Here is a 133667-nt window from a genome sequence, read left to right on the forward strand (position 1 = left end):
AGGAATCTGAAATTTTGCACAGGAGTTATTTATAGGACGTAGGTGCTCGCTAAGACGGGAATTTGCAATATTCAACTACTAAGGGGTTGTTTTTGGGGTCGAAAGTTTGTATGAAACTTCGTTACTACAAAAGCTAGGAGTCTCAAATTTTGCATAGACCTCACTATGACGTAGTCATGGAGACAGAAATTAATAATAAGATAGTTCACGCGGGTGTAACCGAGAGCGGGCCGCTAGTTTTTTATATTTGTACTATATATTATAAGCAGAAGGAACCTAGGAACCTAGGCTAAGAGACTCCGATTAAGACACCGTTTCCTGGAGGCATTGCGTGTTGAGTGGCGGAACTCCGAACACTGCGCTTTGTCTCGTTGCCAGAATGAAGAAAATCAAAACATATAATATATAGATATACTCCATATATTTCCTCGAGTGGGAATGGAACTGGGTTCTTTATTAGTTGTAGGTACTTATTGTGTATGAATTGTTATTTTTTTTATTATACGCCTTATATAAAGTATTTAAATTAACATGTCAATTATGTTAAAAAATATTGCAAGTACGGATTTAAGAAAGCCATTCTGCTCTGTTTTTATCATAAAATATTTTTTTATGATTGTGATTCACATATAAAAAATAGATAACAATTGTTTCGACTTAAATATTTAAAATGTCATTTATTTATTGTAAAAGTTCAAGCAAATATCAATAATATCGCAATATTTTTTAACAATTGTATGTACATAAGGGTTCATTTCGCGTGGCAGTGCGCAAAGACCTCTATCTATATTTAGGTTAGAGATTTTAATTTATAAGGACGCACACTCGTGTGTTTACAATCATTTTATAAAAGAATCGTAGCCGCAGTGGTCTATACTACAGTGTTGGAATTATAATAACAGAATGTTGAAAAGTGGAGAATTCTTATTGACTATCAGACTATGGTTTTACGCTATGGCTACTCTCCATTTAATATTTGTTGCCATAGTAATATTACCCATCGATATGTCAGGAGACGGGGACCCTAGAGTCAGTATGTATATACGAGTGCGGTGGAAATTAATTACATGTTGGTTTAATGTAAGTAATAGATACCTTATTTTGTGATGTCTTATTTACTAATTATACTTTTTATTAATTTGTAAATACTTAAATCAATACACTTCAATCAAATTTAAACTCTAACTCTATTAAAAATTAAACTACAGTATTCAGGCAGGTTCATGTTACATGACTAAATGAGGCAATTATACTTTACTGAATATATAGGAGATTACAGAAATACAAAAAAGAAACAAAATACACACAAAAAAATCTCGAGCATTTTATTGCACACACACTGGTTTCTGGAAAAAAACACTATAAATGGCACTATAAATCTCGAAAACGGTGAAAATGCTGTATAAAAACAGTTGGAAACGACGATCTCTATTAATTGTTATAATTTCGACTTGCCGGTCAGCCTGGATTTCCCCATAGCAAACGTTAAGAAAAAGAGCTAAAAAATACTAAATGCTAGGTATCACAGCGCAAAACATATATTTTTTTATTTAATGTGTTTGGACTAAGTACTGTCATTATTTTATATAAGGCCATTGCATCGTTAAAATTCTCACCACATAAAATTGTTCAACTCTCGCGCTGTTTTCCTTGTGATTTCAGAGCTTGACGAAAACTCGCGAATTTTACAAAAATAACTTGACGCTGTGATAACAGTATTTTTATATTTTTCGTTATTTTTTTAAATATATATCTACATATTAAACGAAAAAAATATAATTAAAAAATATGAGAAGTATTTGAAGCTGGTTATAACACATAAGAAAATATACTATTAAGTACCAATGAGGTGCGACTGTAAGGCTACGGTTGTGGATTCCACCCCCACTTGAACGAATGAATTATTATTTATAAATATTTTTATTAATTCGCTTTGGCACCAACGCAAGAGCTCTGCGTTGAGTTTCATGCGCAATTCGGCAGAAAATGGGGAACGGATACTAAATTCCCTCTATCTACGCTGCTATATGCGGAATACAGACTAAAACTAATTTATTTATTTTTATTTAAGTATCAATAATCAATGTAGTGTAAATTGTTAATTATTTTTCTTTTATTTTATTACAGTTAATTATGCTGGCTTACTTTCCGATCTGCTTTTATTGTGATTGGAAAGAAAAACATGGCAAATGGACAGACAGTGGTGTTGTGAGGCTTAGGAAAACCAGGGATAATATAATGACAAGTGTTTTATTTCCAGTCACTTTGGTAAGTATTAAAAATGTATATTAAAACTTATTCTAAAACAAAAACATACAGTGGCCAAGTCGTAGCCGTAGCTAAAGTTAGTTGTAGATGGTTGCGCAAATTTGATTTTAGAAATTTTCTTACTTTTCATTATTATCCTCCCGAACGAATAGTGCGCAAAAGTTCAGAAAACCGAACTTCAGGGCGGCGACGACTTGTTGACCGTACTGTAACTTGAATTAGAGCTACGAAAGCGGAGAACTGAGTGTCTTGTTGCTACGGCAACTAGCTGCAAATTACAATCACAATGGGAAGTAACATACCAAGGCTCATAGAGTACACGCACATGAAGTGGTGGGCGGCCACTAGTTAATATATAATACAATAAAACTCGGCAACATGCGGTAGCTAGCATCAGTAATATATTCCATTTGTGACCCATAATCAGTATGCGATATGTGTATGTTGGATAGTACATCGTCTGTTTTTGTTTATGTGGCCATGGCCTTAAGTTACGTATCGTTTATTTGACTTTAAATGAATTTTTACAAATAGATAACACAATATCAGTTTTGGTAAACAAAGTTACATTGTCTTTTATTTATATCATTAATCTGTATCATTTAGAAGTCATTATTAATAATGATTCATGAATTTCAGTATAGCGACGTGACTTTTTGGTTGTTGTGGATGAAAGATCCGGCGTTAATAGCACCAGTGGCCATATTCACTTATTTACCGTCTTGGGCGCAGCATTCATTGCACACGGTGTCAGCGTTGGTGGTTCTGGCTGACCTTCTACTACTGCCACGAAGACGTCCGCGGGACATGTGGCCAGGCATACGGTTGATGTTGGCGTTCAGCGCTCTATATACACTTGTGTAAGCAAAGTTTTAATCTTCTAAATTTCTTTTTCTTCAGCCTGAATGTTTTTTTAGGTTCCCGTACATCAAAAAAATGGAACCCTTATTAGATCGTAAGAAAATTATTTATTTTAAAATAATAAAAAAAAATGTGGATCACGAACAGTAAGCTATTGCACAAAAAGGCTGTCAATGTCAAACAAAATATTACATACGTGCGAGCAATATTGATTGTTTTAGAAGATGTTTAAGGACACACATTGTACAGTTTGAAACTTTAAATTTTAAAAATCATAAATGTTTCTAGATACTAAAATTTATTTTATAATAATTATTTATTTATTTTTAATCATCTTAATAAGTCATCAATAACAGTAATTACCTTCACGTTTTAACCCACAAATATAATAGTAGCATACATAATAATTGTACAATAAACGTAGTAGGTGTTTAAGAAAACTTTATTGTGTATTATGTAAATATTTAGAAATTAGCATACATCTTCACTTCTTGGTTACTAACAAAAACTATGCATAATTAAAAAATTATATGTTAAATTTGAAATTGAGGAGGATACATTCGGGGTAAATTTCGTAATTAGATATCAAAATCAAATATCTTAGCTTGTTCCACAACAGAGCTCATACCAGTGGAAGGCATAGCCGCCATGGTATCTCGTGCCTCCCCTCTAGTCCTTCACAATGCTTTTCGTCATTCTATTAATCGCCTATTGCATTCGGAATCAGCCTCTTGCACACATCGTCCTTGCCACCGCTATCTTAGGAACAATCAACGGTCATATTAATGTGATGCGTTATCGCAACAAGATCGCTTCGCTAAATTATGACGATATCAATTACGCTTAAAAAATGTTTATTACTATAAACCTGGTTCCTTGTTTTTAAAAGAGTAGGTTTTATTTAGATTTAATATGATGAACGAAATAAATATAATTGGCCTATCATATCCCTATTTTCCTGACGAAATCTATGCGTACTGATTTGGTGATCGATTAATATATAGGTAAAGATAGAGACAAAGGCATTTCTTGACCTTGGCAACATGTGTGACGCGTGGTCAATGTCAATCATAGTATCTATTATGTTTAATAATTAAATCCCTGATATTTTTTATTATCTCGTAATATCAACTACGTATATTATATATGCAATTTTTATTTTTTTCATTGTTTGCAGGTTAATACTAAGCAGTATTCAAGGAGAAGCTGTGTACAGGTTTCTGGAGGTGTACAGTACTTTTGAAGTCATGCTGTTTGTTGCTTTCACAATGGCTCAATTATTTTTGTATAACGCTATACAGTGGCATATAATTGATTTCAGATGGGGACGTAATGATTCAGTGAATTATACTAGTGTTAGTGTACAAAACCATAAAATTAAGTAATGTTAATCGACGATTGAAAGGCTTTTTGGTCTAAACGCCATTTTGTAAACTTTACACCAGAGCCGTTTAAAGTCTCAGATTTTTAGAAAAAAATATTTTCAAACGACATGGATGTCTAACCGTTGATATTTTTTATTTAACATTAACTATATTTCTACCAAAGAATTTATTCGTCCATGTTAATAATGTTTTTTTCTATATTTTATATGGTGGCTATATGAGAAATCATGTTGTGATATATATAAAAAAATAAGATTTAGTAAGAATATTACATATTAAGTTATAATATACTGAGTAGTTTCATTAACAATATACAAACTTACTCTTGGTTATACTTGTTTAGAAAACGTTTAATTAATTTGAAAGTAGGATTTGAACCTGCGCCTCTTGAAAACTGTTCAAGCGCTCTAATCACTAAGCCATACGTTCACGTCAAGCTACTGAAACTGAAGTTAGGTTTTCTAAAGTTTTGTATTAACGCCATATACCAAGAATTCAATTCAATTCAAAATATTAATAAGTAAGAAAAAATAAAATCAGATCTACGCAGCCGACTACGGCTAACTTTAAGGCAGCCACGATTTACTACACGTGGAAATTCTTATATGCTTTTACAACTTATTTTTTTAGTATCTCTGTACAGATATTTTTACAAATGTCTGCTACCCAAACGTAATTACCCAAAGAAAATGTTTTTTTGTCTTTATTAATCTATATTTTCATGTAATTAAAATATTATTTTTTAATCTTTTAGCAAAATTTAAAACTGACTAAGTTTTGTTCTTTTTTTAAATAATTCCCTTCGCACATTTCCTACATTCCACTCCATTTATAAAGTCAATTTTCTTAATAGCTGATTAATTAATTAAATTGACGATTATTCGATTCTGTTTTTAATCAATTACTTTGGATGTAAGGTATAGAAATAACAATATAAAGATAACCAATAATATAATTTTATTTCCATTATATACAAAATGTTAAAAAGCCTTGTTCCATTTGAAAATATCTACTTACATACTATTAATAAACGCTAGTTTTTAGTCACTTAAAAAATAATAAGTAACCTTTTGGTTTCCAATTACTAGAAAAATATTATATACTTAATTATCTAGAGAACTTCTCTAAAAAGCTAATAATTGAAATGTTTAATAATTATCAGCATTTTATTGTTATTTGTTTCATTAGTAACATTTTTGTTGTTCTTGTTAGATAAATGTCTATTTTCATTTCGATCACAGCCTTTTTTTGGAATCAACATTTCAAAACTATGGAATATCCAAATACTTTGATTATATAAATTTTTTCATATCTTTTTAAAGTAAGAACATAGTAAAATAATTATACTTTAAGAGCTGGCGCGTACTGGAGCCTTTTGTCTGGGCGACTATAAACCAGCCAGACAAAAGTCCATACTCTCCTAAAGCCATACTCTCTTAAAGTTATTTATAGTTACAGTTGTACACCATGACAGTGACGTACAGTTACAGCGACCACTATCTCTAATACTTATTTATATACGTATTTTTTAATTAATTGTCAATAAAGTTTGAGCAACTTGTCTTTTCCAATTTTGTCATTAAAATAAAAATAAATCAGCTTCACGCTGTATCCCGTACACATCAGGATAGGCTGAGGGAACCTAGTGTTAAGACACTCCGTTCCCCAATTTTGTCATTCATTACAAATATACAATATTTATCATTTAAACACGAGAGTGAACATTTTTATTTTAATTAACTTTGTGTATCTATAATTCCATACAGAACTGCAAGATCGACTATAATAAAATTAACTAAAAATGTAAAGGAATTCATATTCCATATATCTTTATGCATTTTATAATAAATGTTAATAATTAATTAATTATCTGTATTAACGTAATGATAATGTATCATACTGGCAAGTATTTTAAAACACTACATATTTAAATAAAACTTATCTAAACCATGTTACAAATTACAATAGTTGCCAAATACTAAATGGCCGATAAATATCAAGTAGGTAAATACTGGACAAACTTACCAATATGACGTAAAATTTCTAAAAGCTATTGTATATATAATAGCATATTAGGGTCATAATCAGAAAAAGTGCACATTTTGTGTCTTTTCTTGTCCCGCTACTTTGAATGCGTTTTAAAAATACAATTTTAAAGATAATTTAAATATTTTGCCATTTAAGATAAATTTACTTATTAACTTAAAGATTTTTGTAATATTTTAAATGTATTAAGGCTTTTAATAGTATTTTTTGTTAGTTGCAAAAAACTTTTCAAAATGCTTCCATACAATTTTTCGTGTCCCATTCACCACTTTACTTTTTAAAAATTGATTTGTTACGAATATTTATGGTTTTATTTGATTTCAGATATGTTTATATTACTTTACTTTATGCATAATATTAAATAGAACTACTTTTATTGATACATTATTTAATAAATAATATATATTAATTAACTAAATTTGTCCCAAAATATTGTCTTTTTGTTACTCAGGGCTAGTAACGTACAATTAAAATATGAATGCAATTATTTTGGATGGTATTTAATATTATTTTTTGTTGTGGCACCATTATTCGAAAAGTCAATGCTGTCGTAGCTACAACCAGTAGTGTTCTCGCAGCAGTAGAGGGGTTCAAATGTTTTAGAGGGAATGCGTAAAATTACATCTCAGGGTTATAAACGGCTTTTATTTTGGTAAGTATTCTATAATTTCGTTTTCTTGTTTATGTTATTTGCTTCTTTTTACAAAATCTCAAAAAAGAACGTCAGTGCTTGCACATGCAACACGTGGCTTATGAGCAAATATTTAAAAAGGTTAGAATTTCTCAGACTTCATTCTCAATTTCGTTATATTTCGTTACGTAACGAAACTGAGAAAATATGAAGCCTAGTTCACAATTACGGTACCAATGTTTTCTTATATATGTTTATAATAAAATTTTATCGAACCGGTGCTTGTATATGGAAGATATGTATATAAGAAAAAAAAAATGCTGGCATATGAAAAAAACTATTAGTGACTTTTCATAACGTAAAGTAACCAAAAATAATGATTTTTAAGTTTTTTTGCTTGTTTGCTTGTTTGTCTATGTGTTTGTACATGCTAATCTCAGAAACAGCTGAACCGATTTAGTTAAAATTTATTTTTATTCTTTCTGAAATTAATTGTGATTTTGTGATTTTTATTTTTTGATATATATTTTTGTAAGCGTAAGCTCCTATGTCAAATGCTGAAACAAATGCTTTTTTTTTTTATATATATAGAGAACGTCTTAAAAAGACCAATCCTCAATCAATTCTATTAAATATGAAGATATGCGGAATAAACACTTACAAAGAATTAAACTTAATTCCAATGATAACAACTCAAATTTTGATATATTTTAAAGTGAATTTAATTTTATCATTAACTTTGTGATCTCTAACTAGAAATATAAGTTTATTACGTTACGAACTAGCATTATTATATTGTTAATATTCTCACTTTGTTATGTTTTCTTCTTACATTTATAATCTGTTAATTCAACGATTGAACCTTTAAAATTTTGATCTGTGTCTCATTAAATAAAAAAAACAATAGTTTTATTCATATAATATCGTTATTTTGTTGTGTATAATGCCTTATGTCATCAGTTTCGTAACAAACTTTATCAGTGTTGTTACTTATCAGTTACGTTACGAATTCGAAAATGTCCACTTTTCTGATTATGACCCATTAGCTTTTATATCAAAATCTCTCTTTCTTTCAATCAAATTTTAATTATTCAATCAAACAAATTGTAATTTTTGCTTACTGCAATAAATTTTTGTTTTCTGGTAAAGTTACATGGAAAATGGCCATACCGAATAAGTATAACAAATAGTTTTATTCTCTTACTTTTACTAACTAACTCCGGTCTTTCTCACCTATTAATATTAAAAATATAATTATACAAAATAAATATTAAAGACTTAAATCATAACTAAAATGTAAATTTGAACCCACAATGTAAATTTCAATAATATAGTCGACTAAAAATAATAGCAAGAATAGCGGCTTTAGGACTACATCTTCCACATTATCTTCTCAAATGCTATAACATGGAACGTGGAACTTCATACTAGTCTAAAAATGCATCTTTGAACATATGAAGCCAAGATATTGGCTTTGATAGTACTTCGTTTATCGTACAGCACGTAGCTTCCATTTCAGCAGTAAGAAAGCGGCGGTGCGCAAGAGAAGCAATATGACTGTCAATGCAAGTACGTCCCACCAGAAATTATTTGGAGACATCGCGATCTCTTTTAGGAACGTACGTGGATACCTGTGAATGTTACGAAAAGTTGTTTAGAATTAACTTTTTAATTTTTAACAATATATTCGTATTAACATTATATGTCAGTCCAAAAATTGCTAAAAGTCCTTGAATGTGTAAATAGCAAAAAGACTGATTGATGAGAATGGAACTCACTTATAGTGACAATATTTGGCTTCATTGCAGTCTAGAGTGGGTCGTTCCAGACCATATATTGCTCCAATGTATCCTTCTAAGCCGTATCTCAAGTAGGAGATATAAGAACCCCAGTGAAGATAATACGGTAAGTCACGGAGCGTAACGCCAAAACCGGCGAACATCATCATTGGCACTGATATAGTAGGTCCAAGAAAAGTGCCATTCTGGAAAAATATAAATATAATCTAAAATTGTTTCTAATTAGTAGCTTCGGCACGTTGAAGGTTAGACAGAGGGAACATGGGAACGTGTTAAGACATTCTGTTCCCTTTAAGACACTGCCCGGCGAATTTTGGAGGCATTGTGTTTTCGTTGCAAGTTTGCACTATGCCTCGTTATTACAAAGATGAAATAAAAATATTACATATGTCATTTCCTTAAGTGGGAATCGAACCAGTCGAAAATATTTATAGAGCTATTGGATTTAATATATTTTATATTCATTATTGGTGAAAAGCTAATAATGCTATTCGATAATTTCATTAAGGTTGATATTATTAAGAAATTATATCAATCCTTTCTTTTTTTCCCAATTCTGCCAAAGGATTTGAACGTAATACTTACAACGACGTTAAACACCGCACCGATCATCAACCCGAAGCTCTGAGCTACAAGCACCGTGTACACGGAGATGGCGAAGAACATCCCGAATCGTGCAATATCCAAGGGCTGGGAAGACATAGCATAGACTATCACGCTGAATATTGCGCATGATACTATCTGAAAATATATTAATAATTTTTTAATTGGAATTTAATATATTTAAATAAACAGTAGGACTTATATTTCTTTATTTTTAGCTTCACGCTATATATACTAAGGTTTATAGAGATATTTAAAACCCTTCGTTGCCCGCTCTGCTATGTGCGGGATAAAGCGTGAAGCTAAATAAATATAGCACGCAGCAACTAATAACAAATGTAATAATTGTAAAGTTATTAAAATAATCGTATCCACTTACTGATATAGGTAGATCTACAATTGTTATTGAGATGTAATAGGAGCCAAGAGAATACCATCTGTTGAAATGCTCTTTTAATAAGATTGACATCTCGGAGGGAACTGAAATGAAATAAGATACATATTAAACGTATTGTATGAAATATGGCATGTTGTGTACCAATTTAGATCTTTTAAAACAGAACGTCCTTAAACTACCAGTGCTTATAAAATATTGACTTGGTGCTTACTGAATTTACACGATGAACTTATTAACATCATACTTTAGTCCTCCCTATACTAATACAATAAAGCTGAGAAATTTATTTGGTCGAACATGTTAATCTCAGGAACTACATGTTCAGATTGAAAAGTTCCTGCTATGTCCGGGATACAGTGAAGCTAAAACCTTGTTGGTATAATATTAAAATCAACAATAATCCAACAATGTACAACTTACAAGTTAATATAGTCAACATCATCGGTGACATCATGTGGTGCATCAGTATGGCAAATAATAAGTTATAGTTCTCCAAAACTCTGGATCCCTCGTTGCCCGCGTTAATGAAGAGCGCTCCTAACATCACTCCCACTACTACATTCACTGCTAGACGAAGGTGAGTCATTGTCTGGAAACAGGTAATGAACGATTAACATAAAATTTAGAAAATCCATGTAAACATTGCTTTGTGTACTTATATGCTAACGCCACTACAGCAATTTTTTTTGGAACATGAGGTTAATGATGCTAAAATAAGAATCATGTTTTTGTTAAACTTACAGGGTCACGCTTAGCCTTTAGAAACCCACGCTTTATAAGTACAGATCTTTGATTTGACTGCGACGTTTCTTCAGCTCCTGGCCCCGAATCTTGTTCTTTCATCACGCTTAACGGATACTGTTTTCTTAAAGCTTCCATCGACAGTATACTTTCCGTATCGTCAAACCATGTGAGCGCTTTGCCGTTTTCGGCTTTATTAGTAAGAACGTTTATTTTGTCATCCCCATATTCGCCACATGCTAATTCTATGACTGCAATTAAAAAGTAATATTTAAATATAATTACTTAATCAAATTCAAAATATTCTGTATTCAAATAGACTTTTAGAAGCACTTTCAATCGAATGAACATAAAGGTACCACCGGCTAGGAAAGCAATTCTGCTGAGAAGAGCCGACACGAAAGTCGCTTGTACGATGTATCTTGTATGTGATATTTAAAGATTTATATCCCATTCTATTCAGGAAACTAGTTATGTTTATAATATAGGTTATTTGAGCTGATGATAGTTGTGGCGGTCTGTTCATATCGACATTGGTGGACAATTAAGAAAGATTAATCTATATGATAAAGGACATATTTTATCTTTATCTTAATTCTTGACACTTCAGTGGTCACTTGAACACAGCAGTGGATAAAATACAACATTTAAGCCTGATAAATGAGTACCTTCTATATTTTTGAAATTTTTAAAGTGTTATTCCACACTTAAGAAAAAAAAACCTTTTAGAAAGAGAAGAGAAAAGAAAGCGTATAAATCCCGATACGTTCAAAATTTTATACGTGTTCTAAAAAATATATTATTATTTATAGTATATTTTTCAACACTTACTGTAATCTGCAGGATTGTGATATATAGGGCAAGGTACTCCAGCTTCGTCAAGATATGGAACCAGATTTCTGGTCGTGCCCTGATATAAACATTTTCCCGCGGCCAATACATAAACATGATCGAAGAGAGCGAACAGGGATGCGGATGGCTGATGCACCGTACATACTATTGTGCGTCCTTGGTGCGCGAGACTTCTGCAAAGCTCTACAACTTGGGTGCACGATGAACTGTCCAATCCTCTGAAATTAAAAGAAAAAACAACATACACTTACTGCAATTAAGCTAAAATTCGTATATAAAATATAAAATCAATGCTTTAACAAATTTCTCTTTTTCTTATCGATAAGTCAAAAACCAAAAATGTGCTCTATCTTTGACTTTATGACCTGTAGGCAATATAGTGCTTAAAATATTAATAAATATAGAACTATTTAGAAATAAATGGAGATGTTCTTACGTGGTAGGTTCGTCCAGGAACATGACTAGAGGGTTGTTGATAAGTTCCAACGCGATAGATAGACGCTTACGTTGTCCACCGGACAGCTGCGCCCCGCGAGTGTTCATGTGCTCGTACAAGCCCAAGTTGGTTAAGATGTCTTCTATCTACAAACAAGTCTTTTGTTAGGAAATAAAACTGTATTCATCTTCCGTGCCGCTAACTGTCTTTCAAGAGCCATTTACTATGGGGTGATCACAATATTTCATTTCCACGCGTGGACATCGAACCCACAACCTTCGCGTTTATAGTATTAAAAAAAGTAAAAGTTGTAGAAAGCATTTCTGGAAAATATTGCGTATATTTTCAAATATTTCCAAAATAATTAGTTAATTTACAATTGACATATTTAAAACATAGCACACGTTTACGTATACATATTTATTTAAAGCGACATATTTATATGATAATAAGCTATTTCCAAACAATATTGAATATACATATAACCATCTTTAATACAAAGTTTTAAAAACACAAATCTTATTTTAACAACGCAGCTTATGTATATTTGTTCATAATACATTTAAAATTAATTTTACTTAAAATCCTTGGCCTATAACTGTTATTGTATATTGAAAATGAAAAATATCTAACCTTTTCAAAATGTTATGTTATACTAAGAGTATATAATATATTTATTCTCACATAAATTCCGAATTTTATATTATTCTATCTTGCTAATAATATAAATGTGAGTTTGTGAGGATAAATGTTTGTTCGAATTTCTCGCAAAAAGTACTGAATGGATTTAGATCAAATTTTATAGTAATACTTATAACATGCATCAGAATAACACATAGACTACAATGTATGAAAAGATTTTGTATAATTTGGCTAAAATATAACAACAGTCGATTAGTGTAACAGGCGAAGCCGTGTATGACTTGTGGACCAATAAAACAATCTTAAAGTTTAAAATTAGATTCTCTGGACTCCCAAGTAAGAGATGGCTGGATCCCCTGATGCAGGATAAAAGCGTAATGGACGATGGTATAAATCGTGCAAAGTTGAGTAAAGTGAATCGAGAGGCATTTCCTGACAACAAAGACCGGGGCTTGAATCCGAATAAGAAGATAAGATAAAATATAAGTTGTAAACCAGAGAATTAAAAAATAGATACCAACTTTGGACTTATTGAACTTTTCGTCAAACACGTTCCAACAGTATCTACCTATCTGTGTTGAGGTGTTAAATTATCATTCTTATTAATTTATTACCTTCCAATATGATTCATTATTATGCTTCAGAAAATTACTTATAATGTGTTATTTTGTGTATGAATTTAATGTTAATAAAATGTACCTTACCACTTCTCCTTTCTCGTATTTATCCATTTTAGTGGGCAACTTCAGGTCAGCAGCGATCGCCATGTTTTCACCAACCGTGAGTAATCCTTGCAGTCTATCATCTTGCTGGATATAACACGACATTTTCTTAAATCTTTCTAAAAAATAAATAAAAAAATATAAAATATTATAATTATATATTTTATAATGTTTTATAGTATAAAACATGTATAGTATAAAATATTATTTATATAAACATTATAATTTTTATTTATATTATGTAAAAAAATATACTTACTCATAATTCTTCCTCTTCCGTTAATGAATATCGCCCCTCCAACCCCCGTAATTCTATACCCAGAAAGTACATCCAATAACGTCGATTTTCCTGCGCCTGAAGGTCCCATGATAGCAATAAGCTGGTTAGGCCGTAGTCTTCCGTTAACTCCATGTAGAATTTGTTTGGTTCCTGCAAAATAAAATGCATTTGCTTAATAATTGAAAATAATATGATGATTTTCACATCATTAAAGAGTAAAGACGCTATAATACGCATAACGCATGAGTTTGAGGAATATTACAGATATTAACATTCTATATCCGGATCTATAATAATCTAGAAATAAGATCTGTAACATCCCTAGTTTATTAATAATACTTATATTTTATAAAAAGTTAATAATATCAAAGATGGTGGTACAAAATGTACCTAACTTTTTAAATAATTGGATATCGTATTAGAAACCTACATAAACATATTTTCCAATCGGTCAGACCACTAACGAGGTAGAGGTTTTGATTATGGTACGATTTTTTTTGTGCTGACTGTATCTTGATAGACGTTATTAAATTACAAAATACATACAGCGATACAGCGTGAAGCGGAAAAAAAAGAAATAAGATCAATTACTAACCTAACCGTACTGGTAATTGTTCTCTCTCACAGGTCACGTGTTTCAAATAAAATTGTAAATATTATTGAACGTTCTCCGCTATCACATGAAGTATGAACTGCGCATGCATTGTGTTAAATAAGTAGTCAATATTTATACTGAACAATGATAATATAGACAATTAAACGACAAGAGCTAGTATTGTAGCGTGACTCATTCTAATTTGTTTTTATATTACTAAAGTATACATTTGTATAGTATAATAAAATTAGAACGGGTTCAAAGTACAAGGAATATTAGAATTGTCTTTTATTTTTAAATAATATAAAAAAGTTACATTATGCAGTAAATAATAATAGATCACTACTTTTTAAGATTTTCATTCGGGCGTTATTTTCATTTTCTCGCTCTGGTAAGAAGATGAGCGCGGCGTTAAGTTCCGTCACTCAACACACAATGTCCCTCATATTGGGCGGTGCGTAGGATGCTCAACACTATGTTTCCTGTGCCTACCCTGTTATGTGTATACAACGTAAAGCTGTATAAATATAATTATATATAAGTAACAAAAATATCCAATAGGCGCCATATTATTATTATTATATAGTCTATTGAATAAGTATATAGTTTATACATATATTGTGTACACAAGCAGAATGAAACCTTATCGTTTCACTTGCATATTGTAGCAACTTACTCCGCGTTTATTCTACTGAAACAAGAGCAATCCATTCAATTTAATTAATGTTTATTTTTTTATTAAAAAACATAAAAAAAGATCTTACTTCGTAGGTTCTTATGAATGAAACGTAAATATTGCCGTCGTAGACTTTTTATAATAATAAAAAATAAAATTTAACAGTATATAATAATATTTATTTTTATCATAAAGTAAATTATTAATTTTTAATGCAAATATATTTAACTTCGTGATCTATTAACATAAAACGCAGCTTTAACCTTGCACACATGTTAATTTTAATTCACAAGGATTAAAAAATAAACTCTCTAAAAGTGATCTCTTCCAGAAACCAATGGAATAAAGTGGGAATAGTGCAGAACAAAAATAAATAAATAAAAACAGTTAAAACAAGAGTTTAGAAAATATTACAAAATACTGAATATAAATAGTAATGAATATTCATAAACCTACACGTATACTTCATAAAGTTAAAATTATGTTCTTTGCGATGATATTTATCATTTACGTAAAAAAATAAAACTTTGCTTCGTGCGTTTTGTAAAGTTAAAGGTAAATATGTGGTCAAAAATATCTTCCGTGTCTTTAAAAACAATAATAAACATAATTACAGAGGCATGTACTCGTATATATTTTGAGAATTACAAATAATTGAATGTCTTGAAAAACATTACATAATGTAATAAGCTGTGGCGTAATTATTATTTCCTGGCTCGTGCTCCGGTAAAACAAAGATACACACTTAATACAAAATATCTTCAATTCAGGGGGATTTCAAAATGGAGAGAGGAGTGTCTTCACACTTGTCTCTACCGCTTGTGGTTTTCGGGATAATGCATATAATATAGCAAAAATAACGCATAATCTTTTAATTGGGTTGACTCAGAAACTTATTTTTGTGTGCTTTAATGGTATAATATTTGATATTGATTTCACCCTAATACCACGCGATCTTAAGATAAATGGACTTGGCAGACAAACAGCCAAAGAACAGACATACAGACAGAAAAACAACAAAGTGATGTAGTAATTAATAGGTTTTTTCTTTTGAAGTATGGAATCCTAAAAATGAGATAATCTAATACATAGAGTCAGAGGTTCATACGATTAAGTCTAGCTGTTGGTAGGTACTATATACAAACGAGTATATAAACGAGGTGGAAAGGATTGCGTCTTCCGTGCTGTTATACGATAACCTTTTAACATTTAATACTCTAATCAGCGTCATAAATCCATTATTGGGTAACGTGGAAGTATTTGCTGTTTCATTTTGAACATATTTATTTTAAATAAATAGAAATTTACTGAATAGGCATTTGGTTGCTTGTTTCTTTTTCAAACTTGAGTTTAATGCTGTTAGCCCTACTGGGTTTTTGGAGTGGGTAGGGAAGAGGGTACTCTGTCCCTGAAAAGCAAGCATATCGTGGCTGTTGAGAGAGTGTCGACGGCAGCGAGGGCCTCTCATTTTGAGATTCGAACCTCGGAAGTTGATAACTACAGTTAATTTGTAATAAATTTTCTCAATGTTCATTGAGAAAATTCTATTCTAATAGGTTCTATAAGAACATTTGTAAAAACTTTTTATCCTTTCAATATAGACATAATTTCCCATAGAGTAAACTTGAATGATAGAAATATGCTATCGCCTAAACCTTGCGTAGTTATGGCATGGATGGCAATAGTACGCGGTTTGATGAGTTAATAGTGAACTTTGAACGCAGATATCGAACATTTCATAGGTAAATTTGTAATCACGTAGTTTTGACCCACATACACGTTACACCCACGCTAATAGCGATAATGTTAAATTGCGCAAAACGTATTGTGCAACTATTTTTGTACACATTATTAATTGATATTTATTTTATATATTTTGATAGACAAAAACAATAAAATATTTTTTTTTGTGAAAAATCGTCACATATAATTTATTTTAAGTATTGCCCATCGCTAGCTACCATTTTTTCCTATTTTTCTCGAAGAAATCGAGTTCCGTTACGATAAAAGGCTGAGGCTATAATTTGAAGTAATTTTTCGATGTCTTCGATGATAGTATTAGCAGAACTGCTGATTAGCCAGACCCTGTTCCGTGTGCCATCTAACGGAGCAAATAATAATCAGACGACGTAATATCTGGGGAATATAGCGGGCGAGGTAGGACTTCCTTCCTTTTGAGCATTTCTGACCCCACCAAAATACATAGCAAGACCGTCACAGCCAAGAAGGTTCAGCCGAACCGACTTAAAAGCATCAGAACCAATCATGCTACGTTGTTTTATTATCCACTTATCGAAATAAGAAAAGTAATAGTTTCCACAAATAAATAATGATTTGGCACAAATTCGGACATTATCACACAACTAATTAATTTTTAACAAAAACAAAAACCGACTTCTAACAACAAACTAAAAAGTGAAAAATAATTTAACAAAGATTTTATAATTTTGAAGTCGGTGTCAAGCTAATGCTAATCCCTTACTACAATATCTAATTACTAAGCCTGTTTGTTCTACTGAGCACCGACTTCAAAATTATAAAATCTTTGTAAAATTATTTTTCACTTTTTAGTTCGTTGTTAGAAGTCGGTTTTTGTTTTTGTTAAAAAATAATTTATTTTACGATTTTAAGTGATGGGTAGATCTTAAAATGATGCTTCTTGAACGAGTGGTGATGGTGGTGGTAGTGGTTGTCAACGAGTGGTTGTGGTTGTCCCATGTAAAACTTCATTTAATTAGGTATTATTTTTGCGCAAAGTAACATTTTGGTATATTGACAAGAACATACATAAAAAGTATTCGGGCGAATTGGGAATCTCCCTTTTTTGAAGTTGGTTGAAAATGAGAACATTCTCTTTTTTGAGGTTGGTTGAAAAGAAATGTAACGATCAGGAATCTCACTTCTGACATCGAGTTAAAAAGTTTTTGCTCGTAACTATTACAGTATAATCAATTTTTTACCAAAAAAAACAAACTTTCTCAATTTTCACCGGATTCCATAATCGGAACCTAGCCAAACTTTCACCAAATTATCCTTGAAGTGTATCCTTTCAAATAAAAAAAGAATCATCAAAATCAATTTGCGCGACATTAAGTTATTCGTCTATTTGTCGCGTACATACCTAATGCAAATTTAAGACTTATGTGATTTTCTCATGGATACCATTGTCAGACATGGACCAAAAAAAAATGGGACCATTCGGGAAGCTTCACCTTTCAAATAAAAAAAAAATATCAAAATCGGTTCACCCAGTCAAAAGTTATGAGGTAACAAACATAAAAAAAAAATACAGTCGAATTGATAACCTCCTTTTCTTACAGAAGTCGGTTAAAAACTAAAGGACTATGACGCCACAATAATACCACTAATGTGTTAAAGTTTATTTACCATATATCACATCACAGCTTGTAGATGTTTTAGATATGTCAAAATCGACTAGCGGTAATACCTTCTCTATTGACAAATAGCGAGAACTAGTTGAATCATCCAATTAACGCTATTGCTTGAAGCTCTGCTAAGTTTTTTTTATGTTGGCTTGGTTTAAAAATTTCGTTTTCACTAAGAAAATGTACAAAAATCATTTGTTTTATTATTAAAATATCGCATTTTTTCTTTTGCATTAAAATATAAATACATAATAAAGAGTCATAGCACTAGAAGTGGCTAGTTCGCGTAAGGGCCTTAAGGTAATTTAATATTAAAGCCACCTTGATACAGTATCTGGTACGCGACCAATGTGACCAGCCTGCCTTCACAGCCCGCTATAGACCGCATTTACTTTTAGAGTATGGATTTGTTTGGAACTCCTTTAGAAACATAATGAGGCATAATACTTCGAGGCCAGTCGTAGCATAGGGGCACAAGGTGTGACTGTGAGTTCGATCCCCATTCTAGGACGCAACACGCAATGCCTATTGAATTGGGGAACGGAGTGTCTTAATACTAGGTTCCCTCAGGCTACCCTGCTGTGCGCGGGATACAGCGTGAAAAAGGCACTATTATAAATATAAAATTTCAGAGTATCGATATTACTTACATAGAGCCTTGTAATACAACAGTGATAATATACTCCTATAATTATAAGATGAACCTATAACTCAGTCGTAATTAACGTGTTGAGAAAATTGTAATAATATTTTTAAATGACTAGGTGACCAGTACATAAGGACAGCTTGATTAAGTTTATACCACTTGTAATACAATAGAAGTCAATACCTTCTCTACTTACACAACTGCAACGATACGAGTTTCATTCATAAAGAATAATAAAATAACATTAAACACTGAGTAATACCTTTGTACGTACATTTCTACTGTTATAGAAATATATTTTTTAAAACTAGATTTGTGTAAAGTTCTTGTGTTTTCTATTTTCTATCTTCTAGATCGTTCTATCTTTATTTTGAGAAGACGATAAACAAAAGAGTCCATCTTTTAAGTTCACGCTGTATCCCGCCCATAGCAGGGTAAGCAGAGGTGTTAAGGCACTCCGTTCCCATTGAGGCACTTCCGCTCCCCACTCCCCGCCGAATTATTGAGGCATTGCGTGTTGAGTGGCGTAAGTCAAGGCCGCACTGCGACGTTAAAAATAAATTAAAATAAAATTCTGGTAGCATTTGTGTTTAGATTATTTAATATGAGTAAAATAGTAGGCTACAAAAATATATCGCAATCGACAATATAAAATCTAAGTATCATTGACCTCTAGAGCTAATGCAAACTAGAACAGTGTTTATTACAAACGCACTTCGCGTGCTTATTTATTTTGTGCAGTATTTTTTTAATATATACCTACCTACCATAAGCGTTTATATGTAATAATAAAAAAATACATATAAAAAACGGTTAAGTCGAGTTCGCCCTTGCAGCTTCCATACCAATTTGAGGATTGTAGGTCAAAGGGAAGTACAACTTAGAAAAGTTGACAAACTTAAATCTGCGGGCATATACACTCATTTTGTAAGAAATGAACTACAAATATAAGTTTGTTATATTTTTTTCTACGAAAAAAAATAGAACTCTAAAAAACAACTTCACGCTTTTTTCCACATAAATTCCTTTCTTTTTAGAATTGCGACGCCCAATTTTTAAGAGATTGTGATAAGTAGATGATTTTTTTTGTTAATTTCTTTTGCGAAACAGCGTGTGAGTATGTCATGAGTAAACATCGGAGATCCATATTTGCATATGCAAATGCATATAATGCTATTTTAGGAGCGTTATTGCATATTTTTGTACTTTTTCATTAATAATGCTTATTTTCAGTAATTACACGTACGTGTATACGTGTTAAATGTGTTGTATAACGCTTAACACGTATACATGCACATCTAGCTATTAAAACTCAATGCACGCTTGTATTAAAATACCGGTCTCGAAGGAATAAAGAAAATTGATGCATTTATCAACAGCATCAGACAAACTCTGCCTGAAGAGGTTACTGTAGAAATGGCGTCAGTCGACGTTGAAAGGTCATTCTCAATTAATAAATTCAATTTCAATTAATATTAAGTGACAAACGTTACTAGTTTACTGCAGAAACTGCCGGGTGGTCCGAGCCCACCCCGGAATAGTCTGGCAACCCCAGAAATTTAACTTATAACAAAATGTGCCTCAAAACATAAAAAAACATCATTTACACGAACATATCTGTTCAAAGCTATCAGTCCAGCCGTTACTTATCTATTTTTCTACTGTATCTAATATTACATCAACGGAAATGTTGTAACGCATATTTTGTAATTTAAAAATGTCGTATTTGCGTAGTTATGCAAAATATTACTAATTTAGTCTTTTAATTTGCGGCATGTTTGTCATTTAATATCAAACTTACGAGTACTTGTTTTAATCAATAATTTGCATAAAATGTATGAAAAAAATCTATGTCGACAAACTTCTTTGTTTTATTTGGACGATGTGACAAGCATATAAATACTACCAATAAGTTATCAAATTGCGAAAAGAACTGAGAACAACATAATAGGAAATTCGTTTTAATGTATACTTCCCCATACGTACCATATATTTTTACGTCAATGCTTTGTGTATAGTACGGTCGGCGAGTCATGGCCGCGATGAAGATGGTTGGTTGTACAGACTTAATTTTAGAATTTTTCTTACTTTTGTTTTGTCCCCAGTGTACATTTTCGCATGAAAAAGCTTATAAAACCTAATTTGCCACAACTAGTTGACCGTACTGTACTGTTAGTTGTCATTATGAGGTGCTACTTCAAGGTAGCTTTTTTTGTTTTTATTGACGTACTTGAACTTTGATATTGTTTATCGATTAAAAATATGTCAATATTTTTTTATTATTTTTTAATGGTTTAATAAAATAATTTTAATAATGCAATAAATCAAAATTTAACCACTTTTAGTTACAATTGCTTTGTGGGTAATTATTATATCAAAAATCTGAAGATTTTAATAGTTTTACAAAAATACTTTAAAGGAATAAAGAAACTTTATATGGCTTATTGTTTATCTTTACATCCAGTTTCTTGATATCCCACTGCTAGTGATGTGACCGAGAATTGCGAAAGCCGCGGTTAAAATCTACTTGATTTTAGCCCTGCCATGAAATAATAATATTGAGAAATTTACCAATTATTATAAAAAATATATATTAAAAAAAAACCAAGTCAATAAAAACGTATAAAAACAAGCCCAATAGCGCAAAAAAGTATTGAAAGTTACGGACCCATTTATCAACAAATTAAATTGGTAGTTTTATGATACACAACCGGGTTAGATTTTTTCTTTTTGGTGTTTTTATACATATTTATTTCCTTTTTTTACTTAGAGTAATATATACATATTTTACACGCATATTTACACATTATATGCCAATATATTTCGGTACGGCCTATATTCATATCAGCTGCTTACGTCAAACGTTCACTGACATCGTGATAAGGCAGTAGTATTGTGATCAAACTCAACACGTGTCTTTGTCTTCTACGGGCAAGGACCTGGTACATAACAACTTGTCAAGTACTTACTCAATAAATAAACTAATATAAATCTTTTATTTTAGAATCCCTTAGATGATAAAGGGATATAATAATCGGAAAGTCCTCACGAAAATATTTTATACTTAAAAGTATTAAGTAGTTAAGTATTTCTTAGCATTTTTTTTTATATAGCATCGTACTGTATCTCGTAAATAGCAGGATAGGCAGAGGGGACCTGGGAACCTAGAGTTAAGATACTCCGTTCTTATTAAGGCACTTCCGTTCCCCACTTTCCGCTAAATTCGGGAGACATTGCGTGTACAGTCACAGATTTCCTCGATACAAGATACTTTAACGTGCTCTTAAGGTATTTTTTTATTTTCGTATTTTTTTTTATTTTGACATGGAACCCTAAAAAATAAATATTATATATGTGAACAGTATAACTTACATGTGAACAGTTTAAAAATATAAAATATTAATTATGTCCAAACAATGGCCAGATACATTGTAATTGAAATTGTAAGGATATAATATCTTGGGATTTTTTTATTTTTGCGCACTCTGTTTCATTGTTATCAATTAAGATTACGAAGCTGAAAATAGTTTATAATTTAAATGGTAACATAAATGTTGTTTTATTTCAACTTTAATTATATCACGATATTAAAAAAAAAGAATTACGTTAGGTGCAAAAATTTATGTCAGTTATTATTTTTAGTGCTCATAATATATATAAAATATTTTTTATCGACAATTTTACAGATTAAAAATATTTATTTTTAATATCAAGGCAGGATTGTCGAGAATAGCCTCAATATGGCATACGAAGTTTCGTTCCACGTTTAAACCTAATAAAAGTTATCTCAATGTCAAATGCCAATCAACTATTAAGTACTCCTTGCGTATCCCCAAGAAATTTAAAATACAAAACAACATTCATAATGCCCATTTAAAACATCGATTTTTTACTGCATTCGTAAATTTTTTTTTTCTGTGTACGAAATAAATCTGCAAACAGATAATTAATCTATATATATAAAAGGACTTGTCCTCACTGACTGAGGTAAGACGCGCGCACAGCCGTAACCGCTGATGGTAGAAACAGAAAATTTGGACAGATGTTTACTTTTGTAATCTGGACATCCACTAAGAAGGGATTTTGAAAAATTTTAACTCTAAAGGGGTGAAATAGGGGTTGAAAGTTTGTATGGAATTTTTTTAAAAGTATTTAATTGAATACGTGTTTCATCGTTTTCTAGAATTCTCCCCCTAAGGGTGCAAATAAGGGGTTGAAAGTTTGTATAGAACTTTTTTTAAATCGGCACCAATTTTTATAAAATTTTAAATTTAGACTCTTAAAAATATTTCATTGAACACATGTATCGTGGTTTATTAGAATTGACCCCTAAATAAGTAAGCGAAGCTGCGCGCATCCGCTAGTTGTTCATATTTACTATGAGGAAAATAAAAAAAAGTTAAGTATGAAAGTCAGATGAAATAACGTAGGATTTGCGATTTTGAAAGTAACAAATTAATAATTTAATAAAAATTGAATTTTAAATATGAAATATATACTTGCTTGTCCGTATAAGTACAGTCGTTTTTTGTATACAATTTTCTATCATATCGACTATCAGCACAACATATATGTACCTACTTACTATATCTTTTATAACAACGACGTCACTTCCGAACATAGTATAAAGCGTATTTTCAAAGAATTTCTTTTATTCTTCATATGACTAACGTAAACCACGCCTTGATAATCCTTCATTTAATACATACATATTGAACTTTGATCGTCATTGAAGTTATCAAATTGTGAATGTTGCTAATTGCAAGGCCTTGGCATGACATTGGCTGAATAAAAAGAAAATCGATGATTCTAATAGGTGTTACTTTTGTTATCAAAATGAATGGTGGGAGATAGTGATAAGGTCACATCCGGGATCCCAACATATTTGCAAAACATTTTCTATTAACTATTATAACTATGATTTATATCTTATATGTAATTATATTTGCGTCTATTCTTGATATCGATAATAATATTTCATTGAAACACACTGCAAAATGTCTTCCTTTGTGTGTATTGCAGTTAATTGATTTATTAGACTTATTTATAATTTTATATATAAATAAGTATATTATTATTTATTTTGTTTGACATTTACATATCTTTTATGTTTTTGAAAACTTATTTGGACAATTCATGGAAAACAAACCTCGCTAGGCTATTTTAATTTCTGTATTTAATAGATACCATCATTATAGTTCATTATTATAGATTTTTGATTTTCTCCAAGCCCCACATAACGTGCCCTAACATTTTTCTACACAGCATCTCCTTAAGAGTTATAAGATGTAACATTTAAGTGACCTTTTCCAGAAAGTCAACAAAACAACGAAAGGTTTACTTAAGAAAATAAAAATAAAATGAAATTAGTCGAATTAATAGTACAGCAATTAGAATTGAATGATAGCGTGTTTTAAAAACCAACCTTCAATACAAAAGGAAAAAACCAAGAATAACGAAATTTATATTAAACATAAGAAACAAATTATGTAAGCATTATGAGTAACTAGTAAGTCTAACGCATGCATACCTACGACCTAAATATATTTATCAGATAAATTTAATTGAGTATTATAACATTATAATAAAATGAATACTCATAAAAAAAATAATAAGATCTTTCACAAGATTTCAGGGCTGTAGCGTTTTATTTTACCATATTGTCGTTAGCATTAAATTTACAAATTTAAAATTAAAATTAATAAACTTCACTCATAACAATAAAAAAAACTTATTCACTTCTTCAACACTCTTATATAAAAGGACTATGTAGAATAGGCGACTTTCTCCTTCTCTCTTCTTTTCCTTCGCTCTAATAGCAATTTCTTCCAAGTACTGTGGGATATCCCAAAAGAAAATACTAATAGGTACTTATTTAATTTCATAAAATAAATGAGTAGGTATATCCTAAATCTAATAAATAATTAATTTAGTTGGCTTAGAGAAACTAACGCTGTATCTCGCACATAGCAGGGTAGGGAACCTAGTATTAAGACACTCCATTCCCCCCTTTCTGGACATTACTGGAGGCATAGCGTGTTGAGTGGCGGAACTCTACGCCGCGCTGTGCCTCGACACCAGAGCGAAGATAGGAAAATATAAATTTAAATAAATATTTCATTTTCCTCGAATGGGGATCGAACTAGTCGCGTTTACTGTCACACTCTTTGCCTCTGCACCACGACTGGACTCAATAATTTATAAGTATGTAGATAAATATGTAATATACGCATATGTATGAACCTATGTAGTGTCTAATAACTATGTATTAAATACTTATTTAATACACAATCTATAGATAAGAGAGCAATCGTTGCACAGCGGCACGAAATGCGACTGAAAATCGGACAGGTTGTGGGTTTGATTCCCACTCGAGAAAATAAAATATTAAATATTTTCATTTCCTCGCTTTGGTAATGAGGCAAAGCACGGCGTTGAATTCCGCTACTCAACACGCAATGCCTATATAATTCCGAGGAAGTGTCTTAATGGGGTCGAAGTGTCTTAACACCAGGTTCGCTCTGCCTTCCCTGCCATGTGCGGGATAGATGGTGAAGCAAAAAAAAAACATAAAATAAGTCGTCTTTAAGTGTCCATTGTCTCAATTCTAATTTTAACATCTATCAATCTATTCTAATTTTAACATATAACATATTAATATCTATCTATATAAATAAATCTAATTTTAACATTTACTGTTTACACAGTTTCTTACGTATACTTAATGGAAATTTTATGATCATTGATTTGTAAATAAATAATATGAATGTGTGAATATCAATTATTAGTTTTAGTAAGCTTATTATTTTTAATTATTATTATATCAAAACATGTATTATTTCTAACGATATTATTTTGTTATTTTCTATGTACAGCGATATTAAAGATAATAATCTACGGTCTAAAGTTCGAGGAGCCGGATATATTAGCAAAATGTATAGTAATTACAACGTTTAATCGTGTAAAAACATGTGGAGGTAATTTGAGTAATATTAATTGTTGACCACTGTAACGTTTATCTGCGACAGCAAATGACACTTCTTCGTCTCATCCATCTTTCTTTGCTCTACCTTTATCTATACCTATATTATAAATTCGAAAGTAACTCTGTCTTTCTGTCTGTCTGTCTGTCTTTTACGCAATCAGGGCCAAATCGCTTATTTAATTGTCATAAAATACTCATATAGAGATACTTGAGGGTCTCGGGATGAACATAGGATATTTTTTTTTCTCATATTTGTAATATTTTCGATATATATCAATATATTAAAATACTTATTAATTTGACATGCAATTTATTCCGCCATGTTAATAACAACCGTCGTTGCAAAGCAACGATTTGCAAAGTTTGTTGTTAGAAAACGTCACCCAAAATGAGCTTGCTTAACGCATCTCTTTATTGCAAACTGAAAATAATTTCATAAATATTCGTATAGTTTAAGCGGGCGCAGCTGCGTTCAGGTCCACTAGTAATACACTAAATTCAAGACTGATTATATTTATAAATCAGCTTCACGCTGTATCCCGCACATATCAGGGTAGGTTCCAGGTCCCCTCTCACTACACCCCTGTACCAGAGGAGCTACAGTTGCGTTGATAGATATTTAGTATTTACAAAAAAAAAAAACAGACATTGGCAATTTTTTATTTTCTTCAGCTTCACGCTTTTGTTTACTGGAACGAGGAAATGGAAAATATTTACGAACAGCCACTACCCTAACTGGAGATCAAACTCACACCATCGTCTCTACTATGAGACACTGTATCTACTACTGCGTCACGATGGCCTCGACAAAGTATAATATTATGCATTTTTGCATAATTTCGCCATCATAATGTGATATACATCTTTTACAGATAAACGAGGTTTGCGAGGTTATACAAGAATAAAATTAAGAATGAAAAAATTATTATAAAAAAGTTGTATAGTCGTTGCTTCAGCCGTAATTTCTTGATGTTTGTATTTGTTAACAAATCAATAACCTTAACATCGTGTAACAGTTAAGTAACTGAACTAGACTTTGACTTTGACCGTAAAAAATATATTAAGGTTGTAAAAATCTTGTAAAATTGTGTTTTTATTAATAGTTTATATTAAAAATATGTATAGTTAATAATGAATTTTGTTGTATATAAAAAACTCGAACATTTAATAATGGCCCTAGTAATCGACAAGCACCAATGATCGAGATCTTGTTTTTAACATCCAAAAATAAGGATATAAATATGAAAATGTTGAATATTGAAATAAATGCATATGAGTATTGTGCTAAAGCATAATAAACTTAACGTTTTCCCGCCATTTCTGTTTGCTACTTTAGTACGTGTTGACGGCGGAACTCAACCCCGCGGTTTGAATCGTTACCAGAATGAGGAAATAAAACTATTAAATATAGCATTACCCTGAGTGGGAATCGAACCCACAATCGTCGCGTTTACAGTCTCACACAGTGCCCCTGCGCCACAACGACGGCCTCAAAAACCCTCTCGAAATGCCTTAGATTTAATAATCGCCGCCTTTATTAGCAAATTTAAAACAAATTACATTTAATTTAAACTTTGAAACTATAAATAAGTATTAATAGTTAATCATTAATGTTGAATGTGAACTTGGAAAGGGGCAAATATTAGTCCTTGTACGTGAGGGGGACAGAGGCGGAAACGTTGCACCAATTGAGTTGATTGAACTCAGATGTCGTGATGTGTGGCTTATTTGAATTTGGAACATAACGCTGTCAATATACCTGCATTGATTATAATTAATCTGTATTAATTATAGTTTTATTTAATTTAAGTTATACTTTAATTTAATTCGATGTTCAAAAAAATATATATAAATAATATTATTAAAAAAAAACAGAGTCAATCGTTTACAACCCGTGTATTAATTTCTAAGTCATTAAACAGATATAAGACTCTATTTAAAAATATAAAAAGAAATATATTTTTAATTGATATAATCTTAAATGAATAACATTATAAAAATGTCTAAGCGGGCGAACCCGCCAATCTTATTATAGCCAAATTAAGCAAAATCTTTACATAATCTGTAGGTTATATGTTATTCTAATGTATAAGCTATATTACTGTAAAGTTTTATCTAAATTCATTCAGTAGTGAAAATGGAACAACATCTATCCTCACAAAGTAACTTACATTTATAATACGGGTCCGCCCGCTTAAAAGTAATCTAAATTATATAGAATCTTTACATTAATTCTAGCATATTATGTTGTTGATGATGTTGTTATTCTGATGTTTAAGTTATATAAAGTTTCATTTGAATCAGTTCAGTAGATTTTGCGTGAACTGGAACAAGTATCACAAACTTTCACATTTATAATATTAGCAGGAAGTAATGAGTACGACATTTCATAAATTGATATGCAGTGTAAATAAACTAGTTATTTCTTGCAATTTAACATAAAAAAAAACACTTTAGGTAGAGACCGCCTACTCTTAAACTAAACTTAGAAACACATACAAATAAATATGTTCTCACACGCAAGGCACTATTATTTCATCCAAAATTTAATGAGATGGCAACATAAAAAAATATAGAAACTTTATGATAAGAATTATGTTTTTGGGTAGGGTAGGGTTTTTAGGGTATTTTTTTTTTCGGTCTAACTATCCTTTATTTTATTGCAAGTTCTCACTACTTGTAAAATTTCATAATTGTATGTCTAAGGAAAATAGCCTATGGGGGTTGGATGACGCGTTGAATTTCAAACTAAATGCAGCAAAAACAATGTATAAATGCTCCCATATTTTGATTGCGGTTGTATTGACTTACTTTCCTGTGCTCCAAGGGACCGTAGACCTGAATGTTTGATATTTTCAGCGTGATATCTCCACGTGTCACAATCTAGACGGACAGCAAAGTTATCTTTTAAGGGTTTTCTTTTTTTCCATTTGAAGCACGGAACCATAAAAAGATATTTGTTTCTTGTAAGTATGAAAAACTATATTTTCGTAATTTAATCCTATTGAAAATCGTTGTCGAAATTCATATCTGCGATAATGTTTAAAATATTATGAAATTATCGATATAGTCCTTAGAAACGAAAACGGAGTACGAATATAATAAATATCGATAATAATTGTGATTAAATATATTATCATAATTAATAATCACACGAGGAATATAATAAGATTAGGAAATCGCAACCTTGGTTGTTATCTATGTAGTTCTTCTATTTTTTCTGCATATTGCATTATATGCATAATTAATTTTACATTTTATTACTTTGTCAATAGACTTCGTGGCTTCGTGGTTACAATTAGCATTACATTGTATCGTGAGCTCGTCTGTAACTACATATGTAGTGTATCAAACGACAATTTTATAAGTTATTCTTAAACACAGACAATCATTTAATAATATATATGAAAATAATACTTGTAGATATATATAAAATAAAATAGTTATTAAAAGAATCTAGAAAGATATTACAAAACCAGTCTAAGTATTCTTAAAAATGAAATCAGGAGGGCAAGTAAATCCTAATTTATATTCGATAAATAATTTTCAACAATAATTTACAATTAACTCCGTCTCAGTAATAAACAAAATAATGATAATTCAATTCAACTGACAAAAGTATGCAATTTTTATCAATTGTTCTTATGACATAATTTTTATTAATAAAAACTTACTCTAGTATCAAAATTTTTTAAATGTAATTGCTAAGTATTAAAATTGTTTTTTTTATATAACTATATAATTAGGTATATGTATGTATTTCATAAATTATTTATATTGTAGGTGTAAGACTGGCATGTTGTACACCTGTGATTGCGGCTCCGATTTGTATTTTGTTTTTAAGTTTTGTTATTTTTTAAACTTGTTCGCTGTATTTTTGTTCTAAATAAATAAACACAGATTAATAGTCAAGAGCAAACCAAATAAATAATTTTAAATAGAAGTATGCAGTTAAAGTACCACCAATAAATACTCAGGCAGAAAGAACTCTTTATTAGTGGAAATGTAAACTTATTTTATTTAAAAAGAGTCCAGTCCGCCTAAGCATTATCCGCTCATGTCTCTTTCGCGATGGAAACCGGGTTCAGAACTTGGTTTACGTACAAGTAATTTTATTTATTTTGTTTAATAAAATTCAAGTTTTTCTTCTTAAGCAATATTGACATGACAAAAAAAATGTATCTAATTTACAATATCGCTTATATTGTACCGATACCGACTACCGGTATAATAATTGGTCATTGATATTTCCATTTTTCTTAATGACATGTAATACTAGCATCATGCTTCGTGTTAATTCGCAGCATATCTAGGTCAACAGGTAAATACTTAAAGCTTTCTTAGATTCAGTTAACAAGATTGGCAAACATAATTATTTTAAATATATAGTTGCATTAAACCAGTCTTTCTGTATCCCGCATTTGGAGGCATTGCGTGTTGAGGGGCGAAATTCAACGCCGCTCTGCCTCGTTACCAGAGAGTAAGGAAATGACAATATTAAATATTAAATTTCCTCGAGAGGGAATCGAATCCACAACCTGTCGCGTTCACAATCGCGATTAATTCCTTTGAAGAATTTCATCATTAATTTCATAGATTGCAGATTATTTGAAATTTATACTAATATAATAAAGCGGAAGAGTTTGTTTGTTTGTTTGTTTGTTTGTTTGTTTGAACGCTAAGATCTCTGGATCTACTGGATCGATTTATTTTGTTTTTGTTTTGTATGAAAGCTGCATTCTTCAGAAGTGCTATAGGCTATATAACATTACATTACACATATATACTAATAAATTAAAATACTTTCTAATTTGACATGCAATTTATTCTGCCATGTTAATAACAACCGTCGTCGCTACGCGACCGCGTTCGTTACCGCGTCATTTTGATATTCATCATTTTAGCATTTCATCTAGATTGAAATTATATTTCTATAGAAATTATATTCTTATATTTCAAGCAGGCGTAGCCGCGTCCGGGTCCGCTAGTATAATATAATTATGGCAATTAAAGTAATGCAAATTGTAATAGGTATAGATTTCTTCATATCAGAAAACGAAGCACTGACGTAGCTTACTTGGTTCATACTTTAAGGCAATGACCGTTATTGAGCTATAAAAATAAATATATATTTTGTAAACTCATTTTATATGTAGGTATACTTAGTATATTCTACTAAAAAGACAAGTTTTTAAAAAACATCCAGCCTTGCTACTGGCCTTAAACAGGGTTGACTTTCAACAAATAGTATAAATGATAAAATATTTATATAATGGTTGTCTAACTGGGAACCTAGTGTTAAGACACTCCGTTCTCCATTTTCCGCCGAACTCCGGACAATGCCTCCAGTAGCGTATACTCAACATGCATGAATAAAATTAAATATTCATTTAAATCATTCAATTGACTTCATTTATTGTTTTAACTTTAAGCGATAGAAATAAATAGAGCACCTAACTCACCAGTCGCTATTTTTGACTAAAAGCAATTAAAAATTTAATGTAACTTATACTCTTAACGTAACTTGTACTCTTTAACTAATAATGAATTGAATAATGAATATTAACACCGTTATCTTAGGCCTTAGGGGCAGCCGGCAGTGGTACAAACGAGTGACTGGTAACAAGGCAAAGCGTGGAAAGCAGAAAGAAAGCCTCGAAAATTCGGCGGGAATCTTTAATAAAATCTTAGCACGATTGTTTATTTATATACTTTCGTATGGTCGCATATATCGAAGATCGAAGTAAGTTGCTTTTTGAACCTTATAACTGCGTTTTACTTGAGATAACCCGTTCTCGTCGCATCGCAAGCAAAAACTTGTCCAGATGAATCACGTCAAGTAAACCATAACATGTTACGCAAAGGAAATTATAATATTTTGAATTTGCTTAACACTAGAAATAGGCCAGAGGCCAGTCGTGGCCCAAGAGCACAAAGTGTGACTCTAAAATCGATTGGTTGTGGGTTCGATCCCTACTTCATTCTTCGCTCTGGTGTCAAGGCAAAGCGCGGCGTTGAGTTCCGCCACTCAACACGCAATGCCTCCAGATAAGTGCGAAACGGAGTGTCTTAACACTAAGTTCCATGTGCCTAACCTGCCGTGTGCGGGATAGGTACAGCGCAAAGCTGTTTTTTTTTATTTTACTACAAATAGGCTTCGAAGTAGACTGTCAAACAAATGTTTAATTTTAGGCGTATAAGGAATCGTAGGAATTATCTATATATATATAAAATCGAAAGGTCACTCACTCATCAAGAAATCTCAGAAACTACAAGTGCTAAGAATCTCAATGCTCTGCATAGGAGTTACTTATAGGACGTAGGTGCTCGCTAAGACGGGAATTTACAATATTCGACTTCTAAGGGGTTGTTTTTGGGGTCGAAAGTTTGTATGAAACTTCGTTACTACAAATGCTAGGAGTCTCAAATTTTGCATAGACGTCACTAGGACGTAGTCATGGAGACAGAAATTAATAATAACATAGTTCACGCGGGTGAAACCGCGAGCGGGCCGCTAGTTAATAATATATATAAAGTAATTTATTAATTGATATATTTATTTTTACGTGAAGGTTTTAGAAGGTCAAGAACTTAGTACATATGTACCTATACGATAACATTGGCATGTCAGCATAAACGATTGTAAGAAGATACGAAATATAATATCAAATAGCATAAGATTAGACATCATCAATTTTATAAGCTTAATTAAAATAATTTAAAATTCATATACTAAACCAATAGATATATAACGTCAGTTTTATTTACACACCAGCTAAGAACTTTCTTAAAAGCTATCTCGGTTAAGAAATTCGCCAATTAAAAAAAAATATTATAATATGTAGATCTAAATAATATTTATTAATAATACCACTTAACTTATAATAATATCATTATTATCTCGTTAAGAGTTAACCAGGAACTGTATGTATTAATATTTTTTGTTTAATGACGCATATTAGATCTGAGCGTTTAACACTGTTTACACAATAAACGAACGTTGTCATTATTAACCCTTAACCTACGAACAATAACAATAGCAACAGCAATTAGAAATCTCTGTTTCAACAAATAATTCCTTTTGTGTCCCTGACTTCTTGTTTATTGTATTAATTTATTGATAACTATAAAAATGATATATTTATTAACTATTTAAATATCATTAAGCAAAATACTTAGTTATTAAAACAATTAAGTGCTAAACAATGATATTATAAATTGACTCTACCTTTATTTATTCCCAGTGACACAGTGCACGTGATGTTTGTAAATTGGATGTCAACAGGTTCCTTAGTCGGTACTTTGGCCAGACCTCTTGCCTGGCTTTGGGATGGTCCAGGTGTGATGACAGCTTCGGAATTTCCCGTTTCATCAGTCCTGTACTCCACATTCCCCTTTTCCACAATTTCAGCCCCCGCGAGCATCATTATATCGAAATATGATCACATATAATAGATATTTAATATAAAGAACGCGCGTGCGCTGTACACGACGACGCGCGATAGAATGCGCTGGCGCCTGACGTCTATCAAAAGTCTTTTGTTCTTCTAAATAATTATATGTACAGTTCCTCGCTAATTTGCAAATGTTCAAGATAAAGACTTTTGTGTGATACAATGCACTTTGCACAGCCACTTCGTTGAAACAGCAAAATCTTACGCTTTTGTCATAGGTGTTTTAAATATAAAACGTTATCCTAACAAAAACAAAAGATCGTCGCATACATAATACATACAGAGCAAGCAGTAGCTGTAGGTATAATATTTTCTTGGATTTATAAAATTATTATTTTATATCTAACAATAACAAATAACATTATATTCTTCCTTATTTCCGCCCTTTATTCCTCATATAATAGTTTCCAATAATTTATTTAATTTTACCTTTTTAATTAGTCATGTTAGGTGTTCTATATAATTTTATATTTTTATATTATGTCTTTTGTTTATCATGAAATTATATACAATTGAATGTACAGCGCCATCTCGAAGAATAAGAAATCTGAAGCTAATGCTAAAAATCTGAAGTAATAATAATAACAATCTTAATAGTAATTCAACTATTAACTAGATGGCGCTGCATGTACATTATTTTACATCAGCTTCATGCTGTATCTCGCAAGGTACTCACCAGGGTAGGCAGATTGAACCTAGTGTTAAGACACTCTGTTCCCCATTTTCCGCCAAATTTACCACATTATTTTTATTTATACATATAAATAAAATTGAAGTGTCATTAATCGGGCATTAATCCCGGCTATTGCCAGGGTCTGCCTTCCTACTCAACTTACTCCACTTTTCTTTAGCGTCCTCGGTGGTTAGACCATTGGTTCTCATGTCCTGCATCACGACATCCAACCTGCGCTTCCTTGGGCGTCCAGGAGGTCTCACTTCAGGATCTAAGTCGTGGGCATGAGCGTGCGACTATAAATGTGACAGGTTGTTGGTTCGATTCCCGCTCAAGTAAATGAAATATTTAATATTTCCTCGCTCTAGTTTTTAGTTTTGATACTCTACCTAGAAGCAATGTCTCGAGAATTCGCCAGAAAGTATGTATGTGCGGGATGCGGTGTGGAGGTAAAAAAATATAACATAAACACGTTAAATTACATAAACAAAATATTCTCAATTCTCTCAAATTAAAAAGCATATATAATATTATGAAGCATACAATGACTCTATAAATCCTTTTTTTTCGAAGAAATGTAAATTGCTATTTTTATAAATAAGGGGGAAAAAAGTGATATAATTATATTACATTAAGCCGAGCGTGCAAGCGCGAGACAAACGATAGAATTCCAAACAATTTACATTATTACTTATAATGAATCTGTATAATTGTATAATTAGTTATAATTGAGGCCGTCATGGCGCAGCGGCACAAGGGTATGACTGAACCGCGACGATTGTGGGTTCGATCCCCACTCGAGGAAATAAAATGTTTATTTACATTTATATTCTCATTTCTTCGCTCTGGTGTCGAGGCAAACAGTGGCGTTGAGTCCGCCACTCAACACGCAATGCCTCTAGGAGTAGGCGGAAAGTGGGGAACGGTGTCTTATTAAGTGATGATTCATTTTGATTATTTTGATTTTTTAAATCATTTACATACCCACAGAAGACAGCACAAGGTAGGATGTTAAATTATACTGCACCTATATAAACGTGTAGGTATAAGTTTTAATTAGGATAAGCAGACGGAACCTAGTGTTAGGACACTCTGTTCCCCATTTTCCGCCAAGTTATTGAGTTATTGCGTGTTGAATGCTGAAACTCAACGCTGCAATACCCCGATAAATTTATTTCAATTTTCTTAAAATATTCTTTTGTATATGTCCATATACTTAAAAAAAACAAGCATTAAGAAAATCATTAAATATGTCAATAAGTTATCCATGAATAACCTAATTATTTCATTCTGTGACCGTGGTACGAATTGAACTTTAGATAACAATAAAGATATAAAGAAAAATGAATTTTATAGGATACTAGTGGACCCGGACGCGGCTACGCCTGCTTCAACTATAAGAATATTTATTAAATATATTCATTAAATTATTTTCAATTTTCAATAGAATTAATAAGTAAATATAAGCTTAAATGATCTAAAAGAATAATAAGTAGATACACATTATTAGAAAAAATTATCTGAGTTATTGAAATTAACCAACAAAAGGATTAAAAGTAACTAAAGGATAGATATTCTTAATATTAGAAAAAGTACCTAAAGTTTTCCGTGCGTGCGTACATAGATATCGACTCTACGAAATAACTTAACATTTCTCTCTATAAAGCAGGATAATTTTAGCGGGCAATATCAAATAAAATAAGAAGAGAACCAAAGTGTAGCTTAAATTAATTATAAACAGCAAATAAAGTTCGAAAATGTATGAAAATTTATAAAACCCTCAACGTCATCTGCCCGTTCTCGTCGGTCATACTGTGCCGCCCGTAGGCTAGGTCATTTGGAATCAGTGACATCTCCTTAATTATTTATTAGAATGTTATACAGTAAACTATAATTTCCATCAAGATGAAATGCTAAAAGTGACTATTATATTTATTTTCATAAGGATTAATATCAAAATGTCGCGGTAACGGTTGCGTAGCGACGCGACGGTTGTTATTAAGATGGCAGAATAAATTGCATGTCAAATTAGAAAGTACTTTAAAATATATTAGTTTATATGTATAATGTAATGTTATATAGCCTATAGCACTTCTGAAGAATGCAGCTTTCATACAAAACAAAAACAATGTAAATCGGACCAGTAGATCCAGAGATCTTAGCGTTCAAACAAACAAACAAACAAATTCTTCCGCTTTATTATATTAGTATAGATACCTATATAATTTATAGTCACACACTCTTAATATAAAGAATATTAATTGCAAAACAATATTTTTTGGATTGTTTAGTTTATGATTATTTTGTTTAGACTTAAAGTTAACCGCATAAATAATAATTAATATAATTACTACATTATAAATCTATGTTTATTAGCGGAAAAGTTTGTTCGTACGTTCGTTCGTTCGTTCGAACAAAAACAAATACAAAACTTAAGCCGTGATGAAATTCATGAGGAGAGCTTACCTGAATGGCATCTCGAAGAGATATGACAGATGCGGATGATGGTTCGGTGGTGGAAGAGAGGGCACTTCTCTATGCTTACCTGAAGAGCTGTGCGCTTATCCTGGACAATGTGTGGCTCTTATAATCTGTAACGAAATCCGGCCACCTGAAGGGTTCTGACGTGCGTGCAGACTCTCCCCGCCGCCGTAGACCAGATGGTAAGAGGGTCTGCACAAATGCAGCGATAAAAAATAGTTCTAAACATCGATAGTTTTTTTAATTTGTCCTTCTTCTCCTCCTTCCATAGTTATTTTTATAAAATATATTAGTTCCAATGATGACCTCTAAAGCGACTTTTTATTGTTTGTTTACCTTTTATCTCACGGCTCCTTGAACAGGATATATAGATTGCATTTACATCCTTGATCACTGTCTTTCGAGATATATTAATGAAATTGTCATATTCATTATTATCCTAGTCGTCCCACATATTAGATACGGCGTGTATGTCTTTATAAGATACTATATAAATATGTTATCTAACAATTGATTGACCTCGAATATTGTAGGTTAACTCGCATATTATTTCCTAAGCAAGATACATTACATTATTTTAGACAATAATTAACATCTGTTTCGATTTTATATATAGGTAGTAAAAAGATGAGTTCACGGTTTATCCCGCAAATAGCAAGGTAGGCAGATGGATGGTATTATAGTGTTAAAACACTACGTTCTACACTTTTGCGTGGCGGAACTCAACGCGAGCTTTTTACCTTGGTGCCAGAGGGAAGAACAACCTAACAATATATTAATAAATAGTTCATTCCCTCAATTGGGAATCAAACCCACAATATGACTGTAACCGTCGCGTTACAGTCATATCTTTGTGGCTCCGTAGTGCCTCCGTGCTGTAGCTCGGCGGCCTAGTTTTCACTAATTGTTCTACCAATGCTATATACATAATTATGTATGTACATATACAATGCAGCAACATTGTATTCGTGATACTAATATGATTTTTGGTCGTTTTAAATTTTAAATGGAAATGTAACACAATTTAATTTGATCACATGAGAAGGAAATTAATCGAGGCGCTAGAGTACAAGCGTGTGCTAGCTCTGGTAACGAAGTAAAGCGCGGCGTTTACTTCCGTTCAATTCGACGGAGGCAAAGTGTCTTAATAGGAACAGAGTGTCTTAACACTAGGTTTCCAGGTTAGAACATAGCAAATCGGTTGAGCATGTAAATTTTATTTCATTTAAATATTTACTGTTACGTATTTAAATTTACAGAGCTTTTAGTGAAGCTCCCATGGGCTGAAGAATAGATCGCGACTGTTAATCCCAATGATTATTGGGCTTGTCTTTATAGTTTTATGCAGTTGGGTTTTTTGTTTTTTTAAAATATACAGGGTGGAAGAGGCAGCGCTTCTTTTACTGAAACTGCATATAGGGTAAAATATTTCAAACCCAGAGCTAAAAAAATGAATCAAGGTACCTCAACAGTTTGGACGTACGATTTTTTTTTCATTTCACGATTTTTATCCATACCTGTATTTCGTGTGACGCACACACACGTATGCGACGTTGCCGCAATTTTATTATTTATTTTCTTTGAAAAAATAACTTTCTCATTTTTGGGAATTATTTTTTTTCTGAATTATATTAGGCTTTTATAGAGTAGTTAAAATTGTGGTTTCATTTAAAGTGGTGCTGACAATTCCACCCTGTATATTTTTTTATTCCAATCTTTTTTGTTAGGGTTTTTTTTGCTATTTAACGAATACATATCTGTTATAAAATATGAAAATTAGCCAGACTTAAAGTTACAAAATTAAAACAAAACAATTTAAATCTACATAATTTAATTCTAATATATTCTATGTTTTTATTCTGTTGCTATTTTAGTAATAACTTAAAATAAAAAATTAGGAAAAAAACTTTAAAATAACTTTTGAATAAGAGACCCCACTTGACATAGTTCGAGGATTTATTTTTTTTTCATTTTGACAATATAACGTCTGGTAACAACTGCAAGGTTAAGAAAAATCGATAGAAGTAACAATTATCAATTCGTTTGAGTTTTACAACGCCACATAGAAACCAACATTTCTACAGCTGGCGAGCTTTGCACAGTCGGGTAAAAATAATATCATATTTGGTAGGTTATACTGGCTGAAATAAGCTTTTTTCGCGGTAACATTTTTAAAAATTAATTACTGTCAAATTATTCAAATAGAAACTAAGAATCATCTCTTTTTCATGTTTTTTTTAGGTTGACCATAAACCTCACATTCTTCATCCGGTCCAAAAAGGACATTTTGAATTAAATTTATGGGACCACGTGGAAAACACTAGTTTTCAAATAAAAAAAGAATCATAAAATTCGGTTCACCCAGTCAAAAGTTGTGACATAACAAACCGTTTCTTACAGAAGTCGGTTAAAAAATAAACAATTATATTAATTTTGAAACTTACACCAGACAAAGTCAGCAGTTTTGGTAATACATATATTTATAATTAAATTGGCAGTAATATGATTCAATCTCCTTTGAAGTATAAAATAATAATCCGATTCGTCAACAAGCCGTCAGTAAGTCACCTGCGTTCGCGAAGCACTGTTGTGGATACCTAATGCCGCAAAAAATATATATTTAATTAAAATTAATGCCTAAAATAAATAGCATCCAGATAATTATACTTTTTTTAAATAATAAAAACTTTTTTTTTAAAAAAAGTGAAGCATGTCTAGTGCGGTAGGGTTGCATCGAGATACGGAAAAAAATATACAGAGCAAGGGGGATTATAGAAGTATTCAAGTGAACATGCCAGCAGCGTCTCTAAATGTGGATATTGAATTTAAGAATATCTGCTTGGAAGTATCTACAGGATTGCTAAAAAAAGGTAAACTTTTTAAAATTCAACCATAATTATAATTATTGCTACAACTAAACGAGAACGATCATTAAAAAAATATTATAAATCGCATTAGTTCCTCTAATTAACCGTATTTAAAATCGTTTCTTGTAAAGTAACAGAAAAGATTATAATTTCATTTAGATACTAGTTTTCTTAAAAAAAATGTCAATTAATAAGTTTTTGAAATGTGTCCAATTATAAAATAAGATAACAATAGTATGTATGTAAGTATAAACAACACCTTATCAAAGCTATTCTATCCCAAATTATCAAAATATTATGGTATATATCATTAATAATATTAAAAATGTCCATATGTACACATATTAAATATACAGTAGTAATGGAATTGGAAACATGTCTAAATACACTCTTCTTTTACAGTAGGGTAATAAATAAGAGTACGAAAGAGGTGAAAAATTAATAACAATTATTATTTTTTTTGTAATAATATAACTAAATAATTATGAAGTATTCAATAATTTTTATTCAAATACTGTAGAAAAAATGCACTTTATATATTCATTTATCGGAGCAGGTGAAAAGTAAAAAATATATTTATTTTAGCTAAGCGTTGTCCCCGGTAGCAGCATAGATAGAAGAAACATGAAAATCTAGTGTCAAGACACTCTTTTCTCTGTCTTTACATCCTCCGAATTGGAATCGTAATCGAACCTTCGCAACTGTTATTCCACTAAATATACTAACGCATAAATGACCTCGGCATGTTTACTCGGATTTCGATATTAAGCCCTACGGCGATGGAGAGTTGATGGTGATGAGAGGATATTGTGTGTCTAAACTTTAGTTGGCATCTGCACGTAGGCGGTTTTCTGGTGATGATCGCTTTGTATTCCGATTGAGACAGGGAATCAGTTCAACAGCTCCGTTGACGACAAAGCATATACTATTTAGGAATTGCTCTGCTTTCTCTAACCTCCAAAACCCGTTTATGGGAAAATTGAGGGGAGAGGAATAGGGCAGGTAAAACAAGAGAGAAGGATAGGCGAAAGAAAGAAGGAGGTAAAGAAGGACACCACTCATACGGACTGACTATGAGAAATTAATAATACTAAGCATTTCTCTATAATGGAATAATTTTAGATATATCATATTAGTAATTACAAACGGACGAAAAAATAGCATTATAAAAAATAATTAGTCTTTACTTATACTATACAACTAAACAAACTAAAACAACACCACAAATACCAGACAAAAAATCGATGAAAAAACACTTCAGTAAATAAAGTGAAAGAAATTAAAATATAATTGACTGGTAAATTAGAATAATTTATTACACCTAAAACTACACTAACCTATTTATATTTTATCAATTATTTAAAAACCTCGAAGTATATTATGATTCATTTTGACATTTTTTGTTGATTGCATTATCAGCAGAAAATTAAATATGAATAATATTTAAGAAATTAATAATTATAATTAAACTTTTTCCACTCGTGGCTTGTCTGCGTTTGACGCCCACAAGGGCAAATGAACTGGATTTCGTCAGTCGTTTTTCAAAAATTGGGTGGTAAGTTGGGGGAAGGAGTCTATGGAGGAGGAAAATAATTTGTAAACTTCAATAAAGTTTGCATTTCGTAATTTTTAATCAAATCAGCTTCACGCTACTGTACTGTATCCCGCACACTGAAGGGTATGCAAAGGTAACATACTCATACTGTTGAGACACTCAGTTCCCCACTTTTCCCTATTTAAAAAAGTAGGTAAAAAAGGCTGTGTTGTCCAAAATTTAAAAACAAATATACTCTTCAGTCATCAAAAAATTATCACCTACAATGTAAATGCAAGACTTGAAAAAACATACCTACTTTAATAACGATATGTGTCATTGGCAATTTCCGTGAAATGGTGCATTTTGTTTTAATTAAGTAGAACTTGCAACCTCTATCAGATTTAGATTTTAATTAATAAGCAAAAATAAGTAACTTTATGCCTATCGGTCTGACGTCAAATTTAATACTAGCGTTTACTTGCAGCTCTCCCCGTATGAGCAGTGGTAACTATCGCAGTTATAAAAAGTTACATCGAAACTATTAGATCACACCGCTATATTATGTTGTCGAAACTATACTAGCCTTAAAAGAAAGAAAATTTTGGTATTAATGCCGCTAGCTAGATCAAGTGAAGTATCGGATGAAAGGGCTCTGGTTAAGCTAAACTTCTCAGCTTCTCTTCTTTTTCAATTTTTTCATAAGATTCTACCTAATGCCAGTCATTTCCTGCAACTTTGTTTGCGTGGACATTAAGAGGGGAAAATGGAAGGAAAGGAAGGAAGGAAAATCTCTTTTTTTTTCAAGTACTCTCTCTTAGTGTTTCCCTACAGCTACTGGTTTCCCTCGCCCACCTTACACTTATATATACATATAGCTGGATTTTAAGTAACATAAGAAAATAATTTGACTAAAAAACGCTTTAGGTATAAATACAATACGCTATAAGATACTTTTGAACATTTTTATGACTAAGCAGCAAATCCAAATGGCTCCATCCATTAAAATTCACTTAGCTCTTGTTTCACTAAGGTCCTATTATAAGAAATTATTTTGCGTTTTTTTTAGGAACTATAACCATTAAATATATAATAAATTATTTTATTCCATATGAAGCCTTATTAAATTTATCGTAACTAGCGACCCGCTCGCGGCTTTGGCCCCGTTTACTACAAAATTATTTATTTTATTTTAATAATATATATTATGATTTTAAAGATACAAATTTTATGCAGTTTTGTAAATGAATGTTTAAATAGTCGTCGGGCTAAACATTTATTCGCGCAAGCTGTACTAACTTGAACTTTTGAACTATATTTTTAAATGTTTACCTAGACTGAAAAACCTGAAGCCTGAAATATTTGAAATTTCGAAAAATTGCTTTTAATTGGTGTCTATTTAAAACTGTTATAGAATCACTATTTTAGTTTTAATATATATTTTATTTAGTGCGACATAAATACAGATTTATTATATACTTAGTTGTATATGTTATACCAAATGTTTCCTGTTTTAAAAGCAAAGTCCAATATATTAATCACTTAATAATCATAATTGTTAACTGTGATTAACTACGTTTAAATGAGAATGAGAAAATAACTATACAGATATAAGATAGATAGATAGATACCATGAATAAATTGTTCGCAAGCAATGGGTTCCTTGGAAATTAATATACTATTTTTTTCTATGGCTTCTCCATAACAGATTTAAGTTTATTACATATACTTATAAGATATGGCTATATAGTACGTTCTATACTTATAATAAAATAGTAAGCTGATTGGTAATACTTGTTATTCCCATATGTTAATGAGAATAAGATTATTAATAAATACGTTTTCTAATTATGAACGCTTACGTATTGAAATATTATTTTTTTTAATGTTTTGATTTTTTTACATAGGAAACATATCAACATCAACATAATATTATACATTTTATAATTTTGAAGTCGTTGCCAAAGAAAACAAACAGGATCAGTAATTGATGAAAATAATTTTAGTTCGTTGTTAGAAATCGGTTTTTTATTATTAAGTCATGAATTATATATATCGTGTTCTTAGAAACTTATAAATTACTTATAATTCCTAGATATAATTATGCATGATAAATCAAAATGGCAGAGCGCAAAAAATGAGCGAGTACTGCTAGGGGGGGCGGACTTTTTATTTCTCTTTCGCGGTGGAAACCGATCTTAAGTCGTAAAATTTTTAAAAACTATTTTAAAACAAAATGAAATTGGAAGTCCTGGTGACTGTAAAAGCTACTACAGAAACAAAGATCAGATAGAAAAAAAATCTAAATTGAGGCTACGGTACTCAACCTAAAATTTAAACACTAAATGAACTAAAAAGTAAACACTAATTTCACAAACATTTTATAACTTTGAAGTCGGTATCGAGCCAATACCTTTCTAAAATATCATTTTAATATTTATTATTTTTTTAACCACTTTAGGTAATAAATACACTGTACTTAATAAAATAAAATAATAAGTCCCAAAATTTCATTAATTTTTATTTTTATTTATTTCAATATAATTATTTTTTTCGAAATATGTAAATATTTATTTCACAAACTTTTAAGTATTGGTATGCAATCAATTCTGTATTTTTTAATTATACAGTCGAGATTATGTTAATCATATGATTTTATTTAATTTTTTTGCTAATATTAAAGTATAATACCTAAATGAGTAAGCATTTGTAACTGCTATTATAATTAATTTTTTAGTAAAGGTAAATTATTTAAATAGGTATTATTTGTGAAAACATCATCTTATAAAATATGTTATTTAGCATTTTACATAATATTTATACGCTCACTTTCATAAAAAATGTAATCATTGAAATAATTAAGAAAATGTGTAATCATTTAAGGTCTATTATATAAATTTATGTTTCAATGGGATTAATGGGAAAACCAGAATATGAGACAATTTCCATTCCATGTCTTAAAAGAGAATAGAGAGGAATTGTATAGAGATAAAAAAATAAAAGCAATAAGACAAATAACAAACTTGATTGCGCCTTTATAAAAAGATAACTGACTGTAGCTAATTATTGTATTGTTACACATAACGTCTATTATACTCATTTTCTTTACAGGCTATTAAATTTATTACTATATAACCGAACAAGCTCGAGTCGGGCACGCCTGCAGATCGTTCCGTACAAAAAGAAAACTTTTTTGAAAATTCTAGCTAGCTTAGCCAAAGCCTTTTCATCTGATACCTCATTTGAACTTTCAAGGCTATATTATTTTTAAGGATTTAAAATTTATATCCACAAATGTTTATAGTTTTCAGATTTTTTTTCCTGAACTAGTACTATTTTTACATGTTTAGTTTTAAAGAGTTTATTTTTTTATTTAAAGAGTTTAGTTTAGTAGTTTTGGTTGTGCATTGTCAGCCAGCCATACGCTCCTAAGTAAAAAAACATTATCAATAAATATATTTACTTTTATTCCCATTCTTGTTTGGTTTTATTATTTTTTGCCCTCTTATAGCTTTTAAAATAATTTACACGTAATTTTTGAATGTTGTTAAACTTGAATAAGAGAATTGCATCGTTTTGTAAGTAAGTTAATATTACTTAACAGTAATTAAGCTAACTGACCTCAATAAACCTTAAATCTAATTTCAAGTTCAACAACTATCGAAATTTTTTTTTTTTTATATTTTAAACTGAATGTTCCATTTATCATTCCCAATTGCCAAATTAAAATATTGAAAATTAGAGAGCTTCGTCTCCAGTTTGGTTCGCTCGCTGTAATATTATAAAAAAATCTTTAAAAAACTATGTCATTTGTATAATACCTCTATTACTTAAAAGCGTATAAAGTACCTAATGATTCCTACTGGTTGGTAAAAAATATATACTTTAATATATAACAGAAGTAGCGACCTAGCCGCGGCTTGGCCCGCGCGGCTGAATTACGGGAATATTATTAATTGTTTTCGTGTTTGACACAACTTGGCTTAATAACCATACTTGTATCGGTTAACCCACGTTTCAAAATATCTTACTTTGACTCTACACAGTTTGTAGGAGTTTTAACAATTTTAGTTTTTTTAACAAAACATTTGCTTGTATTTGGATTCGGAATATTTGTTATACAGTAGAAACTCAATTATCCGGCCCTCAGTTATACGAATTCGCGATTATCCGGACAACCTACTACAATGAAACCTAAGAAAAATTATATGTACGTAAATATTACACGATATCCGGTTCCGGTTGTGCTCGTAACAACAAGTGATATTTGTGTCCTGACTTTTTAAATTCAAAGATGGTGTGATTAAGTAGCTAATTAACGTAAAAACGTATACAAACTGTTAATAGTGACACAAATTTGATCGTGACGTAATAATTTTATAAAATTAGTAGCATATACGAAAAAAGAACAATATTTTTCGAATAAATAAGGTTATCTGTCAAAGTCTCAACTTCTTTTACAATAGTGACAGTTTGGTGCCAACATCATAATATAATACGAATACAGATACATAACGTCGAAACAATCAACGTTTCGTTTTTACAAAGTTGAATAAATACGTTATTAATACCAACTAAACAAAATGAGTAATTTTGAAGAATTTTTCGAAAAGATAAAAGTAGAAATGTCGATTCAAACAAAAGACATTATCTCGCAAATAGATGGAAAATTGCAACCTATAAAAGAAGAATTAGAAAATCTGAAATTAGAAAATAATGAGTTGAAAATAAAAATTAATAATTTAGAAAAAAATAAAAAATCCAATAACATCATTTTTTATGGAATTGAAGAAAAAGAACACTCGCAATCAGAACTGCTGGACGAAGTGGTAAAAAAAATAAAAAAGGATTTAAGTATTAATCTTGATAACAGAAACATAAATATAATACAAAGAATTGGAAAACTTAACAAAGAAAATAATAAAGGAAGACCAGTATTGATATCTTTTATTAATAATTGGAAAAAAAAGGAAATCATGAAAAACAAGAAACATTTAAAAGATATTTATGCCTCCGAAGATTATCCTAAAGAAGTACAGGAAAAAAGGAAAGAGTTACAGGTAAAGCTTATAGAAGAGAGGAAAAAAGGGAACTATGCCATCATAAATTATGACAAGTTAATTATTAAGGAAGGAACATCTAACATACCAACTCGTAAACGAAATTTAACAATATCCCCTGATAAACCACGAAAGCAAGCTTCATTATCTACGACTAATAACAAAAAAAATGCATTTGATATAATGAGAGTCAGAAGCAACTCACTGTCCTCTTCTCCAGCAGTGAAACTTTTATAGGATACGGACGTTAGCCACCGGAACAAGCAAAAACTAAACCAAAATAATTTTAACAAAACATTTCCCAAGACGACTGGTCATCGTGGGAAATTAGACTACCACCCTACACTCGCAAATATTAGAAATACCACCAAAACAGATACAAAACATAATAAAAATATATTAAAAATTTGTACTTTAAATGTAAGATCTTTGGCATCAATAGAACGATACCTGCAATTAACCTATGCCCTTGAAACTATTGAATTTGATATTTTAGGGATGTCAGAAGTTCGAAGAATGGGTCAGGCAATAGAAGAATATCAGGATTATATTTTATGCTACACAGGAAAACGCAAGGGTCATCATGGAGTTGGATTTTTAATAAAGAAAAATTACAGAAACAATATAACCAACTTCCTTGGGATATCAGACCGAGTTGCAATATTGCAATTAAAATTTGAAGAAACAAGCATGTCAATAATTCAGCTTTATGCACCCACAGAGAGATCAAGTGAAGAAGAAATAGATTCCTTCTACAACGATGTAAAAAAAGCACATCTACTTGCTGATGGCTTGGTAATAGTTATAGGTGATCTAAATGCCAAAATAGGATACCGAAAAGAAGAAGAAGATCTGATAATGGGTAAATACGGTTACGGCGAACGAAATGAAAGGGGCGAAAAATTAATAGAATATGCCTTTGAATACAAATTAGCAATTATGAATACGTTTTTCAAAAAGAAAGCTAATAGAAGATGGACCTGGATTTCTCCTAATCAAAAAATTAAAAATGAGATAGATTTCATAATGACAAACAAACCAAAGTCCATTACAAACATAGAAGTCCTAAATAGGATAAATTTTGCTTCTGATCATAGGCTAGTGAGGGCAACAGTAATTTTAAATACGCCAAAAAAAATCAGGACGACTTTCAGACCCACATTTAGTAAGTTAAAATCGTCAGAAGAAATAGAAAATTACACTAATCAATTGAAAATTAGCATTGAAAACCTAACAATGAACCAAAACGATGTACAAATGTACTATAATTTGCTTGAAGGAATAATATTAAATAGTTTAAAAAAGAAAAACGCGAAGAGAAATGTTAAAGAAAATTCTATTTTTAGCAGAAGTACGAAAGAACTTATAAAACAACGCACTGAACTAATTTTAATTAATAACAAAGACAAAAACACAAGAAATAAACTTACAGTACTATTTAAAGACACAAATAAATCAATTAGAAAAGACTACGCCAAGCACAGGCACAATGTAATTACAAAAAATTTAAACAATTATAGAAGTACAAAAAGAGCTTTAAAAGAATTGAATATGCAGAAACCCTGGATACTAAAACTCAAACATAATTCAAAAGAAACAAGAACGAGGAAAGATGTGACAAACCTTGCGACAACATTTTACAAAGAACTATATAGAAGAAGGGGTGATGACAAACTAGTGGAAGGAAAGATACAATATGAGATGACATCCAATATAACGATTGAACCAATCAGTATGAAAGAGGTTTACGATAACATTAAACACTTAAAACCAGAAAGAAGTCCTGGGCCTGATGGTATAACAAATGAGGCTTTAAAATTGGGTGCCACTATCCTGATACCTCATCTTACTCTACTATTCAATCTGATACTTAGCACAGAATCCATCCCAAAGCAATGGTGTACATCGGACATTATTTTATTGTACATAAAAGGGAACCCACTGGATATAGTAAATTACAGGCCCATCAGTCTGCTTGCAACTATGTATAAACTTTTTACATCAATTCTATTAAAACGCATAACCCACGATATTGACATACAACAACCTATAGAACAAGCCGGTTTTCGCTCGGGATTCAGCACAATTGATCACATACAAGCATTGGAACAATTGATAGAAAAGTATAGAGAATTTAATAGAAGCCTATACATAGCTTTTATTGACTATACTAAGGCGTTTGACAGCATTAGCCACAGTTCAATTTGGAAGGCACTAGAAATGTCCAACATTTGTAAAACATATATAAATATAATAAAAAACATATATAGAAACAGCACAAGTAAAGTGAAATTAGAAAACAGGGGAAATCAGATAGAAATTCAAAGAGGGGTGAGACAGGGCGATCCACTATCGCCAAAGCTTTTTATTTCTGTTTTAGAATATGTATTTAGAAGAATAACCTGGGGACAAGGGGGAATCGATATAGACGGAAAGTATATGAGCCACCTTAGGTTTGCTGATGACATTGTTTTATTATCTGAACAACCTAATGAATTAGAAACAATGATAAACACTCTAAATCAAGAAAGTCACAAAGTTGGTTTGGAAATGAACCCTTGTAAAACGAAAATAATGACAAACAGCTTTAAGAGAGATATTACAATAGATGGAATTGACATAGAATATGTAGATAACTATATTTACTTAGGAAAACAAATATCGTTTAGAAAAACAAGTAATGAAGAAGAAATAGAAAGAAGAATTAAATTAGCTTGGAAAAAGTTTTGGACATTTAAAGATTTTTTAAAAGGTAAATTTAGTATGAAAATGAAAAAAAACTATCATGGACACTTGCATCTCACCCACTCTTTTATATGGATGTCAAACCTGGAATTATACAAACACAATAAAACAAAAAATTAACGTAACGCAGCGAAAAATGGAGAGAAATATATTGAAAGTCAGAAAAACACAAAAAGTTAACAATCATAAGATAAGACAAAAAACAAATATATTGGATGCATTCACCCAAGCCCTAATATTAAAATGGCGGTGGGCTGGGCACATATCACGTTACATTGATAATAGATGGACAATTCAAACAACACGATGGAAGGGCCCAGTTGGGAAAAGATATGTTGGTAGACCAATTAGCCGGTGGGCTGACGGTATAGCAAAAACTGCTGGAAAAAATTGGATGACTCTGGGGAAAAACAGAAAATTGTGGAGCGAAATGGAGGAGGCCTATACTCAAGAAAATGGGATCCATATCACCAAAACAGATCTAACATTAATATTAATAACTAACAAACTAATTTACTTACTACTAAGATATTTAATTATTTACTTTTTACTACTAATATCTAACTAACAATATTTGTAAAAAAGTGATATGTGAAATAAAAGGCTTATTATTATTATTATTATTATTATTATTTAAATATTACACATATGTACGTACATAAATTGTATGTTAGAAAATGTTAATAATTTCTTAATAAACGTTGGTTTTCGTTGATTGTAATGCATGTTGCTTTTATTAGACATATAACAATTTTGTGCTACATATGCACAAAACCAGCATCTCTTTATACATTCGATTATCAGGATCTTTGATTATCCGAATGACTAATGACAACAATTAATCCGGTTAATCGAGTTTTTACTGTGTATCTATAGCCATGCTATAATTTAATTCGTTAATATTAAAATAATTTGAACGATCGAACGATTTGCTCCAATGCTGAGTTTAATCAAATTAAGAGGTTCTGGCGTAGTCCAACTCTCAAACCCAACTGACCCAAGCTAACCCCAACTTGCTGTGGATTGATTGCCCCTTCGTGGAGGTAATGAAATTCACTCCTTTATAGTTTATTATAAACATTTCCTGACTCCTTTCTGAGAACAGGTTAATTCTTTGTTAGAAACGGCATTCCAAACGAGTTTCTTAACTTCGGATATACCTAACTTTGATTATATATATATTTTTAATAACTTTTAATTTTAATAACTTTTAAAACATTAATAATTTTATTTTATACTATAAGTTATATGTTATAAATAGTAAATTTTCATTAAAGATAAAAAAATCATAACGTATGATATAATTTTAATAGACATTATTTTAAAATATCCGCTTGTAATACACAAAAGTAATTAAAGTACTCGAGACTCTCAACGTGACATCATTGTTTGCTCTGATAACTAGGCAAACCGCGGTGTTGAGTGGGGAACGGAGTATCTTAACACTGTGTTCCCTCTGCCTACACTGCTGTGTACGGTCTACCTGTAAATAAGTATCGAAATGAAAGTGTTTTTATTTATTGTTACAGTCAAAAAAACGATTTTAAAGAATGCTTCCGGTCTCTTTAAGTCTGGTCAACTAACTGCCATAATGGGACCATCTGGTGCCGGCAAGACGTCACTCCTGAATGCGCTGACTGGATTCTCGTAAGTTAATACCATACATTGTATTTGATCTTTACCGCTAAATATATTTAATCCAATAAAGTACTTATTACAAATTATTAGTACTTATTACAAATTATTAGTATATTAGCGGCGTTGAGTTCCGCAATACCTCCAGAATTCAGAAAAAAGTTCTGAATTCTGTTCACATCAGAAAGTGGGGAATGGAATGTTTTACCGCTATGTTCCTTCTGCTTGCTATATGCGGAATACGGTGTAAAGTTAATTTAATTTGATATTTTTTATTTAGGACGTATTAATTTCTAGCAATAGTCTAGTCTCTAGTCTTAACCGCTTCCGATTTATAACACTATATTTTTTTTATTAACGAATATTACTTATTCTGCAGACTAGAAAATCAAACTAATATGATGATTCTGATGTTGATTTTTTACACATTTTGCTTATAACTTTAAGTTTGGTAAATCCAATGCGACTTCACTTTGTGCACATTTATAAAATGAGTGGAACAAATATGCAATTCTGAAATTTTATTCTGACTTAAAATAAATAAATTAATTATTCAGACGAGGGACATTTTATTCCGGTTTTGTTTTTATAGTTACATTTTTATTACCCTTTTAGGAATGCAATATACGGAGTTTATATTGAATTTATTAAAAATAATTTATTCCACTGAATTATTATTTATCAGGGTAAAAGGAGTACAAGGCAAACTAAGAGCGGGACACATAATGTGTGAGCTAGAGAAGAATGAAGTACCATTGGAGACTTTAGAGGCATATAGGAAAAGATCCTGCTATATATTACAAGACGACAGACTCAATCCTCTATTTACTGTTAGAGAGCTCATGCAATTCGCTACAGACCTGAAGCTTGGCAATTCGCTGCCGCAAGATATTAAAATGTCAGTTGTAAGTATATCTATTCCAATATTATAAGTTGTTGCGGAATAATGAAAACTGACTGACTGTACTGACCTGTACAATGCTGACGGGTTTGTTTGGTTGATGATAGAGCACACTAATCTCAAGAACTATTCAAATTGAAAAATATCTGCAGTCATAGTTACCTTATTTATTTACTTAGAACGTGGCATATGTCATGCACAGCTAGATCTTTCCATTACAGCAGATAAAAGCTTACATACATACATAGCTTCACGCTTTATCCCTAGCGGGGTAGTCAGAGAGAACGGAGCGCCAAACGCTACGGTCTCTAAATACCTCTTTCGCCTCGTCCACGGTCAATTACCTCTTCATACATGCCCTTCGGGGTGTCCTCGTACTTTTTACGTGACCTTTCTCCAGTATCTTTGACACTGTGTTTTTGAAGGTCATCCGAGATCTCCCTCTACCACTTTTACTGCTCACTTTTCCATCATAGATCTTTTTTGCCATTCTCTCATGACTCATTCGTTCGACATGCCCAAACCATCTGAGCACGTTCTTTTTCATTTTCACCGTGACATCCTCGCTAGATAAAAGCTATTAAATTTTAAATAGCTATATTTTAATAGCGACCCGCTTTAAATTAGGTTCTATACTAAAAACTACGTGTAGTTTAGGCTAACGTGAACAAGCGCACAAACAAACATACATAAAAGATAAAAATTATTATTAATCAATCGTTTTATCTATATATATAAAATCGAAAGGTCACTCACTCATCACGAAATCTCAGAAAGTACATGTGCTAGGAATCTCAAATTTTGCATAGGAGTTATTTATAGGACGTAGGTGCTCGCTAAGACGGGAATTTGCAATATTCAACTTTCAAGAGGTTGTTTTTGGGGTTGAAAATTTGTATGAAACTTCGTTACTACAAATGCTAGGAGTCTTAAATTTTGCATGGACACAGAAATTGATAATAACGTAGTTCACGCAGGCGAAGCCGCGGGCGGGCTGCTAGTTATTATATATAAATGCCCTAATAATATATTTTGTCGTATATCTTCCATGTCCAGACAACCATGGAAATACACTGGAAAATATATATTATAAATTTACTTCGAAATTGTTGTTTGATATAAAATATTTTGAAAATACAGTTCAAAAGTTGCTTTACCAGTATAGTCCTTGATGTCCGTGGATACACTAGTGGATTTAACGCTTTCAAAATGTACCTAATTATGTAATATAATACACTTATTACTTTACATTTATTTAAATCATGACATTTTGCTGTGTTTTAAGTATAATAAAATTAAAGAAAAAAAAACCTTTTTTAAGAACAATCTTTTATTATTTGTTAAGAAAATGAACTAAAAAGTTAAAAATAAATTAACTCTAATTAGAAATATAAGAAACATTTAATAAATTATAAAAGCGTGATACATTTTGATATAGAGAGGAGAAGAAGGTGCTGAATGTTCTTAATTATACCATCAAAGTGCGGCAGTGCGGGACATAGCAGGGCAGCAGAGGAAACCTGGGAACCTGGTGTCATGGAGATTTCGATCCCATTACGACACTTTCGTTCCATAGTTTTATTTATACCAATTAACTAGAATAATCTTTATGATTCATAAACTTTGTATTTGCAGATTTATTTTTGTTTAATCTCTTAAATTTTTTGCCAACGTTTTTTGCCATGTTATTAGTGTTTTGGTGTTACATAATATTTATTACCGAATGCGCGATGCAAAGGAGGATAAAAAGTAAATAGTAAATGTATGTATGTACGTAGGTACTATGCCTACTTATAATTGGCTTTTACTTATGCACGCACGATAGAAGTATAAGAAATTTTTAAAAAAATCATAACAAATAATGTAAAAAAAACATATTATAAAAAAAAACGTAAAAACTCGTTTGCATAATACTAAAAAGAAAAATAACAAGCGCAATTATACTTCGTTAAAAATTACAGTCGAAACCCTTTAACCAACTAAATATTTATAAGAAAAAATTGTACGATTTATATAGGTAGGTAGTTGGTTGGAGAAAGGGTCCTTACCTTTGATCTGGAACTGCTTTTTGTCTTTTTAGTTTTATGCAGTCAGGTTTTTTGTTTTTTTTATTATATTTTTTGTGAGAATATTACTTCAAAGTTCAGTGTACTTATTACTACTTCTTTTTCTTTTTTATCCTCGCCTTTTTCAATAATAATAATAATAACAATAATAATAAGCCCGTTTATTCCAAAATTAAGTTACACTTATACATTCATATTTAGTACAAAATATTACAACTAAAGTTGCAAAATGTCTCTATATTCGGTGTGCCTCTTGGCATAGGCCTCCTCTAACATCTTCCATTGCATCCTATCCCGTGTGACTCTTCTCCAATCTGATCCTACCGTTAGCTTAATTTCGTCCTCCCATCTTGTGTGTTGCCTCCCGCGGCTTCGCTTGCCATCTCTTGGGTACCATTCCGTTACCACCTGACTCTATTTACCTTTCGTGTCTCTCATCATATGCCCTGTCCATCTCCATTTCTGTTGATCTATTTTGGTCAGTATGTCCACCAATTTAGTATTGGCTCAGAGTTCAGTATTCCTTATTCTGTCATTTTCTTTCCAACCTAATATGCTCCTCTCCATAGCCCTTTGACATTTAGCAAGTTTTTCTCTTAGAGATTTTGTCAATGCCCATGTTTCGCGCCCATATGTTAGGCATGGAAGAATGCAGACCTCAAAGGTTTTCTTTTATATATAACTGTTATATGGACATTAGTTACTTTTTTTGTTCACACCTCCTCCTGATCCTGGAACCAAGTATTAAGACACTCCGTTCCCATTAATACACTTTCGTTCCCCACTTTCCGCCGCGTTACAGCGACTTTAATATTATTAGGTTTTTATATTTATTTACAGATGAATAACATATTAAGCACGTTAGGATTGCTGGGTGCTGAAAATACAAGGTGTTGTAATTTATCCGGTGGCCAGAGAAAACGATTATCGATCGCCGTGGAGCTTGTGGATAACCCACCAGTGCTGTTCTTGGATGAACCTACAACGTTAGTGCCTTTTATAATGTAAATGTTAAAGTAGTTCGATCCCCACTAGAAGAGATGAAATATTTATTTACGTTTATATTTCCATTTTCGCTCTGGTGTCGATAGTTCTGCCATTCAACACGCAATGCCTCCAGAATTCGGCAAAAAGTGGGGAACAATACAAAATTCCCTCTTCCCTTAATACTAAATTCCCTCTGCCTACCCCGTTGTGTGCGGGATACAACGTGAATGATGATTTTTTGATTTTTATTCAAAAAAATAATATATACCTACTGTTAATGAAGATCGCTTTACCATCAAGTTTATAATATAACGTATATTACCAGTAATTGATTCAATTTCACGCTTCTTATAAAAACCACTTAGTGCAAGCAGAGCATAATGACTTTTATGCTTTGCGCATTAAGACTCTATATTCTATGGAGCATTTACAACCAGAACCATAACTGCACCGTGATGACGTTAAATGTGAACGGTATTTTATATAACATAGAAAAAGACATATTTTTCTTCGTAATTATATGCTATTAAGCTAATATTATATTTGCGCTATTTAATTGATTCGCTTTTAATAGGTAGGTAACAAAGCGGTTCCAAGATATTCTAGAACAAATAATATAAAAATAGTAGATATTATACATATTAAAATAATATTAATTTAATTTACTTTTAACGTACCTACCTATGTTTTATATTTTTATACATAATATGCCAAGGGCCAAGGCCAATTTGATTGATTAAAATAATAAAAGTTATATTTCGAAATCATCATTTATTATCGATATGTTTCTTAGTTTTTTAAGAAATATTAAAAAAACAGACGAACGTCGAAATGCGTCGTTTGATCCATATTTATAATATATCCATCCTAAGTTACCCTTGGGTAAGTAAATAAACGGAAGTCGAGTAAGTGAACACATTGGTTGCGTCAACAAAATTAAAATTATTAACTAAAAGCAATCGATATTTCTTTAAACACAAGTTCAATAAATACTATAGTTAAGCACTTATTATCAAACTTCTTAGTAAGTAACTATATCCAATCATTACAAAGGAAACTAAAACTAAAATTTTTAAGCAATTGTTAAAATTTAAAATTTGCTAGTCTGTATGTGTATACAGTTTATATGGACGTAAATTTATTTGTTTTTGTTCCCTAATTAGAGTAATTTTCTTACGTAATTTTGATGCATGACGTTCATAACTTACGCAAAAACAAAAGTATTTTAATTAGATAGACATTTCTCAGTCTTAAGGAAAATATACAATAGTACGATGAGATATATAATGACTTAATTTAACTTAGCTTCTGCTGTAGCAGCTTCCCTAGCAGGGTAGTCAGAGAGAATGGAGCGCCAAACTCCGTCTCTACATACCACGTTCGCCTCATACATACCCTCTGAGCAGTCCTCTTGCTTTTTACCTAACCTTTCTCCAGTATCTTTGACACTGTGTTTCCAAAGGTCAACCGGGGTCTCCCCATATCTCTCTTATCGCTCATAAATCTTTTTTGCTTTCCATCATAAATGTTTTTAGTCATTCTTTCATCACGTATCGGCGCCGTATAACAGCGTCTAATATCCTTTCAAGTTATTCCTATTTTTCAGTGGTCTGGATAGTTTAACATCAGCGCAATGCGTTACAATGCTGAAAGGATTGGCTCGTGCTGGTAGAACAATAATATGTACAATACACCAGCCTACGGCGTCTATATACACCTTATTTGATCAAGTATGTAATGGAGATAAATTATTAAAATCATAATATAAAAAAACCACACAGCTAGTTTTAAATCTAACTTTTTTTAAATGTTATATTTTAAACTTGAAAGCAATAATTTATTGTAATCTAGCATTTTGAAGCAGGGTCTTTCGATATCGCTATAAAAACTAATAGCGCCAACAATCACAAAGTAAAAAAATATCTAGTACGACCATGTGCGTTAAGATCATACGAAATCACCAATTTTTCAACTGAAAATATTTTAGGTATACATTTTAGCAGAAGGTATGTGCATATACAATGGACCCAGTGCGGAAACGGTACCTTATTTAGCCTCATTGGACTTCCATTGTCCGAAATATCACAATCCTGCAGACTATGGTGAGTGGAGGGAATGATTTAATTTTAAAATATTAACTTTAAATTAAAAATGTTTCATGATATTATATACTTTATTAAGGTACTTAAAAAAACTACAAAATAAAATGAAGTAGTTAATAGCTAACATATTAATAGATATTACCAGCAAAGATGTAAGAACAAGAGAAAATAGATAGCATGTATAAAGTACTAGTATAGATTATGTAAAAAAAATATTTAGTAAAAAAAAAGACTAACGTTAATTATCATCTATATGCAAGTTCATTTCATAAATAAAATAAAATACTATCAATCAACTATGAAAAGAGGTTTTATAAAAACATTTTTATTTACAGTTTTGGAAATAGCTAACGGCGAATATGGAAATTTCAATGAATTTTTAAATTCTAAAATATGCAGCCAACACTATTTTGACAAAAAGCCTCCAGTACTAAATATAGAAGAGCCTCCATTATTGCCCTGTGGAAAAATGAATGTCGCTGTGAGCAAGCCTCATGAAATGTATAAATTTAGTGTTCTTTTTAAAAGATGTTGTATGCAGCAATATAGGGATTGGGTAAGTTACATTTGGAGTTTTTTATACCTGAATTTTTAAATACAAATATTTTCGCAAACAATAAAAATCCTTTTAGTCTCAATTGAAACGTAAATAAATATTTTACTTCCTTGAATGGGAATCGAACAAACAACACGTTGTGGGCACTAACATCGACATCATCATCGACTTTTTAAAACAAATTATTTAAATTTATTGTGTCTACACAGAATGATGCTTTCCTATAATTACTAGCAACTTTTAGTAATTATTTTAATTAGAGCCTGAGGTCACATTTTATATACCTATTTACACTCCTTACTTACATAGATATTACACAAATATAGCATAAAAGAGTTTAAAAATTATATATTGTTTCATTCTAACAACGCAAGCAAAATTTTGAAAGAAATAGAAAACAGAGATCAGAAAAAAATAACACTATTTTCATCATTGATAGTGAGATTGTTTATGCTAAGGAACCTTGACCTCGAAAGGGTCGAATGTAATAATGAAACGATAAGAAAATGACATAATATATAACTTGTTGTTTTCCACTTAGGCCCCAAATTTACATGTGTCCAAGGGCCCACTCTGATGTAAAATATATCAATTTTAATTGATTGCCTAAGTAGAAAACTCGTTTGGAATTTTGTTTTTTATTAATCGCAAGACAAACTAGTTATCGTAACTCGAACTGTGGTATTGTTCAAGTGCACTGTATTCAACATCCATATATAAATAAAATAAAATGTAGGTAAATGCTAAACCCACTGTCCTAGTTGCTCTAAGACTAATTACTTTATACTCAAGTACCTATGAAGTATATAACTGGTGCTTATGCGAGTAGCTGCTGTGTTTAGTATAAACATGTGAGAATACTTATCTTATAATTACCATTTTAATTGCTCCTAATTAACTATAACTATTTTATTATGTTCTTAAATGGATACTATAGCTTTAGGAATATTTTTATTGAATTATTTATTTTATATGCTACCGGCAATTTGTACCATGTCGGTATTTTATACAATATCCCGGCAATATATAAAATACCTGGAGGGTTTCATACATTATCGACCCACTCGTTTTTGGTATTTTATACATTGCCGAGGTATTGTCTAGAATACCGAATAATACAGATTGCCGGTAACATCGTATCGCAGTGTTTGTTATCGAACCCCTTCGAAAAGATTAGACTGACTCCTATATTTTTTTTGAGAATTGAGAGGAATGGCAGGTACTAGCAATGATGTCACGGTGAGAATAAAGAAAAATAAGATCAACTGGTTTGGGAATGTCGATCGAATGAGTGTTGAAATGGCAATAAAGATTTATGATGGAAGAGTGAGCGGGAAGAAAGATACGGCGAGACCTCACTTGATCTTTGAAAACACAGTATTAACGATACTGGAGGAAGGTCACGTAAAAAATACGAGGAACCCCCGAAGGGCATGTAAGACGAGGTTAATGACAGTGGACGAGGCAAAAGAGGTAATAGAGGCAGAGGAAAGTTAGGTTTGGCGATTTCTCTGAGAAAGTTCGTTTGGCCTTCCTTTCTCTCCAACTACCCCGCTAGGGATGCAGCGTGAAACTAAAATGTGGAGCTGTGAGATCGGTTCCTTCAAATTTAATAAATTAAAGGTACGCTCATAATAGAGAGCAGAGGCACTTTAGCTAGAATCATCAACACAATATTATGTTTATAGTTTATATACAACGTTTATATTACAACAATAGAATTTTGCTTAGTAAACCATAAATTTGCCTGTTCATTTCCGTTCATTACATAATTATGACAAAGAATAGCTGCAGTTTTCAACAAAAACAAGGTATCATTTATAAAATTACATAGTCTTTAAATCGAATTATTTTGATAACAAATTAAATTAAGTATTATACCGATTTACTAAATAAAAGTACTGCTACAAAAATCTACATATTTTGTGAATATATAACATAATTTCCATAAACATTAACACGTTTTTAGATAGATTAGTCAAGTAAAGTATATTTATTATAGAAAATATATTTATTTTCTCCTTGAAATCAATAACAGAAAAAAAAATCTTGCAAGGTATAATACAATCTAAAACTACTGAGATCATAAACACGTTAAGTACATCTTATTATATATATTTTTATTAAGCACAAATTGAATTTAAATGCTTAACGTAATTAAATTAATTATAATAATTATTATTAAATATTCATTGAACCCATCGTGGCCTAGTGCCTCTAGGCCGTCTGCTTGTAATTGTGTAGATAATTTATCTTCTTGATATTGTGTTTCCCTAGTTTATAAAATTATTTTTTTAATAATTAATATAGATTTTATAGAGTAGAGTTACTACCTTTAAGTGTTATTTTATGTTTGGGATATATTATAAATTGTTGGCAGAGGAAATCTAGTGTTAAGAAATTCCGTTTCCCAGTTTCTGCCGATATCTACCGCCACGATTGGCATCAATTAATATATGAGAAGTACAAATTTGTTAACTATCTATTTTATAAGTTACAAGGAATTAGTACTTCTACTTCTACATTCCTAAAATAATTAATACCATCACGAGCACGTTTACGCGCATAACGTACCTGTACAGAGATATATCTATCATACAGTCGTGCTTATAACATTTCAATCTTTTACCTCTAGTAAAAACTATACAGTTAATCAATATGCAAAATATGGCTATATATTTTTAACTTTATAAATAATTGAGGCCAGTGTGACAATGTCTTAGCTAAGTAGGGAAGGAACCTAGTGCTAAGTCTTACGCACTAGGTTCCCTCTGTCTACCCTGCTGTGCAGAATACAATGTAAAGCTGAAAACAAAATAAGACAAACAAGACAACGTGTGAAAATTTAAGCAATTAGATTAGATTATTCAAAGTTAAAACTTTTTACGACATTATTTCCTAATAGCAACATTAAAATTTATGTTAATGAATTCATTAAATTATTTACGTTTTATAAATTATTTTTTCTATACTGATTTCATTTTTTTATCCGGATTCCGGCACAAGCCGATGCTCGCAAATTATGTTGTCGTTTTAATATACATACATGTAATGGATGTGGATATTTTTCAATGTCTATGTCTAAATCAATCATTCATTTTATTGAGGCGCTAAGTTGTTTTACTATTAAAAGCCTAAGTTATAAGTTTCAGCTTCAATAGAGTAAAGCTAGCTAGTTAGCTTTAATATATATTTGTGATTAATATGGGTTTATTTGTTCGTTTTAAGGGAATAATTGCAGTGATTTTTTTTTAAAAAATCCCTAAATAAAAAATAGAAAAAAAAATTATTTTGTACTCGTCAATTATGGTAAAAACGATTTATTAGAAATCAGTTCTCTTAATGCTTATCCTGCTTAATCCTTTGATTATTCACCATATTTTCAATATTTCAATTATATTTAAGCGATGCATTTTGATTGTTTCGTTTCCCAATAGCAACACTCAAATTAATGTGATTTTTTTTTCTATATTGATTTTATTTTTTAATCATGAGGGTGCGCGGTATTTGCGGGTAGGTATATAGGCTGCGGGATTGAAAACCCTCCTTCGAATATGAAAATATATATTATATGCCATTTTGTTTCAGACTGTAACTCACTTAAGAATATTATTACACATAGCAGTCGGGGTCTTAATAGGGCTCTTCCACGATCATTCCGGCAGCGATGGGTCAAAATCATTCAGCAATGTCGGCTACCTGCTTATATCCTGTACATACCTGTGCTACACATCCCTGATGCCTGGAGTACTCAAGTGTAAGTGACGTTCTTTCTTAAAAATAAATCAGCTTCACGCTGTATCCCGCACACAGTTAGGTAGGCAGAGTGAACATAGTGTTAAGACACTCCGTTCCCCATGTTTCGCCGAACTCAGCGGCTGTTACCTCGACACCAGAGCGAAACGGAAATATAAGTTTAATTAAATTTTCGTTTCCTCGAGTAGGGGTCAAAACCACAACCATTTGCTTTTACATTCATACTTTGTGCCCCTGTACCACGACTGGCGCACGACTTTCTTTGTTTTTAAATTTAACTTATCTTCACTTAGCTTAACGCTGTAGCAGGGTAGTAGAGGGAACCCAGCGGCAAACGCTACGGTCTCTGCAAACCTCTTTCACCTCGTGCGTTGTCATCAACCTCTTCATACAGGACCCCTCGGTCCCCATGCTTTTTACCTGTAAGGTCATGCCTCCAGTATCTTACTTGTTTAAATTTAAATAATAAAACTTCATAGATACAGTTTTTGTCCACCATTTTTTGTTCTTAGTCTGGTTTTAAAGGCGGAAAAGATCGCTTGATGGAAATAACAAAATTACATAAGATTTTTTTAAATTGTTACATTGACAAATTACATAATGATATAGGCATCCGGCATCGTTATATTTAGAAACAAAAGAAAAACAAACGTTATTTCACAATTATAATCACTTAAGATATTTTGACCTATGACTTTGAAATATTCATAAGGAAAATACTTAACTTACAGAGTATAATATATTACTGGTACTACGTCAATGGTAGGTACCTATAGGTAAATGATTGCCGTTGTAAAACAGCTTTTATTATGATAGGATGATCATTTTACAATGAAACGAGTTCGGCACTAAATTCAACTAAATCAATGGATTATTTGTAAACACCGTGTTTAAGCATATTTTCTATTTACATTAGGAAAATGAGAAAGAAATGGTTGTTTTAAAATAAATTTAAACTAATGAATGCTATGGCAAATGTTTTATGCAGTCCATATTTTTTTACGGTTACGCTATCGGCAGGTTTCTTCGCTGGACAAATAAAAGTTCCGACGAATTCTGAATGACTGATGTAGAGAAATACAAGATAAAAATGGCTATGTTCTTTAAATATAATGATGCACGGAGGAGTTAGGAGGAGTTTTATCAAAAAATGCCTCTTCCAAAGTCATTTGATATTGATGAGTAAAAACTGACGAATCTGAGCTGCATTTGAAGGTCATTTACTGAAATACCGATTATCCTTCCCTTTAAAAAAAAAGCAATTAACTATTTAAGAAAAACACAGCTACAAAAAAAGGTATAGACGTTTGAAGTCTGCGTAAAACAACTCACAAATATAGTAGTAATAAAAAAAGGTTTATATAACGTTATCCTTGTGTTACGAGATTCTGTAACGATAACGGAGTTGCTGTCTAATTATAATGATTATATTACCTACATTTTTTTATTAAATAAAATGATTTCAACATAAATTCTTAATATATCATGAATAATATAAGGTTATAGAAGTCTAGGTGTACTTTTGTTATTTTCGCACCTCTTCCATATCTTAGCAGAGAAATAACCTGCCGTCGAGGGAATTTATAGAATTAAAAATAAATATTTACCCCCCTTATGTAGCACTAATTTATTTTATATATGTATGTATGTAGTATAGTACAATGAATTAGACATACAGGTTTCGACACTTGCTAAGACGTACGAGATAACTGTAACTTTTACAGTTACTGTACCTGTTTTGGGCAATATATAAGTAAAGTTTATACCTTAAAAACAACCTCTTGGGCTTCTTTTTAAAATTATATTGAAAAAAATAAGACTTCTTGAATTTAATCACAAATAATTGACCAAACTGTAAAATTACTTATTAGGTTTTTACGCTATAACGTCCTAGTACCATTCCATCATTCCATCTAGTAGGCGTAAAATATTTATTTAACATTTTCGTTTCTTCGCTCTGGTAAGAAGGTAAAGCAGGGCTTTGAGTCCCGCCACTCAACCCACATGACACTCTGTTCCCCACTTTCTGACGAATTCTGGAGGAATTGCGTATTGAGTGGCGAAACTCAACGCCGCGATTTGCCTCGACACCAGAGCGAAGAAATGCAAATATAAATGTAAATAAATATACCATTTTCTCGAGTGGGGATCGAACCCACAACCAGTCGATTTTACAGGCACACTTCGTCCTCCTTTGCCATGAGTGGCCTCTGATGATATTTACATTTTAAAATTTAACGTTTATAACTTTGTCTGGCTAATAAGATTTGTGTAATATTTCATGATGACATTTAATGTTATTTATGTATTCTTCAATGTCTGTCACGTTTCATATATATAGGAAAAAATATGACTTTTTATGGACAAACGTAACCTTAAACCTAATTATGACTTTGACTTTTAGTTCCTGATGAGCTACCAATATTGAAAAAAGAAAACTTTAACAACTGGTACAACCTAAAGACATATTACGCCGCCATTCTGGTAACGAGCATACCTTTACAGGTAATAATTAGTAAGATAATGTAATTATTAATTCTTTTTAACCGATGTAGAGATATTTTTTTAGCTACTTAAAGCAAGGTAGGTAGAGGGAACCTGGAAAAGTGTTGAGACATTTCCTTTCCACATTTTCCGCCGAATGCTGGCAATGCGTGTTGAGTGGCAGAACTCGATGCTTTGTCTTGTAACCAGAGCGAGGAATTAAAATATAAAATATCCGAGCGAGAAAGGAACTTACGATCGTTGCGTCTAAAGCCATACACCTGTGCCACTGCGCCACGATGGATTTTAGACATATATAAGTAATGAAAATATGAATATTTCATTTTCTTGAGTTGGAATCGGACTCACAGACTGTAGCGTTGACAGTCAAACGCTCATCATTAACTTTTTACATCAAAGTCCATAGCCTTAGCCGCAAAATAAGCATTAATATATATGTTATTTTGTATATTATGTAATACAATATTTCAAATAAATATAATAATGGCATTATATTTTCCTACAGTAAAGAACTTACCAATAATTAAAAATATATTTATTTTACAGATTTCATTCAGTCTCGTGTACACTGCACCTTCGTACGTCATATCTGGACAACCGATAGAGCTGTCAAGATTCTTGATGTTTGCCCTGGTGCTGGTCAACATCACTCTCATCGCTGAAGCCTTTGGAAACTTTATCGGAACTTGCACTGATTCCATTGTAAGTTTTTAAAATAAATAAAATCAATGTCAAAGTCATTTACATATGTAACATTTAATGAAATTCAAACTTCAAATGTAACACGAAACTACATTTTAGGGTTCCGTGCCTCAAAAATTTACAAATATAAATACCTACATTTTTTTTTTCATGAAATATCTATTAATATAGGTATTTAATCAAAAAATGGGAATCTGTATTTATATTACAGATATTACATTTTTTATAATTGTAGTTCATTATATTTTCAATGTATTCAATTACATACTATTCATAGAGTCAATAATTATAAGTCTTATTTTTAGAACGGCACCTTCCTTGGCGCTATCACAACCTGCTTCATGTTAGTTTTTGCGGGATTCCTGGCGCTGCCAGCACATATGCCAGTCTTCATGCGATACGTATCGTATACGTCATTCTTCAAGCAATCGTTTGAAGCGCTTTCCTTATCACTGTATGGCTTCGATCGAGCTCCACTCAAGTGTCCCGTTACTAAGGAATATTGCCATTTGAGGTAAGTTATGAGGAAGATACAGTTTTATATGGAATCTAGGGTATACGCCCGCAATTTCCCTGATAAATCCGGAAATTAGATCTTTGTCTGGAATGCGGAGGGAATTTCAAAAATATCCGGATGTTCTACAAAATAAAAACAATCCGAAACCTAATTATATTATTAATTATTTTTATCACAAACCAAACAACAACATTCACTTTCAACATCACTTTTGGTATATTTAATGCTCCCAGACATATTAATTATACTATTAATATAAAACATTTCGCAAGTCATATCTTTGAAAAAATTAAACTGCAAAAAAATATATAAGAGAGCCTGTTTGCTTCTTTTAACCATTGGGTTCCCTTTAAAGGAATAGGCCCTTTCAACATTGGCATTTTTTGCCAGCATCGTAAATATGTAAAAGATACCTATCTTACTTAAATATGCAACATTTCCTGGTTCAGTTGCGTTCAGAATTCACATTTATTTGTTATTGGCATTCATCTCAAAAAAAAAATGACTAATAATATACTTTGTTGATTGATCATATTATTTAGAAGTATGTATTATTTTAAGTAGGTAGGAGGCCAGTCGTAGCGCATGAGCACAGACTGTGACTGCACAACTGGTTGTGGGTTCGATCCCCACTCGAAGACATTAAATATTTATTCAAATTTATATTTCCGCTCTGATGTCGAAGCAAAGCGCGGCTTTGAGTTCCGCCACTCAATATGCAATGCCTCCAGAATTCGGCGAAAAGTATCTTAACACTAGGTTCCCTCTGCCTACCCTGCTGTGTGAAGGATATTGAAGCATGAAGCTGATTTTATTTCCAATCATTGGTTGTGCCCTTAGATTTTTATTATCTACAGATTTTTTTCTGTAGTTTTTCTACTGTTTAGTTAAGGTGTAATAAAACTGTTGTATAATTTCAGATACCCAAAGGAGATTATGCGTCAACTTGACGTACAGGCAGACAACTACTGGTTCGACATTGGTATTCTCTTTGCAGAGCTCGTGATATTAAGATGCATAGTATTTTACACATTGAGGCGGAAAGTTAATAAATCCGAGTAAAATTCTCATTTAAAACCAATAACTACTTTAGTACGCAGTAATAAAGCAGTGATTATTATTAATTATACTTTAGTTACATTATTATTGTTATATTTTTATTTAAATGCAATTGGATTATTTTAAAGAGGTGAATTAAAATTGTTTTTACGCTTGGACGTATTTTAAAACAATTTCTCTATCCGTATACAATAGAAGTAGAATAGAGATCGCGTGACAGTGTGGACTATAATTAGTCCACACTGTCACGCGATCTCTAATATAAATAGTGTGAGCGCGTAGTAGTGCGCAAATAGTGTGAGAATATAAACAGGTATTCAATCTGATTAATTATCACATATTTTTTGTAAGAAAAATTGTCTACAAGTAGAGGGAAATTATTTTTTATTATAACTTTAACAGTATTCATATAAGTAATACTTATTTTTTTCTTAATTAATTTATTTTCGTTGCATAAAATATTTTATGAAATTTTATATGCATTAAAACATATACTTTTTTTTATATAGGTATGCAGGGTTGATTGTACCTATTACCTACTTAAATTTTATATTAGGTACGTAAAAAAATCTGGTAGCTAAAGGTAACAGTTTATATTTTAATGCAGTATTTTTTTAAATGTAAATACAGGTGAGTCATATTGAACTTTCCGGTTTTGGAAGGACGTTGCACGAAGAAGGGAAGGAGTAGAAGGGTGGGGATGGTGTCATTAGACGCGCCATGACATGCAGTTTTAGTGTGAGCAATGGCTTGGTCGGGACAACATCGTGCGTTCGTAGTTGAAGAGTTTATTAAAAATGGCGGCTCCGTGATCACAACACAGCGTGCGTTCCGTTTACATTTTGCTATTGGTCGACGTGATCCCATTCCCACTGGACCAACAATCAGAAATTGGTTATCAAATTTTAGAGCAACATCATCAGCATTAAAAACAAGACCACAAGGCCGAATTAGGACGTCAACGTCAGCGGAAAACGTGGATAGAGTGCGGGCTTCAATTCAACAATCCCCTCGGCGTTCTGTTCGGAAACATGCCGCTTCACTAGGATTATCTTTCAGTAGTGTCCGCAGAATACTGCATAGAGACCTTAAATTTCACCCATACAAGATTCAGGTAGTGCAAGAATTAACAGTTAGAGACTTAGACACACGAACAAATTTATGCCGCGACATTCTTTGCGAGGTGACGTTGGGTGGCCGCCGAGATCACCTGATTTAACCCCCTGCGATTTCTTTCTCTGGGGTTACCTGAAGGAAAAGGTGTACACGCATCGTCCCCGAACCATCGATGAACTGAAGGCTGCAATCACGGAAGAAATCAATGCTATTCCGCTGAATATGACTCGACGAGTAATGGACAACTTCCGGGAAAGGCTTCAGCAGTGTGTGGTCAATGGAGGTAGACATTTACAGGATATCATTTTTAAAACCAACTAAATTAAAACTGCATGTTATGTGCTTTCAAACAATAAAATGATTTTTACTGCATGTCGCTTTGTTTTTAATACACACCTTATTGAAATCGGAAAGTTCAATATGACTCACCCTGTACTTAGATGTAAATAATGTAAAAAAATATGTTTATTTTATAATTTTAAGTTAAAGAATGGCATCTCTACAGAATGGGGCTAACCAGAAAATGATGATGAAAGATATAATATTGAAACATTTTTATTTAAAAAATTAAATAATCAATTTCTTCAGGGACAGAGTACCCTCTTCCCTACCCAACCGGTGTCTATAAAAGCCAATAGGGCTAACATCATGAAGTTTATCAAGCATGTTCGAAAAAAAAGGTATCGTCTAAAATACCGCATTTGCTTGAAATTCTTCTTGAGTGCGTTGCCATCAATCTCTGCAATGAATTTGAAATGTAACTTATTTAATTTTGTTAATATATTCATTCGTATAAAGAGTCGCTGCCATGCAAGAATGAGAAGAATATGAGTAGATAGGTGGGTAAGTACTGTTAAAATTTTTGGTTTATATTTTAAGTGATTTAAAGAAATAAAAATTATCCCCATTTCTTCATAGATGTGAATTAAAATAACTCGATTTTACGATCTGATTGTATTGTAGTATTTTATTGTGCGATGCAAAAAGCTGGTAAAAACCGTACATTATCTTTTGAAATGAAATATCTATATTTTTTTAATAAATAAAGAATTAATGGAAAATGGCTTTTATTTCAGAACATTTTTTTTTCTTTATGAATTCTCTTCTCATTCTCCAATCATCTAGAGAAATCGTAATGACACCATTGAAAAGTTGAAAAGTGTCTGGCATTGCCAGATGGCTAGAATTAGATGTCCCGATGTCCGGACATAGACAGCTTTTCACGGATTACTCATTTCAAAACTGATGAGAAATCTCTATTTATTGTGTAATAGTTATTAACAACTTCATGGAAATACAAATATGTATATACTTGTAAGTTACGAATGTGATATGGTAGGCAACCAAAACCTAGCGTTTAGACATAAGTAATTACTTTTTTCCATTAAAAAACATTTCGTGTCTATATCTATCACCATTGGAAGCTTAATTTAAAACTCAAATGAATGGATAAATATATTATTTAGCTGGGAATAAAACACAGAAGTATTTGCTTTTAATGAAAACAAGATATATTTTTTTATATTACCTTATTTTCTTTTAAGCGTCAATAAATTAAGACAAATATCTAGTACAAAATGGGGTCAATAGATTTTTTTGTAGATATTAACTGAATGAGAATGACCATTTATATTGTTTAATTAATACTGATTTTACATTTACTACGCAATTAAATATATTTTTATATTCATAATATATCTTAAATTACAAAAATATAAGCTATTTTTACTTAGACGTAATGTTTACCATACTGATATTCTATTTAAATTTTTACCTCGCTCTAGCAACACTTCAAATGTCAAGTAAATTTGAAAGTAAACATGAAATTTATGTACGAAAGTATAAACATAACCCCCCAATAAGAGTTAATTACGATTATATTAATAAAAAAGAATAAAACGAATAGGCATGTTTGTTATACAAAAAAATTACGATATTTCTTTTCAATAAAAATATATATATATTAAGTCCGCTTCTACTTACACTTAAAAGGCGAAAATGTAAGTGTAAAATTTTTAAAAAAATTATTACAATAATCTAAGTAATAATACTTGTTGTGTTTAACACTCAATTAGTTTTTATGAAAGATGAAAGACTTATCATCCTTCATTAATCATGGAAAAATATTATATTTTTTTTAATGAATATTTATTTTTTTATTGTTATTATTAAGGTAAAACTCTATTTAAAATATTATTTTAGGCTCAAATTATTTTTCATTACATTTGTACTGCTTCAAAGTGTTTTAAGTGATGTATCATACTATGAGTTATTGGGGGTATCTAAACAAGCATCTACACAAGAGATAAAGCAAGCATATAAAAAATTGGCAGTAAAATTACATCCTGATAAAAATCCAGTAAGTATTATATACAAATATATTTAATAATTTCTATATCACTATTATTTTGTTACATAATAGTATCTTAAATTAAATATTTCATTTTTATTTAGAAAACTTACTTCTAATTTAAGATACATAAAATTCAGACATAGTGTGTCGTAATCAGCATGTGTTGGAAGTTTTGTGTGGGTAGTGAGTGGGTGAATATTAAGGTCAATAGAGTTGCTACACATGTTCCTACTTTTAAATTTAATACAAACATTAAAGATATAAATATTATTATTATTTTTTTAGTTTCACATTTTTTCCACACATGAATCTAGGCAAAGTTAAAAATATTGCATGTTGCTTTTCCCTGCTCTGATTGATAAAATGTGAGGTTGAGTTGCACCAATAAATGCAGTGTCTTCATTCCAAAGTGATCCATTGAAACTGGAAATACATAACAATGTAGTGTAAAAATTTTGAGTGAAAATGACATTGAATAAATATGACACATAAAATCATACACGATAACTATAACCATTTTTCAGGATGCTAATGAGCAAAAAAGATTTCTTGAAATAACCGAGGCATATGAGACATTAAAAGACCCACAAAAAAGACATCAATATGATTTATATGGATCTCAACAATCTTACACTAAGAAATATGACCATCATTCTCAAGCTGAGTACAATAATTTGTATTACAATGGTCTATACCATGATGATCTGTTTGTAGAAACATTATCCGGGAAAAGCTTTTGTAAGTATTTTATGATAGTGAATCTGGTATTAGGACATCCATTATTATTAAATATTTCTATTTCCCACTTTCTGCTGAGTTTTCGAGAGCATGTTGAGTAGGGAAACTCACCACACTGCTTTACCTGAGCAGGGAAACAAAAATATTAAAAATTTATTGTTCTGAGTAGGAATTGTACTCACAATTGTCGTGTTGCGTGCTTACACTCCTGTGCATACATACATGTAGCATACAATACATATATATTGAGGTATCACATTTATATGGAGGCTATTGTGATACTATAAGACAGCACCTGATTGTTAATTTTTAAAATTTAAATAACAAACATATAGTAAATCATCAAATGTTTAAATATAGCTTTTATATTTCAGATACATATTTAGATAATGGTTTATATTTTATAAACTTTTACTCTCCTTTTTGTCCACCATGTCAAAATTTGGCAGACAAGTGGAAAAGACTTGCGGAAATTTACAAAGGAGTTGTAAGTCACTTATAGTGGAAGATACATTATTTTAAAATGTTTTCTGCAAAATTTAACTTTTTTATTTTATATATATTTCAGATAAAAGTGGGTGCAGTTAATTGTAAATATTATAATTCATTTTGCTATAATACAATGAGGATTGGCAGCTATCCCACACTTTTGTTTTATCCTAATGTAAGTATGCTTTTTACAACATAGATAAATATACAGCAGGTTTGAAAGCATGATGGTTGTGGATTCGATACCCACTTGGTAAATTATTTTTTTTAATTTTTATGTTCCCGTGTGGTGTTGTGTTCCCCTCAACACATCAAGTGATGTCTTAAAAGAAGATTCTCTCTGTTAACCCTGGTATATAAGGAATTCAGCGTAATGCTAAACAAATGAAAATATGCTTTTTAATATGTATAAAATTTAAATGTTGTAAATAACTCTTGGAAACTGCCGAACCACCCACTTGGGTAGTTTCTAAGAACCGCGTATTTAAATCACACTACAATCCAATTTTTTATACATTTTTGTAATTACTTATCTTTACTAAGTGTGCTAACTAAAATGAACAACAAAATGTTAAAAATATATTGTTTCAGGGAAAACAAAGCAACTACCTATATTACAGAGGTGCTCATACATTTGAAGCGTTAGAAGATTTTGTAACAAAATTTATAAGAAATAAGGTGGATATTCCTACTATTGCTCATATAAGGAATATCGATAAACCTATGGTTTACATATTGGATGACAGTTTGCATGAAAATATGCTATTGCGAATAGCTTACCATCTTGTAAGTAAAATGATTCAAAATATTTAATACTACCACAAAGTATGAATATTTTAGTATTATTTAAGTGTATTTAGGGAAAATTGATTGATAATTTTAATAGTTATCTATACTGTTATTCACTTAATAAATCATAATTTATATTTTGATATTTTATATGATTTTGTGCTCGCAAAAATTGTTGTAGTAAAATGTTTAGTTATTTCATATTTATCTAAATAATCGGAAGGTACAAGATAACCGCCGTTTTTCCCACTTAAATCCCTATCCCGCAGTAATTCCGGGATAAAAAGAAGCCTAAATGTTGTTTGATAACCCCTCTCTATTTTTCAGGGAAAGTCTCATAAAATTGAATTAGCTATACCTGAGATTAGTAGGGATAAACAGAAATACAGACAGACAAAAACTTTAAAAAATATGGTTTAGTATGGTTTAAGTAACTATGCACTTAAAAAAACTGTTATTTTGAAAATGGCAGAGAAACATTAACTACTAACATTATTTCTAAAAAGTTCCCATACATAGCAGGGTAGCCAGAGGGAACCTAGTGTTAAGACACTTCTTTCCCCACTTTGCGCCGAATTTTCGAAAATCGCATGTTGAGTGAACAAACTCATCTATATCATATTATATGTACTTTGTATGTTTGTATATAAAAAGATTCGCTGAGCAAATGTTTGTAAAGTTTTATTAGATTTTAAAACAAAAATCCAATTATTATTATTTTGGTGTTTATGATAATTTTGTCTACAGAAAGGACTAGCATCAGTTGCAACAGCTGCACACATACGACCTAGATTAAGTAATAATTTAGATACAGTTATTGTTTTCAAGTATAAAAATATAAATAAAGAAATACAAAGTACTGACGAAAAGAGTATTTTAAGTGAAATTGTTGATATGCTGCCTAAGATAGAAAATATAGGATTGGAAAAGCTAAAGGTAACTTTGATATATTAAATGGTATAATATTTTCTTGCCTTTACGCTGTATCCCGTACATAGCAGAGTAGGCGGAAGGGAATCTGGGAAACTAGTGTTGAGACACTCTGTTCCCCATTTTTCGCAGAATTTTTTAGGCATTGTTTGTTGAGTGTTGGAACTTTTCCTTGTTACCAGAGTGGGGAAGAAAAATATATTATATTTCACTTCCTTTAGTGAGAATAGAGCCCACAACCATCGCTGTGCACCACAACCACCTCAATATATAATTTTACTATTACAGAAAATAAGAAATGACTTACGTGCTGGCAAAGATAAGCCTTGGGTTATTTATTTCACCGAAGGCGGTGACGATAAGCTACTTTTGCAACAAATGAAAGTTAATTTGCCTGATATGAACATTGGTAAGTTTAATTATTGTTTAAGTTTGTTTTGGTTAAGCGATTTCTGAGATTCGTATGCAATAAAGACAAACGCATATAGAAACAGACAAAAAATTTAAAAATAATAGTATTAGGTTTCATTACATTATTAAAGGGCTTCAATAACAATTTTTATCTATGTCTTCCATGGACAGGCACCGATTAGTTACGGTTTTATCTATATATATAAAATCGAAAGGTCACTCACCCATCACGAAATCTCAGAAACTACATGTACTAGGAATCACAAATTTTGCATAGGAGTTATTTATAGGACATAGGTGCTCGCTAAGACGGGAATTTGCAATATTCGACTTCTAAGGGGTTGTTTTTGGCGTCGAAAGTTTGTATGAAACTTCGTTACTACAAATGCTAGGAGTCTCAAATTTTGCATAGACGTCACTAGGACGTAGCCATAGAAACAGAAAATAATAATAACATTGTTCACACGGGTGAAACCGCGAGCGGGCCGCTAGTTACGTATATAGATTACGTAACAATAAAGCTAATATGCTAGAGATATTCTATAATTGCAAAAAAACAAAATATTGCTTATTTAATAATTGCAATTTCAGCAATATTTTGCTTAATTGCAATTATTAAAACATTAATAAGCAATTAAGGAAAATAATGGGACATAGGTAGTGGGAAATTAATTAAGTGGTCCGTGCCTATCCCATAATAGTAACAACCCCAAACATGTTAGTGTTCTTATTATATTATGTGTATATTTAATAAAATATGGTATTATATTTATTGGTATTTATTCAATAATGACTATTATACGTATATAAACGTTTGATACCTTACGTAACGCGTGTGGACTTCGGCTAACATGCTAAATCAGCTGCGTATTTAAAACTACTAGAAAAAAAATACCATGAAAAATTTTACAGTGTAAAGGGGCTAGATTATAGTTTATAACAGTTAACTTTAATCTAGCCCCTTCTGGAAAATATCTCTAAATACACCTATGAGGGCACGTCTTCGTGGATGACCCTATCTGAATATGCTTGTTACACATTATTATTATATAATTCAGGTGAAATAAACTGCGAAGACTTGCTCGAATTATGCCACTCATTGCAAGTAGAAGAAGTTCCAGTGTGGGCGGTACTTAAAGTGGGCGGGGCTTATCAAAGGTTCTATGGCACGCCCACTTACAGCGCACTTCAAGTTGCCGCGAGAGCCAAGCCGTTGCACTCATTGTCTGTGACTGACTTCAAGAGGATCTATGGTGGAGGTGAGTTTTTATTTATGGATAAGTTGTAATTTACAGCTTACTTGGAAAGGCTTGTTAACTACAAATTTTGTTTTTTTTTTTTCTCAGCTTCACACTGTATCCCGCATATATCACAGGGAACTTAATGTTAAGACACTCCGTACCCCCCTTTCCGCCGAACTCGTTCTATTCCTTTAGGTGTTGTATTTAAAGTATTTGCTTTATATATGAATACATAAATAAAAATTGACTAAGTAACATTTTAGCCTTTTTTTTAAATTAGTATTTTTTGTTTCCAGATATGAATGCGTGGATTCTTATCGTAGTTCCCTATCAAGTTATATGGGATCACTACGAAGAGCCCTTTGCCCAGGCGTGCTTGGAGCTGGTCGGCGTTGATATTAATGTAAGAGTATGTTACCCTAGCTTTTACTTGTATTTAATAAGTTTATACAAATATTTTTTTATTATTATGAACGCTATTTATTTTAGTTATATTTTTTATTTTCATTCTGCATCTCGCTCGTAGCAGAGTAGGCAGAGGGAATCTAGTGTTAAGTATATTACCAAATTTACGACACATTGCGTGTTGAGAGGCCTAATTCAACGCTGCTCTATATTTTATCACCAAAGAGTGGAATTGACAATAATTAACTTCACCGAAATGATTCACCTAGCCGATCAAACCCACTGCTGTCGCGCTTACAGTCATACACTAAGCCGCTGCTCCACAACACTGATGTCTCTAAAATTGTGTGGTGCGTGAGGAACGGAGTGTCTTAACACTAGGTTCCCTCTGCCTTCTCTGCTATATGCGTGTTACAGCGTGAAGCTATAAATTTTTTTTTTGCTTTCCAGTTCGGCATAATGTCGTGTACATTAAACTCAGATTCTCTTTGTCGCCTCGTCGCACACAATCAACCTACTATAGTATTTCAAAATGGTACAAACAGACATACGTACAGCGGAGACGCCGATAAAGATGAAATAGTGGAATTTGTACAGCTCATTAGAGAAAGTGCTGGTTAGTGTTTTTTTTATATAGTTGATTGTATATATTACATACATTTGAAGGATAGAGTGGCTTATATATGTGTTTAAAAAATATTTTAAATTTTTAACGCAGCGTGGCTTGGAATCCATTCAAGGACTCTGATTACACCGTACGTTACCGTACGTTTTTATCAAGTGTGATGGCTTCTATTTTTTTCTCTTATATTATAATTCATTAAGACGGCACTTAAAAAAAAATATGTCAATCGTTGGGTTAGAACGCATTTAAACCTACAGTTGGATCACAGACCCCTGATATGGTGAATCCATGAGAATGTGATAAACTAAAACTGCTGTTGACCTGGAATGGTCTTTACTGTGCAAGGGCTAATCCCGAGTGTCCTTGACCAATACGACAGGGCTCGGTCAAAGACCCTCTGAAACGCTTAGAGGATTTCCGCAGACATGGAGCTGACGGACTCGCAGGCGTTGGAAGTGCTCGACCCGTCGCGCGAGCACACGTGGCTGGTGGCATACCTGCCCGCCGCCTGTGACCACGCGTGCCGCCAACTGTTGCACGAGTGGCGCCTCGTCGCACGCCGGGTGAGTATTTATGCACTACTTCAATGTTGCTAAGATTTGATAAACACACTGTACACACACACACACACCACACGCCTATACATTGACAACACACACACACCACACGCCTATACATTAATCAAATACATATTAGTGTTAATAGTTCAACTGACTCACCTAGGCTAACTCAACCAGGTCAAATACAATTTAAATTCGAAATATTCTTTATTTACGTCGACATTTACAAGCACATTTGTTGCCCAATTAACCGTAATTGCCGAATTAATTGTCGCTACTACCGACTTGGAAGGCAGTTCTGCTGAGAAGAGCCAGCAAGAAATTTAATAGGTGCTCTTTTCAATATTGAGATTCCAATTTTTTTTTCTTAAGCTGTTGTGCATAAAATTGAAATGACCTTAATTAAAGATTTTTATCCTTCAAATATTATTCTTGGACAATATGAAAATCATTCGTTGTTCTTACAGTTACTTTAAATTTCTGCAGGCTGTTCACAAATATAAAACACATTGCGGAATACTATTATTGAGACATACTTACTTAGAACCATAAATGATTTATTTCCTTTTCCGAGCCGATAACTCAGTTTGGGCAACTGCCCAAGTTGGCTTACTATTACTTGTGTACATACTGCTTTTAAATTTGTTTATAATAAAAAAAATAATAATAACAAGTAATTTAATATTCTTAGCTTCGTCCTCTGGATTTCATTCGGGTTGGTGCATTAGACTGTGCTAAATATGGCGGCGGTTTTTGCAACAATGTGAGATCTCCAACGGCTCGTCTTTATCCCGTAGCATCCGGGCATCATTATACGTGAGTCGAAATTAACTTTATCTTCATTCCTTATCTTGGGTATAAAATAATAATCAGGAGGAATCTAATGTTAAGACACTCCACTTTTTTGGAGAACACGGTATCTTAACACTACGTTCCCTTCCATGCTATATGCGCGATACGACATAAAGCTAAAAAAAAGAACATGATATTAAAAATAAACAATTTGAATTAATATTAACATAACTGAATGTACTGAGTTTAATCAACTATATTAATATTTCTTTTATGACCACAAAATATATCTTCAAAATATTATTTTTTCAGAGTGAGCTTACAGCATTTAACTCAAGCACCATATATATTGGAATGGGCATTGGAACATATAGATGATTCAATATTAAAATTAAATTGGCAAAGTTTCACCAAAACAGCAATAGCTGACGAGTTAAATCCTAGCAGGTAATTAAAAGATTCTCTTTTGTTTTGAAAAAACTATGGGTAAAAAAAGTAAAACTAATTATTTTTATAAAAATGATATGTATATAATGTACATTGCTAAATTATTTTTATGGTACGGATTTATGGGGGCCTGAAACATAAGTTTTATTAAATTAATTTAGAGACAGTCGTTGCGAAGTGTCAGAGCGTTGTACTGTAAACTCAACGATTGTGGGTTCGATTTCATTTCCTACTTTTGATAGCAAGACAAACAATATCTCGAACATTCAGCGGAAATAAGCGAAATGGAGTGTAATCATATCAGGTTCCTCTGGCTATAAGCGGGATACAGCGTGAAGTTAATTAATATTCAAACCAATAATTTCAAACTAATACAAAAAAATGGTGGATATTTAATAAATATTGTTATTTATACAGAAATAAAAAACCTTGGCTCGTCTATTTTCATTCGCCAAGATGTTACCGATGCTATGAAATGTTTCCAGATTTCGCTATAGTAGCTATTGTGAGTATTTTTGTCTAATTAAGATAATAATTTAACACGCACTCTTAACACTGGGTTCCCTCTGCCTCACCAGCTATATGCGGGATACAACGTGAAGCTAAAAAACAATTGTAATCAATATATGAATTATCATTTTTATAATGGATGCGTTAAAGTTTCATCTGGACGGTTAGAGCAACTCAGACCAGCTTGTTAACTGGCTTCCCTCAAGGGAGTGGACAGTTGAAAGTAAAATTTGGGCAGTTTATTTTCGTAATCTGGACACCCACTACTGATTTTGAAAATTTTTTACCCTAAAAGGATGAAATAGGGGTTGAAAGTTTGTATGGAAAAATCTTTACATCGCCATCGATTTTTATAAAGTTTAAAATTTAGACTCTTAGAAATGTTTCATTGAACACGTGTTTCATGGTTTATTAGAATTCACCCCACAGGGTGCAAATAAGTAGGCGAAGCTGCGCGCATCCACTAGTATACAATAAAATTTTATATCTATTTCAGCAATTGGGCAGATATATACAATTTGGTAAAGTAAATTGTATGACGGAAAGGAGCCTCTGTCAACACGAACACATAAATAGCTATCCTTCTATCAAACTATATCTCAATAGAAATAAACAAAATACTGTTAGTAGAGTTATTCCTTTCCAGCCGAAACATTATTTAGAATTAGTAAGAGATATAAAACCTCATCTAAGAGGTTATAATGAAGATTTGTTTTCAGATATTGATGGTATGAATCTAAAAAGTCATGTCAATTTTAGAGATGAATTGTAATTTTATTATTACAAGCTGTAGGTATGTTCCCATATTCACTGCGAACATTCTAAGATGTGACGTTACTACCTGGCCGTTCGTATATATAAATTACTTTTTAACGTAATAAATTTATTTTTAACATCCGGTATTCGTAATACTAATTATTAAGAATAGTGAAAACTGTTCAATGTCTGAACGCGATTGAAACACTGAGAGCGCAGTACAAAATGGCGACGATTTATCACGTCATATATTTCCCTAGGATACGGCGCTGCTACTATATACTCCCAGTCTATAACCGAAGGAATTTCTCCACATTAACAACACTGAACAGTGGTCTCGCAGTGTATATCGGAACATACCCTATGTATGTCCATAGGTCTTGCCCCGGTGTTCATATAAAATTTTACCTCAATCGGGTTAAAATAACTGTTCCAAATTTGAGTTGCAAATTTCCACCCGAACGATCTTTATTTGTTAATTTTGCAAATTAAATTTGCGCTCATATTTTGTATAAGCGTTTAGTTTGAATGACAATGCATAATAGTAGTATGACGACGTCATTCTAAATCCAATATGGCGGAACTAAGACTAGATTTTTCAGTGCATTCCTTATAATATTACACTCAATGAACTTGTTGAGCATAACTCAAAAAGTTCAAAAGTATACAAAAATCTTCTTAAAAACATTTTTTTTGTTCTTAAACGCGTTAAAAGTTTAAAGTGTTTCTTTAAAAGTTTTACTTGCAACTTAAGTATAACGTCATTACACAATTCAAATGATTTAAATCTTTTACTTGAGATTACTAAACTAACTGTAACTTCTAAACTTGTTACTAGTTTATCTACGCAATCAAATACGAATCTCACGACGCAAGCTTGTTTTTAAATTTAAATAATTTTATTTTTTAGCTATTTTAAAATGAAAGATAATAGCAAAATTAAAAATCTGTAAAAATATCAACCCAATTACATAATTACTGTAGTTAAAAAAAATATTTAAACAGTTTTTAGGAATTTGAACAGATGTGGAAACTGTTTCAATTTAAACATATACAATATACATATAAGTAATACCTTACAGTCAATGATTGTTCAGTTGTTGTTGTTGTTCTTTAATTATGGCGATCCGAGCGTGCCAGTTCAGCACTAATCACTTCGCCAATGTCACGTTGAATGGAAAACACACAAAGGAGAGTGTACGGTAAAGAGACAATATTACGCAATAGTAGATGCACGTTAAAAAGAGATCCAGCTAAGATACTGCCTTCACCTATAAGATAAACAAAAATTATACACAATATATACATAATAAAGGGTTAGTAATAGATTATATTTTACAAAATTGTTAGCTTATACTATAATATTATTAGATCTAGTATATTTACATAAGAATTTACACAAAGGAGTATATACAAACATTAACAGACACTGAACATTAAGGGGACGGGGAACTATATGAGGAAGGACATCATACAAGGGACGAATTAACTTTGGACATGTGAAAAGGATATGGGAAGGGGAACCTTCGTCCAGGCCACACTCACACAGTGAGTGGTCCCTGACATGATTGTTCAGACAATTGCTTTTTACAGTGACTGGGTTCAAATCAGGCTCTGAAAGTATTGATTAGATAAAACTTATGTTTTGATATTATATTTAACTATTTTAAAAAATATTACTGCTATCTATTCTGAATGCCATTGTAACGTAAATCAAAATAATCATTTAAGGCTAACTAACCTAAATATTTGTTTTTGTCGATTATACATCACATTTTAAAGTTAAGACCATTCAAAAAAGGTGCTAATTAAATTAGTCTTAAATTTTTATATTCAAAACACATTTTTGAGTTTAGTTTTCAATAAGTATATGAAGAATATTATCTTGTTATTTCTAAAATCATAATGTTCTTCATGCAACTCATTATATGTAATATTTTCGTATAAGTTAATTCACCATTCCTATATCGATTTAACAATGATTACATTATTTCCTAGATCTAAGTAAAATTAAAAAAAATTACCTATTATTTGTAAGTAAATGATTTTTTTTCATTTTAAATTCTATTATCTTTTATTAATGATTGCACAACCAGCACATAATAATCTGCTTGTGTTTTTTAACTATTTTGCATTTATTATATAAAAGTAAAAGCTATGTGATAAATTAAGTCAATATTTTTATCCTATATACCATAAGAAATACAGCTCACAAGGCTTAACCTGGGTTTTTTCATTTGTGGGAGTAATTATAAAAGTACGGCCAGAAAAAAAAAGTTTATTATTAGAAATAAATAAAAAAATGTTAGTTTTTCCTACGCCGTATATTGCATCCCTTAATCTCAGCTGTTGTGTCCTAATTAATCCTTTCGTTATTTTATCAATAACGCACGGATATGTCACATGCATTTTTCCATTCGTTTACAGCGACAGTGCACACTATCTTTAATTTTAATAAATCTACATAAAACTAAAGTATTAAGAATTAAATATTTGACGGTGCTAACAGTACAATCCCGTATAGGCAGGTTGTCAAAAAGCAGTACAAACATATTTAGACAAAGTGTATGTCACATTTTCACTATTTATGAACACTCATACAAATGCAAAGCTAGGCTTAATCCTCGTGGACTGTACATATCTACAGTATTCAATTTTCTATTATTTATTATTCCCGAGATTAGGAGCCATCCATAAATCACCTCACAAGGGTGGATGTGGTTGGCTGGACAATGGAAATATGACAAGGTGTCCTAAATTAACGTGACATTTTAAAAAATAATATACAAATTTATAACTGCTGTCTTAATTTAATAATGTCTAGTTGTAAAATTGCAAAATACATGTTGTCACACTAGGTAGTTGGGTCTCACAAATGTGGAGGACAAAGATAAAGGACAGTTCAAAACACACAATTTATGAACGGCCCCTAATTAATGTATTACTTTTACTACTTCCTATTATAGTCGTTTTCTAATCTCTTATTTGAATTTGAATCTCCTTATTAGTTTCCATATGACTATATTATATTATATGTAATTATAACTATTAGATTTTACAAATAAATGTTCTAACTTATATGATTTTTTTTATTAATTAATTAAAAGACTCAATTGTTTGATGACTTTGTTTACTATAAGACCTTGACAAAAAACAATTACTGTTTTTAGATGAATTTTCCTTGTGTATATGGTTAATTTATAACAGGCATCTTCACATACAGCATCTGAAAAATTAGATGAAAATTTTAGAACAAAATATGTATAAGTATTGTGGATTCAAATAATTTCCACTTCCTTCCTGGTCTATTAAAATAATGTGCAGTATTGAGTTTCTCCACTTAAAATCCATTGTCTCCAGTTCATAAGATAAGATGAGAATAAAGTGATAATATGTCACTAAGTTCTGTCTATGGACAACTTACATCTTTATTTCTATTCAATTGAGCATCAACTACATCTTGATCAATACTACAAGGCAGGAAGAAATCCACACATTCAAAGAGGCCCTTTGAATCTAAAACTAATCTATCTTCTCCTATTTCTAAGTTTAGATCTTTAAGTTCAACCTGCAAATGTGAATAAAAACATTAAAATAATAATGTAAAAACATACATACATATTGGCATGTCCTGGGAATTGAACCTTATACTTTTGGTAATAGTAAATATTTATCTTAATTTTCATATGATATTTATCCTAATTTTATTAACACTTGTCTTTAATTTATTTCATATGAATATAATTTGTTTTATTTAAAATGAATAAATACATACAGATGCTGGTATCATAAATTCTGCTAATAAATATTCTATTTCCCCAGCAGGTGGTTCCCGCCTTAGTCTATAAATGAATTCCTTCTTAGGTACATGAACTTGTGGATTATTAGAGATTGGTTTTTGTATTTCCTCTATTAGTGGTCGAATATTTTCTTCACATTTTTTGACATCTCTAATTTGAATTCTATGAGATTGCAATGTACCAATAGATTTTCTATTTTTAAGTATTGTAAACCTCTGCATATCTAACTCAAACTGATATTTATCTTGTAAGCCTTCAAATACAACTGTTAGGAAAAATGTTTGAAAGAGATCATCTTTTTCTATTTTAGAAAAAAAAACTGGGTTTATTGCAACATCATAAACTGTTGCAGGCGAACCAGATTTATCTTGCTCTGTCCTTCCTTCACCAATACTCATAGGAACTCGGTAACTAGATGGATCTTCAGAATTTAATATCTGCATCAACTCTTCGTTGCTGATGTCTCTGGGACACGGAATTGCCTCAGTAAGGCAAACATTAACAAAAACCTTCTTATTATCTGACTTGGTAAATGTCTTTACACAAAATCCTAAAAAAAATAATTATTATGTAGTTTAAACGTAAAAATTTTACGGATTTATTCTATAATAGCCTAACCTGGTCTAGGTTTTACAACTTGTGAAGGAACTGTGTCTGCTAGTAATTTATTAAATTCTTCTACGACAGTTTCCTGTAAATATAAAAAATGGGTTTATTTCTTGTTTTAAATGTATTGTAAATTATGTTACATTATGAAAAAAAATATTTACATAAATAAATGAATACCTTAACTATACTCATATTTTTCTCCATAATTGTAGGGTCAATTTCAAGTGGTACTGATTTTTTCTTCATTATTTATAGTAAATAATGTGTTACTATGGAAACTAATTTCGTTTCTATTCAAAGTAAAATGGTATAATTAATAGAAAACTCCTTTCTAGTTTCTACAACACAAATTCAAAGAACATACTAGTACATACAAGGATGTACAAAATACAAATACTGAAATGTCAAACTCAAATGACATTATGACAGTTCTTTTCCTGTATAAAAGCAGGATATTAATTAGTAATCTGTGTCTTATGGTTGGGGCTTATATTATTGACGTTAATATAATTGTCAAATTGTGAAAATTATTGAAAAGTTATACTATAGAATTATTTTTATACCTGTAACCAGTCTTTTAACGGTACGTTTTGATGCTTGTCGAACCTTAATAGCATCCACAAGCCAATCTTTTACAAACGCTAAAATGCCATTCAACGGTAGCGAGTGTTTTAGTTTGCTTTAATGGTACAAACATATTAATACCTGCCTTCTATTAAATTAAAGTAGTTAGTGCTCTTTTATTTATTTGCTGTCTCTCTGTTTTTTTGCTGATTTGTGTGAAAGAACCAATACTGATTTGTGACAAGCTCTCACAGCCAAGCCCAACACCCCGTGTCCACGCTTGTTTTGGTAGACGCTTGGCAAATCTCGGCAAGCATGTAAGCGCACTACACCACAAAAAAATTAAAGAGTGATATTAAAACAAATTTGGATTTTGTTTAAGTTTTAATGCGAGTTTTGTTATTTTAATTAAATATGTTAGTTATTCAATATTTTTAATAATATTGAAATTTCAGAACGTAATGTTATATAATGAATCAAATCCATTTTAACATTTTTATAGTTTCAGTTACAGATTAATTATGGGCCTCCTTTCCTATTGCTTTATAGCAATATAAATGATATGATTTTTAAAAAACAAATATTACGATAATATACTTCATTATATTTAATCTTTTGTATTTTTGATTAGCAGTTGTCATAGTCATTTCATCAGCCGTCAGGCGTCAACCGTCGTGTCCGTCATGAGAACTAGGTCGAAATACTATAGTAGTCAATGTCTAATTTTTGTACTATTTCAGTCTTTCTTGATTTAAATATTCTTATTTATATTGCAACTATTTGTAAACGAAATTTTAATATGTATTTTATTTCATAAATGGAATAATCGACTCAGCGTTGGAAGAAGCGATCGAAGGTATAGTACGGACTATAATTGTAAAAGTTTGCCATATTTTGTCTTTTAAATTGTAATTTAAACGTTCTTAAGTTGTTATTAACTAAATTTAATAAAGAAGAAACAGCATTGAAGAGGCTAATGTATATAATATGACGAGAAGTCTACGTATATCTTGAATAAGACAAAAATAAATCATTAACTTGTCAGCTGTAGTCAAGTGAATGTAATACGTATGCATAACACTAATCACAAGAAAAGAACAACATAATATATAATATAACCTTTCTTAAAATTTTTCAAGTGTTGTTGTAAAATATATTCTATAACATAATATAGAATGAAGTGAAAGTTTTCTATTAAAATTAACACTTCTGTGAAACTGGAGCGCATATGTAATATATTTAAAATTACGAATTTACTTTAAAAAAAATTACAAAATTTAATTTCTATATCATAAACTAAGACTAGCTTATCATCATAAAATTATCATTACTTCTCTGTTGTATCTAAATACATTATCTGATTAATCCTTAAATAATATAGATTTTTATATAGATTTTTTAAAATATAGGCATAAACATATGGCAGACAAAAGTTAAGATGGCTGATAAGCACACTTTGAATTATGATGTGAGGGAGTTGAAATTGGGATCAAGCTTCACTAACAATAAATCATCACAATATCATACAATTAAATGTAAGTATCAATTTATTTCAATATCCAATGATAATTATTAAGAATTATAATTTGTTAAGAGAGAATGCTCTTACTCCAACACTCCATCATTACTCCACAAACAGGAATAAAGTGTTAATTCTACAAAAATACAAAATGCTTATTAGAATTCTCATATTATATGTTCTGACGTCTCTGAATCTGATCTGACATGTAATTTTTTTGTAAATATTTTTTCTTAGTATAGAGAATTATTTTAAAAATGTTGATGATATTTATATTCATCCTTGTCATAAATATTAGTAATTTATTTTTTCATTTGTAAATCTACTTCAATATAATGTTACCTAATTGATTGATGATGAAATAATATGATTTGATTTTTCTAATGTTGGGATCCCATCAGAAATTAACAGTAATTGAAAATGGTAAAGATAACTTGTTAACTAATTTAAACAAAGGAATGGACATACATAAATAACACCCTAAAAACATAACACTCTTTTCCAATTATGGGTTAATTTTGATGATTCTTGTTTTGTTTCTAACTTCAGAGATGATTTACATTATATTGAAATAGATTTATTACTTTTTGATATAAAAAAAACCGATTTGTACATATAGTATACAAATTGATTTATAAGAAAATATATATACAGATGACATTCTAACTATATGTTAGTATTAAATATGTAAATAATATAAGTTATTTACTTTTAAAACAGTTAGTTGACCCCAAATTAGGTTTATCATTCGCATAATATATAAATAGTGAATATTTGCTATAAATAAATAAAGATTGAGCTATCAAAATGTGGATTAACAAGAAGTCACTAAACACTAAATTAAACACAGTGTCAAAATTAATCTGTTTAACCTACAATTGGTTAAAAGAAACTGTTGTATCTTAGGTTGTGTTATCCCTAAATAAATGGGAATTGTACTCGAAACCATTGTGTTTAACAATAAGACACTGTTCTACTGTGTGAGTTTGTTTTTAATAAAATAAGAATAACATAATAAAATAAACGATTATTTATGTCCAATTAATTGCGTCTATTTAGATTTTGTAACAGTATATATTTTATAATATCAAATTGAATTTAAATTATAGTTATGTTTTTCAGATGATTTTAAACCAGCATCGGTGGATGTTAACAAAATGGCGACAGTTGATGTTGGGACTAATAATCAAGTGACTGTTACTGTGCCGCATTTAGGTAGATGTCTTTTATTTACCCATTTTTAAGAAAATATTGCAGAAGGAAGGAAGAGTAAACATTCGCACAGTTAGAGTTTATGTAAAGTGCAAAATTAAATAATATTTTTAAATAATGCATCAAAATATACATTAAATTAATAAAATAAAAATGAGACAAACTTCCATATGTTTGCAATACCATCTTTAGTATAAAATGACTATGTATGCATTGCTATGAGAATGTCTATCCTGCTATATGCGGAATTACAGCATTAAAACAAAAAAAAATATAGTTTTTTATCTATCTCTAGATGGAGCAGGAGTACCCCAGACAGTATTTAAAGGAAGCCAACGGCCTTATACAAAAGAATGTGTCCTAATAATAGATAGAGTTACAGGAGAAATCACACTGGAAAAGCTTTCTAGTAATATACAAGTAAAGAAAACAAGGTATGTTTTATTGAGTCATTTTTTTATCATATAATAGTTCTCTCTAATCAGATCTCTTTTTTCCAACCACATCATAGTTCCTAATTTTCCCTCATTATGATGAAATAATCTAAAACTCAACAATTACTTAAAAATTTAAGTTATATACATTTTTATATTATTTCTAAACATATATTCATTGTTTTCTTTGCTTCATGCCGTATCTTCAATAATTGCGTCAGCTTCGATATGTAAAAAAGTGCAAATATGTCATTGTTGCACCAAACGAGAGAGAATAAAAAATGTTTATCTATAACATAATATTTTAGTTATATTATAGTTATATAACATAATATTATAGTTATATTATATTATAGATAATATGCATGACATTTTCAAACAAACTGTAATTTTTTTTTGTTTGTTTTCATTATAAAATACCTCATATTAAGTAATAATAACATTGGGTAATAATAAATGTGTTTTTTAGACAAGAAACAAACCAAAAGCCCAGACCATTGACGCCTGTTACAACAGACTTTACAAATACAACACAGCGTTCAACTTCGCGTACAAGAGTTGCGACAAACAAACGTACTAATAATACAGGTAAAATAGCTCTTCCTTGTTGCCGTACATAACAGAGATATTGTGTGTTGAGTGGCGCAACTCAACGCAGCACTATGTTTTACGATAGCGGGGATATAGAATTACCCCTTTATATTATATATAAATTTATATTACCCCGACGTGGGATCGAGCCCATGACTATCGTGATATACGACAATTAATGTTATGCAATTCAAGAGGGTGAAGCATTAAAATATTTTTTTTCCTTGTGTGTAATAACACTCAACTTTTTTAAATAATTTATTTTATATATTTTATCATTAATAGGTCCAAGCGGTGTACAAGTGAATACACAAAATCGGTTCAACAATAATGCACCTAAATCACAGAATATGGTTAGATCTCCTACTAGGGTGAAAACATCGCCACCGCAAGCACCGTAAGTATTAAATTATTTCTTTTTTAATTTCACATTGTATTTCGAACGTAGCAGGGTAGGCAGAGGGAACCTGCCAACTTAGAGTTAAAATACTTCATTCTCATTAAGACATTTCCTTTCCAAATTGTAGTTGATAGTTTTTAATTCGTTCACGATTCGTTCTCTAGTTTTAATAGTGACGTTTGAACGAAGTTGTTTAGCTTAGCTTCTATGTATCCTAAACTAAAGTAAATAATGTATTATTTTTTCTCTCCACAGATGGTCCGGAGGCGGCAACAGTACTCTAGCGTCCCTTCCTATGATCGGCTTTGACGAGGCACCTCCCCGCTCTCCCCCAGCCCCACCACCCTATTCCCATAATACCCAAAATAACCATAATACTCATAATACCCATAATGCCCATAATAACCATAATACCCATAATGCACATAATACCCAAAATACCCATAATACTCACCCTCCACAAAGACACGCGCCTCCTCAACCTACTCCTCAATCTTCCCTTCCATCTGTTGCTGTAAGTATATAATTTATGTTTTACAGTTTGTTTTTTTTTATCTTTAAGGTAATGCTTGAAATATATAATAGTAAAGAGCTACGGAGTGACACTAGATTATATCTTTTTATTCTATGCTGTGCATGGTTAAGAATATATTACCATGAAAAATAAAATAAATAAATGACAATAAAAACTAGAGTAGTTGCCATTGAAAAAGTTTCCATTTTTTTTAATTTTCCTTTTAATCCAGCTATTTAAAATTCCAATTTTGTTTCTGCTTGTAAAATTGTATAATGTAAGTCTTACAACATGTTATCCTAGAGGACTATCCTAATAGTTTATATCAAATTTTCTACTCCACGAGGCGTCTTTTCGGCAATAACACGTGGTCGTAGTTCTATAAAATAATTTTCGAAAAATATGTTTTAATTAAACAAAGAGGTCAAACTTAAAACTGTACACATTATATTTCATGATCAGAGTGGAAAAATTGTAAAACGTCCAAAAATAGTGTTTAATAAAAGATTTTATTTAAAAGTATTCAAACTTAATATGTAAAGCAATAAAGATGGTTGTTTAACAAACATTAACCTATTTACAATAAAATGATTTCAAAATCAATATATTCTCACAAGCACTTTTAAATTATAACTAGCTCCTTATTTAATAAAGATGTTCTTTTATACGTCCACTGTCACCTGTATTTAATCATTCTTTTTAAAACATATATTTTTTAATATTCTTTAAAAATAATGTTATAAAAGAATGGTAAAATTGCTATGTAGTGTCAGAGTGAAACCTTTGGAGGGTGTAGTGTACTCGCGAGCGCGACGCTAAGTCATCATTCGCGCATCATTCATTTATTGCGCGCCATAAGCGCCAGTTTGTATATATGATATATGTCATAAAGAATTTGTCGGGCTATTTTATCTATTATACATATATGAAACTTATTTGAATATTTATGTTTTAGCTTTATACTACACTATCGGCCCGCTCGCGGTTTCACCCGCGTGAACTATGTTATTATTAATTTCTGTCTCCATGACTACGTCCTAGTGACGTCTATGCAAAATTTGAGACTCCTAGCATTTGTAGTAACCAAGTTTCATAAAAACTTTCGACCCCAAAAACAACCCCTTAGAAATCGAATATTGCAAATTCCCGTCTTAGCGAGCACCTACGTCCTATAAGTAACTCCTATGAAAAAATTTGAGATTCCTAGCACATGTAGTTTCTGAGATTTCGTGATCAGTGAGTGACCTTTCGATTTTATATAGATTTCGTATATAACTCAGTCGGCAGAGCAATTTTCAGGATATTCCATATTGATTACTGTGTGAAACTGAACGCCGCGTTTTGTCTTGCCACCAGACCAAAGAAATGAAATTATTTACACCCGCAGACAGGAATAGTATCAGCAACCGGCGAGTTTCCATGGTCGTCTCAACGAACGGGCTTCATATACAATATGCCTACATATTTTCTAATATTATAAAATTGAAAAAATATATCATATTTTTTCAGCAAGCACCACGCCAAGAGGACAGCTCGTCCAGCTCGTCCAGCGACAGTGATAGTGACGACAGTGGCAGTGATAGTGACGATAGCACCTCGCACAACCCGCCCCCGCCGCACCCCGCCCTTCCCTCGCTGTCTAACGGTATGTCTTACATACTACTTTATTTAATATTAGATGACCTTTAACGTTTATGTCACTTTATAAATACATTTTTTTTTTAAATCTTTTTATGCATTATTTTCTCTATATAAATTATAACTGTGCCAATAAGATTTTATACTTTAATGGGGTCTCCTGTAAAGTTGCCGATTGTCACATCCGTCAATTGAGAACGAATGTTTGTTTCACGTTAAAGACACTTCCGTTCCTCACTTTCCGCAGAATTCTTGAGGCATCGCGAGTTGCCTCGTGACCAGAGTGAGGAAATGAAAATATTAAATTAATTTTACTTCCTCTGAAAGGAAGTCCGACTATATATATTAAAATATTTTTTTGTTTTTTAGGTGTGTCAAACGCAGCGTTATCAGCCGACGTGCTCAACGACGATCTGTGCCTGTCCGAGTCCGGCAGCGACTCCGACTGACCCTCGCACACAAAAACACAAACATACACACATACACAAAAACACAAATACAGATATCACGACAATTCCTAGCGAACCATCACTTGGCAAGTGTCCTGCCTCTTTCTGTTCTTCATCAAATAGCCTTATTGTGTGATAATAGCTTAATAAAGATTAGTATCATGGATCATTCTAGAACTACAAAACAATGTGTAGGTTTTAACTATTATTTTTAACGCACGTGGTTTTTTACTCTTGCCGTGTATGTATCAATCCATTCTCGTGTTTTTAAAGTGCGAGAGTGGCTTCAGCGTCGCCGTTTGTCAGTTGATTTTTACTGTTTATAAAATATCTAAAGGAAACAAATAAATAAATGAATAAATAAAGTAGTCCATTTTACACCAAGTTTCATTGAGTCCGGTTTTTGAGTTATTCGCGGACAAAAATTTTTTACACTTGTATAACTTATAGATACTATCTTAGAGTTGTTTTTGTTTGAATTATACTCAATATTACTTGATAGTTGATGCTCATATGAATTTTATGGCCGGGAATAGAATTAGTTTTGAAGTTAACAGTAAGTTAACAGAATATATTTTTAACATCTCTAGTGTTATTCCACACTAAGGTTAAGATTTTATTTTCTAGGAAACGTAAAAAAACTTGAACGTTCCAGGATTCAATCCTGCGCCTCTTGGAAACCGTCCAAGCGTTCTGGCCACTGCGCTATACGCGTCAAGCATGTGTATTAGAAGAAACTGCGCTGCGCTTAGCGGGCGGTTTCCGAGAGCCTAAAATTAGGAGTCCAAATTTTGATACGTTTTCTTAAAATAGCATGGACATAATGTACATATGAATTTAAGGCGAAAAAATAAAAAAAAAGAATTGTTTATGAACCTGCAACATGCGGTGACTGCAAACTTACAAATGTTAACGAAAAAATACTTAAATTAGTGTAAGTGTGTATCATTAACATAGTGCCTCAACAGAATATAGAAAAAATGAGATATATTTTTATTTTATGCCAATTTTTTAATTATTGTTAAGGTAGGTATAGCGGTCGGCGGCGAGCGATTTATACATCTAGATATAAAAGTATGCAATAAATTATTATATACAAAAATAAACATATTTGTTTTATTTATATTTATATCATTTGTAACTTTTTTTTTTGGTCATCGTAGCGCATTAGTGTCACAGCGTCTGACTGCGACGGTTGTGGATACGATCCGCATTCGAAGGAACTAATTATTTGATTGCGAGAGGATTATTAAGAGGAATGTCGGGCGGAAGGTCGAGAATAGTGTTTGATTTTTTTTATTAGCTTCACACTGTGTTCCGCATATAGCAGAGTAGGCGGAGGGAACTTGGGAACCTAGTGTTAGGACACTCCGTTTCCATTAAGACAGTTCCGTTCCCCGCTGCTTCCTTTCAGAATTCAACTGAATTCTGGAGGCATTGCGTGTTGTGTGGCGGAACTCAACGCTGTAAACTTTTAAAATTGAAAAGTAATATTAATTCAATTCACCATATGTTTCAGAAGTAGTTTGAATATTAGAATAATAAAACGAGCAGAGAGAAATTCCAATTAAGTATTATATTGTACATTTATTCTATCAAAAAAAAACAATATATATCTATTAAGTAACGTACAATTGGACAACTTTTTACATGTAATTTTTATACAATATACAATACAAATGAATAAATATACATATTCACAATTTATAAATTAAAGTGTCATTAATTATTAAGTATATAAATAAATGAATAGTAACATACTCTTTTAATACATTAAAATTAAAAGATATAATTGAAAATAGAACGATTCCATCTATACAGTGTTGCTACTGCTATTAAAAGCTATTGAAAAGGTGCAGAAAACAAATTGCTTTATTTGATTTACTTCGCTAAAATTATATAGAATTAATAATGACATAAGGTAAGTGACGGTAACTTCGTGATAGTACGTCGTTTCGTGAGTTTTGCTACTGGCAAAAATAATAAGCAATTTAAGTATTATTTACGTAAACTATATATTGGTATATAATCTTTATACTTTCAACTGTCTAAAAATTAAGTAACACTATTTTAATGATAAAATTGAGCGTATAGCGACATTTTAAACGCAGAGTTGTCTACAAACTGCAGTGTAACGTGTCTGCGATGCTTGCCACCGTAAGACTAGCGTAAGAATTTCTTAAGGTTGTAGAAAGACAAAGGTAAGTTATTCGAATAAAACATTGAATACATGCTTTTTTGTATTCTATAAAAAAACATTTTATTGAAAAAAAAAATAGATGGAAGCATAAAATTCTTTTAAAATTGCAATAAATCGATTCACGAAATAGCAGTCATTTTATTTATCAAGTGTCCGCTATTTCGTGCTACTACCGAATTAGGGGGATCTTAGATACTTTTTAATAAATTTATATTTATGTTATAATTGAGATAATTTAAATTTAAAGTTTAAAATCAGTTACTGTATTTAATAAAGTTTCTCGTGATCGAAATTCGGTATATATTTTGTTCACTTAAATTTCTATATTTCTATTTTAAAGGTAACCTGAATTGATAATTTTAAGCTAAATTCGTATAGGTACTGCCAATGTAACTTTGTTTTTTAATCAACCTTTATAATTTATTTTTGTGTATGTTTTCGAATATACATGGTAGTTAATGATTACTTTACATAATGTAAAAAATACTGAATAAACAGAATTGCGGAAGTTACCAAAATCAGTAACACGAAATAAGCTCCCCCACATTTCATTATTTTCTCTAACTTCGTGACAAATAAATCTACGTAAAATCAACACATTCACTTCTCTGTCTTTGTTAATATTGTTTATCTTAGTCTTGTTATAAGTCTAAATAAAGATCTTTATATTTTTTCAAGAATATACTAAACTGGTTGCGAAAATAAAAGCCATGAGCCAAATATATAGGTCTATAAACTGGCATAGCTAGCTTCAAAAAATTTAACTTGAATTTTGAGCTTTTTTAATATTTTTTTTATAAAAAAAGTATATAAAAGTTCAAAAATGTATTTTTTTTTAAAACTGTGCTTTTATATATTTCTAAATTATAAAAGTTGAAGCCAGTCGTGGCGCAGGGGTACAAAGTGTTACTCTAAAACCGATTGGTTGTGGGTTCGATCCCCACTCGAGGAGATGAAAATAGAAATAGTATAGAAAATAGAAAATGTTTATTTAAATTTATATTTCAAGCCAAGCGCGGCGTTGAGTTCTGCCACTTAACATGCAATGCCTCCGGAATTCCGCAGAAAGTGGGGAACGGAGTTTCTTAAAAACACTAGGTTCCCTTTACCTACCCTGCTGTCAGCGGGATACAGCGTGAAGATGATTTAATTTGATTTTTTTTATAAAAGTTTTAATGTCGTTAAACTGATCTAACCAATTTTTTTTATTTACAAATTCTTTTCAATCAAAACCTATAAAGGTGTTTATTTTTTTTATTATAAAACCTTACTCGCGGGGTAAAAACTTGTGACCCGAAATAGGGGACACAAACTCACGAAGTTAGAAACAGAGCTAAATTTTATCACGAAGTAGGGTTCAAACAAGAGGTCCACAAATAAATTAATATAAAAATTAAGCTTAAGTTAAACCGCATAATTCACACATTAAATTACTGCCAAAAGACCCACTTTGATCATACTAAAATTTGCAAATTCATATAACCTTTAATAATGTATTTACAATAGTTTAAAGTTATAAGAGCCTTAAACTGCCGAATCCCCGTACATTTACCTTACTTATTTAAAGTTCTCTATCTAATCATGAAATGTCAATCTCTTGGTTTACGAATTTTTTATATCTATTTCGTATGAGCCCTTCCTTTACTTTTGCACCGAGTTCAGGGTGAATGGTTGAAAATATCTTTGTGGCTCTCTCTTGAATAAACTTTGCTGCCAACTTCAAACTATTAACTATATTTTCAATTAACCTATCTCGTTCGTCATCAGTTAAATCATTTACATAAAACTCTGTCATTTGATCAAAATTATTCGGTTCATTTTCTTTTATAACAATTAACGGTTGACTGCCATTGTCCGTATAAGGCAAGGGACCATTGAAAGAGTTTGGGTAATAGTTGGGAATATTTATCATATTATCGTAAAGGTAGGGCCTGCCGTCCCTATTGTAAGTGAATATGTCGTTCAAGGGACAATTCACCTTGACCCTATTATAGTTAGCTCCTAGCCGGTAATAAAGGGCATCGCGGTAAGATAAACGTCGCGCTTCGAAAACATTGTCGGGTGCTCCGAGGATACCTTCTATCAAGTTACTTGGATGCAAAGCCAACTGCTCTATATCGGCGAAATAATTTAAATAGTTTCTATTTAAAACTATTTTACCTATCTCAGTAAGTGGGTATTCGTGTAAAGGAAGAATTCTGGTGACGTCGAATATACGATCAGCACCAGCTACCTCCACTTGTGCCGGCGTCACAATCTGTGCAGCAAACATCCAACAAGGAAAAATACCTTTAGCAATAGAGTTATATAAATGTCTCGTGTCATAATCAGGATCACTTGCAGAGATTTTGCTCGCTTCTTCAGCTGTTAAATTTTTTATGCCAGCTTTTGGTATTAAATGAAATCTAACAAAAAATATATCACCTTTGCTGTTTTCTACTTGAAGCGTGTGAATGCTGTACCCAGGCATATGAATATAGCCGTCCGGTATTCCTAAATCGCTGAATAATCGTAAGAATAAATTAAAACTTTCCGGCTGTAATGTTAAATAATCCCAAAATGTGGTTTTGTCAAAAAGATTAGTGGCTGGATTCCTTTTCTGGGAATGGATGAAAGGTGTAAAAAGGCGTGCATCTTTTGTCACGAATACAGGATGATTAAGGCCTACCATATCAAAATTTCCACGTTCAGAGTAAAATTTTACAGCGAAACCACGGACATCACGCGAGACGTCACTGGCCCCTCGTTCAGTAATAATAGATGAAAATCTTACTGCTATTGGAGTTCTCTTTCCAATTTTGCTAAATATACTTGCTTTGCAAATATTGGTTATGTCGTTGGTTACTTCAAAGTATCCGAAAGCTCCTGTCCCTTTGCCGTGAACGACACGTTCTGGTAGTCGCTCTCTGGATAAATGCGTTAAGGTGTCCATGAGATACTCGTTGAAAATAAGTCTTGTGTTTAGAGTACTAGCTGTTTCAGAGACCGGGATTGGTTTTCCTGCGCTGGTTGTCATAATGCCAATAGGACTCTGAAAAAAAAAATATCACTGTTAAAATAAAATACATTTATAAGAACATAGATATATTACTCATATATTAATTATACCCTAGCTTAAATTAACTTTACTCTCTACATATTATTGACTTTAAAATACATACTTTATGTTTTTTTTTAAATATCTCCAGTTGCTCGTCAGCTGGATCACTACACACAGTACTTGTTATTATAATCGTTATTATTAACTTCTTCATTTTTAAAAAAATATATAAAACAAAAAATTAAATACTTGAAATCGTGCGCTTAAAACGCGTTTCACTTTCCTAGTGAACCGAATGCAATAAAACAAAGTAATTTGGTATCATGTTGTTTTTATCAGCTTTGTCGAGAAAATAATACATGCACCATTCAATTGGACCGGTACAAGCTAAGTACTTATTAGTCTTAATAATTTTACCTCAATATACTTTTGTTTTATGATCAGCTTTACGCTGTATCCCGCACACAGCAGGGTAGGCAGAGTGGACCTAGTGTTAAGACACTCCGTTCCCCACTTTCTGCCGAATTCTGGGAGCATTGCGTGTTGAGTGGCAGAACTCAACGCCGCGCTTTCCCTCGACACCAGAGCGAAGAAATGGAAATATAAACGTAAATAAATATTTCACTTCCTCGACTGGGCATCGAACCCACAACCGTCGCGTTACAGTCACACCCTTGTGCTTCTGCATCACGACGGCCTCCACAATTAATTCGTTTTATGATCATAATAATTTATTAAAATAACTATAAAATATATTATATTGTAACAAACTCGTGTACAAGAGCGTAGATCTAGGTGTAAAAGACTGTAAAAGCAATAAAATTTTGTTAATCGGGGGCAGTTGCCTGTAGGCAACGGCCTTTATTGGGAGGAAACTCGTGTGATTATTTTTTGTAATTGCGTAGAATCTCTTCCCGAATAATTTAGAAAGTAATAGACGATATGTGTTTTTTAAAACGTTAACCGCTATCTATTTCTAACAATATATAGTTAGGTATTTGTAATTGTGACGCGAAGTGTTGAAGAATTTAAAAATACATTTTACAAAATAATGTGCCATATAATCGGTAATCGTTTACGTAATAAAACTAATGCACGCGCGGTGCGTTATTTCTTTACCGCCTGCCTGTCTGCAACTTCGTTCTGAGCGGGAAAGTAAATAAATATTTAGGAAAATGTGCCAAATACAATATTGAAAACTTCCTTTAAATTAGTTAAGCCGTGAGATTAACGCACAAACGCACGGACAAACAGACACAACATTTTAAAATCATTATTATTTGTTATGGTATCGAAATGCCCCCAATAATAGATTTTCTTATATAATACCCTCTAAGTAATGTGTAAAATATATTCAATTTCCAATTTCTATAGTTATAATAAAATCTGAGTCTAGATCTGCACATATTTTTATAATATGAACTGACGAGAATATATTAGAACCATAAAGATAAATGTAAACATAAATAATGAAATGGTGTTAATTAAAATACAATAGATTAACCCTGAATTAATTGTTGCAAATAAAGTAAATGTATAAGCATTAATACAATATAAATAAAATAGATATAAATTGAGGCCATTCCTGGCCGTATCCGTGTGGATACAAGGAGCTTGTGAAAGTTTTAACATTTTGTAACCATATTTTTGAAGGCTACTAAATACTTCCATCAGACTTGTATTTTCAAACTTCCCAACGGGTAATTTATCAATTGTTATAAAAATAATTGTTTTTATTTAAAAATCTATGGGATTTCAAAACAACAAAATTGTATCCTTGGGTGTGATTGGGTCGATGAAAGGGGAGGAGAGGCCGGATTCAGTGCTTCGTCGTATTGCAATGAGAACGCTCGTTCAGCGTCATACGCCAGTTTTAAAAAGTAAACGCGCCACAGGTGGTTATATTTTGAATATGGGCACAATATAACAAACAATTTGTTTTTGTTATAATTACTTTAATATAACTTATGAAATAATAAATAATTTAAAAGCATATACCTACCTAATCTGGGTTGCTGAAAGTAAATATAAAGAAAATTTCTATCGTAAAGCTACTACAAACAAGTATATAAGTTTCAAATGGGTAACTCCGGCTAAAAAAGTATAAAAAAATATAGTATTTTAATAAAAATCTTATTTTGGTGAGTAAACTATAAGTAAAATAAATACTATGGTGTGAAAGACAGGCAAGTGACAATTTGGGTGATGGTGCCTTTTCAAATTCGTTTAAGATGTGCGATACTGGTGTTCCTGAGTACTTTAAGACAAGGTTAGTATTAAATATTTTAATGTCCTTTTAACAAACTTTTTTTAGAAAAAATACGCTCTAAAAAGTACGAAACAAGAAAATAGGCTTCGCTCAAATTATTATGAATAAAATATTAAAAATTTATCGACTATTAAATAAACAACTTACTCACGTATTATATTTTAACGTATTTTTATACGTCAAATTGATATGGATATGCTTAGATGTGATTGTATGCCAATTTAATTATATTTTATTATTATAATGAATCTGTTTTGCTATAGTAGGTGGTATTAAATATTTCATTTCCTCGAGTGGGAATCGAACCTACAACCTGTCGCGTATAGTGGTCTAACTTTTTCTTATAAGAAAATTACTGTTTAATATTTGACATATACAGGAAATGGTCAAACGACAGATCTGGACATACGTCTCTTGGCGCCGAGCTGGGCAGCTCGAGGAGGGACCGCCACTCTGCGCTGCCTCCATCAAGTGCCGCCGCAACTTCTGTATAAAGTGGAATTTTTGAGAGCTGGATCGAAAATTCTGCAGTATATTAGAGAAAGAAACCCACCTTATATTAATTATAGTTTTCGTGGCGGAACAATTAATGTGAGTATTTAATGGTATTAAAGCCGCTAATTCTAGTGAGGTACCACGTGAAAGGGCTCTGGCTAACCTAAGTTTCAATTTCAGAAAAAGCTCAATTTTTGTATGAGACCCTCGGTGGGCGATCCCGACTCACGCTTGACCGGTTTTTTAAAATACGGTTTTTGGCTAAAAATAGCCTTTAAATGAAATCACAATGTGAGGGTAGTGAATTCAATCTCTAGTCAGGGGAATAATTATATGAAAATTGTTTTTCCTTCTCCGTAACAGTATCTAAGACTGGCTTTGTGTATCATCTCATTCTCTTTGTGGTGGAATAGCTAATCCAAGTTTCAAGGACAACGAGTGATAATGGAAGTAGCATGGCAAGGATCATAAAATAAAAAGCAAACATCTAAATACTACAAAGAATTTAAAATTATTTTAATTAATAATATACATTAAAAACTAATAATAAGAGTATTTTACAGATGTCTCTCGTGACCGAGGACTCAGTGACGCTCGATAATTTGGACCCGACAGCCTCGGGTTTATTTTGGTGCGAAGTATCCCTCGAGACGCCCATATTTACTGCCGCTTCTCCACCTCATCAATTAACTATTGTATGTAAGTAAATGATAAGGTATATATAGTAAAGTTACTGAAAAAATCCTTTCAATTTTAATTCAATGGAAAGTCCGAAGTAAGGAAAACAACTTATATAAAGCTGCAGACGAATTTAATCATTTATTTTTTTTTCTTTTTGATATTAAAGTTAATGTAATTGAATGCTTAATAATAAAATTCTTTAGGAAATTTGTATTAAATTAAATTTTCCTGTCGTTTACTAATAGTTCTGTATTTAAATATAAATGACATATTTTCATATAGATTCACAAAAACATCCGCCCATCATAACTTTCGGTAAGCCAGATGTGGTAGTAGAAGGGCTACTAAGGGCCAACTGCACCAGCGCACCGGCAGCTCCTGCACCAAAGCTTACTTGGTACATAGACAACGAAGAGGTAAAACTTTATCTATATGAGATATTATATTGTTTTCAGTTTTTCATATATTTTTTTTTAATTTATAAAAATATTTGTACTAATAGATTGCTTGTACCTCCCGAAAATTACGAGGTTTAGAAAGACACCGGTCAAGTGCGAGTCGCACTCGTCCATAGAAGGAATAATTTCAGGCTTATAAGTAAGGAAGTACAACTTAAAACAAACGAACAGACAACTTACTTATCACTGGCGAAGTGATTTTGTGCTCAACTGGCACGCTCAACAACTTAGTTTTTATTATTATTATTTTTGTTATGAAAATTATTTATTATTTTTTTATTGAATCGGCCGAAACTTTAGTTTTAAATGTATAGGTTAATTTTCTTAGAATACGAAAGTAATTTATATTCGTACATAAATAATAGCGTAGTTCAAGAGGGCGAAGCTGTCAGCGGGTCGCTAGTTAATAAAATATTTTTCTTTGGAGGTACCTCGAGAAACCGTAAGACATTTCTCTTATCGAGTTTCCAGTTTAACAAGGACCAAAGGTGGTGGAGTTCGCCATAGAAAGTATCAGCATAGATATATTGCGCCAGAATTGAATAACACAGCTAAGTACTGGGCGGTAGCTGGCGATACGACAATATTACCACCATTAAACCTGACAAAACAAAGTAAATGCACATTTAAAGATGATCTAAATGCAAGTTTAGCTAAGGTAAGTAAAACAAATAGGTACATATATTTTCTTGAAATTATCTTTATATTATATTTAAAACTCTTTCGTTATTGAGTGATTGACAGAGAACACACAGACGAAATTGGATTTCTCGAAATTGATAGGGGAACTGGACAGTGAGGTTACCCATATTACGAATCCATGCTACGTACTTAAAACCCCAAGAATCCCTACTTGAGGATTCTCTCGAGTGGGGGTACCATTTATCGATATATACCATACCATTTATAGATATTATCATGAAACACACAATAATGATTTCATTTTCAAAAATTTTTAAAATTTTAAGCCTCCAAATATTTGTGTTAAAGCTACAGGTTCCAAAGAACCTTTTTTACTTACAACAAATAATCATCATATATTTTTTCATATATACATATACACATATATTTTTTCTGTTAGATTCATAAAAGACCAAGAGACCCTGTCCCACAACCTATAACGCTATGGGTGTCAATCTTGGAACTTCGCACACCAGCACATGGAAGACTTCAACTGACATGCACAGCGACCATACCAGATGAAGTAGGTCCTGGAGAACCATATGCTGATAATAAAAAACAAATTGTCACAGGTAAAAAGTTATGTATTTTATATATTAAAATATAAGAAACAGTTATTTTGTATTTTCATCCTCTTTAAGATAGCCTTAATTATTAAATTACTATAAGGAACTTTATTCGTAACCGGTAAAAATGGCCCTAGATATAGATTTAAAAAAACTCAAAATTTTCAGTGGCTGTGAATGAACTAGTGTTTAGAAGACCACAACCGGTGAACACAATATATGACAACGGGACTTCCTCTTGTACAGAATTTTTTTATCAAATTTTATTTATTGGATACGGTCTCCTTATAAATGATCTACGTCAGCGAATGCAATAAATGTATATGAAAATTTATTAGCCAGTTAAATATCAATAATTTCATTTATTTTCTTTACTTTAAAATAATTAAAATATTATTTTGTTTAAGTATGTATTATTTTTATTGTATTTATTACTAGCTTCTTCAATGTGTTAAATTAAGACTAAAAATGTAATCATAGATCACTTTCGCATGAAATGTGCGATCATTTACCATAAATAAACTAAAACTGAATTTAAAATGAAACGAGTGCCTGTAAAGTCTGTTACAATTATTTTTTTTTACGATAAATTAATATTTATTTGCTCTCGTTAATTTCCTTGGATTTACCCAAGTATCGTTTTGGATGCTTGGGTTAATCCAATATCTTTTGGAATGTCACACAGTTCAATACATTAAGCAACCTTTCCTGTGCCAGAATATCATCATCAGAACCATCTGGTAACATTAACCTTTTATTTATTGTAGGCCGTCGCGTCATATAAAATCGTTACGCTCTTATTTAATGGGATACCTTCCATAAAATAAAATAAATTACTGTATTGAGGCCAGTCGTGGCGCGCATATACGTGTAAGTAAGGATACAGGTAAGGCCATTTAGTTGTAGGCTGTTATAGATAAAATTAAAATTATATATTTTTAGTAATTAAATAGTTAAATTAAATATTAAATAAAGAGTTGAAAGATATTAAGTTTTTAATTTTACCCACAGGTTTTTTATTGACGTGCAATTTTTTTCAGCTTAACTTTATATGTCGGCAATATGAACCAAGTGTTTTTTATCAGCTTCACACTGTATCCCACACACAACAGGGTAGGCAGAGGAAACCTAGTGTAAAGACACTCCGTTCTCCACTTTCCGCCGAATTCTGAGGGCATTGCGTGTTGAGTGGCAGAACTCAACTCACTTTTGCCGGCGTAAGGTGAATAAATGAATAAATAAATTTCAACCCACGTCCACATATCTTATTATCTCTGAAAGCGAGCAGCTGCGAAATTCTCAGTGCAAGTATTTTGCTATAATGCAGTCTTCATTGAAACTTTACAAATATTTGCGTAAATTTCAATTTTATCCGTTATTGATTGCAACTCTGGTAACAACATGATGAGACGACGGATATTACCTATAAGCTCATAGTCGAAAGCAGTGTATGATTTCTTTATGATTTCTTATACAAACGCCATACGATTCTAAATGTCAACAAGGATAGGTACCTACATAATTTTGAATGTTTATAGGAATCGCAGCACACGAGGTTCATAAAAGCTGACAGTATGAAAGTGAATTTTGCTGAATCAGTAGGTTCTGCTTTCAATCTTTGTAAAGATTGTAGACAAATATCAATTTTCCATTTTGCCCTAAAAAGGGGACGTAAATGTATTTAAGAAATAAATTATAGAAGAAAAGAAATTAAGGTTCTAAGTTTGTCCTGAGGTGTTTGTTTTCATCACATTTCTAAGATAAGTTTGAGACATTAATCACTATAATTGATGCGAGTTAAATATAAAATAGGGCCTAGTGATATTTGCGACATGTGACATTTAAAGCTCGCTGAACTTTTACGACCTAGAATGCAAAATTAGATGATGGTAGCTAAGTTAAAATTATGTGGGAAATGTGTATCAACTCATATGATTTGATATTATTTATAAGAATAACTAAGAGCTGTCTATGACATACGAATCAGAAGTGACCGGGTTAACTCTGATCGTAAAAAAATACAAAACTCGTAATGGAACTATCTCATAAATTGTCGTCGTCGTCGCCGTTGTCGTTCGTTGTCTTCAGCTTTATTGTTTTACTAGATGTTACCTGCGGCTTCGCCCGCAACATCCAACGGAACTTACCACAGTTTCATTAAATCTCACAATTTGGATTAATTATCACAATTATTTTTAAGTTCTCACTTGTGTGTTTAACAATTAAGGAGCTTTCATTTTGGTTAGACCAATATACCTCAAGGCCGATGTTGTGTCGTGAATTTAGCTTTCTGATTTGAAGAAAATAATTTAAGGTAAGAAAAAAATCTAAAATCAAATATGCGTAGCCATCTATCGCTAACATCAGGACAGCCACTAGGTACTTCTCAGCCTTTCTGTGAGTGCGTATATTTACTTATAATGATTTTATTTTATCAAATTGTAGTTATGTTTCAACCACATATTTAAAATAAATATCGTTATTTATTTATATATATTTTTATGTATCCTCCCTAGCATGACAAGTACCTATGAACTTTTTTGAAACAAGTCAACACCAACAAGTCAAACTATTTACCGCCCTCTTTTATCGGACTTTAAACAGAATTTATTTGTATCGTATGAAAGAGTTTAATTGTGTACAATTTACGAGATAATATTATTTGCATACATAGATGGCGAATCATTATAATTCCATACTCTAATCTGGTCAGCGCCATCTAGTTTAACAAAAAAAAATAGCGACGATCCAAAAAGCCACTGTCGGTCTGTGCTAGACGTCTTTTTACTTTGTAGTAAGATGGCGCTGCACTACAATTATTTCATAAAGTTGATGTCACCTGTCAAGTGTCAGTTGAACGTATCACTGGGTAAATCACATTGTGCTGACTATTTTATAAGCTTTTTTACGTCTGGGATGATTTTTTTTTAATCTAAAATAATACCTGCAATATAAATTATACTTCAATATATCTATTAAATTAATTTTAAGAATTTGATAGAGTAATATAATTTACAGTTACAAATTTACAGATTTACAGATCATGACTCCAGGACTCGAAAAGACTAATGGTCAAATCATGTTCCTAGGGTGCTTAGCCCTAAGCATCTTAGGATATGAATTGACCATGCCCTCTTATCTTCACTGGTCCTTATTGTATTTTATATTAATCTCCTTCTTCCTCCTGGCATTACAACAAATTAGTATTTTCAAGAATATTTCGATTTCCACTCATCTTCATATTATGAAATCATTATACATTATACGCACATATACAAATTATAATCAAAACAAAAATTCATCTTCTATTGAATATTTGTACTAAAAATTGTCATCGTTCAATACAAATATACTTAAGTATACATTTTTTCAATTTTGCAACATAAACAATATAAAAATATTTGTCATAAAACTCCTTCGCAAGTATTAAACTTTTAAGAACTTTTATAGATTTAAAGCTTTCAGTGTAACATAATCCAGCTGGATAGAGTATAGCATCATCGTCGTCGTACTTTGGCGAGTCTTGTGAACGTAATGTGATGCAATGTGTGATGTAATGTGATATTATGCACCGTTTCTTGAAAAAACTAATACAGAATAATAAATATCGAGGCCGTAGTGAACGTGACGCAGTAGTAGATCGTTTGGCTCAGAACCAGATATCTGTGGGTTCGATTTCCACTTAGGGGAATAAATTATTTTTACTCAATTTACCAAAATTGGTGATATAAATAATATTCATATTAAAAATAGACTTAACATTAGATCACCTGTAATGAGAAACAAGTCAAGTTTTCAAGTGTCTAATCTCGCATATAAGAATATTTCACGCACAAGAACGGACCGGGAACGTACTGTGACCTGCATTACTGTTTTAATCCTCCGTAAGTCGAGAACAGAGTGAGTGTTCAAGGTGTTATTTATATTTTCTTCCATATTTGTGTAACATAAACTTACTTATGGTAATATTTTAACAATAATTCTTAAATTTTACTTTAAATATATTTTAACATGAATGGAAGTCAAAGTTAATATTCGTTTACATAATTATGTGCCGTTTATTTCATATGCATGACTGTCACAAGCCTTTATAAATAAGATAAACATTTATTTGCAATAAAAGTAAAACTAAGAAAATATGTAACTGGTTTTTTTTCCAGTATTGTCGTAATTTCGCTAATATTTTTGGTACAATGTGCTTTATTTAATATAATGTAAGGACGAGTTACGGGTCTGTTTTGATAATATTAGTAGATAAAAGCAGCTTCACGCTTTTCCCTGAATAGTTTCTGCAAATCAAAAGCGTAGTGTTTAGTGCTCCGTTCTCTCTTGTTATCCCGCTAGGGATACAGCGTGAAGGTAGAAAGTGTGAAAAAAAAGAAAAAATCTTATGAATAGCTTTATTTATTGACACGTCTGTTAGCTGATGATCTTGGACTAGCAGAGAGTTGTGTGTGACACATTGTAAGTGGCCGAGATAAACGGAAGCCCCCCTCGAACCCCTCAAAAATAGTAATATTATAACATATTTAAAGGCATAAGTATCAACATTTGAATGAATATTATAATAATTATAGTTCTACGAGTTATTTATAATTGAATACTGAAATGAACAAACAATGCTGTGACATAGTTTATTTGTTAATAAGCAAAGTTAATAGTACATTTCGAAGTCATTTCTTTATACTCGATGCAGTTAAAGTTTAAATAGAATTTGTTGAAAAAGTTTTAGATCTGGGTTATTGGTATGAAAAAGTTAGTTCTGACGATTTAAACATATTATGCACTTGTTTTGCAAACTTTTTAATTATTTACTAAGTTTTTGTTAAGAAATTTAATAAATATTTTTCTTCGCTTCGGCTTCGCCCTTTTAAATTATAGAATTTTTTATTTAATATAATTTAAGTGTATTTAGCAAAAAATTGTTGATTATTTTAGAATGGCTAACAAATAACTAACGCTTTGGCTAATGGCTAACAACTAAGCAATCTATACACAAATTGTAATTTAAATTAAATTCTTTCGAGATTTTATTTGATTTGCTCGTAAAAATTCTTGTACTTAATAAAAATATAACGGTGTTATCCCTCATTAATCCCGACCCCAAGAAAGAATCTAGTGTCCCGAGTCTTCAACAGGAGGTTCTCTTTTCCGGCTATCTGCCTATCCGGGCTTTGGGGGAAAAAGCGTGAAGGTGCTTGTTTGCCTATAAATGCAAATAAATATTGAAATTATGTAATTTTTTTAAAAATTATAATACATTAAATTAAAACAATGAATATCCATTTTGTATATTTTTTTTTACAAAAATACTATATGAACAACTAGATTAAATTATACCTACAATATTAAAAACATTTGCGTTAACGTTTTACAAGCTAAAGTATGTATATAAAGTAAACAGTATAACTTTGCTAAATTGAACTTTCTGTCTCTTGTTTAGCCCCAAGAGGAAATCAAATTACAACTTGTTGAGTTGGCTTACCTCCTACTCTCTCCCCATGAGCGTCGTTTATTCGCCTATTTTAAATATACGTTTTACCAGAACAGTATAATAAAAGCAAGGTATTTATGCTTTTAGTAGGATAATACAACGTGTGGTTAGACGATGTGCAGAAACGCCTCAATTTCAAATTTAGTTTGTTTGTGTTGTGAAGTGGAACGCAAAGATGGGAATAAAGTAGGTATTTAAATTTATTTATATATGTTATATAGATAAGCCCTTTAACTTATACTTAAAGCCCTTTAAATATATATATATATATATACTATGTATTATGTAATATATATATATTATGTACTAAAAAAAGGATCAACTTCATACATAATACATAATATTATGTATTATGTATGAAGTTGATACTTTTTTTAATAAGGTGTATGCCACTTCAGGAATATTCCGCTAAATAAATTAATACAAAATTCTTGAATATTCATAATTTTTTATTTTATCCATAAAACCCAATAGCATTTTTCTAGAAATTCAATTAGATTAGGCTTGGTAAAATTTCAAATACAATCCAATTTTTAATAATATTTTTAGCTTCACACTTGATCCCGTTCGTAGCAGTGTAGGTAGAGGGAACTAGCGTTCCCAGGTTGCGTCTGAAAATGAAAATATTTAATAATTCCTCGAATGGGAATCAAATCCACAACCGTCACATCTTTGCGACCCTGCGCTACGACGACCTCCTAGTGTAAAATTAACATTTAAAGAAGCAGCCTTAGGTAAAGACATTCCTAATATAAAGACATTCTGTTTCCCACTTTACTGTTTACCCAATAAGTAAGAAGTTGGTTGCGTGATGAGTGACAGAACTCAACGCCGTTGTTAGTCGTGTTACCAGAGTAATTCTAACATAATTATAACCGTTGCGTATATAGGACGACCTTAAGGTCCAGTTTTACCGGTTACGAATAAAGTTTCAGATAGTTTTAGTGATATTTAATATAAATCACAGACAGGAGTTACTTATATATTTTTTTCTGTTTTACCATCATACTCAATGAGAACTAATTTGGTAGATAAATCACTCACTAAAATGGTTGACGGAACGGCAACAACGAAAAAAAGATATGTTTTCCGTTACTGCCATTTGAAAACAGTTCTTAAAGTTATTTTAATAGAATACTTTTTATTATACATATATAACATTATATATTTAATATTTTCATTTCTTCGCTCTGGTGTCGAGGCAAAGCGCGGCTTTTAGCTCCTCCAATCACCACGCAATGTAGAATTCGGCGAAAAGTAGGAAACGGAAATGTCTTAATGGCTTCTCAGGTTCTAAAATGTTTAAAAATAACTTTCAGAGCCGTATAATTCTTTTATGTTTTATACCTTTACAGACTACTTCTACTGCTTGGACTTCTAATAGGCGTACTCTATTGTCTACACATTTTGGCTCAGGATTACCAAGCTATAACAGCCCCGAAACTACTGCGTCTTCTTTTCAAGCGAGAATTAAATTCAAGTACATCAGTAAGTATATATTTTTATTTTGATAGAACTACACGAGGCCAGACTTCAGGTGAATCGTGGTGCAGAGCACAAGCGTGCGACTGTGAACGCGACGGGTTGAATAATTAAAGCGTAGGTATTCTATCACAAAGACTGAATAGCTCCTCTAAGGTTGCCGGAATATAATTCCTGCTAAGTTTCACAAAATAAAATAAAGTTACTGATTAAAGTTAAACATTGTACAGTGAGAAATACGTTTTAGTTTATCATTTAGTTATAGCAAAGTATATTTTAACTTTAACTAACTTTTGTTGCTAAAACACGATTTCTGTGGGACAATAATGAATTGTTTTAAATATGGTTATGTTCCTTTTTATCTTTATTAAAGCCTTTAATAAGGTAAGGTCTTTATGATATTTCTACTGTAAGTGTGAGTCTGCGTATGTGAGACCCTATAGCACTAGTTTTACTTAAAAAGTACATCCATATTATTTTTCGGTCTATCCGAATCTGTCTCAAAAATAGAGATAGTTGGATAGTTAAAATTTTCACTAATGATGTATTTCTGTTACCGCTATAATAAAAAATATTGAAGAGCAAACCTTGAACATTTTTAAGAGGCACACAAAAAATATTTTTTAATTAGAATATTAAATCTTAAGTCTTATCTAGGAAAAATCAAAAAGAAAAAAATATATTAAGATATATTTTTTCTGTAAACTTGGTCAACTGACGACTTTCTTTGAAACTTCATATCTTCAGACGTTTTTTATATTTTTTGTATGTTAACCGACCCGCAGTTCTTAGAACTTCAAACTTTAAAGAACTTTCTCCAAAGATAAACATAATTTGAACACTATTTATTGGTACAGAGTTCCTAATTAATAGAGGCAATCATGGCGCAGTGGTTTAGTCTGACTGTATTGTGGATTCGATCCCCATTCGAGGCAATCATCACCAGTATCTGTCATCATGTCATGTCATCAGTCGGTACTGTTGTCCCTATCAGTGTACAGGCCGACACTGGTAGCGTTCTTAGGCTTATCCAAGTACAGAGGGCACTGCTTGGACTGATCTATTTTTCCATATTTGTGGGATTATGGATATTAAGTAACAAAAAGCCCAAAAAAACGATACGGTAACTGAGAAGTTTTTGAGACCGCTTCAGATTCAGAAGCTGTGTTTACACATTATTAAATTTAGAAAGAAGGGATTAATTTTTCTTCATCATTTTCAACTATGACAATTACTTGACCATAACAACGTTACGGTAAAAACTAAATAATCGCCCCAGTATCGATAATTTGCCCTTAAGAAATAAAGAATTCCCTTATTATGCATGGATCCCGCAATCAGAATCTAACTAAAATCGTTAAAGTAGGTACTTTCGAAATATATTATAATTTCATTAAAATCAGCTTCACGTTATATCTCGCACTCAGCGGAGTAGATACACGGAACCTAGTGTTAAGACTCCGTTTCCCTTTTTTCGCTGAGTTAAAGAACTGCGTGTTGAGTCGTGGAACTCACCACGTAAATCGATGGACGTACATATTTGTCGAATATAGAACCTCCTTCTTTTTGAATAAAAGAAGTCGGTTGAAAATACACAAGTATTCTTCTTAAATATTCTTATTTAAATAATAACATTCAAAATATGTAAATTTATGTTATTCCTTAGAAAGATTATACAATAAAAATATTTTCGCTGGTCTGTACTACTTTGTTAGCTCTTGTTAATAGCTAGCATAATCCTAGTAAGAATTAGCACTTAAACTGAAAAAAATAAATAAATAGAGATATACATACCACCATATAATAATTTGGATATATTTTGAAAAAAATTGTTTTGACATGACACAAACATTGCAATTATTTTTCAGACGCCAACTGTGAGATGGAAAAAGATATTAAAGTATGACCCAATACAATGTGCCCGGTACCTCTATTGTGATGTGGGAGCACGCCTGGCAGACAATGAGTTGAGACGAGGCTTCATCTACATGCTGACGTAAGTATTTTAATATAAGAATTTATTAAGCCTCCAAAATGACATTCACTCTTGGCGACGTTCATTTATATTTATTTGATTCATTTTCACTGCTCTTAATATTTTAGTGCATTAGTATAATTTTTGCTTTTGACGAACTGTGCCGTTAGAAATTAAGGAAGGCAGGAATTGTTTTATAGCCGTATGTACGTATGCTCTATTTTATCAATAAAGCCGGCCGGCCGTGTCTTCTCAAAATGATGATGGACGGCATTAAGGTTAGAGTGTACAACCCTATTATTATTAAAGCCCATGTTAAGCGTGGTAGGATATCATATCAGAATATAGAGCTTGCTCCTCGTTTGCTTTGTTCAATACAATGGACATGTCTGCTCAAAAGCGACCTGAATTTTTGGACTCAGTGACAGAAAGTCTAGCATCTCGCTGGTAATCCTGGGATAATAAGTTTTTCAGTGCAGCTGTAATTTTTTACAGCATATTTTAGGAGCTGGGATTGGGAGCCAGAGCCCGTTATTATCTGATGCGAAAGACAGTGGCAAAAATCCACTACTTAATAACAATCTGTGTTGATTAGTTGGTAATAATGTGGTCGCATCTTCCTATATCTGTTGCTATCGCTTGCGGCTTAACTTTCTCACACGTACTCTTACGACAACACCAATACCAAGATTCTTCTTCTAAGCCGTATTCATACAGAATTGAATTTAATTAAAACGAATTTGTCTTAATTTTTTTTAAATAATAAATTCTATAATCTCACTTGCATGAAACATCAACTGAGGTATATCTATTTTTGATCACTTCGAAAGAGATATTTAATGTATTATAAAATGTATTTACTCAAAAAGGTTAACCCTCAAATCGCTTTAGTTATATTAGGTTGATTCAGCTATATCTAATTAGCAGGTACACTAGATAACGACAGCTTATCTCAGTCTTGTAAACTAATTGAAGTAGGTAAAGGTACTTGAGTCATCTCAAGTACGGTCCGCAAGCCCATATTCGTCGTAGTATGCGTATCCTAGCTTTATAATGAACAAGGGTCAAATTTAATCTATAAGATGGGTCTTGTACACTTATATGAATATTTCATTTGTCTTTTGTGCCTTCAGTGAGGTTCAAGCCTTTGGGTAAATTTATTTCATAAATTATTTTTTTATTATCTATTAACATAAAATTTTACTATAAGAACTTTTAATTGATAAAACAACAACAACTGTATTTAAATCTGCTGTTGCGTTCAAGTTTAATATGATTTAGATTATAACTGAATATTAATCAAATATAACTTAAAAAATCAAAAAACTCAAAGAAAATCCTAATGATATCAATCGGCAAAAGTACAACAAAGCTCGCAATCGCTGTAATATGATGTGTAGAGATAACCAACGACGCCATATACACAAATCTGTAATAGAGGAAAAAGACTCATATAAAGTTTGGAATTTTTTAAAATCTATCGGAGTTGGAAAAGCGAAACAATTTATAAATCCCAATAATATCAATTTAAATGAACTTAATAGACATTTCTCTTCTTCCTGTGTTATTAATAACGCAACAAAATTATCTACTATTAACCATCTCAATGCTTTATCCACTCCTTGTGTTCCTAGTTTTTTCTTTAGTTTATTTGCAAAAAGTGATGTTAAGAAGACAATTTTAGCCATTAAATCTGATGCTGTTGGTGCTGACGGCATTAGTCGGAAGATGATCAGTCCCATCCTCGATATTTTATTACCTGTGATTACATATATATTTAATCATTCTATATTATCTAAGCAATTTCCTTCAATATGGAAAGATGCACAAATAATTCCTTTACCCAAAAAACCTAATCCTGTTGATTTCTCTGATTATCGTCTTATTTCTATTCTTCCTTTCCTATCCAAAGTCCTTGAGCGCTTAATTCAGACCCAACTCACTCAGTTCCTTTAACAACATAACCTTATGAACCCTTTGCAATCCGGTTTCCGTCCTGGTCATAGTACGACAACGGCATTAGTAAAAATTAATGATGACATTCGTTCTGGCATGGAAAGGCAACAAGTCACAGTCTTGGCGTTGCTGGACTTCAGCAATGCCTTTGGCTCCGTTGACTTTGATATCATGCTGGCTACTTTAAAGTCACTTAACATATCTCCTGATGCAATTAACTGGCTTCGTGAATACCTGTACGGACGCCGGCAACGTTTGCGAATACAAGATTCGTACTCTGATTGGTCTCCTGTCGTTGCTGGTGTTCCGCAGGGTGGCGTGTTGTCTCCTTTGCTATTTTCTATGTTTATAAATACTATTTCTGGTACTATTTCTTCTCTCTACCATTTATATGCAGACGATTTGCAGATATACAATCAAGCTAAAATATCTGACTTGCCTACGGCAATCAAGGACATTAACAAAAGCTTGGAGAGTATATCTTCTTGGAGTAAGTTATTTGGTCTGCATCTTAACTCAAAAAAAACTCAACTGATTTTAATTGGTAGTGCAAAACTTATTTCAAAAATAGATGTATCGACTGTACCACCAGTACTTATTAATAATGATATTATACCATTCAGCAAAACTGTAAAAGACCTTGGTATCACTCTGGATAATAATATGTCTTGGGATTCACAGGTAAGTGAGGTTAGCAGAAAGATATTTGTATCCTTAGGTTCTCTTAGACGTTTGCGTAATTTTCTTCCTATACTTACTAAGATTTCGTTAGCAAATAATCTCCTTCTACCGATTCTTGATTATGCTGACACTTGCTATCTTGACTTAAGAGAGGAGCAATTAAATAAACTTGAGCGTATTCAAAATTGATGTATTCGGTTCATATTTGGCCTTCGCAAATTTGATCACATCTCTGATTTCCGTAAAAAACTCAAGTGGCTCCCTATCCGCCTTCGCAGGAATACTCACATCCTTCATCTTCTTTACTGTATTCTGTTCAATCCAATTTCCCCCCCTTACCTTAAAGAACGTTTTGAGTATTTGGGCGACACACATTCTCGCTCTCTTCGCTCTGGACGTAATCTGACCCTCAAAATACCTTCTAACACTTCTTCCTTCTACAGCAGTTCATTTACTGTAACTGCGTGTAGATTGTGGAACGCCCTTCCTTTAGATGTCAGAAATGCCAAAACATTTCTAACTTTCAAACGTCGTTTAAAGTTACACTTCATGTCACTTTAAAATTTAGGTTCTTTTCCTTTTTTTTTTTTTCGGCCATTACACATTTTATTCTTACCGTTTAGTACTTATCTTTATCTATGTATGTATGTAGTAGTTATATATATATTTATTTATATGTATGTATATTGAGACGGCTATATGTATTTATGTATGCTTTGTATGTGTTATGTATGGTAAATATATTCTTATTTATTTTATACCTTTAATTATATATATATATAATTATAGGTTGCCTGGCAGAAATTGCTATTAAGCAATAAGGCCGCCTTTTGTACATTTATATAATTTTATTGTATTTTTTTGTGTCTTTTCCTGGGTGTACAAGTACCTGGGTTAAGCAGACTTCGCCCACGTAGATTAGAATTTTTATAGTTCAGTTAAAAATTAACATTTCATTGTATATCACGATATAGCGTGATCATTACAAGAAATAATTAAATTTTTATATTGATAATGTACCATATTTATTTAAACCAATATAATATTAATGCTTGTAATATCTATTTCTTATTTGTTTAGCTTAAGTCTGTATTCCACATATACCTCGTCCTGTCTTGTTACTAAAGCGCTTTTCGTTCTAGTTTCTGTGTTTTATATGCACAGCAGAGGGTCTCCTCTGACGAAACGACGACGAAACGTACGAATAGCGTTCACAATGTATGTCTGTCTAGACATACATTGTGAAGAAACTCGCACTTTGCCCCCCAAATTTGAGACATAGTGTTTAAGGGGTGAACTCAAGCCCACGCGTTATCTACTAGTGCGGGGAAATGAAAATAATTGAAATATGTATAATCATTCCTCTGAGCGAAGATCGAACTCACGATCGTCGCGTTCACAGTCATATGTTCTCCCACTGCGACACGAAGTCGTAATTTTTAATACAATTCACTTTTAATAGAAAAATATATATATATATTTATATATTAAACAGGTCTAACTAATAAAGTAGAACTAGTTTTCCACTTCCATTATTTGTATTATTTACGTCATTATAAAAGCTTTACGTCGCTTATACTCCGCAAATTGCCCTTTTCGATCATGATATAAATACACTCAATTAAGTTTATACTCTCAACCTCGCCGCTAGACCATTTCTACAATATACTAAACGTTTGTAAGCAAAGCTCGAGAAAGTTTCACTTGGAGTTTGTGGTATGAGATTATGGATAGGCTTCGTTATAATTATAATGGAGTCCTTAATGTAAATATCCTAGCCTTATTCTAGTCTAAAATAAACCTAGTCTAAAAGTACAATTACTTCTTTATTTACGTTCAAATCTCGTTTTAGTTCTCTTCTTTAAATAACTTATCTTTATTTTTTGCTTAACCCTGTATTCCGCATGTAACATCGTAGCTATTTTTTATTATATAGGTACATAAGGAAATAAAATAAAATATTTAAATGATAGTATTATAAAATCTGAGATACGCTAATGCAGTCATGCGCGTTTTCGTTAAACACTTTCACAATTACATAACAAAACGAGAAAAGCGAGTCCGTTTAAAATAGAAGTTAGTGAGGCACGCTCCAGGAACAGCACTAGTGAGCAATTTAATCGGTGTCACGCTCCTTATGACGAGTTTGGAATGTCCTGTACTTGTTTGTACGATAAATATTATAATTTGATTATATTATACATTTACTTACGTACACTTTTAAAAATAGAATAGTTGTAGTATAGTATTATATTATAATTATTTTTTGTATTGTTTTTTATATTTCAAATAATTATTATTATTAACTTGGAATGACAATTCCAACTATTACTCTAGGTATCTCTAATCTATATATACAAAATCGAAAGGTCACTCACTCATCACGAAATCTCAGAAACTTCATGTGCTAGGAGTCTCAAATTTTGCATAGGAGTTATTTATAGGACGTAGGTGCTGGCTAAGACGAGAATTTGCAATATTCAACTTCTAAGGGGCTGTTTTTGGGGTTGAAAGTTTGTATGAAACTTCGTTACTACAAATGCTGGGAGTCTCAAATTTTGCATGGACGTCACTTTTAGGAAATTAATAATAACGTAGCTCATGCAGGCAAAGCCGCGGGCGGGCCGCTAGTGTGTTATATACAAATTGTCACGCAATATTTCTAATCTTTATAATCTTCATTAATTAGATTTAATTGTTTTTAGTTCAGTTAAATTAGACGCATGTGTCAGGTGTGGAAGTCAAGCAGACACGACGTTTGCTTCTTCAAACAGTGCTTACAATATGCTATTGTAACTATTTTTTTTAATAATTATGTATTTGCCGAGTCTGGTAAAATACGTCTTAATTGAATTGAAGAAGTACTTGCAATGTACCTGCACAGTGTGAAATCATTTCACACTGTGCAGGTACATGGTAATGGTATTCACTTAAAAGGCAATAAGATGTGTAATTGAAATTATTTTTTTTGGATTCCAGCTTGGACGTCAAAGAGGAGGACATAACAGCCTTCATGGTATTTAATACAACTTACAACAAAGGAAAACTGTTCGGTTCGGAATATTGCAGTAGCAAATATTCAATATGTCCATTCAAAGCGGGAATATTATTTGATTTAGTGCGATATATGCTACGTCAAATGGACTACGAGAGTGAATTTATGAAAAGTTAAATTAATTTTAATGTCACCAAAAATTAAATATAATTTGGATCAAGTACAATTTTGGGAGATTGTGAGCAAGATTTAAAATTATATTTATAGATTTACATTTAGTACAATATTAAATTTTGTTATAGTTTTTATTTTTATATATAGATAAAATAAATAAAGAAATGAAATAAAAATCTTTTTATTTCCAGTTTTACAATTATTGTAATATATATTAGTATAAAGGTATATCATACTCACACACATTATATATATATATATATTATATATATATATATATATATATACAGGGTGGAATTGTCAGAACCACTTTAAATGAAAGTATATTTTTAATTACTCTATATAAGCCTAATATAATTCAGAAAAAACAATCCCAAATAATTCAGTTTTAGTATTTTAAGCGGACGAAACCGCGAGTGTGTACCTAGTATAAGATTTATTTTCTTTTTAATAAGCTCTCAACAAATTTTAATATGAAATACAAGTAACATTTAAATTAAAATTGTGAACTACAAAATATTTTATGTTTCGTTTGTCAATTGGAGCTTTACGCTTCATGATTTCTTTCATATCGTTTTCAATATAACAAAATATATTTATAGAATATTCGTTCCATAACAATCGACAACGTTATATTGGCAATGTTAAATAATGATATTTTATAGAAAGGTAGTCGGATAGGTAGTGACTCCTGTGCTAAATGATATCTTGAGTTTGAAGATGGAGCCGGAAAGTTGCTGAAGCAACTTCTGGACTAGGGAAGATGAACAGGTCGTGTTTAGACTCGTTTGATTCATCTTGGCGAGTACGCTAATTTTAAATTCAACTAGAAAAACACTTTGTTGCCAAACTTAAAAATCTTAAAAAAAATAGTGATAAGTCACTTATACTAAAAGAAAATAATAAATACAAAAACTATAAGCTGATATAAAAAATAGATAAATAACACAAAATATATTTCTGGTGTAGAGCACCAAGTTTTTGAAATTTTTATATTATTTACGTTTTATTACAATTGACATTTTGAATAAAAGTTCATTTTTAAAAGGTTTCTTTTAACTAATACTCTATTCAATTATGTTTCGTACTGAACAGCTTGGTGCTAGAGTGAAGAAACGAAAATAATAATAAATAATTCATACCCTCGAGTGGGGATCGAACTCATAACCGTCAAGTTATAGTCGCATCCTAGTGCCCCTGCTCCACGACTCCTCCGTGATTAATATTGTTATTAAGAAGAAATATCTTTTCTTGTTAATAACAATATAAATCACATTTTTCTTATAGAAGTTTAAGCGCGCACCAGAATGTTTTGGGATTTATTGGGCAGTTTCAAAAACTTAAAAAGAACTTTTAAAGACTTTACTTTAGAAATAGATCATAAAATTACCTAGGTTTAGTGCACTTTTATAAGAAACTCCTTATCCTCTTTTTTATCGCCCTTCTGTAACAATTTTAGTTTTTTTGCTTCACAGTAAAAAAATCTTCATTAATAAGTTATATTTGTTAGAAATTTTATTACTTAAACACGCTACAGGAGTTAAATTTTACTTCCAAATTTCAACTGAAGTACTTCGTAAATTGTTTTGAAGAAAAGTTAACTGATCCAGTTGGCTTAAATAGTTATAGTCTGTTCAATTATTACATTACCTAAACTAACTTCAAATGCTAATATTTAACATTTTCCGATATTTTCTAGTATAGCTAACAATTCCTCGGAATCGATAATTGAGTTTACTAAAGGCAATCGCAGTTTCTTTTTCATTCAACTTACTAAAAGACTGAAAATTATGTAAAAGAGTGAATAAGTATGTGTGTAATATCATGTTGCGATTAAATTCTAGTTTTTCTTGAATTTAAATGTTTTCTAATTAGATTGCATGGTATTAAGAATAACTTTGTGTAAGACACTCCGTTCCCCACTTTCCGCCGAATTCTGGATTTTGTCTGATTGCTGGCATTTCGTGTTCAATGGCGAAACTCAACACTGTCCTTTTGCCTCGCCACCAGAGCGAAGAAATGTAATTTTAAATAAATATTTCATGTCATCGAGTGGTGATCGAACCCACAACCAGTCGGTTTACAGTCACACTTTGCACCCCTGCGTTACGACTGGCTTCAAGTCGACTTTCATTAATTCAGATAAAAGGAGCTTTTCAGGTGCTATCTTTTAATATGAAAATATAAAATTTTCTGAAAATATTTAAATAAAATGAAGATTCTAACTTTATTAAAAATGTAATTAAATTTTTGCTGTGAGATATAAAAGATGGATTTCTTTGGTTATTTGATGATATTAAATTTAATAAAAAACACCATGATTGTGCCTGGCTTTGAATTGCCGTTATATCTCTTACCAGCTTGCTTGGGCTCTTTCAAAAACAGCGTCAATGAAAGGTACATAAAAATCATGCTCATTTACGTAAGTAAAAATTAAATCAGCTCACGCTGTATCTCGCACACAGCAGGGTTGGCAGAGGGAACCTACTGTTAAGATACTCCGTTCCTCACTTTCTGCCGAATTCTGGAGGCATCGCGTGTTGAGTGGCGGAACTCAACGCCGTGCTTTTCTTCGACACCAGAGCGAAGGAATGAAAATATAAATGTAAATAAATATTTCAGTTCCTCGAGTGGGGATCGAACCCACAACTGTTGCGTTACATTCACACCCTTGCCTTGCCTTGCCGCTGCGCCACGACGGGTTCTTGTATATTATATTATTACATTTATGTATTATTTACTAATATAATCAACAAACTGGTGTGTCACCTGTATAAAATAGGACACATTTTAGGTCCAGCTACATCTGAAATTGACTGACAAATACATGCAATATGTTTTATGCTTCATATTCAATTGTCAGAAGTGGACTAATTTGTCGCCTTAATTTTCACATTGTTTCGCTAATATCAAAACAAAGGTAATAAAGCATAATTTATCCTACTAATTGTACTATAAATGTAATATAGCTTATAAATTGGAACAACACAAAGGCAACAATGTATTGTACAAATTTAATATAATTTGTTTAGAATATAACCATAATTTGAAATTTATGTGTCATTCTCTTTATTTATATTTTTTTCAGCTTCACGCTGTATCTCGCAAGTAGCAGGGTAGGTAGAGAAAACTTAGTGCTAAGACACTCCGTTCCTCACTTTCTGCGGAATAATGGAGGCATTGCATGTTAATATATGCATATCGTTAGAAGCGTATTTTTTTTAGGACCTTACCACTGCATATGTCCCGAGTTAAGGCATTATTCAATAAATATATAAGTAAAAGGTATTTAGGCAATCAGCTACAACGACGTATAAGCGTACAAGTTACTTTTAAATATAATAAATATATTTCAAATTGATTAAATATGTAACAAAACCCGTCGCGTCGTCGCGTTTATCAATATTAACTTAAATTAAAACTTTAAAATTTTAAACTTTTTACAGATTTTACATAATTAAATTAGTACTGGTTTATTTACAAAAGTAAACTGCGCGACAAGCTTTTATGATGATATAAATTGTGTATCATGAGGTTAAGTATGTGTTGATAGTTATAATTTAAAAGAAAAAAATTATGTTCTCCTTTTTAAATCGTTCAAATAAAAGCTTTTTCTAAAAAAGATTTTTTGCTTTTAATAGGGTAAACCCCGGATAGTTGCCACACTTTTTGAAAAAGCTCTTTTGTTAGAAATGTATACCACTACGTTACCTATTCAATGTGTGTTCTTAAACATAGTATATTAATCTTCGAACTTAGCCAATTTTTTCAAATATAAATATTATTAATTTTGAGTACAACCTGTTTTATGTGGCCTCTAAAAAAGGGGATAGTTGCCTACTATGGCGGATACTAGCCTTACGTTCAAAATGGTTCGGGGGATACTTGCCTCTCTATTTTTTTTTTCAAATAAAAACGAACTTATATTAATTTAAGTAATCACTTTTTGTTATTGAACACAATCTTTCATTAAGTATTAATCAAAGTCAATATAATTATAAAAATACAACAAAATAGACTCCAAAATGGTAATTAAGTATCCAAAATAATAATTAAATATTACTATTTATTTTAAAGGTAGAACAACAATAAAAATAAGAAATAACTTTGGCATAGCATCTATTAAACAAGTATTCAGCTCTAATTACTTACTGAGATCCTTTATAATTATTACCTAAACAACACTTAAAAGTACTAAGGTTTTTAAAATTTTTAATTTGAACATGTAATTTTTTAATTTAAAAAAATAATTTAATATTAGTATTTATCTTAAATATTAAAAATAATTATGGGAATAACTTTGGCATTAGTATTGATTATTACCAGAAGCCAAGGTTTTCAATTTGCTTGTCTCATACAATGGTTTTTGAATGTTTTACAAGTTTCATGGAACCACATTCGACACATCTCACATTGTATCCAATCTGATTTTGATTTAGTTAAATTATAATTTTCAAAACATTTTACACAATAATTATCAACTTTAACTTCTTTGTTGGTATTTCATTTTCTTGAATTTGCTAATTGATATTGCTATTTTAGATCTCGAACGCAAGTGCTAAGCTATCTTCTGTCCAGCTGATGTGGCGCGGCACCACATCTGGCTTTCGTTTATACTTGCGAGGCATTTTGCTGTTGAGAATTTATTTTATTTAAGACTAGGGGAAGCGCGCAGCTTCGCTTGCTTATTTAGGGGTGAATTCTAATAAACCACGAAACATGTGTTCAATGAAATATTTTTAAGAGTTTAAATTTCAAATTTTATAAAAATCGGTGGCGATTTAAAGATTTTTCCATACAAACTTTCAACCCCTTATTTGCACCCTTAGGGGGAGAATTCTAGAAAACCATGAAACATGTGTTTAATTAAATACTTTGAAGAGTCTGAATTTCGAATTTTATAAAAATTGGTGCCGATTTAAAAAAAATCTATACAAACTTTCAACCCCTTATTTGCACCCTTAGGGGAAAAATTCTAGAAAACCATGAAACATGTGTTCAATTAAATACTTTTTAGAGTCTGAATTTCCAATTTTATAAAAATTGGTGCTGATTTAAAAAAAAATCTATACAAAATTTAAACCCTTTATTTGGACCCTTAGGGGGAGAATTCTGGAAAACGATGAAACACGTGTTCAATTAAATATTTTTAAAAATCTAAATTTCAAATTTTATAAAAATCTGTGGCGATTTAATTTTTTTTCCATACAAACTTTGAACCCCTATTTCACCCCTTAAGGGTTAAATTTTTTCAAAATCCCTTCTTAGTGGATGTCCAGATTATGAAAGTAAACATCTGTCCAAATTTCACGTTTCCACCATCAGCGGTTACGGCTGTGCGTGCGTCTTACCTCAGTCAGTGAGGACAAGTCCTTTTATATATATAGATAAACTATAGTAAAGCCCAATAAAAATATCACCAAGAAAAAAAGGTAAAACCAAATGAAAAAAATAACTAAAAAAAAAACTGTTTGCTCGTTAAAATATGTAGTTACGGATAGTTGCCCCAGGGCAACAATCCGCAAAAGACAGTAAGGCAACTATCCTTTTTGATACGGATACTTGCCCTTTTTCTTTACAAAATAAATAAAACATATTTAACAACAAAACGTTTATTACAGTGCAATTTAAACTCTAATGCAATCAAAGAAATAATTATTTTACTGAAACCGCAATTAGTTATAATTATATTTAACGGAGATTACTTGCCAATATAATTGTAACGCTCGTCAAAGTATCGTCGCGGAAGATTTTTACTCACACGGACAAAACTCGCGCCCATACTTCGACAGCTGATGCGGCATCGAGTCCTACGCGGGGGACGCTTCTTATTATGATCAAAAAGAAACACTGACAACACGTCTAACATAGAGCATTTGAAACTGAGGCAAGTATCCGTCCGAGGCAACTATCCGGGTTTTACCTATTAGTCTGTGTACATTCACATATAGTTTTGGGTTTGATTTTAATTTTTACTTAAACAATATTTTATACAACATAAAATGTGTTGAATGTTATTTCAAACCACTATACGAGGGCCACAGAATTATTTTAGAGACTGTAACAACATTCCCAATCTCTTAGCCTCCCTCTTCGATATTTATCTTAGAGTTCCCGCTACATTATTTTATTGCTGGCGATCATAAATTCCCTCCCCTATTGCAGTTGCAGACAATAGTTCGTGCAGCGTGAAGTTTTAGGAAGATGTTATTTATGATACGATGCCAAAGGCCCCTTAAAAAGAAAAATGGTTGCCAATGCGGATCCCCTTCGCAGTTACGATATATTAAATTAAAGCAATTTATAAGTCGGCTTACATTCTCGATCTGGCCGCAATGCGACGAGCCGAGATGGTGTCTGAGCTCGAGCGGAAATATCAACAAAAGTTGGGTAATGACGCGAAATATTATATTTCCTTTGCCGCATCGGTTGCTTCATTTGAACTTGTTTCGAACTTATATCCATCGCGTTGTAATAAACTAAATGGATATGATCGTATGGTCACTAGATCCGTTATATAACCTTATAAGAATTGGTACCATGCGTTGAGCCATGGAACTGTTATGGAAATGCCTATATTCCTTCCAGTTTTGGACAATTTTTTATACTTATGTTATTAAAAATATCCTTACGACAATAGTACGTAGTTGTGGTAGTACTAAAATAACATATGCCTCAAAGTTTGGTTAGGGCACCAGCAGCCGTAGAATGCTAAAAATGGCATGCATTTCAATGAAAAGGCTTTTACACGTTGGGAACAATATTTACAGAATAGCAGCAATTTATTTTTTTCAGTTCAAATTTTTATGTCTGTTGTTTATTTTTATCTGTTACTTACACAAGGCTTATAATTAGACATAATTATCTTTAGGTACCTATTTAATTCCTGAGAGAATGCTTGTTTTGCCGTGAATACGTCAATCCTCTACATCCAAGTAAATAAATAAATACAATAAATGAGAACAGTGACAGATTGCGTGCGGTGAAGGTAGAAGTGACGACATTTTGGAGTAATTTTGCTGCGTATCGACATTTGCAATGAGTTTAACTTTTGACAAGTTCTTTCAGTTTGTTTGTTTTCAGGTAATATATTTCTTCTTTAATATTATTTACTAAGAAAACGTGAACTAGCTCATATTTTACAATCTATGCATGCTTCTTACAATTTTTTGGAGAAATATTTTTGAAATCAATAGTTACTACAAGTGAATCAGCACTGCAATCAAATAATGTTTTGCAGATGATTCACAAACCCACTGGCGCCGTCTAGACGCGGATCTTGAATCACAAACGTGAAGGGGACGCTATCGCCTAGCGAAGGTGGAACTGTGAAGAGCATCTTTTCTTAGAAATGCTATTGAATCGATATTTTTTACAAGTAAAATATTATAAATTATAGTAACTACTTTAGTTTAGTAAATAGTTACAAAAGATAACGCCAATTCAACAAGGGAACCTTTAAGACACTCCGTTTCCCACTTTCCGCCAAACTCTGGTGGCATTGCGTGTTGAGTGGCGGAACTCAACACCGCTCTTTGCTCGACGCCAGAGCGAAGAAATGAAAATATATGTAAATGTAAATAAATATTTTAAAGTTGATCATTCCACATTTTAGAAGCTTGTACAGCTTTTTATATGGAATCGATGTACAAAATATTCCACTTCTATGAATATTCATCAATTCTATATAGAACAGTAAAATAAACAAGGAAAGATCCATTTAAAATGGACATTTTAACTTTGATTGCGTGGGCACTGTTTTCTTTATTTAGGGGAGATCGACTATGCTGTCATAGGTAAAGTCATCATATATATTTATAAAAAAATCGGTCGAATTCGAGTCGAATTCGCTCACTGAGTGTGAGATACCAGTTTCAGGTCCAATATTGTCAACGGGAAGTACGACTTATACAAATTAAAAATAGCTGCATTTGCAGCAAAGGACAAGACTTTAAATCGAAATATTTGATATTATTTCAGCTTGATATTTCGCGCAATCTTTAAAGGTCGTGGGTTCGCGATCTACTCGAGGAAATTAAATATTTATTTTATATTTATATTTCCACTTCTTCAATCTGGTGTCGACACAAAGCGCGGTGTTCCGCCGCTCAGCACGCAATGCTTTCAAAATTCGGTGAAAAGAGGGTAACGGAGACAGAAGTATAATAATATACTTCAAGCGAGCGAGGCGGCGGGGATTTGTTAATTATGATTATAGACTAAGAAAGTCACGAGTTTCACACATATGATATCCTTGCTCGCATCAAATTAAACAAGTTCCCGACTCTCGATGTTTTGAGAAGTAATCTCTATAGAGTAGATTCCACTGTATTATAAAAGCACATTTTATTTAAATGATGACAAAGAACTGTAAATTTTAGTGTACAGACTGGTACAACTGGAAAATTATAATTTATTTAAATATATATTTACAGAAAGTTTTCATCTACTTACCCTTTGACTGAAAATATATCCATTTAAAGGTTAAATTGAAACAAACAAGACCATATTTATTGCTGAAAGCACTCTGTGTTATATAACAGAAAATCCTTTATAGGCTCCAAAAAGTCCAAAAGTCGTTAAGACTCCTAAAAGTCGGCTGTGACAAAATAATGCCGGTAAGTCACACCCGGCGACAGTTTGCCTGTAATACGGCGGCGAAACTTTTTAATCCTGGCTTTGGTTTTTGTTCTGAATAACTACACTGTACTGAACAAATAACTTCATTAAAATTACAACTGTTCCTCTTGTCATCTTTTGTGTTCGTAATTAATATAAAAATAAAATATTTATTTTCAATTTTCAACAAAGAAATGTTTGCTTTGTTGTAGGTTGGATCACCTCTTGAGGAAATGATATATTTATTTAAATTTGTATTTTTATTTCTTCGCTCTGGTGTCAAGGTAAAGCGCAGACGTTATAGCCCAAGTGGTTATAGCCCGTTATAGCCCGTGGTTACAGCCCGTAGACGTTATAGCCCGTTATAGTTGGGCGTTATAGCCCAAGATCCCAGAGCGCCAGACGACCAGACCTACGTCATTTTAACAAAGCCTAAATTTTGAGGACTATTAGTCTAATATGCAGTTAAGACAGTATGCCTACTCACTAAATAGAAAGTGGGGCCCTTCCAGAGATAGCGCCAATAGGAGAAATAGGAGAACGGAGAGTTTTGACACCAGGTTTTCTCTGTTAATAAGAAGCAAGCAAGATCATGCAATTAAAATTTTGCAAGTTTGCTGTATTTATACATATACATATATGTGTAACATATTATGTACATAAATATGAATAAAAAACTCATAAATTAAATAAAGTTTTATATAAAATATTCTATTGCTTTGTAATACCTTACGAAAATGACTACGTGTATGCCAGGAGACGTGTTATTTAAAATAGATTGTTCAAAAGGTAAATAATACACACGCCTGCCTGGCTGACATCGACATCAAGGGAAAAGTCCATTTATTTTGTTGTGAAAATATTTTTATTTATACTATAAATGATTACTTCATAGTACTAGTGTCCGTTGTTGTTTTTTTGTAATAATTTTACAAAAGTTTTATCATTTTTTATGCAATCACATGCCGATTTAAACGCTATAGATTTTAGACATTCGATCCACATTTTTATTCTCTTCTTGTTTATTTCATTACAACAACGTATACGGTATTTCTATATTATGTTTGATGTAAGTATGGAGTAATATGTTATTTAAATTAAAATTAACAAATTAAATCAGCTTCACACACATAGCAGGGCAGGCAAAGGGAATCTCGTGTTAAGACACTCCATTCCCTACTGTCCGCCAAGTTCTGGAGACATTGCGTGTTGAGTAGCGGAACTCAACGCCGCGCTTTGCCTCGACACCAGAGCGAAAATATAAATTTAAATAAATATTTCCTTTTCGAATTTGTACTATAAAAATAATTAAAAAAGCAGAGTTAAGCACTGTCTTCCTAACGCTGTACTCTCATCAACAAGCTCTAATCAAAAATTATCAAGTGAAAGCTTAAGTGCTAAGTGTTTAAGTGACAGTTCTAAGTGCTAAGTGTATAAAGTGTTAAGGTTTGTAATTGATCTGCCCTGTGAAAAGAGGATTTCTTTCACCTCCAATCCTGAAATTGTTACAGAACGCTCGGTGGGCGAGTCCGACTCGCACTTGACCGGTTTTTTCTGAATTAGTTGTTATTATTTTTCACTTCATATTAACTATTGCGCAGTGGGAGAGTAACTCAATGCGCCGTTTCAAGCCTTACATTTCGTACATTTACATATCTAATGAATGATGAATTTAATGAGTACAATTATTTGCGTAAAAATATGAATTTGTAGTGAAAATGAAATGATATACGTGGGTTGCTATTAATATTTTGAGACTAATAATGAAAACATAGTAAAGGTATTTTTGAAAATAGCTATTGTGTTTTTTCATAATAACCAAAACATTTTTTTCGTATACTTGAATCAATTTCAAAGCACTTTTGCAAAAGATTAAAATATGTACAGTTGTATGTTATATTTTATTATATTTTGTTAAATTTTATCCTACCTTTGCAGTTTTATGATCTCTCTTGGCAACATATTAGATGGAGAGGTTTTTTATTTTCATGGTATAGGTTGCCAACAGAAAATAGCTCGTACCGTCAAAAAAAATATCAGATCTCATGTAAAGCTAAGTTTCAAACTCTGATTCTACAAGGTATATTAATTTAAAATACTATATTTTACAGAAAATATTTAAGCCAAGACGTTTATTAAAATCCCATGGGCAATCCCAAATTATCCAATATTCATTGTAACGAAACTGTGAAGCCACATATTTTGGCCAAGGTATACAGAGTCAGCGCTTCTAATTAGAAACTTGGCGCTACATGAGAGCTAATAACGTTTTGACAGTGCGAGCCATCTTCTTTGTAACATTTCATATGGAAATGATTTTGATGGGATTGTTATTATTACAGTATAGTATAGTAGGATTTTACTTAATGTTCTTCGAAAATCGAATCGAATGTTAAAATAAAAATATTTAAATTTATCGTGTAGTAAATTTATCGTATGAAGTGGCGTAAAGAAACTATCGCTAAGATTTTACGTTCTTAAATTCATAAAAAATGCGACTTAAGTGTAAGAAATGAAAATAATTAATAAAGATACCCATATATTACATTTTAAATAACTCGTAAAGTTATTTCAATAACAAAATTAATTCAAATGTACTATCACAAAATGTAAATAAAGTTAAAGATAAATGGTTACAAAATGACAAATGAACGTTGCATATGAGTACACCCTTTAATGTAATGTTTGAACTCGTAGCACCCATCTCTTGACCCAGACGCGTCTATGGATGAATACATTCTAGGCCAAGCATTCATCGACTATTATCTGGTGTACCTACTCTCTCGACTCTTCTCACTTTGAATGTGTAATAATGGAATATTAAAATGTACTTCTACTTTGATGATTTATTACATTTAGTAAAAATGTATAATTTAAAAACGAATTCAGCTTTATTAGCTTTTCCCCTTATAGTAAAGTAGTCAGAGGTACCCTATGGTTCAGAATCAGAGTGTTATAACACTATTGTTAAAACACTATGATTCTTATATTCCGTCCTATTGCCAAGACATTGCTAGTTCGTCCCCATGTCTAGCTACTCAACACGTCGAGTTTGTAATTATTCTCCTGAATAAGCACCAAAGTGTGGTGTTTACAGTCCATCAATAATATTAAGACCAGTCGTGACATAGGGCAGGGCACACAAGCAAGATAGTGTGTCCGTATATGCGGCAGGTTGTGGGTTTGAATTCTTCGCTTTCGTGCCTAGGCAAAGCGCGGTGTTAAGTGCCGCCACTTAACACGTATTCCCCCCAGAATGGCAGAACTTACAATACCATGGGTAAAAAGTGTGCCTATAACGCATAATGTTAAAGTATACAAATATTTTAATATTACTCAACAGAAAACATTTTACAATTAATTTGTAAGTATAGAAGATTAAATTAGGTCCTGACTAGGAATGAATGTGAGCGTTTGTGCGCTCGCTACTTATGCCTTGGTTTGCATGTGTCAAGTGCTACTCTAAAATCTGAACTTTTCCCTTTGTATTGAGATGGACCGGCAACCGCACAGTAAATACATGTAATGCTAAGTAATTTGTTCTCCTTTCTGACATCCTTTGGCGAGTTGAAAAAACAAATAGAAATCAAGTAGAAATGTAAGAATAATGTGTGAGAATGAGATTTAATTAAGTGCTCTTTGCTCACGTCAAATTTCGAGGCATTGCGTGTTGATTGGCGGTACTCAACGCCGGGCTTTTACCTTAGTACTAAAACGAAGAAATAAAAATATCGATTGGTACCCTTGAGTGGGGATCGAATCCACAACCATCGCGTTACAGCCATATCGTTGTGCCTCCGAACCACAACGATCCCAATGAATTCATTAGTATTCTAAAGTTGCAACTCATAAACTTTGCAATAGATGATAAAAACTTAAGAAATTAATGGAAATTAGTATTTAGTTCGAAATTCGAATAATTTCATAGAAACTTTAGTTCTTAACATCTAAGTAATTCCAATAACTTTATAAGCAAATATCTTCTACCCTAATTAACCCTTAACAAGTACCACGGAATGCCTGGCAGGACTTAAAATATTGTTTGTAATCTTAATAAATAATTGCTTTAAGTAAATTCTATTTTATAAGACCTGTCTACGCAGGGACGGCCTACTGTGGAGGATCATACGTTAAAAATATTTCGGAAGACACTTGCGCGACGTGAAGGTTTTTTTTAGATAATATCAATTCAACTAATGATTTTTTATTTTATTTTACTTTTATTAAGTACCTACCAACTAATCAACATTTTAAAAATGTTATCATTTTTCTAAGTCTTGAATATAGTGTTAGTGCAATTTAATAACCTTATATTATATATGGTATTATTTCTAAACATCCCCTTTATATTAATTAAATAACTGTAATTACGAGGACGTCATTTGATATTGTTTCTATTACCGACTGTGTTAATTGGCGGAATGGGGGCGTCTTTTCCGGTGGATTTCCAATACACGGACACACGGACAACTTCAATTTGTTATTAGAATTAGTATGAAAATATTGTGACTATATAAAGAATTGAATTGTAAATAAAAATTATTGTAAAAGCTGTAGGTACTCTGAAAACAGCTCAATAAGCATTGGATGAATTATTTGTAAGTGATTTTTATTTTTTAATATCTTAATTTTTAAGAGTTCTTAAGTGTCTCAATATCTTTTCAATATCTCTCAATTTATTTTACTTAATTATCTGTTAATTTTTCGTCCACTAATAATAATAATCTTCTCTTCTCAGAAGGAACTTAGTGTTCATTTTGCGTTTAAACACTCATTTTGCGCCGAATTCTGGAGGCATTAAGTGTTGAGGGCGAAATTGAACGCCGCGTAATTTCAATAACTATTCCAGTTCCACGAAAGGGAATCGAATCTACAACTAATCGCTTCGTGTCGTGCTAGGGATACTTCGACAGTGCGTCGACGATGTTTTGGGGGGCAGGAATAGGTAGTGGATTTTTATGCAATCATGCGTAAGTGGGTCGCTTCTATAATAAGTAGGTTTACGAGCGGCACTAACACTCCTCAGCCAGTATGGCATGTAAAATGGAAACCTCCCTTTGGAGGCACTGGAATAATATTCATATAGGATAAATAAAAATAAAATAAAAAATAAATCAGCTTCACGTTATATCCCGAACACAGCAGGGTAGGCAGAGAGAACCCAGTGTTAAGGTACTCCGTTTCTCACTTTCTAGCGAATTTTGGAGACACTGCGTTTTGAGTGGCAGAGCGAAGAAATGGAAGTATAAACGTAAATAAATATGTCACTTCCTCGAGTGGGGATCGAACCTACAACCATCGCGTTACAGTCACACCCTTGTGCCGCTGCGTCACGACGGCCTCAATGGGATAAATGTTTAGTAATAGAAAAATGTACCTAACATATGTGAAGCAAATTATAATTTCTTAATTTTTACCGTACAATCTTATTAGTACGTTTCAATAACGAAAATATACATATGCAATATAATTGAGTTTCTCTTTTTATTTTAATATTTTTTTTTTAATAATACATGACAATCAAACATAGCTTAATTTTTGATGAAATTGTACCAGCCTTTTGAAAATTTAATAATATATTCGTTTCTATTCGTTTGTCGCCGAAAATATGATATAAATTATGTATTAATATCAGGAGCTGGTGAAATAAGACGCTTAATTTTCTTTAACAAATAGAAAAATATAATAAATTCCTTTTTAATGATATTGATATTCACAAAGCTTTGTGCTATAAACAAATTTTCATGATAATTGAAGATGTTAACGTTTTAATAAAGTAGGTTAATTATATTTAAAATCTTGTAATATTAATAATCTCTTTGTCCGACAAAATATACATTGTCATAGTAAACATAGTGACAATCATACGATAGGAACGAGAAATAAAGATAAGCTTCTTACACGAAGTTTTCGCCTCTAAAAAGTTAATAAATCCTTTATGGGTCTGAGTATACGTGTATATAATAAAATTCCGCAGTGTATTCTTAGTTTGCCACTACAAAAATTTAAAATATCTGTAAAAAAAATTCTAACAAGTAAAGCGTATTACACTGTTCAAGAATATTTAGAGGATAAGCATGTATGGAATTAATGTCTATTGAATGTAATGCAGGATAGCTGCCAGCTAATGTAATAGATTGTACCATTGATTTTGAAAAGAGCAACTGTTGAGTTTCTTGCCGGCTCTTCTCAGCAGAACTGCCTTCCGAACCGGTGGTAGCTTTTTGTTCATACGTTCATTCAACGATTCAAAAGTGCTTATAATAATTGCCTATTTGAATAAAGAATATTTTGAATTTGAATTTGAATTAAAGTTTGGAATGGAGTTGGAATAATTAAGAAAGATCAATTCTCTTAATAAAAAAAATTACGATTAGAGACAGACGATTACAGAAGATAAGGTTGCTGTGGGATACTACGGCAAGCGAGGCTTATAAGTCTCATTTTTTCTGTCCTGTGCCAATAAATGCCTTTCAATAATTGGTCTCTAGAATAGGGCGCAAAGTAGAAGACAGAGTAATTTGACACTACAACTACTTACAAGAGCCTGCGGGTTTAATAGGATACGTAACATCAATGGTGATACTATCTAAAATATTTATGAGAATCTAAAGTTTAAGTTTTATACTGATATTCGATTATTATAGCATAAAATGACTTAAAATTTGTGTTTTTAAATTGCACGCCAACGGTGCTGGGGCCAAAGTTATAAAATGGTTCCTTATAAAAAGATTACAATAGATTTTATTCATACAGCGTATTGTAGGCATGCCAAAAGATAAGAGGTTAAAATTGTTATAATTGGTATATTAACAAAATACGTGTGCTCTTAATAGAATTATTATGTGCCAGAATTTACATTTTGATATGGCTAATGGGCATGCAGCCACTATTCGCCAAACCGCACGGAATTTATCGATTTCTCTTTAATAATAAATAGGTGTTTGCTACAAATATTTCATGCCCCCAAGCATTTACAGAACAGAAATTATATTTAATTTAAGTAAAATTTCACAATATATATGCAATTTATTTGAATGGAATAAAAGTATTATTTGTCTTTCTTTTTTCGCACCAAAATAAGGCAAGAAAACGACAACAAAATTATATTTACGTAATTACTAAAGTAACATTTAACATTAATGACGTGAAAATTAAATACTCACAAAGACCAACGCCACCAACGTTGATTACCAATAATAACTATACGAGTATAACCGCCCTTGCTGGACCATTTACCAATTCCATACTTTTGGCGAGCAAGGAGAATCACCCCTAATGTTTATTTTATAACAACATGAACACACCGATGCTTGTTTGTGTTCTATATAGGAGATATTAAATGTTTATACCTTCATAAGCGGAAGATTATGTTTATTTAGGTCAGCCGACAGACATAAAGGATGATCTTAACTCCTAATAAGCTCGGTCGGTCCGTTCATCATTCCTAAAAGCGCGTTCGCGAATAGAAAAATAAGAAATAAGAATAAATAAAGTAAATTCCAAGACGTTCTTGGAATATAAATACATATTTTATTTAAGTTTTTTTAGTGATAAGCTATTATATATAATCTTGCTGAGAAATGTGTAGGTAGATACCTATTAGGATTTTTGTAATAGCATACTTGATAATACTGGTATATATTAAGTACCGAGGAATCGTATCATATATTAAGTATCGAGGAAGTGAAATATTTATTTAGGTTTATATTTCCATTTCTTCGCTCTGGTGTCGAGGCAAAGCGCGTCGTTGAGTTCTACCTCTAGTTAGGGAGGCGAAGCAGCAAACTGTGGAGTCACTCGAGCGTCATAGAGACCTATTGGGTTGCGAAGCTTAGATGATAACAAGAAAAAAATGTCATATAAAAAATTTCGTTTCACCGGTGGGTTGAGGGGTTATAGATTTTCAAAAATGTAAAAAAAAACTGTTCCATGGACATACTCGAGCGCGTCAGATATTGATATCATAAATTGCCTACGTCTTCTTAAGCATGAAAATATGTTAATCTGATAGTTTCCGTGGTGGAGGTGGTCGTACGTAAGAGTTAAAAATGGCAAAAAAATATATATTATCGAGCGCGTCAGATTTTCTAAGGGGGTGTTAAGTGAACCTAAAAAAAAGCTCTTATGTAATAATCTGACGATTTGGATGTGACGCAAGCTCGTAATCGTTGTTTGAAAATGCAAAAAAAAATCGTCATCTTGAAATACTCGAGCGCGTCAGATTAAGATATATATGGTTCATCTTCATGCCCTAGACGTGATATCTCAAAATCAGACGATTATCTGAAGGGACTTGCTTAATCTGACAATTATTAATATTTTTTTAAACCAATACAAGAAACAAGTCAGCTTTACGTTGTATCCCGCACACAGCAGGGTAGGCGGAGGGAACCTAAGGTTAAGACACTCTGTTCCCCACTTTCTGCCAAATTTTGAAGGCATTGAGTGTTGAGTAGCAGCACTTAACGTCACTGTTTTGCCTCGACACCAGAGCGAAGAAATGGAAATATAAATTTCAATAAATATTTCATCTAATGGAATGGAGATTGAACCCACAACCAGTCTGTTTTACTGTCACACTTTGTGCCACTGCGCCACGACTGGCCTCAATTTTTTTATTCATTGAAAGCAATCAATAGAAAAGCTCAAGAAATAGAATGTAACTAAAAGAATGTATGTTTGAAATAGAATACTTGTATTTATAAAAAAAAGTACAAAAAATTTTTTTTTTTTCAAATATTTTTTTTAATTTATCATCTTAATTGATGAGTTAGGGACCAATAAATAAAAAAAGAGTGCGATAGGAATAGAAATACGGTGAGAGGAATATATGCAATTCTTAGGTATATTAAACTTTATCAATCAATTTCTATTACTTCGGTTTGTGGAATTTGTCAGATTATATGTTTTTCGTAATCCTTGAATGATTCCCTTCAAAATAAAAAAATAATTAGCCGCGCTCGAGAATGTCCAGATAACGTTTTTTTTTTACAACTTTGGAGCCCTCTCCCTCCTTTGCGTCACTCTCAAATTGTCAGATTAGTGGAATATACACGATTTAGCATGTAACTAACTTACCCTATCTTAATCTGACGCGCTCGAGAATGTCCGATGATCAATTTTTTTTTACTAATCTGATCCTTTATCCTAGACGCGCGGCCATACATAGGAAGCTCATATTTGGTGGAAGTACGTAACCGAGTACAAGGAATCCCCAGTATCTTAATCTGATGCGCTCGAATGACTCCAAAAAGTCCCCTCTTCGCCGCCCCTACTACTCTCAACACGCAATGCTTCCAAATTTCGGCAGAAGAATCTAATTTTTAGAACATCAAAACGAAAATAATTAAAGCCGGCGCGGTATTTTTAGGTATTACCATTGATCCAAATTACAGTGGTAAATTACAGAGTCTTATATGGAAGGAATGGCAAATAAACTTAGCTCGCCCACTTTCGCAGTTAAAAAGATTAGAAACTGATCTAGAAACAGCTTACTTTGTTTACCTTAGGTACTTTCATAGTCTCATGGTGTATGGCGTTCCGAGCGTGCCAGTTGAGCACATGTCACTCTTTTCTTACTGGACATAGTTTCATGTTTCATATTCTACGGCATTTGACTTTGGGGCATTGCTGCCGCTATTAAATCAATCATTTTCATGCAAGAACGAGCTATTCGCTCAATCGATGACTTAGGTCCTCAACGATGTGGATAATATTATTACTAGAATTATGCTAAAATTTAGCGTTTCAACAACAACGTTACAACTCCATAGTGATCGAATATCGTAAACACCCATCTTAGTGAAAACCTGCATCCTATAGAGACCGCCTTTACAGAATTTGCCAGATTTTCTTGCACAAGGTACAAGTGTGTAATTATAAACTAATTAAATATTGTCATTTTTTCGCTTGGGTAATGAATCAAAGCGCGGCGTTGAGTTCCGCCACTCAACACGCAATGTCTCCATAATTCGGCAGAAGTAGAGAACGGCAATGGAATGGGTAGGAATATTAATCTTACGAGTTTCGAGAATTTGAAGTGCTCGTAACGGGTCTTGGGGATGTTTAGGAAGACTCAGGTGAACGTTTGTGGAAATGATAAATGTATCCTTATCTATATATATAAAATCGAAAGGTCACTCACTCATCACGAAATCTCAGAAACTACAAGTGCTAGGAATCTCAAATTTTGCATAGGAGTTACTTATAGGACGTAAGTGCTCGCTAAGACGGGAATTTGAAATATTCGACTTCTAAGGGGTTGTTTTTGGGATCGAAAGTTTGTATGAAACTTCGTTACGACAATTGCTAGGAGTGTCAAATTTTGCATAGACGTCACTAGGACGTAGTCATGGAGACAGAAATTAATAATAACATAGTTCACGCGGGTGTGACCGCGAGCGGGCCGCTAGTTAATTATAATATTGTCATAGATAAAATATTTTTGGTAACAAA

General features: G+C 31.7%; 8 protein-coding genes across 11 annotated transcripts; 5 read left to right on the forward strand and 3 right to left on the reverse strand.

Annotated features, from left to right (window-relative positions):
• The first annotated feature begins 807 nt into the window (after positions 1 to 807).
• LOC146528935 (androgen-dependent TFPI-regulating protein-like) lies at positions 808 to 6077 on the forward strand. Its single transcript, XM_085202828.1, has 4 exons — positions 808 to 1080; positions 2128 to 2268; positions 2908 to 3128; positions 4307 to 6077. Exons 1-4 carry the CDS (start codon positions 904 to 906, stop codon positions 4512 to 4514), a joined length of 747 nt encoding a protein of 248 aa, XP_085058954.1. The 5' UTR covers positions 808 to 903; the 3' UTR covers positions 4515 to 6077.
• Positions 6078 to 8541: 2464 nt separating this feature from the next.
• LOC146528936 (ATP-binding cassette sub-family G member 1) lies at positions 8542 to 33469 on the reverse strand. 2 transcript variants are annotated; one of them, XM_085202826.1, is made up of 11 exons: positions 33180 to 33469; positions 13643 to 13813; positions 13366 to 13502; positions 12020 to 12165; positions 11563 to 11801; positions 10732 to 10982; positions 10411 to 10579; positions 9973 to 10073; positions 9576 to 9731; positions 8970 to 9175; positions 8542 to 8822 (listed from the first exon to the last, which is right to left on the reverse strand). In XM_085202826.1, exons 1-11 carry the CDS (start codon positions 33376 to 33378, stop codon positions 8681 to 8683), a joined length of 1917 nt encoding a protein of 638 aa, XP_085058952.1. In that variant the 5' UTR covers positions 33379 to 33469; the 3' UTR covers positions 8542 to 8680. The 2 variants fall into 2 exon arrangements, with proteins under 2 accessions (XP_085058952.1, XP_085058953.1); XM_085202827.1 differs by lacking the exon at positions 33180 to 33469 and adding an exon at positions 14259 to 14394.
• A 5629-nt stretch (positions 33470 to 39098) lies between these two features.
• LOC146528937 (endoplasmic reticulum disulfide reductase DNAJC10-like) lies at positions 39099 to 80791 on the forward strand. Its single transcript, XM_085203844.1, has 27 exons — positions 39099 to 39429; positions 50295 to 50412; positions 51086 to 51305; positions 54208 to 54353; positions 55961 to 56084; positions 56342 to 56456; positions 56792 to 57012; positions 60601 to 60769; positions 63173 to 63273; positions 63820 to 63975; positions 64281 to 64489; positions 68870 to 69026; positions 69545 to 69758; positions 70133 to 70245; positions 70327 to 70422; positions 70839 to 71033; positions 71784 to 71972; positions 72255 to 72375; positions 73436 to 73636; positions 73915 to 74021; positions 74474 to 74639; positions 75072 to 75211; positions 75900 to 76024; positions 76313 to 76447; positions 76865 to 76952; positions 77454 to 78798; positions 79278 to 80791. Exons 1-26 carry the CDS (start codon positions 39270 to 39272, stop codon positions 77727 to 77729), a joined length of 4062 nt encoding a protein of 1353 aa, XP_085059970.1. The 5' UTR covers positions 39099 to 39269; the 3' UTR covers positions 77730 to 78798; positions 79278 to 80791.
• On the reverse strand, positions 79976 to 82526 carry LOC146528938 (PIH1 domain-containing protein 1-like). The gene is made up of 5 exons (XM_085203843.1): positions 82300 to 82526; positions 82132 to 82204; positions 81489 to 82063; positions 81138 to 81281; positions 79976 to 80939 (listed from the first exon to the last, which is right to left on the reverse strand). Exons 1-5 carry the CDS (start codon positions 82366 to 82368, stop codon positions 80907 to 80909), a joined length of 894 nt encoding a protein of 297 aa, XP_085059969.1. The 5' UTR covers positions 82369 to 82526; the 3' UTR covers positions 79976 to 80906.
• Positions 82527 to 83317: 791 nt separating this feature from the next.
• On the forward strand, positions 83318 to 90549 carry Eaf (ELL-associated factor). The gene is made up of 9 exons (XM_085203842.1): positions 83318 to 83542; positions 84096 to 84221; positions 85328 to 85420; positions 85713 to 85851; positions 86321 to 86439; positions 86728 to 86839; positions 87098 to 87356; positions 88866 to 89001; positions 89364 to 90549. Exons 2-9 carry the CDS (start codon positions 84125 to 84127, stop codon positions 89441 to 89443), a joined length of 1035 nt encoding a protein of 344 aa, XP_085059968.1. The 5' UTR covers positions 83318 to 83542; positions 84096 to 84124; the 3' UTR covers positions 89444 to 90549.
• Positions 90550 to 93203: 2654 nt separating this feature from the next.
• On the reverse strand, positions 93204 to 94961 carry LOC146528940 (catalase-like). The gene is made up of 2 exons (XM_085203541.1): positions 94805 to 94961; positions 93204 to 94674 (listed from the first exon to the last, which is right to left on the reverse strand). Exons 1-2 carry the CDS (start codon positions 94895 to 94897, stop codon positions 93223 to 93225), a joined length of 1545 nt encoding a protein of 514 aa, XP_085059667.1. The 5' UTR covers positions 94898 to 94961; the 3' UTR covers positions 93204 to 93222.
• A 1560-nt stretch (positions 94962 to 96521) lies between these two features.
• Positions 96522 to 100819, forward strand: LOC146528941 (uncharacterized). Of its 2 annotated transcripts, XM_085203752.1 has the most exons (8): positions 96522 to 96952; positions 97332 to 97543; positions 98011 to 98146; positions 98411 to 98544; positions 99014 to 99244; positions 99668 to 99839; positions 100002 to 100174; positions 100601 to 100819. In XM_085203752.1, exons 1-7 carry the CDS (start codon positions 96889 to 96891, stop codon positions 100148 to 100150), a joined length of 1098 nt encoding a protein of 365 aa, XP_085059878.1. In that variant the 5' UTR covers positions 96522 to 96888; the 3' UTR covers positions 100151 to 100174; positions 100601 to 100819. The 2 variants fall into 2 exon arrangements, with proteins under 2 accessions (XP_085059878.1, XP_085059877.1); XM_085203751.1 differs by having other exon boundaries at positions 100002 to 100819.
• A 2773-nt stretch (positions 100820 to 103592) lies between these two features.
• Positions 103593 to 114714, forward strand: LOC146528942 (uncharacterized). Of its 2 annotated transcripts, none has more exons than XM_085203356.1 (4): positions 103593 to 103733; positions 106683 to 106815; positions 108678 to 108805; positions 114401 to 114714. In XM_085203356.1, exons 1-4 carry the CDS (start codon positions 103609 to 103611, stop codon positions 114591 to 114593), a joined length of 579 nt encoding a protein of 192 aa, XP_085059482.1. In that variant the 5' UTR covers positions 103593 to 103608; the 3' UTR covers positions 114594 to 114714. The 2 variants fall into 2 exon arrangements, with proteins under 2 accessions (XP_085059482.1, XP_085059483.1); XM_085203357.1 differs by lacking the exon at positions 103593 to 103733 and adding an exon at positions 105396 to 105513 and having other exon boundaries at positions 114401 to 114711.
• Positions 114715 to 133667: the final 18953 nt, after the last annotated feature.

Source organism: Heliconius melpomene, chromosome 19 (genome assembly GCF_056956725.1).
Source record: "Heliconius melpomene rosina isolate 202511_hmr_F chromosome 19, ASM5695672v1, whole genome shotgun sequence".
Classification (NCBI taxonomy): Eukaryota; Metazoa; Arthropoda; class Insecta; order Lepidoptera; family Nymphalidae; genus Heliconius; species Heliconius melpomene.

Coding starts and splice junctions, on each gene's coding strand:
- LOC146528935 (XM_085202828.1), top strand. CDS start 904: ATGTTGAAAAGTGGAGAATTCTTATTGACTATCAGACTATGGTTTTAC. Junction 1,081..2,127: donor TAATTACATGTTGGTTTAAT/GTAAGTAATAGA, acceptor ATTTTATTACAG/TTAATTATGCTGGCTTACTT. Junction 2,269..2,907: donor TTTTATTTCCAGTCACTTTG/GTAAGTATTAAA, acceptor CATGAATTTCAG/TATAGCGACGTGACTTTTTG.
- LOC146528937 (XM_085203844.1), top strand. CDS start 39,270: ATGTCTAGTGCGGTAGGGTTGCATCGAGATACGGAAAAAAATATACAG. Junction 74,022..74,473: donor TGGTCGGCGTTGATATTAAT/GTAAGAGTATGT, acceptor TTTGCTTTCCAG/TTCGGCATAATGTCGTGTAC. Junction 75,212..75,899: donor GGCGCCTCGTCGCACGCCGG/GTGAGTATTTAT, acceptor TAATATTCTTAG/CTTCGTCCTCTGGATTTCAT.
- LOC146528941 (XM_085203751.1), top strand. CDS start 96,889: ATGGTGCCTTTTCAAATTCGTTTAAGATGTGCGATACTGGTGTTCCTG. Junction 99,245..99,667: donor TAAATGCAAGTTTAGCTAAG/GTAAGTAAAACA, acceptor TTTTTCTGTTAG/ATTCATAAAAGACCAAGAGA. Junction 99,840..100,001: donor TAAAAAACAAATTGTCACAG/GTAAAAAGTTAT, acceptor CAAAATTTTCAG/TGGCTGTGAATGAACTAGTG.
- LOC146528940 (XM_085203541.1), bottom strand. CDS start 94,897: ATGAAGAAGTTAATAATAACGATTATAATAACAAGTACTGTGTGTAGT. Junction 94,675..94,804: donor TATTTAAAAAAAAACATAAA/GTATGTATTTTA, acceptor TTTTTTTTTCAG/AGTCCTATTGGCATTATGAC.
- Eaf (XM_085203842.1), top strand. CDS start 84,125: ATGGCTGATAAGCACACTTTGAATTATGATGTGAGGGAGTTGAAATTG. Junction 85,421..85,712: donor TGTTACTGTGCCGCATTTAG/GTAGATGTCTTT, acceptor ATCTATCTCTAG/ATGGAGCAGGAGTACCCCAG. Junction 86,440..86,727: donor CAAACGTACTAATAATACAG/GTAAAATAGCTC, acceptor TATCATTAATAG/GTCCAAGCGGTGTACAAGTG.
- LOC146528936 (XM_085202826.1), bottom strand. CDS start 33,378: ATGATGCTCGCGGGGGCTGAAATTGTGGAAAAGGGGAATGTGGAGTAC. Junction 11,802..12,019: donor TTCCTGGACGAACCTACCAC/GTAAGAACATCT, acceptor TTTTAATTTCAG/AGGATTGGACAGTTCATCGT. Junction 10,983..11,562: donor TCACAATCCTGCAGATTACA/GTAAGTGTTGAA, acceptor TTTTAATTGCAG/TCATAGAATTAGCATGTGGC.
- LOC146528942 (XM_085203356.1), top strand. CDS start 103,609: ATGAGAAACAAGTCAAGTTTTCAAGTGTCTAATCTCGCATATAAGAAT. Junction 103,734..106,682: donor CTCCGTAAGTCGAGAACAGA/GTGAGTGTTCAA, acceptor ATACCTTTACAG/ACTACTTCTACTGCTTGGAC. Junction 108,806..114,400: donor GGCTTCATCTACATGCTGAC/GTAAGTATTTTA, acceptor TTTGGATTCCAG/CTTGGACGTCAAAGAGGAGG.
- LOC146528938 (XM_085203843.1), bottom strand. CDS start 82,368: ATGAAGAAAAAATCAGTACCACTTGAAATTGACCCTACAATTATGGAG. Junction 82,205..82,299: donor AAAATATGAGTATAGTTAAG/GTATTCATTTAT, acceptor TTATATTTACAG/GAAACTGTCGTAGAAGAATT. Junction 80,940..81,137: donor AATTGAATAGAAATAAAGAT/GTAAGTTGTCCA, acceptor CTAATTTTTCAG/ATGCTGTATGTGAAGATGCC.